Raw genomic sequence first — 136,900 nt, 5'->3', positions numbered from 1 at the left:
GTATTCCCTCGTCGTGGCTGAGAACAGAGAATTAGAGCCCCAGCAGCTGTATAATTGATCCTCCATTGGAGATATTCTGTACTGCAATACAATTCTCCTATCAGGTCATCGCCATTTGCTGCCCTCGTTGTGTTTTATTTACTTTACCTTGAGTCCCATGACTTGGGATATGGTGACGTCTGCATGCGTGTGTATCAGTGTACTCCCGGTGTGTGTGCATGTGTCTGTGTGTGCACATATGCACATATGTATGTTTGGGAATACTGGTAAGCTGTGTTTGTGTTCAGACAAGCAGACGGCGTGACAAAGCAGGGGCAATGGCATTTTATGATCAGCGTGCTAAGCACTGGAAAGTTTTCCCCAATAACCTGCTGTGGTGTCATTTCAACGTCACTCAAAAATCTGCTGTGATGTTATTTCAACGTCACTCAAAAACCAACAGTAATGTTATTTCAACATCACTCAAAAACCTACAATGATATCTGACGCCTAATAAACCTACAGCAATGTAAATTACACCCAAAAACCTACTGTATAGTCATGTTATTTCAATGTCTTACCAATGAGTATCAGCATTGCAGTGATTTGTACATGGTAGGCAGTAGGCATACAGAAGGTAGAGGGGGGGGGGGGGGGGGGGGGCGGGGAAGTGAATGATTTAATTGAGAGGATAACAATATTAGGGTATTAGGGGGTTACTAATTTCTTGGTTGAAGAAAATAACAAGGGTCTGCTGCTGTTAGATAGAATGATGACTAATCCCGCCCACAATCTCACAGACTAGTGGCTGGCTTCAGCTGTGAGGGAAATGTTTCGATTAACAACTGGCTATTTTTATAAAAACTATTTGGGACCCCCTTAATTAACTACAATTAATCAAACTCATCTCTCCTTTATACTCCCTCCCTCCCCCTCAGATGATCGAGGGCGGCTCCATGAAGAAGTACGACACCCTCCAGAAGCTGCTGAACGAGACGGGCCACCTGAAGCAGGCCATGAGCGCCGCCGAGCGCCTCAAGCTTTTCCCCCTGCAGGGCCTGCACCGCCTCAACTCCAGCAAGCGTGTCCCACAGACGGCCAAGATCACCTCGCTGCAGGAGGAGGCCGAGGATGAGGTCCAGGACACTCGCCTCTGAGGGCCATGGCTACGACTCACACCCTTAAAAAGGATGCACTTTACATTGCATTATATAGGCCTTGTAGCATGATAACAACCAGAGTAGTAGTAGTGTATGTAATGTACCTGGACTGTAGTAATCAAAGGGTTACCTCTTTATCTCACACCGCCTGTATTTTCTTGGATAGCAGGATTTGCAGTGGTAATAACTGAAGAGCTGTCGGTTCTTGCGTAATAGCACTTGTTGCAGGGTATTTGCATACGTTGTGCCTTTAGAGATTGCCTTGGAATAATGCCTATGTAAAGTGTAGCCTTGAACACACACAGAGACGACCCCCGGTGCCCCGTAGTCCCTCTTATGTCCCTAACTTTGGCACAGATGACTTGACCAAGCCTGACCATTGGCAGTGACCTGAAATGATGACCATTCCAAGTGCCTTTTGAGGAGCGAGTGTGAATATGGTTCCATTCTGGTACTGTACGCTTAGGGCCCTGTTCAATGAAAACCGTAATCTGGAAGATTTCAGGTGAGGCAAAACTAAATTCCTCCTGTGCCGTGAGAAATTGTTTGAATAATATCCATTTTGGACAAATGTTTTGTCTTGCCTTGAGAATGGTTTTATTTGAATAAAAGCCCAGAGAGAGAGAGACTAAGATATAGATTGTCCCTAACCCAAATGGAAGCTGCCTGTAAATACAAAGTAGGATGAAGTTGCCCCTAAATGCTGATCTAGGGTCAGTTTATGTTTCGCCACAGGATTTGGGGTAAACTGATCCTAGATCTGCACTGATGGTCAACTTGTTCCCCGGAGCTGTAAATACACAACAGGAATGACATGGGCGATGCTACGGACAAGTGATTAACCTCAAGTACCCTTATTTTTCTATTTGTATGCACTTTAAAGAAACCTGAGGTACTCCTTAGCTTTTTCATGGTGGGGTATTAGCAAGGAAACGTAATGATCGAATGCTGTATAAAAACGTGACATGCTTTTTCAAAATGTGATTTTGTCAAACTCCCTTTGTGCTTCCGAAACTGGAAATCTTTTGTTTCCTTTGTGTTTTTATGCGGCACACTCAGAGATAACGGACAATAGTTTTATAACGCCACGGTACGATAAAATAAGATACCGTGGTTAGACATCTTGAGATATAACTGTGATTTTTTTACAGTGTAAATTCAATAACGCTATTTCTTACTCATAGGAAAGGGACACAAATGTCAAAAAAATGTATACATATATTTGTTTTTTTTTCCAGAAGAATGTGTTTTCAATCGATTATATTTCCAGTAAAAATGTTGAGAAAAGACTCGAGTGGTTATTGGTGTATGAATAAAGAAAGAAGAGGAAGGACTATTGGGGTTAACAGTGCAGTTTTAATGGTTGTGCTTAAAGGAAGCAGGACATTTCTTTAAACCTCAGACAGCTATCATACATGTATATCAACACCAAAGGTTGACTAAAATATCTCCTGTACATATATGAACAACGTTGTTTCAAAATAACACTTCTCTTTTTCTTTTTCAAAATGAAAAATGGAAAACACAAATGTAAAAAAAAGAAAAGAAAAAAAAAGAAGAGAAAGCAAACAAACCAAAAACGTGCTGCTACGAAATTATGGATAGGGCTCCACGCTGGGGTCAAAGTTGAATCAAACCATGACTCGGGTGGAATTATGGGTAGCTAAAATATTTATTATGGCTTACAGAAAGAAAATGTCCTGTGTTTGCAATTACGTTACTTATTGCCACATTCCATTCACTTTGAAACAAGTGAAAAATTATGAACCAAATTCTCATTACAAACATATGTACAAGGTATTTTTTTTCATCCGTTTTTCATTTTTACTTCTTTACTGTACAAGCGTAATACCACATACACCGATCTATATACCATTAAAGTTACTAATTCTTATTTACAAATATTTGGTAAAACCCTGATTAATTTCAACAGTATTTAAACCAACCTTGCAACTATTTAAACATAAAACACTTGAATATTCGAAAATACTTAATAGCAAAAAACTGCCTGGTCTTTCTTTGATCCAAAACACTTTCACCAAAAGGTAAAACCTGTTTTTAAGTACTTCTTTTTCAACATAATTCCCTGCGAATCTCTTTTTTTGAATACTTCAATACTTTGATATTGTAATATAATAAAACAATGGTCCCCAAGTACACAATTGTTATACAGTGTAACAAGTACGGATAACAAGTACAAATACTAAAAGGTCGTCATAAACCTAACTTTACAACATGGAGGGATTTCACAGCGGAATCGTGGACAGGTGGAGGAGAAAAGGCTTCTACTACTTGTTATTGTTGTTGTTTTCATGCAGGTCTCGGTGTAGGATCCAGATTTCCTCGTGGGGTTGGTTGTTGTTTATGTTGTTGTTGTTGCTGGGCGGAACCTGCCTTGTTTTGCTGCTCTGTGCGGTTCTGGTCGCGGTCGCGTTGCGGTTTGCGGTGGTAGGCGTTCGGGTGGTGGCGGTGCTGCTGCTGCTGCTGCTGCTGCTGGTGGCTCGCGGCTGCTGCCCCCTGCTGCTGGGGACGGGGAGCTGCGATTTGGGCCTCAGGGCGGATCTTCGTTCATTACATGGGGCCACTGGGGCGGGGCTTTGGTTTGAGTGACGGCTGCCAGTCTGTAGGAGGTAAACAGTTTGATAATGAGCTATACCATGTATTACGATTGTTTCACACACACATGTAAAGGCACTTTACTATTCTACAGTAAATATTGACCTCTATGGGGTCATCTGAGGTAAATGGAATGAAAATTGAAAGAGCATACACATGCTCTGCTTGGTGCTCAATACAGTTAAATAATGTCTGCTCTCCGACCTGGTGCTGGACAACTACAGGGTGTTCTAGTAACGTGCTAGGGTGTTCTAGTAACGTGCTAGGGTGTTCTAGTAACGTGCTAGGGTGTTCTAGCCTGATTCAACTAGGCAATCAGTCTCAGTTGAGTTGATCGGCAGAACCTGGAGTGTTAGTGTTGGGCCGGAGCAAAAGCCTGTTGGTGACCACTCATCGTGGTACTATCAGAGCCTTGGACTCAGTCTCACCGTCTCTGGTCGTGGTTGAGCGGTCGCTTCGTGGTCAGTCTTGCGGGGCGATTGTCCGCTTGGTGAGCCGGAGAAGACAATGAAGTCCTCCTTGGACTGAGCAATCTGCAACACAGAGACCACATACCAGGCAGATATGGTCAACTTCATGGTAACATTACACTAGCTGAAGATATGATTATAACCGTACCTAGTTAGGAGGACATGGGGCTTATTCAGTGGGATACAACATTTTGAGATGGACACTTGATGTCTAGTATAACAGAGAATCATATCTATGTGAATGATATGTTCATGAATTCTATACTGATAACTTGATAATAGGTGTTTTATGTAATGTACCTTGCTGATGTCTGGCTCTGATTTGCTGGAGTACATGGTCTGGAGCTCCCGAATCAGATCGCTCTCATCGTCAGAGCAGAGAGAGAGACTCCCGGGGTTCTCATCTACAAGCCTGCAATGTCATCCACAAACCAATGGAAACACACACGCACGCACACATACACACACACACACGCACACACACAAAGTTCAAGAACACTCTAATCTTCATAATGATCAACATCAGACAGATATATACAAAAAAAATAAAAAATCAGACGTAAATGTTTAATTCTCTGAGTCCTGAGACCTATTCAACTGAGTAAGTTCCTGGAGTTAGCGTGAGAGTTTACTGATCCCTGCTGGCTGCTACCAGTACTACTCTTTTACATGAACCTGATTGATAACATCAAGAAAGACCTGTCAGGGTTTGCAGGCTTCTGCTCCTGCTCAGTCCCAGCACGCACACACGCACTCTTCATTTTTAACAAAATGTCAACTCTCTGGTTATGCATTTCCACCTCAGTCTTGCTTGTCCATCTTATTCTAAGCCCCCCCAGCTCTCATTTTGACCCTATGTGCCAGATCAACCCGATTATAATGATAAGTGTTCGGTCAAGTAGACAACATGACAGACAGACACTGACCTCGGAGTGTTGCTGTTGGTGATGAAGCGGACGTCAGTGTTGGACAGTGACCCTGCAGTCAGAAAAGGGGACAAATATCTGTCATAGAAAGGCACCCCATCTGTTCATTCACTATTATATATATATATATATAACACTAAATTATAAATAAATATATTTATTTAATGTGTCTCACTGTCTCTTATGCCGTTTCTGTCTATATATGTGGATGGTTTTTGTTGTTATAATGCTTTCTACTATATACTCAATGATGGGACTATTCAATTGCTATGCCCATAACATTGCGGATATGTAACATGTAAGAAGCGTCATATCTCCCTATTCCCGAGACCATCCCTATTCTGCCTGATTAAAACATGAGAATATCTACTCTTCCAGAGGGGTGTAAAGCTAATCGGGGGGCCTGAATAAAAACAACCTAAAAGTCATGGAGCTGTTTAAAGTTCTTATCCTGATCTTTACCTTCTCGGAGAGACCCTCCAGTGCTCCAGTTAGTGGCTGGGCTCCCCTTCTTCCGTGGGCTGGTATTGGCTCGTCTCCACATGCCGCCGTTGTCCCGCCCCTTCCTGCCTCCAACCCCTTTGCAGGAGCCAATGGCTGAGAGAGGGAAGGTGCCACCTCTGAACTCCAGCAGGTGCCTGTCGATCTCTGAGGATGGAGATGGGTATACATACATGTGTGTGTCTATCATGGAAAGGTTCACACGCATGCACTCTCTCTCTCTCTCTCTCTCTCTCTCTCTCTCTCTCTCTCTCTCTCTCTCTCTCTCTCTCTCTCTCTCTCTCTCTCTCTCTCTCTCTCTCTCTCTCTCTCTCTCTCTCTCTCTCTCTCTCTCTCTCTCTCTCTCTCTCTCTCTCTCTCTCTCTCTCTCTCTCTCTCTCTCTCTCTCTCTCTCTCTCTCTCTCTCTCTCTCTCTCTCTGTGTGTGTTTTCTCACCATGGCGTGGCAGGGGGCAGCCCTGCAGCATGGCCTTGTTGACTAGGATGCTGAGGGCCGCCTTGACCACCGCCTGCTGCCCTGAGCTCAGACGGTGGTTGCTTGGCGATGGTTGCTGGGCAGCCGATCTCTTCACTGTCACCCTGGAGACGATGGCCTCCTCCACGCGAGGGACCACTACCACATTCCACAGCCGGGCCAACCACCTGGGGTACACATACCAGAGGAGGAGAGGGTGGGGTGGGGGGCGGGGGGGGGATAAGGGAACACCACAGAATTAGAATAGGATAGGACGTTCATAGAATTTTGTGGGAGAACACAGTCATACACAATATGTGCGGAAATCAACAGAGACACAGAGTCTTGCAGGTCAATCATGTCAAGAACAAGAGATACACCTATATAATACTATCTCACACACACACAAACAAAAATGTGTACAGAAACCTGGACACAAAATCATACAAACACACACACACACACACACACACACACACACAGACACAGACACAGACACAGACACAGACACAGACACACACAAACCCCGCCCCCCCCCTGTATTCTACGCTAACTCACTTGACGATGGCCTGGGTGTTGTTGGGCACCACAGGGCATGAGAGGAAGAGCTGGGGTCCTAGCAGGGCCTCGTGGGTCCCCAGACGGGACAGGCAGGCGTTGAGCTGCTGCCACACCTGGCTCACCCAGCCCACTGTCCTCTCCAGCAGGCCCTCGAGAACCTGGCCACTATGGCCCTGTGTCTGCAGGGAGAGGAGAGGGGAGGGGAGAAGGGAGTGGGGGGTGGGGTGGGGTGGTAGGTAGATTAAATTAAATTAATAACCTATGTATATCGGTCTCTTGTAATCAACCTTGAATAACTGATATTAAGGACGCTTCATTCAATCACTTGCGCTTGAAAAAAAAAAGCAGCCAACTGAACTGACTTTATAATCTGGTGCAATAACATTATTGATAATTCTCTCAGATTAATAATTCTCTCTCTTACCTTGTGGAGCAGTTTTCTGCGCAGGTGCCTTCCCAGCAGGCCGTGCAGCGGCTCAGAGTCCCAGCGCAGCGTCACCCAGCGGAAGTGCTGCTGGAGGCAGAGCTCAGAGCCCTGGAGGCGGGACTTGGACAACGTGCCAATCAGAAAGCCTCCCTCCTGGAAGTGGTGTAGCCCCGCCTGGCCTGTTGGACCAGAGTGGAAAGATTTATTTATTTATCTATTTATTCATTGCCTCACTAATCTTAGTCCTTTTCTCAAGTCCTTGCATCCTATCTCCTATCTCCTCTCTCCTCGTCTCCTTTCAAAAAACATTATAACAGGAGAGCATCTGAGGCTGCTCCTCTCTGACCTTCCCCCCGAATGCGTTTTGAGAGGGAGGCGTGGAGAGAGGCCAGAGAAATCGAAGGAGAGAATCTTAGGCCTCACCGTGGAGCAGGGAGAGTGGATAGGCCGTACCACGGTTCTCCAGGCCCTCACACAGGTCACCCAGGAGCTCCGTCAGGGAGTGGGCCTTCTCCAGCCCCTCCAACAACACCACCACCACACAGCCATCGCTGGCTACACCACCCACTGGCACCAGGAACCCTGAGAGAAAGAGAGAAGTGGAAGAGAGGAACAGAGGAAGGGTTAGAACCATACCAATAAATGAACGACATGGTAAAAACAATGCCTTGAATATGGGTTGTTGGAGTATCTAGTAGTCAATGACACCAACTGTCTGGCACCAACAAGATGGCACTGCTCATGTAGTGACATTGCTCAGCTTCACAAATTGTGCAGATTGCCAAATGAATTTCCCACTCTTGGGATAGTTAAGTACACCATCTTTCTTTTTAAACATTTTAAAATATATGATGTTATTTCAGGATATGGAATCCTGCTTTCTAGAACAAGCCCCAGTGTGTGTGTGTGTGTGTGTGTGTGTGTGTGTGTGTGTGTGTGTGTGTGTGTGTGTGTGTGTGTGTGTGTGTGTGTGTGTGTGTGTGTGTGTGTGTGTGTGTGTGTGTGTGTGTGTGTGTATATTTTCCATTTACCACAGTTAATGAAGGTCTCCAGCAGCTGCTCTTTAGAGAGACTCCCGTCCACCTCCACCCTGATGATGTCACAGACCATGCCCACCGCTTCCTGCTTATGCTGGGAGGAGGGGAGAGAAGCAGGGTTGTCATGGAAACACACCCCAACGCCTGGCTTCGAGCGTGTAGCAAAGGCAGAGTATCAACTCACTAGAGTATGGATGCGTGGATGTGTGTATCAATAATGGATTTCTCTCTTCATCTGCACTGATCAGCAAAATGACTGGACAGGTGAAAGCCATGCTGGTAGGAATCCAGCATATTGATTTCACCTGACAAGTGCTTTCAGGTCAGTGAAGGTAAAGAAGCACACACAGACACACAGACACACAGACACACAGACACACACACACACACACACACACACACACACACACACACACCTACCTTGATACAGCGGGCGATCTGGTTGGCCAGGTACTCTTGACAGCTCCCCTCCAGCCCATGGAAGATGACATTACGGTACTGTTCCACCTAAAGGGAGAGAACCAGAGAACAAGCTTATGAGAGGCAGAACGAGGGAATGAGTGATTGAATGACAACATAGTAGTGCACTATTTTTTCTAATCTGAGTGTGTGTGTGTGTGTGTGTGTGTGTGTGTGTGTGTGTGTGTGTGTGTGTGTGTGTGTGTGTGTGTGTGTGTGTGTGTGTGCCCCCCTGCTGTGGTAATGGTCTGAACACACTGGGGCTACAGCTAGAAGGGTCAGTCACTCAACACTGGGGCTTCTGTGCGTGCGTGTGTGTGTGTGTGTGTGTGTGTGTGTGTGTGTGCTCACTTCTACAATACAGTAAATATCATTCATTGACACATTAGATATATAAATCATGAAACAGACTGCAGTCTAATTCTCAATCACATCTGATACATCTCTGATCCATCTCCTATCTGGCCAGCAGAGGGCGTACTGCACAAGCTGAAAACACTCAACATGAGTGGCCTGTTTTTGAAATGAAGAGACCTCTCGTCTTTCCCTTCCCTTTTGATTGCCCCTCTCCCATTCACCTCCCATCATCACCCATTCCTTTGACATTCTCTACTCTCTAATAATTGTTTTTTATTTTTCTTGTTTATTCCCTCCATCTTTTCTCCTTCTCCTCTTCCCATCCGTTGTGAGTGTCTTTGTCTGTTTCACTGTGTGTGTGTGTGTGTGTGTGTGTGTGTGTGTGTGTGTGTGTGTGTGTGTGTGTGTGTGTGTGTGTGTGTGTACCAGGCGGACGTAGTTCTGCAGCAGCTGAAGAGGGATGAGAGATTGCAGGGCCAGCTCATCTAGACACGACTCTGACAGACCTGTCACAAAAACACACAATTCATGAGGGGATTAGCAATTTACAGCCCGCTCTACACACACACGCGCACACACACGCACACACACACACGCACACACACACACACACACACACACACACACACACACACACACACACACACACACACAAACCTCCACCTGAGTATTTTACTTTGAGCTTCGATTGTGCCATCTTAGTGTCAGAAACATCTTCTGTCAGAACAGCCCGCTAAGCGAAGACAGCAAAAAAGCTCCTTGGAGAATTTCCTGCCAGGATTCCAGAACATGCCAGGATTCCAGAACATTCTCAAAGTGGGCAGACAATAGGGACCCTTTAGTAAGGCACACAGACGAAGAGTCCTGCTAATCACCCCAAACAACCCAAAACAACCCCAAGGTACCCAAAAGAACCAAAAACAACCCAATAGTACCCCAAACAACCCAAAAGCACCCCAAATAACGCAAACGAACCCCAAAGAATGCAAACGAACCCCAAAGTACCCAAAACAACCCCAAACAACCATAAACAGGTACCCAAAAGTAGTAAAAAAAACAAAACAAAAAAAAAAAACTGGCAGCCAAAAGAACACAAAACCAAATGATCATGATGCTCTATTCTTAAATATTGAATTTGTCAATTTCAATGTAGTTTCTGAATTGACTGAATTTAAACTGAATAGACCTGATGAGGGTGCAGGTGTGTGTGTGCACATATATACATGCTGATATAAATTATTTGTGTTTGTATTTACAGATTTGGGTAGGATTTGGCGATTACACTGTTTCAACTTCTAAGGTAAACTGTTTGCCTAATATAGTTTTGTGTTGTCTGAGGACAATCAGGTTTCAATTGGCATAAACCATTTACATATTACATCTTTACCAGCATGTCCTAATTCTGTATATAATCTTAGTGTATTGTTTTACTCCTTTCCTATAGAAATAATAATTCCAACAGTCAGAATTGGGGTCTAGATTTCAAAGGTTGAAGTTGTCAGCTTTGCAATGGTATATAATGACTAACAAGGCTCTATTATAAAACAATATTTGGCACACTGATGAGTTCATCATGGTTGAAGAGTTACTTCCAATATTTGAAGACAAATTTAATAGATGTTGCAGATGTATTCATCGTCTCTTCATTCAATTGCAATGAAACAAATATAATTTTAAACAATAAATGGTTTATTGAATAAATAATAAATCAAGAACTGTGGCTTATAGCCTTATATCCAACACAAATTCAAACAATATTAAATATTCAAGTCATTAAACTTTAAACCATATTAAGACAAATGTTATCTCATTTAACAAATAATTTAATTAAGAACTGTGTCTCATGGCCTCATATCCAACGCTGTTTACTTTTGGCTACCAGTTTGTGGTTGTTTTGGGTGATTCCTAGGACCACACACACACACACGCACACGCACACGCACACGCACACGCACACAGAGTCAACGAGGAGTCCTGTTCATACAGTAGGGTGAGGGGGGAAAAGGAGGAAGAGCAGAGATGAATGGTAGAGAGATGGGAGGAGATGGAGGGGGAAGAGGAGAAAAGGAGAAGGCAACAGAGGAGAAGATCAGGGTTGCCAGTTCATTCACCTTTCAGCCTGATGGTGATGCGTTGGCTCAGGGGCTTCCTGACCAGGTCCCATGGGGACAGAGACAACTCCTGACCTGGCAACCACACTGCATCACCTAGACAGAAATAGGTAAAGAAACATGAGCAACATCCCCACACACACACATCTAACCCTCACACATGCATACACACAGTGTGAATCAAACATACACACATACAGACATTTCAGCTCAGTTCAGCTCAGCTCGGCTCAGCTCTGTAGTGTAAATTAGCAGTGACACAGACGGAGTCCCAGACACCTCACCCCACAGAGGTGAAAACAAAGAGAAACCCAAAACTGTCTGGGTGTCACGGACCATAATCTTCACTGACACAGAAAGCAGACACATTTTCCCTTAATATGCCTCGCCCTCCCCCTCCCCCTTCTTCCCTCTTTCCATATCTCATCCATAATGCATCCCCCCCCACCCCCACCCCCCATCCTGCTGTTGTCTTTCATCCTTCCCTTCTCCGCTGGTTCACTCGTTCCTCCTCATCTGAGAGGAAAAAGCGCTGCCCTGTTAGAAATTCGACTGATATCACCTTCACGGGGTAAAACAGAGGACACCCTTTATCCTTTACCAGACTGCGCACGCGTGGGCGCGCGTGTGTGTGTTTGTTTGTATGTGCATGCATGCGTGTGTGTGTGATAATTGAAAGATCTGGCTGTATCTTCCCTGGGCAGACTTCAAACAATGAGCTGGGACTCGATGCCCCTAACCAGGGCTTAACTGGTGTGCACATACACAAACGGAAGTTAATATATACAGACAGACAGACAGACACCCAAACACAATACTGTGTGTACTTGGTGTGGTGCGTTACTATGAACATATAGACTCGCTGTAATAACTATTTGTTTGTTTTGCTGTCATTACACTGAGAGAGAGAGAGAGAGAGAGAGAGAGAGAGAGAGAGATTGAGAGAGAGAGAGAGAGATTGAGAGAGAGGGAGAGATTATTTTGGGCAGCCTCGCAGTGTGAGTTTGGTCTGGTCCGGCCAAGCTCAATTAGGCCTGTCTCCCAGCTCTCTCCATCCTTTGGACAGGGCCCAGGGAAAAGTGCCATGTAGAAAAGTGCAGCCCTGTGTGTGTGCATGCATGCGTGTCTCTGTATTTGTTTTTGTGTGTGTGTGTGTGTGTGTGTGTGTGTGTGTGTGTGTTTATGTGTGTGTGTGACCTCACATCACAGCTGCAACGCCAGGTGCCTGGGAGAGCCCTGATATCAACAATCATCTATCAAAGAGTCATTCACTAATCTAACAGTGATCCTACTCAGAGAAATTAAATAGGGAACTCCTGTTGACAAAAGTCCTAACATATTAACTTGAGAGTGTACATCAATTGTGCATGTTTCAAGTGTATTAATAACATTTAATAAAATAGAATAAGAATAGAATATCATAAGGTCATTTGAAGTGTAAAGTGTGTGTAACTCTACAAGTTATTCACTTGGAGCAAATCTTCAAGCTTCCCCCGCGAGAGCGCAAACAATAAATACTAAAATATTAATATATGCCAGTTAGCTGACACTTTTATCCAAAGCGACTTACATTGCAGTGAGTGCACACATTTTTCAGTATATATGGTCCCAGCGGGAAACGAACCCCTAACCTAAGCGTTGTCAGCGTCATACTCTACCCACTGAGACACGAGCGCAAACATGCACAGTTGTTACCGATCTCCGCTCTTGTGGCAGTCGGCTACATAAAAAAATCATCAACTGTTTTAGGTGGAAAAGTACACATTTTCCTGACTCAAATCCTTTTTCAATATTTTTTTTAAATTTGTCCACAATTTCTGAATCACTGACAACAGAGCAGAGCGAGCTACACACACCGCCACGTCACGAGTCACGTGACCCGTTTTTTTTCCCCGCAGTTGTCTGCGTTCTGCGGTACAGGGAGAGATGTATGTATGTTGAGCAAACTCCACCAAACGAGTTTCAATGTATGGCATCACTTTATGGATTATGGGTAAACTGCCTCTTTAAATGGAGAGCCAAGAGAACCATCTTTTCCACACATACATCATCATCTTACACCTTTAAAATCAGTATTACAGTTATCATTTTATTCACTGAATATAATGTAATTATCATCATTATTCCAATCCATTCAGAAGTAACAAAAGGTACCATACTCTATAGATGGAACCCTAACTCCACTTCTATTTTTTTTATTTTTTTTTACTGTAAGTGATTCACCTGCGAGGAACTGTAATGAGAACCAAGAATCATTCGACTCCTAGTCCTGCCATTCAGATTACGCTGACGGTGGGAAATTCTAACTTGAACTCGAAAAGGAAAGGCGGGAGGGAGGGAGGGAGGGAGGCGGGAAGGGGTAGCAGCTGTTTGGACTGTGTTGCGTTGAGTCCTAAAATAGCGTGCAACACCTCAGTAAACTTGGCTGTGGTTGGGGATGCGGCTAAAATAACAGACATGGAGCCCGACTGCAACATGTGGGATATCCTTTAGACAGCAGGCTAGGCTAGCTAGCGCTTTGGTAAACAAGCAGGCCTCTACAATGAAGAATAAAGAGCCACGTAAATAATAGTGACGCACAGTATAGAATGTACGGTATTCTCAAGCGCGCGCGCACACACACACACACACATACACAGAAAAGGGCAGAACTGTCTGTATGTGCCAACGTGTTTGTGGGTGTCCATCTGTGTGCGTGTATGCATCTGTGTGCTGTGTATGTTGCATGATGTATCTGCAATGTGTCCACTAGTGTGTGAGTGAGTGTGAGTGTGTGTGTGTGCATGCGTGCGTGCACATTTATATACACATCTGAGTCCTTACCTATGAGCACAGAGGCCATACTGGCGGGGCTGAGGCCCAGGTGTGTGTGTGTGTCGTCTCTGGGTTGGTGTTCTGTTCTGTTGTCTCCTACACACAGCCGCTGGAGGTGAGAGGTCAGGGCCAGGCCTAGGGCGTGGCTCAGCTCGGCCCAGCGCATGCCCCTGTGAACGCACACACACCCCAGCACGCTCACAAGCCCCTCCTCCTCCAGGTCCAGTACCTCGACTGGACACATGGGCTCCCCGCCTCCGGACAGCTGGATACGCACCTGCACCCTGTAGGAGTCTGAGGAGAGAGGGGGAGGAGAGAGGGAGAGGGGGGAGGGAGAGGAGAGGAGAGAGAGAGCCATAGCTAGGTTACCTGGGTCTTTTGGTCAACATACTAACTTCAATGGTTGCTACTACTGCATTGGTTACATCATTGTGCCTCACAAGCTAAATCACGCACACGCACACGCCACTCACATAGGTTTTCCAGCAGGTCTTTGCAGTCATCTGTGGCCACGTCGTGGATGGTGCGGTTACACTTGTCTCTCCTCTCTATGTCCTGTTCACTGTGGCTACACAGCACGCCCAGGCAGTCCTGACAACACACACACACCAGAATGAGTAAGGGAAGGGTGAAATACACACACACACACACACACACACACACACACACACACACAACACACATATTAAGTGGCCCACCTTGAAACCCCGGGCAGCAGCAATGTGGGAAGCGGTCCAGCCCTCACAGTTGGCCTGGTTGAGCACGGCACTGGACACGACAGGGTCGCGGCGGCCATGGTCAGGGTCGTGGTTGTCTGTAGGGTCGTGGTTGTCTGTGTGGTCAGGGGGAGGGTGGCAGAGTAGGAGCCGCAGAGTGTCTACATGTCCTGAGCTGACTGCGGCATGGAGAGCTGTGCAGCTGTCCTGTGGATGTCACACACACACACACACACACACACACACACACACACACACACACACACACACACACACACTTGTGTTAGCTTCACATAAGCACAGGCTTTCTATTCAATGTTCGGGCAAAATTCAATATGCTTTCCACAACTTATTGGTTAATCAGGTTTTTACCAATACGATGCTGACAAAAATGTGCTCTGTAGAGCTATGCAGTTGTCTTATTGAGACAGCATACCAGTTAGTCACCAATCCAGCTACAAAACAGCCATCTAAATAGAGCACATTATGACACATTCAAAGTCAAGTACTGTAGTACAGTACTGTAGTACATTGAGCAATTAAACCCATATGGTTGCTATGGAGATACAGGAAACCTATTCAGTACATAAAAATATATCTCCATCAGTGGAGGCTGGTGGAGGTAGAAATTGTAGGACGGGCTCATTGTAATGCATGGAATGTAATTCCATCACAAAACACTTGATTGTCCTGCATGTGACATAAGATTGGAGACAGTTGGGGAAAGATTTGACGGCAGTTGGGGAAAGATAGGGAGACAATAGGGCAGTAAGGGACACTTAAGGACACTTAGTGACAATAGAGTATAGTTGAGGATAAGTACTGACAATAGTGAACAGTTAGGGACAGTTGGGGACAGAGTTTGGCAGAAGTAAGGAGGACTTACGGTGGTGGCTCGTGAGCGGTCAGCCCCGGCGTTGAGCAGGACCCTGGCACACTCCAGTCTGCCAGATCCGCTGGCCACAAACAACGGGGTCTGTCCCCCCACCGTCCCCCGGTCCACATCAGCCCCACCACCCACCAGGGCCTCAACACACCTGCACACATAGGGGAGAGTGTTAGTCATGGACACGCGCGTGCGCGTGCGCGCACACACACACACACACACACACACACACACACACACACACACACACACACACGCAGCCCAGATTCAACAGAGAACATTACACACACACACACACACACAGAGTCTCTGAAATTAATAGCTGTCTACATAAAAGTCATTAAACACAGCAAGAACACCTGCCAACAGACAGGAAAGGACATTGAAGGCATAGAGGAAAGTTAGCTCTCTGTAACCCATTCACAGTGAAAGTGAACTTCTACACACTTGTGTGAAGTGATGTGGTGTAGTTGGCCAAAAGGCCGCTCATGCCTGGCTAATGCCAGCGTGCCAACCGACTATTCCCAAACTATTAATATCGCAGTGATCAGATATTACAACACTGCACATTCCGCAGCTGGCCGGGGGCTCTCTCTCTCTCTCTCTCTCTCAGCTGGGTGAGTGACCTTCGCTGGCCTGCCTCGACATGCAAGGAGCTGCACGTCTGACCTCACAAGACAGCAAGCGAGAGGGTTAGGTTCCATGTCTGGCGACAGCGGTTTGAATTTGAATTTGGGACAGCTATATTTCACATGGGCCTAGGAGGGAGGATTTATGGGGATGGTTGGATAACCAAAGTTATACTGACTCTATTTCATATACACCAAAACAGCACAACAAAATCAACATTATGACAATATGTGTTTGTACTTCAATAATACTTTGAGACATCTAGTGGGTCTACACAGAGTTTTAGAGAGCAAAGGGCATACAGTATTTCTATGAAGGATGGCTACCCTCAAGTTGGCACACAACTGACATGCTGGCCTGAGATAGGCTGGCACCAAAGTGCCATGGCACTGGGACTTGGCTGGCGATGGGCCCAGCATAGCGGTCATGTTTCACACAGGGCAGCAAAGCAGGGTGATCCCAGCTGCCCTTGTCTCTTATCAATCTGCATGTGTCCACAGGGGGGCGCCAGAATGGTGATGTACCACTAGGCGGAATTACAACACAACTGGGCGACTCTTAAGCAAAACTAACTCTTAAAAAGGCACACAATTGTCCCGTCCAAAACCTTTACACTTGCCCTAGCCCGACATATAGTATTCTTGGTGCATATTTTGCATGACCTTCATTTAGCTCTTAGCTCTCCCCGGCTTAAGCAGAATGGAGGAGATTGAATAGGCGCAAAAATAATGCTAATTGCTCCAACTTAGATTCCAATGGGCTAATGGGAGCGTCCACTAGGACACACCTATGAAGTCTCTGCAGATCTGCCAACACGGAAGGGCTACCTAAGTGATAAGGAAAAATACAGCTATACCAGGCAGGATTCAAACACAGGTCTTCCACATGGAAGACCCAAGCTTCTACCATTAGGCCGACAGGACATTAGGCAGAGTTACCCCATCACGAAAGTGTGATTCCAAATCACCTCTGATCCACAGGCTCACCAAGAGGATGATATAATTAACACAACAGTCATTCCATCCTCAGCACTATTTTCACTATTCACTATTATTCATTCTACCCACAGAACTACCTTCGCTGAAAGGATGCGCTATTTCTTTCTTTTTTTTTCTTTTTTTTTAAAATATGTTTTTTGGGCATTTCTGCTTTATTGGGATAGAGACAGTCGAGATTGACAGGAAGGATGGGTGAGAGAGGAGGGATGACATGCCAGACATGTCGAGGGTTGGAATCAAATCAGGAACCTTGTGATTATGTGGTATGCGCCTTAGTGTGCTACGCCACTCAGCGCCCTAAAAGGATGCACTATTTGACAGATGCAGTATGGGATACATTGAGGGGACACAATACCAGTTTCTGTGGTTGGAAAAACGGCATGTTGCCGGGTACGTGAGACGTGTTGCAGGGGCACCATATCTAATGGTGACAGTTTGTGACACGGCACGTCAGGGGGGGTTCAAGTGGGGTAAGGGGTTGAGGACCCACCTGTGGTGGCCGTGCCCGGCGGCAAAGTGTAAAGGCGTAAATCCGTTTTCATCAGGAATGTCAGCAGACACCCCCGAAGTCAGCAGCAGCTTAACGCAGTCTGAGAGAAAGAGAGACGGGGAGGGGGGAGTGAGAGAGTGAAAAATGCAATACTGGTATTGTTCATTTAAAATTCATACAATTTGTGACCAACTCTTAGTTATCCACTGTGTTTCAATTAGTACTTGTCCGTGTTGTAAATCAATTAACATTTTACTATTTTTTATGATATAAAAAAATATAATGAATGATAATGTGAGTTATCGGGTGGGCTTGCCGTATACCTATGTGTCCATTTTGAGCAGCAGAAAACAAGGCAGAGGTTCGGTGGTCTTCAAGGTGACAAATATCCGTTGGATCTTGGTTAAGCAGCATTGACAGTAAAGTGACATTTCCCTGGGAAGCAGCTTGGAGGAGCAGGGGGCGCCCGTTGTCCAGGGCAACGGGCCCACCGCAGGTTAGCGAGGGGACTATGGAGGGACACCAGCCTGGGAGTTAAAGGGTACAAGGTTTAAAACTGGAGGGGGAGCTGTGATGCTAAGGGGATGGGGAGAGGGCGATCACACCTGAGTTCCACAACAGATATCCATCCGGAGAAAATGCAGATATGCTCTTTAAAGGAGTTTAAAAAAAAGGAGTGAAACAATTATTTTCAAGTATATTAATCATCAGTCCACCATAAATATGGTCCCAAAATATCATTATGTTTTGCATACAAGACTCATAGATATCCTAATGAAGCCTATATTCACTTCCTGGAAAAAGTGATGTGTTTTGACAATAATAAACCAATAAAGACTAAACAAGTACATTGTTATCGTTATCTGACATCTGACAATATTATTATTATCTGGACAACTTTAAAAAGTGTTTTCTATTTGTGTGCTACAAGTGGAAAGTCATGGAACTCAGATGCAAGCCTAGAACAGAGGATAGCTTGTCATCTTACCAGGTGACTGCCCAATCATCCATCCATCCATCCATCCATCCAATAATAATAATAATAATAATAATAATAATAATAATAATAATCCACACATCACACCATCGTCCATTCATAGGTACCAATATCAATCATCACATCAACCATGTCCATGCACACACAATTTTGTTTAACACTGTGACGTGTGATTCTGTCAGTGAGGAAAGAAGAAAAAATAAAAGCCTACAACCTACATTTGCATCTACAAAGCATATATTCAGCCCTATTCTACTGTTTTGGAAAACGCTACGCTATGTACAGATGGAGTGGGAGGGGAAACTGGAGGCTGTGGTTAGCTACGATGCTACGTCGGTGTTATTTGGCGTTATTTGGCGCACTTCGGGCCAAGCAGGTTAAGTGTGCAGTTTAGAGCAGAGAGAGCGGAAGATCTTTAGAGCACACCCTTGTCTGAGAGACTGAAAAGGAGAAGGGAGGGGGAGAGACAGCATATTTCAGAATTTTAAGGACATTGACAATGACAGCCATTACCGTCACGGTTTCCAAGATGTCTGCCTGAGTTACAGTTTGGAATACTGGAGTTACAAAGGCTCGTGACATTAAAGCTGGTGGTAAGCTTGCTCTTTTGAGGAGAGAATAAAAATGTCTAACTGCAGTGGGGGCAAGGCTATTATATCCAAGCTTGATTTGTCATAGCAGTATTCTTGATTATGACACAGTTTCACTCTAATATTCTAACACTGTGACAAATTTGACTTGAATAAACAAAAAAAGACAATTGCTTAAAACTGAAGGCATGTGCAAGTACTACAGTACATGCAAAAGTATTGGGAGACTTAATAGCGATGAATAAAAGAACACCCCTTGTGAAGTTGGGGTTGAAAAGCTGATATATATCAATTTCAGAGATATAGTCAGGCATGTACAAGATAAGTAAATATGTTTTATGGTAGAAAACCATAAAAAAGCACATTCCTGGTTAATTTCAGGCATTCAGTGTAGTTGTAAACACACTACACTTCCAAACTTAGACATAACCCGCACTGTATCATGCATGTTTGTCTTTTGTAAGGCAACTTCTTTTTTTGAGTAGGAGTGAAAAAACAATTTGCCACTAAATGCAACAGTAAAAGGGGCAATCTGTAATTGGTACATCCATTTTTGGGCATTTAAATAAATTATATGTAGCCATTAATCATTGAAGAAAAGAACTTATAATACCTCATGAGCTTAGTTCAGCTGTCCCCACCAGAATTCCAAATACAAGCTGGTTTTACTCCATTGTCTGTAAACAATGCAACTGTTTAGACTGTTTCTGACGGATGGTCAGTCCTTGCATCCATAGCTCTGACTATGAAATTGAGAGTGGTTATATTTCTCCAGCCCCATCCCTCAACTGTTCACCTCAGCTGAGCTCGCTTTGTTGTTGTTTAAATTACAGATTGCACCTTTAACACACCTTGAAATACAGACACAAGCAGCGTATCACATCATACACAGTTATATTAGTAGAAAGTTTCAACATCCAGTAGAAATACATCAAATTACACACATAGTGCAAGAGTTGACACAGGAAGGCGAATGGACAGGGGTCAGTGGGAGGAGTTAGTGAAAGGGAAACAGGAAGTATGCCGGAAGGAAGTAGAGGGTGAAGATGAAGGTTCATGGCATGCCACTGGACAATGAAGGGAAGGGAGAGAGCAGCCTCTGGCATCAGCTTCAGAGAGGAGAGGGTTAACTCTTCACACCCATCTGAACCGGGCAACTTAAAAACTCATTGCCTCAAATAACACTGGAATGCTCCCACATGGGCTAGCCTAGCATCTGACCCATACTCAGGTTATATGTTATGAGACATGTTGTCTATGTCAACCTGATAGGGCTAACGTGAAAAAATAAGATTCTAGAGAAGCAGGGAGACGACAGGTTCCAAAAGGGAGGGACTATCAAGTATGCATAGAGTGAGATCAGGTCTCAAGCTGTGTTGTAGGGCCGGGACAGAGAACACCGCCCCAAAGAGCAGAGCTAAACTTGACTGACCCTGCGCTGGATTCCTGTGATTAAGCAGGTTCCCTATGGCCTGAATGCTACGCTAGGCTATGCTAAGCTAAGCTAGGCTACGCTGGCGTAGAAAGAGAGTGGAGCAGAGAGGAGAGGCAAGGGGGAGAGCAGGGGAGCGTGGTGCCCCTTTTACCTGATGCTGTTGCCAGGGGGCTGCCTGTGGCACAGGGGCTACGGGATGGAGCACTAGAGGAGGAGGAGGGGTTTACGGAGGGGCTACTGACAGTGGCGGCAGCACTGACGGGGGGGCACTCTGCACATGCGGCCTGGTGCAGCCCCCTCACCGCTGGGGGGCAGGCACCCACCTGAGATGCCGTCAGGGCTGGGACCAGGTCCAGGGCGGGTTTGGGCGGCAGCTGGGGAGTGGTGGGCTTTAACCCCGCACCTGGGGATCGGCTGCCGTCCCCCACCACCTTGATAGGCGGGTGGGGAGGGGAGGGGGTTTGGGAGAGGCCAGGCTTTTTGGGCGGGATGGGAGGCGGGTTGCCCCGGTCGATCCTGGCCACGGTGGGCGACTTGAGGCCGATCGGGTGGCCCAGGCGGCCGGGGAAGGGCCCACCCTCTGAAGTGGAGTGGGGCAGGCCTGGGCGCAGGGCCCCCGCTCCCCCTGCTGGGGGACTGGTGAAGCGCGAGAGGACCTGGGTGACAGTGTGACGTGCCTGCTGCTTGGCGGCAAAGTTGTCGCGGTTGGTGGGGGAGGTGTCGCGGGCCGGCGGGCTCTGGGAGGATGTGCCGTTTTGGTCCTGCTCCTGAAACTTGTAGCGGGCGGCCTGCACTCGGGGACTCACCCCGGTAGTGGGGGCAGGGGAGTACGTCCCGTGGGGGGGCGCCTGGCCCTCAGCCCCGTTCTCCGTCTGAGGCAGTCCTGCTGAGTTGCTGTGGACCAACCCCCGGCCCGCGCCGGCCGTCTTGGGCAGACTCAGGCCAGCATAGTTGGAGGGGGTGGGTTTGACAGGGATGGTGAGTGGGGCCTTCTTCTGAGCCTCCACTTCTGGCGGGGGCAGGTCTGTTTGGCAGGATGCTATCCGGGAGCTGACGGGGTCTGTGGCTGTCGCGACGGAGGCCGTGGGTTTGGGCAGCGTGTTGGTGGCAGGAGGGGGATCCACTGTGGCAGTGATGTCCTTACTGTCCCGTTCAGTCCTGAACTGGTCCACCTGTCGGCGGAGGCTCTGGCTCTCGGTCTCCTCGCGGCCCAGCCTGGCACGCAGCTGCTCACGCACCGTGTCAAACTCGGACAGCTGCTTCTCCATCTTGGCCTCCATCTGCTGCCCACGCTGCCGCTCCACCGTCAGCTCCTCCTGCAGGCGGCCCGCGGAACACCTCTCCTCGTCCAGGCGGGCCGAGATCTCGTCGAAGCGCTGCGACTCCTCCACCACACGCGTGGCCAGCTGCTTACACTCGCGCACCAGCATCATGACGATGTGCTTGTTCTTCTCCCGCTCGTCCTTCAGCTGCGCCGTCAGCTTGCGGTGCTCCTGCTCCAGACTCTGCAGCTGCAACTTCTCCAGCTCCAACTGCGCAAATGAACCACAGTCAAGTCAGTCAGCGGCACACACATACAGACAGATGTACACCCACATACCCACACCTACACCTACAACCACACCCACACCCACACAGGTATCTCAGCTATTCCAAAAATCAAATACCTTTCTTCTCCTATCTCAAACACACATCTAGACTATGCTCAAACACGCGTGTGCCCGAACACACAGACGCACATGTACAGATAACACACATTTAAAACATCGCACACATCAAATGAAGATCTGGCGTACAGCTCACACCACATCTCATGTCACACTCACGTCCCATACATAATATACTGTGGATCTGCCGTACACCATACAACACGTATGTCACACAAATATCATACATCACCTATATATCAACCACACAGACATGCACGTACATTCCATCTTGCACAGCACCTCCTCTCAATTACACATGCAAAACACCAGAGCCCAGAGCCCACATGCAAATCAATACTCTCACTTCATGATCTGAAGAGGTGCTCTCCTGCCAACTTGCCAGTTCATTAGGCCCCTAAAATCAGCTGCTGAGAACCCGTCCATGTTACATCAGGTCACCTAGCCTCAGAACCCACCGGAATAAACCTAGGCTGGTGTTGTATGAAGACATGATATTCATCCATGTGATGATGGGTATTAAGATTAACTGGATAAAAAAGAGGAGCAGCCCTCTTTAGGGAAAAACTGTAATATTCAAATTACTCCAAAGAACACATACAGAAGAATCCCATTTATCCCGTTTCTGCAATAACAGTCTCTCAATTATAGATCAAATCATTAGTCAGAGCACAAAAGGCCACATTAACAAAATAAACAGTAAGTCAATATGTAAAGGGCCAAGTTACCGGAACTGGGCTCTGAAAAATAAAGAAGAAGTGGGACAGAATCTAACGTTTCCAACATACGATTGAATTTCGATGACTTGTCAACCCCGGGCGACTATATCGGGAGCAGTAAGTGCTATTGTTAGCTCTGCGTTGGCAGAGAGGGTACTGGCTTAGCTGGGCTTTCCGAGCAATTGACTGTCGCGTTGCTCTAACGAGCCCAAACAATGAGGCCGATATCCCGGCGGCTGCTCCCAAACAAACCCCCCTTTAATCCACACAGGGAACATATATCATCACCAGCTGAGGAGGCTATGGCGCTGTGGTTTATTTGCTATTGAAGAAGACCAGTAGTGTCGGATTGCGATTGGTTTAAATGAGGCACTATTACTGTCTGCTTGAAATAGGGGGGGGAACCCAATGTAACGTCTCCTGTACGGAATAAAACCTTGTTAGGCTAGAGAAGGAGGGCATAGTTTGTATCATCCCCTGAAGTACAACAGGCCTATGTTTTGACAGCGTTGTTCGCACTACTACAGGGTAAGGTGACTCTGTATTGGGGTAGAGATGGGGGGGGGGGAGCGGTCTGCAGTAACTTTGGACTATTTTTGCAGGATACTATTTGGGGCTGAGGGTTATGCTGCCCTCAGAACTCCCTTCCGGTCAAACGCTAATGCTTCATAAACACTAAACAAACGAATCCACTTACCATGCACAACAACTCACCAGCACAAACAGTATCTCATCGTTTTAAACGCTGCCCCGTTCCTTCATGACCCGTTCGTTACCTACGGGTGAGTGGCACCGGAGCTTTCAAAAGCTTGCTTAAGACTCCATGAATATTTTAAGAGCTTACCCAGAGAAAGATGACCTGGTATATAAGGGGATGAGGATAGTATGGAATACTCTTCAAAGTGTGATTTACTGAGCAACTGGGAAGGAACCAAAACCAAGGTACCTCTCATGACAGTTCGGTACCAAGCCTCTGAAACGGTTTAGCTTGTGCAGCGGTTGTTACTTGTATTAAAAGGGTCAGAAAGAACGATTAGTCTTGTGACATCTCTCCAGTCTTCTTGTGCCTGGCAGATGTAACAGCTAACAGCCATGCAATCATAGGGCCTATCACCATAACAACGGCGCTATGGTCGTTTATTCTTGGAAGTGGGAGGGAACTGTGTGGCCTTCCTGCTCTTGGTGATGAGAACATTTTGGGGGGGGGTATTTTAGGGCTCCAAGCTATGCTGTGACACAAAATTATGCATTCGGCATTCGTGGTTGCAGGTTTCATTGAGCTATTTGCTTATTTGCAGGTGGTTTAAGAGGATGTTAAGACAGATTTCTATATCACTAGGAATAAGGGAATTCACCTGGTTACCCTGGTTACCCAGGCCTAGCGCCTAGCTCGTGCGTAGCTACCTCATAATCTTACTTAGCGTAGTCATTGTGATGCCACTTTATTTAAGTGTGACTAAATCATCCTCCCCTCCCTCCCTCCCTCCATTCTTTCCTGCCACTATTCTTCCCTTTCCTCCTCCTTTGGCTTCTCTCCAGTCTTGGTGTGTGTGTGTGTGTGTGTGTGTGAGTGTGTGTGTGTGTGAGTGTGTGTGTGTGTCTGTGTTACTGCTTATCTAGACCACACAGTGGCTGCTGGCTACAGAAGTGTTTCTATGGCTACACAAGCCCAGTTGTAGTGTGTCTCCTGGCCCTTTGACCAGTGGCAGGGTTCAGGACAAGGAGAGCAGCCTCGATGCACACACACACGCACACACGGCACGCACACAAACATACAAACCTTGCGTACATACACCCCCCTCACATTCACCCACTCAATTCCTCATCCATTACCTCTGCTGGAATAGTACAGGGAGAGAATGAATAGACAGCACACATCTGGCCACCGCGTTAATCATAGCCAGATAATCCTGCAGCGACCAGGGACAGACAGATTCAGACAGACAAACAAACACACACACACACACACACACACACACACACACACACACACACACACACACACACACACAGTTTCTGCCTACACAGGTGTGAGCTGTATATCTGAGTCTTACATATGTGTGTGTTACATGTATGACATTACATACATACATACATACATACAAACATACATGCATACATACAGTACTAGAAAAAGTAGTAAAAGAAAATCCCATCCCTACCCTCTTCTGCCGGCTCTCTGCAGCAGCCAACTGGGCAGTCATCTTCTCTTGCATCTTCCTGCAGTGGGCCATGACCGCCTCCAGGACAGAGATGGGACTTGAGCCTACGGGCCGCCGTTCCTTCTCCCCCCCGGGGACACACTCAAAGTCCCTCTGTAGGGCCAGGAAGGGGTCTGTCAGGCTGAAGTGGCTGTAGCGCTCCTGGAGGAACACCTCCTTTCGCTGTGCCTAGAGAGAGAGAGAGAAAGAGAGAGAGAAAGAGAGAGAGACAGACACAGAGGGGGGGGAGGGGGGTTGGAGGTTGGGTTAATGACATTTAATGTCAAATACATTTTAGACCATCAGATCTGCATTTAGATCAGCAAATTAACTATGTTGTGTATAGGAATGTTTCTGATCACTAAAAGTGAGTATCAAAGCCGGGATTCCATGAAATTAAGTGAGATTTCTTGTGTTTATGCCAATATGGGAAACAGACCTATCTAATCCAATATTTTTTTATTTAGACTTTTCACAGGACTTTCACTGGCAGGCACACACACACGCACGCACACACGGTTGGGGGGGGGGGGCAGCCCCAGCCCCAGCCCCAGCCTCAGCCTCAGCCCCAGCCTCAGCCCCAGCCTCAGCCCCAGTCTCAGCAGGTCGTGGGAAAGGCCAGTCCAGACGGTCATGCTGTGCCCGCTGTGCCCTCTCTGGCTTGGGGCACAGACACACTCTGGAGTAGGCTACATCCATGGGCCAGGAGGAGTGGGCTAGCCAATGCAAGCTAATGCTCATAAGCTAAGCTAATGATTTGGAATCATGCTCGTGGTGGGTAGCCCTACCTGAGACTTGTAAGCACAAATGCCGTTGCCCTCCAACCATGAGGGTGTCCTACTGGTCTAATGGTAGACATTTGAGGCTGCCGAGCAAGAGAATCGGGTTTGAGACCCACTTCGCTACAGTCGCTATTAGTGGGGGTCTGCAAAAACTACTGACCACACAAGGACTGACCACACAAGCACCGAGCCTTTGAAAAAAAGAATCACAGACTAAAATCTGACTAAAAACCACTAGAACTAAAAAAACTGCTAAACAAATAGCAAACTGCAAAAAATGTAATAGCCCCTGGTTAAGCTAAGCTAAGGCTAGGAAAACACTGACCATCATGGAATCTTTACAGAATGTATTGTACTTAACTAACAGGGAAATAATATCCACAGGATCATTTCTGGGTTTCTCTATCTATGTTCAGGGAAAGGGAGATTGGTGGACCAGGGATGTACATTCACATTGAGCGCTCTGCGCCACACGTTGTGTGTGTGTGTAGTCGGGAAGAGAAATAATTTATCACTGTGTGATGGGTGTTTAAATCAAATGAGAGAGCGAGAGAGAGAACAAACACAGAGAGAGCAATGGTAGCCACTGTGTACTCCTTCAAACGATGCTTTGCCAAAGAAGGAGATGTAGTTTGCAGAGGCAGAGGCACACACACGCACACACACACACACACACACACACACGCACACAGAGTTCAGGAGCAGGTTAGAGATTGATGGCAAATCCCAAACATTCAGAGGTAGTTCTCATTATTCTGACTGTTGACAGTGAGGGGGCGAATATAAACAGAGACGGGGGGGGGGGGGGGTGAAGTGGGCCGGTGAGAGACAGAGAAGAGCGATAGAATGAAAACAGGGAAGGAAAGAAAGGAGGGGGGAGAAGGATGGAAACAGGGAGGAGAGAGAGAGCAAGAATGAAAGACAGTCAGAGAGTATAGAGGGGGTGCAGTGAGAAGGCTGAATCACAGCCATCTGGTCGTCTCCACTGGGCTTTCATAAATCCCCTTATCCTCCCTCCCTCCCTCCCTTTCTCCCTCCCTCCCCCTCTTCCTCTCCTCTCTCCTCTCCTCTCTCTCCCCTTTCTTCTCCTCCTCCTCCCATTACTGCTCGACTCTCACCAACCCCCCAAATACCATCACCTGTCCTGGGATCTCGAAGACGTTCCTCACCAAGTCTCCCCCCATTTTCAAACAGTCTATTTGACAGCCTTGTAACAAGGGGCATTAGGAACCTCATTATAGGGTTGGGGGGTATAACGGTAATCTGCGGGATTTTAAAATGCCCACAGTGTGCTTTTCAATACCGTCGTAAAATGTCTGCTGTGCTTAAATCTATTAAACTGCCAAATTAAGAGCAGTGTTTCTATTCACAATATGTTACAGCACCGCTGCCAACGCTGAGGAGGGAGAAGGGAGGCAGAGCATTTTTTTCTCTCAGCTGAGAGAGCACGAGGGGGAGGGGCTGGTGCCGCGATCTTACTTCACACACACACACACACACACACACACACACACACACACTTATCATGACTCTTTGCAGTTTTCAGTTTGTCATTCGCCAGTAGGGGGTCCTGCATGCATTACTGAATCAAATTAACAAAATGTGTCGAAAGATTCTTTCTTTTCATTGAGCGACTCGAGAGGATCTGAGACAGTAAAAAGAGCCAAACTTCCCATCACTGCTGGAGAATTGTGAGAGGAAACTTACAGAAACATCCGTTTGCCTCAGAAAGCTCCGGAACAAACAAACAGGGTTATAATCTTCCCATGTGAAAGATGAACAGCATTTATCCACAGATATATTTACATAAGAAAGGGCATGACTACCTCTGGTTGACTAGGAGAATCTACAGTTAGCTTTAAGACTACACATTTCTTTTTTATAAATGATCAATACAAGAGGCAGACAGTTTCTTCTACTGTTAATACAGTACGTCCTGATAATGCTTCACACATGCTTATTAAATATGTAATGAATATGTAATACAGGCTTAATAGGTACAGCATAAATGTGTTTGTTTTGAGTGCAATGCTAGCTAGCACAAATCACAGTCGCTAAGAACTAGTAGGTCACTAAGCAACAGTAACAAGACAGTTTTCACAGAGTGCCCCACTCTAACAAATGCCCAGCAGGAAATGGAGAACTGTCGACTTCCTGGTGTGTGTATAGGGGTCAGGGGTCATGCTAACACGCCTCTCTAGTGGTGTGGACGGAGCAGTGCAGCAGGACCATACAAGACCTCATCGGCCATCAAACGCTGAGTCCCTCAAGCCCCGATTGATCCGATTGATCCTGCACAGGAGGTCATTTGCGACAAATGCAAAAACGAAAGCTAACACTGCTGTTGTCATAGCGATGCCTGATAGGACACCAGTGCAGGAACCCTTTGTGATCTGCTTTCCAATGTTTTGGTGTTTGGTCCCAGGAATATTATTGTATAACAAGATCTCGTGTAGCCATTCCTCCAAGTCACGTTGCTCTCACGCCTCCTTTGGAGGTCTGGATAATTTTAGATTAGCCGATATGGCTTGGATTGAACTGCACGGAGCGGTGGGAGAATGCGGTTGCAATTTCATTGGATGTTACACTCCAGGAACCCTCCCCCCCACATGCCTGTAGAATGGTTGCTTGTTGTTATGTCGCGTCGTCTTTCCTGACCAGGTAGGACTATTTTGCAAAGAGTTCTTGTCTATGCTAGTTCTTGCCGTTGCTTGCAACAATGAAGACAATTGAAGAAAACCTGAAGGAAAAACTGAATTCAAGCAAGGTATTTCATTGGTTTGACGTGTCACAAGGCGTCACTCATTTAAAACAGGTTTCCATACCTTTATGGATACTTTCTGCAAAGGATTTCCCCAGGAACTAGGAAATGCTGGGCTCAATGAGGTTATGGCTAGAGTAACATTATAGTATTTACCAGTATAACTACGGTAACATCCTAGTATGTACCAGTTTGGTCCAGTAACATTATGGTATTTACCAGTTTGACCACAGTTGGCCCCAGTATCATTACAGCATTTGCCAGTGCGGCTACAGTAACACTGGTGTATTTACCAGCTCTGAGTAAGGCCCCAGTATTATTAGCATCAACCTTTACAGGCATACACTCGCTGGGTGAGAGGGTTCAGGGAATGCAGTCAGAGCAACACAGTCAGAAAGATGAAGATGAAGGGGGGGGAGAGAGAGAGAGAGAGAGAGCGGGGGGTGAGAAGGGGTTGACAGAAAGAAAGCTGACGTAGAAAGCGTGAGAGGGGGAGGTAAAGACATGAAAGAGAGAGAGAGAGAACGAGAGAGATGAAATTGAGAAAGGGACCTTCGCAGTAAGCAACAGTGAGCACTCAAAGCTGGGCTGAGAAAGAGGAAGACCATATTTTATTCAAGGCCCCATTAATTCTGTATTCATGACTGCCTGAATTTTACATCATTCGCGGCTGAGTTTCAATCTGGCCTTAATGCATAAATCAATATCTCGGACAGCTTCAGAGGGTTGCCATATTTGTATACATGCAGAGAGGAGAAAGAGAATCTTATACCTAACAGGATTACACTGAAACGAAGCTCAAGAAGAAGCCATTGGTGTTATTCCCAGAAGCACCATGAAAAAAGAGAACATAGCATGGGCTAATTCAGATAGAAATGTAATAAATAGAGCCGTCACGATTCTTCTATCTACCTCATGGTGAGCTGTGTCAGTTCTACACAACGCATTTCTATCCTCAACCTTCTCTGTACCTTACGCTTCACTGAATGAGTCCCAAATGACACCCCAGAAAGTGTTCTTAATGACCGAGAGTGGCTCCCCGGTCCACTTTAATCAACACTTCCTGTTCGCCAGTTTACAGCCAGTCATGGTATGACTCTGCCGCCCTCATCCCCCCCCCCCCGATGATAGGTCCAGTCAATATATTGACCCGCCTACAAGTTCTCATTTCAGTCACAGTGGTCCAGGATCAATATCGCCATCAGCCAGAGTCCGCCCACCACTATCTACAACTTCCAACCAGGAATTAAACAATCTCCTGCTATTGCTGCTAATGACCTCCTGTAGTGAAGTAGGATATGCTACGCTAAGGTTAGCTACATGGTGGCGTAGTCGGGCAATAAATAGTTTTGAGCAGGCAGAGAGAAAGGACAGCCGTGGGGATTGAGTTTGTGTTGCAGAGGACCCCTGAAGGATGGCGAGGTTGAATTGGATGCAGCAGGGGCTGATTCGATTGGCTGAGTCGAAAGGTCAGCGAATGAGAGAGCGCTTTTGTGGTGTATGTGTGCATGTGAGAGCATCTGTGTGTGCGTGTGTGTGTGTAAGGACTGTTTCAATGAGACGGAAACAGCCAGTTCTTTGTGGAGTTTAAAGACTTCCACAGTGCCTTCTGTCTTCACACACTCACGCACACGCCTGTTCTTGCAAAAAAAATGCTCTTGGGTCATTAACACTAAAGCCAAAAAAAGTGTGTGCAGTAACTATGCCTCAAAGATGCTCTCTTTGATGATTCACATGCAGACACACATGAACAACATTCCCACTCTAAGATCCGTTCATTCACTAAAAACAGCTCATTTGATTTTCTAGGTCAGCGGAGTGGCTACAAACAGCATACATTATGAACACTTTCTGTGATTGGCTTATGCTGAGCATGTGTGGCTGGGATTCTTTTGGGTCCATTTTTGGTCTCTAGAGATATGGAAGACTTCAGGACATTGGAGGCTTTACTGGGTTATTGGCCAGGATAGGAGGTGGAGGGTGTGTGTGTGTGTGTGTGTGTGTGTGTGTGTGTGTGTGTGTGTGTGTGTGTGTGTGTGTGTGTGTATGTATGTGTAGTGCTCAGGGGATGGGGATAGGCAGTCCCTGGGGCACTATGGGTCCAGAGGGATACAGGCCAAATCTCCTAGATTCTGAGGCCCATCTGTCACGCCCACACACACGCACGCACACACACCTCTTTATCCATCACCACCATTACATAAGACTTTACTCATCCCCAACCTTCCAGAGTTATGGTCAATGGACCATGACCATATGGCATGATCATAACCATAAAATCCAACAATACCACTTCAAGCTAACACAGTCACAACGTCAGCCATTAAGACGCAAAAGGTCATCGTCCGCAACACCACCGACAAGGAAAGGTCATGCTACGTCGACTTCAACAGAGATTAAATGCAGCAAAAATACATCCTGGACCATTGAACAAACACACTTATTGTTACATTATTTGGTGGGAAGGTGAGGCACAGTTGCAGATCTAAGCCTGAGACCAGAAACAACCCCTAGCCTCGCGCGCGCGCCCCCCCCCCCCCCCCCCCCCCCCCCCCCCCCCCCCCCTCGTTACACGCTTGTTTAGATCTGAAAGTGTTGGATAGGTATGGCAATGATTCCATTTAGCCCATTAGAATGCTTGGAAAATCCACACAAGTGTCTATGTAGAAGGGACAAGGGGCTGTTAATGGACAGGGTCCTACTATCTTCTGTTCTGCAGAACATAAAAAATGTTCCCGACCCCAACCATGTACTTGTACATCCATTCTACATTGATTTCTGTGTTACTATCAATCTCTCCGTCATGGAGAAGCGAGAAAAAGAAAAGACAGTTATGAGTCATCGCTCCTGAGCGGCCATCACTACTCTACTTCTAGGTCGGCTTCGGATTAGCGTAGCATCCGTAGCCTTCACTATGCCGCCTGCACTGCCTTGTGGGAGAAAAATATCCATATGAAAAGGCCTGCTCATCCTGAAGGATCATGGGAGCGGGATTAAAAATATACACGATGTCGCAGACACTGTTGATTGACTGGGCAATCAAGAACAGAGGGGATTAGAAGGGGTGTCGCTCACACACACACACACACACACACACACACACTGTTCTACTTAGACATTCACATGCACTTCTCTTGCCCACTAGTACACCAGGATAATTAGGTGAACTAGATAAGAAAAAGACAGAGATGCCCCAGACAACTCTGTGCCCCTCCTGACGTTGACAGTGAACACTTACACCCAGGTGCTCTAAACAGGTGCGCACACACACACACACACACACACACACACTCTCCAATGCATCTCTTTCCATTTTCGAAAGACAGGAGGAACACCTCCTTTCGCCACGCCGAGAGAGAGAGAGAGAGAGAGAGAGAGAGAGAGAGAGAGAGAGCACGTGTCCCAGAATGGCAGTCATGAGGGATTTCACTTTGCTAGAGGGATCAATAAACACACTTGGATCAACCAGTGCACAGCAGCACATGTCTAGCAGAAAGGGAGAGATGGGAGGAGGGGGGGTGGAGAGCCAGGGGATAGGGTTGAGGGAAGGCGAGAGAGTTGGAGAGATTGGAAGAGAGAGATAGATAGATAGATAGAGAGAGAGAGAGAGAGAGAGTGGAAAAAGCAAGAAAAAAATAAGAAGAACCCTAACTGCAAGACCATAAATTGGATGACCAGAGGAAATAAGCCTGATTAGACTGATTTCACACGAGTAGACATGTGAAGTTATATAACCGGTTGATGTTTGAAGTGTTTGAACAGACATGAATAGGCCCACAATAGACGTTGATCAGCTCATCATAAAGTGACAGCAATGTTGTCTGAGCATATCCTTGCATGTGTGTCAGCTCTAAAAAGCACACCTGAAAAAGTGCATGAATCATACAGTACTTCCAAAAATAACCCGTACACTCTTAGAAAAAAAAAAAAAAAAAAGGGTTCTTTGGCTGTCCTTTTTTGGTGCTATGTAGAACCCTTTTAGGTCCCATGTAGCTCCGACACAAGACTCAACCTGACTGGCAAAACTTATCCCAGTTTTGAAAGTATCCACATACTCTCAATCAGAGATTTTTATCAGCCCCACGAAATCTCTATACAAATTAACTTCATACTGAAGCCATGGTGGAAAATGCCAAACATGGCATTCCTCGTTTCCGCATAGTATGCAGGTAAACTAGAGGGTGATCGGCTAAACGCCATGATTGTAAACGGAGAAGCTGAAATGCGATTGCAATGCGCGGTGCCATGTTTGGAGTTTTCGGGTATAAGGTTAATTCGTAGGGATATTTAGCAGCCTTTCGGAAATTTGGTGGGGCCGATGAAAATCTCTGACTGAGAGATCTGACGTGGACACTTTCAAAACTGGGATAAGTGATGCCGATCAGGTGAGGGCACTCATTAAGTCACAAGCTCCACAAGCCACTACGACGACACTCCATCTCATGAAATCATATGTGTCCCGTTGGAGCTTGGTTCCATGTAGGACCCTTTCCACAGAGAGAACCAAAAGGTTCTACATGGAACCCAAAGGGTTCTCCTACAGGGACATCCTAAGAACCCTTTTTGGTTCTAAGTAGAACCTGGTTCTTCTGAGGGTGTGCGACAGTACTCTGGTACATTACACCTGAGTAGATACTGTTGTACATTGTGCTTCCTTTACATTGCATCTAGAGAAACAGCAGCTCAGGGCCACAACCCAAAGCTGCCCATTCCCCGTCCTCGCTCTAGGCCTACACAACTCTCTTTATACCACTCTCTCCATTTATGCCCTTTCTTCTTTAGCTTCTCCGTCCTCTCTTTCTAGGCCTTTCTCCGTTTGTTTTCTCCCCCTCTCTCTCCCCCTCTCTCTCTCTCTCTCGACACGTAGCATTCTGTTAATAGAATTTGAAATGGAGCGACATCTTGCCTTCTGGTAATGGCAGAGACACAGCAGTGACGTCACATTTACATTAGCTAGCCTAGCGTTATGATTCAACCAGGGCGTCCCTCAGGAACCAAGGCACTCTTATATAACCAGGTCGGCCACACAGTGAGAACAGGCAGGCAGAGACACAGGCACACACACACACACACACACAGAGACACAGACACAGACACAGACACAGACACAGACACACACACACACACACACAGAGACACAGACACAGACACAGACACAGACACAGACACACACACAGAGACACAGACACAGACACAGACACAGACACAGACACAGACACAGACACACACACACACACACACTAACAGTGCTAGGCTATGTGCCCTCCTTGTTGTCACAACCATTTCAGAAACCCATTGGCATCAAAATGACAAATGCCAAACCCCGCTTTTCTTGATGCCCCCTCGCTGTATATTCTGAAAGGGATTGGATAATGGGCATTAGCCCTGGCTGAAACCGCGTGATGCTTGATGAAACTTCGTAAAGTTGAGAAAAGAATGTGCTCAACTCTTCTAGTGGGCCATTACCAGTATGTCTGGGAATCCCAAAATGGCATGTATGTATGAAATGCTTTCCTTATACAAAGTAGTGGACCCAAGCAACCAAGCTAGAGACAATAGAAGACAAGATGGGAAATTGTGGTCTGTGGGTTATGATAAGTATTTCTGGTATTCCGTGTCTGCAATGTGCTTTGTGTCTTACAGGTGCCTGCTAAATACATTCGAGGACACTTGTGAAATTGGCCTCTTGTTTAAGAGGTCTTGTGCTTGGGAAGGGGGTAACAATATTTTGACAAATATGCAAGCTACATGTACACGCACACACACACACACACACACACACACAAGGTTCAAAGCATAGCCCTCACACACACACACACCTCCTCTTCCATGTGTGTTACTGTGCAGACTAGGGGGTGGTGTTGCTTAAAGTAATGCAGTGACCCAGCTGACAGGCCAAATTAAAGTTTGATGAAGCCCCAGATACAGTGAGTACACTCACACACACACACACACACACAGAGGAGGCTCGTGGTTCTCACCTTCGTCCATAGACATACACAGTAATTATGACGTCCTCCAAGCTGTCAGAACTCTTGCGGTATGAACTAACATCTCGTCAATCCAATCAAAGGATCAGAGAATGAATCTAGTAGCCTACTGAAAGCATAAGCTACAGCTGTAGCACTGCAGTGCACACAGTGTGGTGAGTAGTTGACTCAAAGAAAGGACACTTTTAAAACATTTCTTCAAACATAAAAAAAGAAGCAGAAAGAGAGAGAGCTTACTATATATATATATATATATATATATATATATATATATATATATATGGATGGATGCACGCACGTACGCACACACAACTTGCATGTGGGATATTATGCTTGTGTTCAGTGCATATTATGTTAGCTGGAACTGATGGGGACTGGAGTGTCTGTATCTATTTGTCACCATTCTCTTGGCTGCGCTGGTTGAAACAGGCCGAGGAAGCGTATTTCCAAGAGCTAATCCGATATCACACATCAGGTAAAATCATACCGAGACACTCTGGATGTGGCTCGGGTCACCCTACACCCTGACCCCAGCACAAACACACAAACACAACACACACACACACACACGCACCAACACTCCCCATTACCCAACCCACCTATAAGACAGGGTGGCAAAGGTCATTGCTGCCACTGAGAGCCAATGAGAGTAGGGTATCGTGCCTCAGGGAGAGAGAATGTTGCAATGTCGCAACCGTGACGGGTGGCGGCCCCGTAAATAGACAGGGCACTTATAAAAACAAACGGAATGGAAGCAACACCTTGAACGATAGCGGGCCCAGTAAAATACTACCCACAACACCGCTAGGGGAGAAGAGGAAGAGGGAGAAAGGGCAAGATAGAGGGAGAAAGAGGGGAGGTAATTGGTGAAAAGGGGAGAGAATTCAGTCAATCGAGAGAGAAAGAAAGAGAGAGAGAGAGGAGAGTTTGGCAAGGCACCAGAGCAATAAAACATATATGTCTGGAGTGCCTGGTAGGCCCTGCTGAAGTTCTCAATGACAAATACCCTGGCCTGGCGTCTGCGGAGCGGACATTTAATGAACCCTGCTTCCACCAGCAAAACTTTGCTTTCAGTCCCACACATAGTTAGAGGAGAAAATGGCAGCCTCGCTTCCATCACATCACTTGCACACACACACACACACACACACCCTTACCTGTGTCCATTTGGTGTGTGTGTGTGTGTGTGTGTGTGTGCAAGTGAATGGGCCCTCAATCAAAATTAATGCGCACACTTTATAAAAAAAAAATAAAAAAAAACCTTCATGCATGTGTATATGCATGTGTGTACCTAAATGAGGCCCATCACCACTGGAAGTATCCATTAGCACACAGTAAAAAACATGTCCATTAGACATTCACTCACTAAACACTTTATTAGGAACATCTGTACACCTTCTCATGGTGGAGGTGGTGTAATGGTGTGGGGAATGTTTTCTTGGCACACTTTGGGCCTGTTAACACCAATCAATTATCGCTTGAATGCCACAGCCTATTTGAGTATCGTTGCATCCCTTCATGGCCACAATTTACCCATCTTCTAATGACTACTTCCAGCATGATAATGCACCATGTCACAAAGCAAAAGTTGTCTCAAACTGATTTCATGAACATGACAATGAGTTCAGTGTTCTTCAGTGGCCTTCCCAGTCACCGGATCTGAATCCAATAGAACACCTTTGGGATGTGGTAGAACGAGAGATTCACAGCTTGAAAGTGCACCTGAAAAATCTGCAGGAATTGTGTGATGCAATCATGTCATCATGGACCAGAATCTCAAAGGAATGTTTCCAACATCTTGTGGAATCAATGCCACGAAGAATTGAGGCTATTTTGAGAGCAAAGGGAGGCCCTACCCAGTATTAGTATAGTGTTCTAATAAAGGGAGGCCCTACCCAGTATTAGTATAGTGTTCCTAATGAAGTGTTTTGTGAGCGCATGTTTCTCCCTATTTGTAATTTTGGACCGGGGCCTCCATTGACCAGAGCAACTGCACACGGTTCATCAAACGGTCAGCCACCACCTTGCTACCTCAATCACTTTGGGTGACAGACAGGGGTCAAACAACTTCAAGGGGACCCCCTAAAAAGCTTGGTTCCTTCAATCACCTCGCATTCGCTGAAAATTCAGTCTGACAGGCCTGGTTTCCTCTTACAACCCCCCCCCCCACACACACACACACACACACAGGCCAAGTGACTTACCTACCCACCCACCCACCCATCCACTATGACTAAGCTTAGGAGACCATTTTCAGGACCCCTCCAGTCATCTCGGTCTCCCTCAAAAAAACATGGATCTTTCTCCTCCTTCTCCCCGCAAAAAACTCAGTGTTCCAATAAAAAACACCACACTGTAACGACCCAACGCAGCCTGCATCCTATAAAAAAGAACCTCCATTCGTATTTAATTACATCGCCTGGGAAATCGCCGCCAAACCCACCAAATGAGAAAGGATTGAGGCAGGCCATAAATGCACTGGGATGGCCGTAAATTGGGTGGGTAATGTTGAGGTTTCTTTTTCAATCATGAAATAGAATGGAAAACAACAAGCCTGGAAAAGGGCACAGAATGCTTGTGCGAGAACGAGCTAACGTTCATCCAATGATTTGTGATTAAGCTTAGATACACTGATGTTATAGTATCACTGTTTGAACCAAAGATCCCTAACAAGGGCTTACTTCATATAAGTACAGGAAATACATACCAGGGTTTGGGTTCGATGACAAGCTCCCTATGATGATGCATACGACACACTCACTCTAGTTGCACTTCTGCAGGGCCAAAGACTTCTGGATTTTAGTGCCAGCACGTGTGTGCCCACAATAGGGGTTGGCACACTCAGTCCTCCCCTCCCTACTATGCCATCCTTTAGGTGGCACAGTCTGGTGTGAAATGAGAGGGTGATTGGCACGCCAGCAGGGTGGTCTCCTTGGTTTGGGGGTGGTGAGAAGCAGTTAACAGGAGTCCCATGCCCTCTTCCCTTCCTCTAACCCAACCTGGGAGCTGTTGTGGGGTGTGACATGTGAGAAGACGCCCTCTGACCTCTCCATGGCCCCATAAGGTATCCATTGTCCCCACTATCCAAGTGCAGTGTGCAAACCAAAAGGTTGCCCTATATGCCCCATACTATTCGCCTTAGCGTGGCGGGGACAAAACAGAACAGCCACTGAAGTAGCTCTCCTTCCCTCTCAGACAATGCTGGATCTGTACTGGAGCAGACTTGACCTACCTAGACCTAGACAGCCCCCCCCCTCCACACAGACCACCCGGGGAAGAACTGTTTGGTTCGCTCCGTGGGTAGCAGTACTAGGATTGAGATACAGAAAACATTACAAATAGGGGTCCACATGGTTTGTGTCAGCAGATCTGAGAAGAACAATACAGATGGTGTATACTGTACATGCTGCTAAGAGCTTTTGAATCTTTATTACTCTTCTACAGTGTGCCACTGTGAGGAGGATGAAGAGACTATAGGCCTATCTGCCATGTCGGAACCATAATCGATTAATGGACAAAACCGGTAAAAGGGGGGTATAACCCTTATTCCCTCAAGAACACAACAGAACCCAGGCTGCACTTAAAAGTATGAGGTCTGTATGAGCACTGTCTGGGTATGTACGTATGTGTTTAAGTGATACTTCATCACTTTATCTGCATTGCTTGATTGTTTTGGTCAACACAGTTTACCCTTTTTTTGTAAACGGTTAAAATTTACTTGACTTGTACTTGCTGGAGTTGTAAACGGCTAACATTACCATTGGCCATTGGAAGCCTTTTGACTGGCTACTGTAAACTGCTACTTTAAGCACGCACACACGCACGCACACACACACACACACACACACACACGCGTCAGCGTGTTTATGTCCAGTACACAGTGATTTGTTCTGAGGGGGCTCTAGGGGTCTGTAGGGGGCACAGGGCTCTGGTCCAAATGGAACCTGGCCAGGGGCTTTAACAGCACTTAAACATTGCCTGTCCCCCATCCCACCCCCCACTCCCAATGTCCTCCCCACACAGCTTATCTCTGAAATGGGGATTTTCCTAAGCATTCCCATCACATGATCATTGACAGAGGGATGGTACTTTAGGTGAGCATGTTACCAGCTATTGGGGACTAGACATGTTCTCTTTCAGACCAGAATGTTCATAGTTCACCCCTGTCATGCAAGAACACGGCCTCAAATAAAATGGAGGGCTGAACATGTGTAAAGATGTTGCCCACTCAAATAAACCAGGGCACATCCATACACTCGTCCAACCCTTAATTTTCTGTCATTCCGATTTAAGCCTGCGATCCAAAGAGAGCACTGTGCTGCATAAACGTCAATGTTGCTTAAAAAGGTCTTGCTCGGTATTCGGCTCCTTGTACACCTAAACACAGCTCCTTTGCAGCATCTTTCCCCTGGCATTCCCATGACAACTTGTCTTTCACAATGGACTTTTCCCATACTCTCCCATCCATTCCCAACATTCACTGACTCCCCCAGTCCAACTCTAGCACAGCAAATACCCAACACCTGGCATTTTACAGCCATAAACAACCAACATTTCAAAGTGAAATCTCCATATTGGATCTTCTCCTACTGCGTTGGATAACTCCCACACTTCTCTCTGCCTCGGGCAACAGTTGGACCTGAAAACCAGGTTATCAGGCCATGAAGATAAGACTACTATACTAGGAATTGAAAGTCTAGCTCAAATGCACACCAGGGGGCTTACAAACTACAGGGCTGTGCCAAACTGTACTACGCTAGATTTCTTTTTAAGATGGCCTTCGAAGCATTATTACAGCAACTATGGTAGATGCATTTCCAAGGACAGCACAGGTCTGTTCAGTAGTGCGAGTGCAAGTCAATAATCTTGAATAAAGCCTTCCATATTAGATATAAATATAAAGCTTGTGCTCTGGTTAAGTTCTAGGTAGGCACCACTGTTGTATTAAAGTTAAAATCGTAATTTCTAGTATTTTGGTTTGAACAGATGAAATTTGCATCATCCAAATATGAAAAATTAGGTTAGTTTCGGTCGTTTTCCAGTAATCTTCATGTAAAAATCCTTAAATCCTTGGCCTGCTATGAATCCCTGTGAACGCCAATGATTCCCTTACTTTCACTATTCTTGCATCACATCGGGCATCACTCAAACCTGCTTTGTAGAGATTTTCATTCATAAAACCCTTGATCCTCCGAATTAAGTGAAGAAGAAATGTCCCGGCGTAATAAAACGGCTGTACACCAAATGCACATCCGAATAACGTTAGGCCTAATTGCTTACGAATAACATTAATGACAACGCTGATTTTGTATGTATATATCAAGTAACGGTGACTACATCCAGGGACAGACTGGGACAACCAAACGGGCCTGGACTTTTCAGCCGACCGGAGGGGGGGGGGGGGGGGGGTGCTCATTTTGGGATGCATCTCTCACCGGCCCCGCAGCCCAGAGATCCACCAGCCCATCCACCGGCCCCGCAGCCCACAGATTCACTGGCCCACCAGGATTTTTCCTGGTGCTCCAGATGGCCAGTTCACCACTGACTACACCGATTGTAAGCATTAGATCCTACAAACTCATATATTAGTTTCCAAATCAAATTATTAATTTACTTCTTGATGTTGCCATGTTCCTCCTTTATACCTTGATGTAATTACATGAAATAAATCGTCTGAACATTGCCACTGACATGTTAAGAGGACTCACTGGCACCTTTATGTATGGAATGACCCACATACATAGCGAGAGGGAACACACACAGCGATGGAGAACACACAGAGAGAGATGGCCCGATAGTCAATTCTCTCTCTCTCCCCTGTCAGCAGGCCTCTTAGCCATGGCGACAGCAGCCATGAGTGACGTAACTTCAACCACTCGCAGCTGCTCTTCTCTACTTTGTTCTGAACAACAAACCCTACAGAACAACACCCACTGTGAATTAAAGTTACATACGCATTTTGGACTTTTTGGCTTGGGTGTGCAAGAACTACGTGAAAGAAAAAAAAAGATTTTGCACATTGCCAACAAACAACTACAACTATATCAAAGTACTGGTAAATGAACGGGCGTCTCAGACTACTCATGCAGCAGCAAAGCTCTGCCGAGTAACTTTACACCCACAACTTGCAGGTCAAACATAGAATCAAAAGATGTATTCACTTCCCTGGGACCTCCAACACTCCTCTAGGCAAAGCCTTGTGCCTCCCACATCTCTGCAGGTGACTATTCAGGGCTTAATACCTAACTTGTTATATCGCTGGGATGTAGGCCAATTCATCCGACGCTCTCTCCACACAAAGTTTGATCCAAATATCAAGTGCAATCGCGGGAAATTCGGGGAGGGCGCAGTAGACTTTCTGGTATATTTTGCCTGGACATTGTGTCATTGTCCGCTCGGTGTCGCTGCATTGTGACACCACATCGTTTGACAAATAAACATCGTAAACCATAGCCTTGTACCTCATTGCCAATCAGGTTTTCAAAGTGTGAGGCACTTTTCCCCTTGACTGTCTGGACAGCACTGAAGAGGAGGCAGTTCAGCGACCGACGTGTCAGGTTGCGGGTGGGGACAGGTTCACATCGCAGAGTTTAGGGCTTAGGCACATAGGTCCCTGGACAGAGCTCAGTTTTTATATTATACCTAATTATTAATTTAGCACATGACCATAGACCATCCCTCTTATTTTCTTGATTATTGACATTAATTTCTTTCCTTTTACACATACTTTACACACTACTAATCAAATACAATTTGCATTGAATATAATTTATTCAGGATTTCATTTATTGCACAATCTATCTGCTAGGGGGCGCAATGGCCCTGCGCCATCCTTAACTCCGCCCATACTGTGTTAAAGGTTTTACATTTCAGCCCAAACCCGACTGAACCCGATGTGCTCGGGCCGGGCCGGGCCTGATTTTCTGACAAATGATTCAGGCCGGGCCAGGCTTGGGTGTGCCGCGTCGGAGCTATGTTTTTTTTTAAAGATATAATGATAGTAACTAAGGTGAGTTTCAAGCAGTCTCTCTCTCCACTCTTCAAACTCTAACGGGTGTGTGTTTGTGTCAGTATGTCTGTGTGGTATTTTCTTCAAATGAGCGCCATTGTACTGCTTTCGCATGTGCACATGTAGATAACTGAACACACAATTGCGCACACTATGCATACTTGAGTTCATTTGCCCACAATCAAACAGGCACCCACTCTAACCTGATGCACACACAGTGAGGCACACAGAGGCACACACACACACACACACACACACACACACACACACACACACACACGTTGGAAAAGAGAGGGGGGTTATTTTTGTGTCCGTCTCCTGTTTCATTCGGCGATATCCGCGACGCCACCTCACGTGGAGGGCCCTTGTGTGAACACGTTCACGCCATGTTACAGAGTGACGCTGCACCGCTAACATCAATAGGCGTGCGTCATCCAATCAGCCTGAGGAGCCTGTTCATCGAACACCCAGCCAATCATGATGCAGAGAGATGAGGAGAGAGAGAGGAACAGAGACAGAGGAGAAGAGGGGGAAAGAAAATGAAGTGGGAAAGATGGAGATGGAGGGAAAGAGAGGGAGGGAGTGAGGAGAGAAGAGAGGAGAGAGAGAAGGGTAGAGGCAGAGTGATAAGAGAACAAGAGACAGGAATAAAGAGAGGGTAGAGGCGGAGTGACGGAGAAGGAGAGAGAGAGACACACTCGACGACCTACTTCCTGAAATTTCTCAAATACCCCTGATTCTGTGTGAAGATGTCTCTACTGTGCCATGACCCTCTTAAATAGGAGCCAAAACCACGGTCAGCCACACAGACAGAGTGACATGAGAGACTGCCTCCCTCCAACATGCTCTCTCAACTGTGACTCCATTCTCTCCTGAGAGGGCCCTGTCTCTCCTCTGACTGACTCAAAGTCAGAATAAATAAGCCCTCCGGAGATAGTGAGTGACGGGTGACCATTTTTCTAAGTTGGGGGAGGGGTGCGGGGGGTCAGTTCAGGCGCTTTTTTTAGGATTCAAAAGAGGCATGTCAGTCAGTGGTAGTGTAACACGACCCAAAAAGCTCAAAGAAGGCTCTGTTGCCATGCAGGAGGGGGGTTCTGGTTGCTATGCGGACAGCCGAGCCAAGTGGGATGCTAATTTGCTAAGTGTGTGTGGACAGAGGGGGTTAAACTAAAACCAGGGTCTGCCTCTGTAGCCATGCAGTCTATCCATAGAAAGACGCAGGGGGAGAAATGTGGAGAAAAAAACCCAGCAACAGGGCATGCCTTAAATAGCTAGATGGTTGAAGATAACCTGACGCAAGAACCTATGATTGCTCCAGGAATCTCCTATGCCGTGCATATAGAAGCATATAGCTGACCACATAATGCTTTGAGCAAAGTGGTGCCACAGTACCTTACTCATGCAAGAGAGATCACATGCAGTTGTTACGTTGCATGCCAACATGGTGTCCATCAATCAATGATACGGGCGGAAGCTGGTAGCGGAAAAATAGCCGCTTTCCACAGAGGGGGCTAACGCTGTACATGCAAGCGTGTGCCAATGCTAACTGCTTTTCCACAGTCACTTCCGGGCTTCAACGGTGCTTAAAACTGGCTTTTAGCCTCCTCTACCCCCTTGGTCCTGATGAGGTCAAACAGGGCTAGAGCTTTAGTTGGCTAGCGAACTTGGTGGGTGGCAAGCAAAATCCAAGTTCGGTCGCTGTAACACAATCAAATTGATCTGAATAGAGCTTTTTACAAATACACTCACCTGCCACTTTATCAGGTACACCTGTTCAACTGCTCGGTAACGCAAATATCTAATCAGCCAATCACAACAACTCAACAGCAGCAACTCAATGCATTTAGGCATGTAGACATGGTCAAGACGACCTGCAGAAGTTCAAACCGAGTACCAGAATGGGGAAGAAAGGTGATTTAAGTGACTTTGAATGTGGCATGGTTGTTGGTGCCAGACGGGCTGGTCTGAGTATTTCAGATCATGGTTCACGCACCACCATCTCTAGGGTTTACAGAAAATGTTTTGCTAGTGCCTCTTGAGTTCGCCACCTTACGAACTGCAGAATGTAAACAAACTATATTACGGGGCAGGACTAAAAAGCCCAGCTGTGGAAAAGGCTTTCACTAGGCTTTTTTAAGCACTGGGCTTTGAGCACTAGTTGACCACTCGTAGGCCTCAGCAGGCACTGGCACCGGTGTCTAAAAAGCAGTTATTGTTGCTGCCGAAATGCACCCTTTCTTTCCCCCTCGAGTCCCACAAAACGGAATAAAACATTGCGGAAAAAGTCCAGATCGTCAATCCTAACCCTAACCCTATCTAAAGACCCGTAGGTCTTGAGCGGTAGGAGATGCACCAAAATGGCCCACGGGAAAAAGGTTGTTGCTCAAAATTCGCTCCATTTCTTTCTTCGTTTAAAACAATCATTTAACCCATTTAACAAACACTGACATCTAACCTTGAAAGTATTTACCATATTTTTCTTTAACATAATGGGAAAACAGATCATTTTGCTTTGCACGGCTTTATCACATCATTGACTAACACATTTCCATGCGGGAATTGGAGCAGGAGAGAAGGCTTTTGTTTTGAATACCTGCTCCATGCTCCAGTCAAATTACGTCCCCTCCACTCCGCTCATGCTCCACTCACATGCTCTGACTGGAGTTTTGCCGTTTCCAAAAAATACGTATTTGAGCTCTTTTGGAGCCTTTTTTCGCGGCTGCACGTGTGCCCCCCCGATTTCTTCCATCGTAGGAAGTTGTGGGTGTCGCTGGCAGGTTTCTCAAAACCAAGGGAAATCACACAAAAACCCTTCTACAACCATGCCATTTACATCACAAATTTTGATTTGGTTAAACAAATCTGAACTTATCCTTTAAGTGAAAGCACAAGTCTTACATGGCTTTTCACCAATCAAGTCATTACCGATCAGAGTGAATGAAGGGGGGCAGGAAATATGCATTTCTGATGTATTCAAATAGGGCTTAGCTGGATAAGCACACATTTCCAGTCACTAGTTCAACATGTCCAGGATCTCTTGCCCTCAAAAAGAGCTCTCTTTGCTTCCAAGGAACTCAAGGCAAACATATCAAACAAACAGAGGTCTATTATTGGGTCTTAGCTAAGGTGGCAGACTCACAAACCCACAAAGTACAGTGTCTACTTTTGGACAATAAATCATGTTGTTTGGAATCGCTGACAGCCCTCCCTCCGAAAGAGTGCTGTACAGTAATCATGTGATCGGTCTCGTTTGGCTAATCTGCTTACGGGCCCCTTCTATTCTCTGGGATGAAACCCGATACGTCGGCTCAGCCAGCTTTAGCCACACGCTAATTAATCGCCACCGCCAAAGCCTCTTAATAACGCCCAAATGCCACAAACAAATGGCGCTAGAACGCTAAACGCTGATGCTCTTCAACCTCTCCTGGTTCGAAGCTGATAGGCCGGTGGAGGCTTTGAGTGCGCAGGGTTTGATGGGGCTTGGGTTGAAAGAGGACAGGGGCCTTGTCTGATATCGACAGCGGTACAGCTGGTCTCCAGATGACGTTTTTTTTTTTTTACTGCGTTCTGGCGATTTGGGGGTTTTGTTAGCCTAATCCTCTCTGGCACACTGTCCTGCTTTCAGAGAGGATATGGGCCTCTCTTTCTTTCTTTCTCTCTCTCTCTCTCTCTCTCTCTCTCTCTCCCATATCCCTTCTCTCTTTTTCACTCTCTCTCTCACACACACACACAGATTTTCCTCTCCCTCCCTCGGCCTATAAATGAGGATTTGGGCCTCTCTCTGTCCCCTTCCATTTTTTCCTCTTCCTCTCTCGTTCACAGAGTCCACTGTATGCGCCCTCCCTCTTTTCTCTCTCTCTATTTCTCCCTCTCTCTCTCTCTGATCAGACTTATCTCAGAGAGAACAAACAGGGTCTTTGTATTTGGGACAGTCATCATGGCAGTAAAGAGCTTTTTTCTTTTTTTTACCAGAGATATGATATCCACAGGGAGGGGGCCACCAGGGACACACAAAGCCTGGGGGAAAGCCACAGGGAGAAAGAGAGAGATGGAAAAAGAGAGAGATTGAGGGGTTCAAAAGGGAAAGAGAGTGCTGAGGGACATAGATTCAATACTAAGAACAGTCTCCGGGGCCAATGACACAGAGCAAGGTTGAAAATAGAGAAACTCTGTTCAATGCCAGTGGGGTCGATAGGGACAAAGGCACAGTACCACGGACATCTTTAAAAAAAGAAAAGGGCAACGTCTGTGAATCAGTGAAACCAATAGAGAACAATTTCATTATAATTTTCCAGTGGCAGGAAAAAAAGACAGAGGGTCTGGCCTCTATCCTGTCTACAGCCTTGGTCCCAGGACTGCTGAAGGATCCCACATTAAGAACCTATTAAAAAAAAGTTTCAGAGGACAGCTCAAAGTGGAGCACAGGCGAAAATAACTTGCCATTTGCCCCCCCCTCAGGAGGACAACTACCCTCGATAAAAGGACACAACAGAGACCCAGACGTCACCTTGGCTGCTCCAACTCATCCAAACGTCATCCATATAATATAACCTCATCCACATAATCACGTATAGACTCATCCACATTGAGAAAGTCGCAAGTATCTTACCTGCAGAACCTAAGCTGCTTAGTTCAACACTAATTACAGGTTTACTGTGGGGTGTAAACAGCGGATTCATCTGTAAGCGTTGCCCTCATGCAAGGAAGGAATGCTACAGGGCCAGCTTTTGGTCATTTTGTCCACAGCTTTTTGATGCCATAAGTTTTGAAGTCTTGACAACTCTGTCTACAACCAGGTAACAATCAACACAGGTAATAATTACAGCCCTACTTATCTATGGGTGATTACGAAAGCAGGATGGAAGTTGGGGGATATATCTTTCATCAATATTTTCACAGCTGTTGTATGAATATTTGATGGCTACAACTGTTTCTATAAATGTTTCGTGATGGTATTTGATTTGATACAAATTATGTACCTGCAGAGTCTTGTTTGGAGTAATTTCTTCAGCAAACTAAATGTATAATTCATTAATGTGTGTAAACAATTAAAATTGCACCTACAACTGGAAAAGCATTGTTGTCCTCTCAGAATCTGTTTGGGAAAGAGTGCATGTCTGGTAGCTCTAGCAGAAAGCATAGAGGCCATGGAAACAGACCACAAACATCATCTACATTGCACACAAATGCGTGTTGTTGTTGTTTTTTTTAATATGTTTTTTTAGGGCATGTCTGCTTTATTGGGATAGAGACAGCAGAGACTGACAGGAAGGATGGGGGAGAGAGGAGGGATGACATGCAAGACAGATCGAGGGCCGGAATCGAACCAGGAACACTGCGACCACGTGGCAAGCGCACCAGTGCGCCACACCACTAAGCTCCCCCGCACAAGTGCGTGTTTATCACACACCGTTTCATGTGTCTTGACAACGACCACAGATCTATGGAGCGAATCTGCTCGGATGCCGGAAGAGGTAATGGGTGCTAAAGGCTTACAATCCCTATGGCATTGGCTCACAGGGGATGAAGGTGTGTGTGTGTGTGTGTGTGTGTGTGTGTGTGTGTGTGTGTGTGTGTGTGTGTGTGTGATATAATAATATATGCCATTTAGCTGACGCTTTTATCCAAAGCGACTTACATTGCAGTGAGTGCATACATTTCAGTATATATGGTCCCTGCGGGAATCAAACCCACAACCTTAGCATTGTTAACGCCATGCTCTACCAACTGAGCCACAGAGGACCGTGTGTGTGTGTGTGTGTGTGTGTGTGTGTGTGTGTGTGTGTGTGTGTGTGTGTGTGTGTGTGTGTGTGTGTGTGTGTGTGTGTGTGTGTGTGTGTGACTCACCCTCAGGGCTTCTATGACCATGTCACGGGCTTCCAGCTCCCCCTCCATGATACTGAGCAGTGTCAGGAGCTCTGGCTTGCTCAGATTATCCATGTTAAACTCACATTTCTGCAAAACACACACACACACACACAAACACATGGTTAACTTGTATTGCTGAGGAGGAAGAAAGAATATAGCATATTACACAACTTCTGGGACACACTAAAATATTGGGAAATGTTATAAATATTTAATAATATAGATTTTTTTTTCTTCCAAAGCATAGTATCACACTTGTAGACTCCCCATTTCTCAAAATCCATCGCCTTTCTGTAATCAACACTCATTCACAAATTTTTGGGTAAAGAAGTCCATCAAATATGTCTAGTGCACCAATGTCCAGTATATTGCAACAACAAAAAAGGTTGGGTTTGCCTGACAAACACACAACTCATTCCTAGCCTCCGATGGTTCCCGTCAAATTAGGCTAAGTGTCTCACCGTACCTGGAGGCCATTAAGGTCCAATTACATTTAGGCAGATCATTAAATGCTGATTTGGCCAGTAGCACCTGCAGGGCCGAACAGGGAGGATGACGGTAATTGTGAGCGACCAGACCACTTTCTGCTGCGCCTTAAATCAATTAAAAGCTTTTCCTCTCGGACCGTAAAAAATTAAAACCGATACATTCCTAGAGTTTTACTGGTTGTCTCGTTGAGGAGCCATACCAACAGTAGCTGGTTTGTCTACATTCCAAGACTGCGTGAAACTGCTACATACAGTGTACAAAGAGAGGACTTGTTGTCCGCCTGACTGTATAAGAACATACCTTTGACAGCTTGTGTAGAGATAAGATAAGTGAATAAGCTACTAAATGAAGGAATCCATAGGTGGACAGTAAAAAATCTCCCAAAGAAAAAGCGAGAGATGACATTGGACAGGGACATTCGAATTTCGAATTGGCAACTAGTGCAAATGATTCTGCTAAGAAGCTCCTCCAGCACGTGTAATTGCATTTTATTCCCTGAAGCTTTCGCATGGCTAATTGTTCAGTAAAACTTTAAACCGATGAGATAACATAATATCTGAAGAGGAAACTCAAGAGAAAGCTTTCAAAGCCGGCTCCTAAATCACATACAAAATATGGCCATAGAGCCACCGGGTCTGGGATTTCAGCAAGCTGTTGCCTTGAAAATGTTCCTTATAAACACTCTTATAATGCATGACATTCTGTTTGATTCAAAACAGCACAGAGCAAGATGGGGTTAGAAGGAGAGGATCCAGCAGTTGATTCCTTCATTTCAAGCCTATTAATCGATTCAACAACCGCGGTATTCTGGGCAGTTCCGTGTAAAAGGACCCATGAGGACCAAAATGTGAAATTCATCAGAGTATACACTCACCGGCCACTTTATTAGGTACACCATGCTAGTACCAGGTTGGACCCCCTTTTGCCTTCAGAACTGCCTTAATTCTTTGTGGCATAGATTCAACAAGGTGCTGGAAACATTCCTCAGAGATTTTGGTCCATATTGACATGATAGCATCATGCAGTTGCTGCAGATTTGTCGGATGCACATCCGTGATGCAAATCTCTTGTTCCACCTCATCCCAAAGGTGCTCTATTGGATTGAGATCTGGTGACTGTGGAGGCCATTGGAGTACAGTGAACTCATTGTCATGTTCAAGAAACCAGTTTGAGATGATGTGAGCTTTGTGACATGGCACGTTATCCTGCTGGAATATGTGGTCATAAAGGGATGGACATGGTCAGCAACAATACTCAGGTAGGCTGTGGCGTTTAAACGATGCTCAATTGGTACTAAGGGGCCCAAAGTGTGCCAAGAAAATATCCCCCACACCATTACACCACCACCACCAGCCTGAACTGTTGATACAAGGCAGGATGGATCCATGTTTTCATGTTGTTTACGCCAAATTCTGACCCTACCATCTGAATGTCGCAGCAGAAATCGAGACTCATCAGACCAGGCAACGTTTTTCCAATCTTCTATTGTCCAATTTTGGTGAGCCCGTGCGAATTGTAGCCTCAGTTTCCTGTTCTTAGCTGACAGGAGTGGCACCCGGTGTGGTCTTCTGCTGCTGTAGCCCATCTGCTTCAAGGTCTGACGTGTTGTACATTCAGAGATGGTCTTCTGCATACCTTGGTTGTAATGAGTGGTTATTTGAGTTACTATTGCCTTTCTAACATCTCGAACCAGTCTGGCCATTCTCCTCTGACCTCTGGCATCAACAAGGCATTTTCGCCCAGAAAACTGCCGCTCACTGGATATTTTCTCTTTTTCTGACCATTCTCTGTAAACCCTAGAGATGGTTGTGCATGAAAATCCCAGTAGATCAGCAGTTTCTGAAATACTCAAACCAGCCCGTCTGGCACCAACAATCATGCCACGTTCAAAGTCACTTAAATCACCTTTCTCCCCATTCTGATGCTCGGGTTGAACTTCAGCAGGTCGTCTTGACCATATCTACATGCCTAAATGCATTGAGCTGCTGCCATGTGATTGGCTGATTAGATATTTGCATTAACGAGCAGTTGAACAGGTGTACCTAATAAAGTCGCCAGTGAGTGTATAATTTTTGTGAGGGTGTCAAATGAAAGCGAATAGTCTATATGTTGGGGAAATTAAACCAGATATACATTTTAAACCATCTTCCATCATAAGAACAGGGGACAAGCAAAGGCTTCTGGTCAGATATATGGAAAAGCGTCTAAGAAAGCATTTACCGGAAGAAGTCTTAAAACCTCAATAATGTTCAAGTATAGACCCCGGTCAACTAATACCAACACTTCCATTTTGTTTTGCAGAAATGGTTTGGCTTCTGTAAGACAAAGAATCATTGGCCAGTCTCCGGTCATTATATTACCAAAAACCCACATAAGTGAATTGATAAGTGGTTCAAACTGGTCATTCTGTTACCAAATGAAATCGGTATCATAATTATTGAAATTGAATTGGCTACATTCACATATTTAACAGGTTGTACAGAACATAAAAGGGTTCTTCGCTGTCCCTGTGGGAGAACCCTTTAGGGTTCCATGTAGAATACATTGAACTTAAAAGGGTTCCAAAAGGGTTCTTCCATAGGGACAGCCGAAAAGTGGGAAATCATACAGTAGTAGTTACAAACCACTGCATCAACATCCTCACCAACCACCACATCAACATCCTAATCTCATGCTCCAAAAAAATGTAGACTTCATTGTTGATAAGTACAGTGAGTGGGGAAAGCAAAGCAAATCACACAAGTATGTAGCGCAAGTAACTGCCATAGTGAATGATGACATGCATGTTGTACACTTCCACAAAAAGGACAGCAAGGGATTTGTCTTCATCGTAAAAGAGCACATTTACACATAAGATCCTTAGGATCCCTCCCACACACCAGTTGCAGTCAATAAAGAACCTTTTCATTTTGCAGACGCTATCTGAGGCAAACTAGGAGCAGATGTGTCTTTGCATGTGTCTGCACATGACATAGGCCTACTTGTATTTAACTTTTTCAAATTATGTTTTTGGGTGGCAAAAGTGTAGGCTATTTGTGTTTAACAAAAATTAAGAAGACATTGAGAACAACAAATGTAATTGATTTAAATCACATTAAATGAAGAGTTTTCAAAAGCAGATGTATGCTTGTTGTGTGATCAATTATCTATATACAGTATACATTATATACACAGTTAATAAAAGAAGACATTATTACCTTAAGGAGAGTGTCTATTTTATCTTTGTGTCCCTATTTTTGCTACATCATCACGTGAAGAATGACATTCAAATCCGGAAATTATGCATTTCTATAGGGCACCCATTCAGTCATTCTGTTACCATCATTCTGTTACCATCATTCTGTTACCGGATGTTAATCCACTTGCCTTACTGTAGCCCAACAACCAAAAGAGACATTTTATCGTATGATAGCTAACACCCCACTCTTTCTGCAGATATATTTTAATCTCAATTTGGAGCAGAACTTGTTCATAACCTGGTTTGGGGAAATGTGGTTACATAAATAACGTCATGGAACTTTGAATCAGCACAGTTCTTAAAGTAAATGTGTTGTATAAGTGTATGGTTTGTTAAACTTTGCTATCGAGGGTTTGGCATAAAGTCCCAGCAACATTCTGCTACCGTGGATTCGCATTTCTCATTTGGAGAATTAGAAGTCTTGGAAGGCTTGCCTGACGGTATCCCGGAGCCTTGCTGTCATGTGGCCCCTGGTCTTCGTCAATGTGCTCGGGTGGCTTTTCCCCTGCACTTCGTCAATGTGCTCGGGTGGCTTTTCCCCTGCAAGTGAGCAGGTGAGGGAAGCTAACGCCAATTTGTTCCGTCAGCCGTGTGCTGTGTGCAAAGGGCAAGAGCAGCAGCCTGGCTAGCATTCAAGCCCTCACTGTACTGAAGTTAATCAGGCTCGTGTCACTTCACATTGGGCCATGGAGAAGGCGAGAAAATATCTGCTGGAGTGTTCTTTTTTAAAGTATCAACATTCCCAGACAGTATTGAAGTGCTAGGTAATGTGACTGTATGCACTTTAAAACCAATTACAAGATACTTTGTTGCACACACAGGCATGTCAATAGTTATTCTGTATGGTCTAACTTTGTCAAATAGGTTGGGTAGGCGGCCACAGTACATTCACATCGATTGGAACTCAGAGAAGTTGTAAAAATGTTCTCCACACTAACTAATGCAAGGGTGAATTGGGGAGGTGACCAGCGGACCACCATTCATCAACCTCTGACCCCTCTCTAAACAAAGTGGACCTGTCCTCGAGAGCCCTTCACAAGAGAAACTCTCCCACTGAGGGCCAACAAAGAGGGTCTTGCAGGGATATGCAAAGAACAAAGTGCTTTATTTAACTGTCAAAGGCATTGGGGCATAGAAGCGGAAGCCCCCAAAGAGAATGAGAGCGCCGGGCTGGCAGGAAGGCCTCGAGACAGAGATATATGGCCGAGCCGAAAGAGGATGGTTGGTTGCGCTGTCATCGGAGCACCTGTTCAGCTGAACGCTAAATGTAAACTAGCTTGGGGTAGTTAAAGCAAGGGGCTCACAGAGCACGCTCAGACGGGGCTGGCTGACACGGTACTCCGAGCTATGCCAGCTGAGTCACTGAAATTAAGACCAATTTAGAAACGTCTCCGGTGAACATGCCCCCATCCCCCCACTCCCTCTTCCCTCCCACCGCCTCATTATCTTTGTCCCCTCTCCCACCTCTCTGCCTCCCATTTCCACAGCTCACCGCCTGTCTCACTCCCCTCAATCCCTTGGGATCTAAACCCTCTTATTTCAAAAGGCTCCTTATTTCCATTACCTTCTGAACCTCAAATCCCAACTGAGTTGTTTATGTATGTAGTCATTTTGACTGTGAGAAGAGCAGGACAGGAGTAGTTAAAAAAGTAAGTGGCAAATGGGAGACTGCCCATTCTGCATGAATTGACGGGTCGATAGCACTGGACAGACTGACATAGGAGCACATGGAATCATCCGAGCATGCTACAACCAGGGAAAGGTTCCATGGACCCCTCCCATGGGGCAAAAGATTGATTAATTTGCACAGAGGGATAGCAAGCCGGTGCCCTGGCACATATGTTGCAACCTGCGAGGGGCTAGTGTGAGAAATCCCAGCTAGATGTGGATAAACAAGTGGAGCTCAGCCATGATTAGTGGGGACAAACAAATACTTTCACTTGATTTCAGTGGTCTTATACTAGTCAATTGGGTCAATGGTCAACTGTACAGTTAAGCTGGTGGAAACCAAATATTACTGTACAACTTTAAATATGATCGTGATGTATCAAAGATTAGTATAGCTACACACAACGTAGGAGAGGAGGGCCCTCGCAGGAGAGGGACCTTCTTTTCTGAAGAAAAAGGCAATATTGTTCTAACACAAGGGCCGAAACAACCGCAGTAAGCAATATCTTAAAAGAAATGATGATAAGGTACCCTTCATCAACACAAAAGCAACCATATTGTGTTTAAAGTTAGAGCTTTGACGTAGAGAAAAATGGCAACATATCTCAACCATCGCAAAGGAAACTCAACCGTCGTATTCAGACGTCTACATCGCGTTGATTACACGTTAAGGTGGATACATATTATGGCCTACCGTAAATTGTATTGAAATGTACACCTTGTAACATTGTAATAACACCGCAAATAAGTCCGGCCAATGATGACTATAGAAGAGCTGTGTTAGAGGTTTAGAAATGGATAATAAATGTGTGTACTTTTGTAATTGGGATTTAGGCTACCATAACACATCATTAGAAGGATAGTACATGTAACCTGTCATTCCAACCGAATGAAATGAATCCTTGTTTTGTTTTGCTCGCTACATTGTTACCATAATAATATCTTGCTGTTGCTTTATGCGATGAACGCTGAGCCGGAGGAATTGGAGAAATAATCGCGCGCCGCTTACTCACTCCACACCCCTATGCCTATAAAACGCATTTGATAAACCAATTCTTTATGTGCCACATTTATTTTTCATAAAAGGTCTTACCGCTTCGACACTTCCAAGCACTGTGGTTGCTAGTGTTTGTATCGGAGGAGGCTGCTCCCCGCTCGCTCCTTCGGACGCCATCTTCCTACTGTAGCGGTCTGCTGGAGTAAGGGCACCACACAGAACATAAAACAACGCATTCGGTACTACTTTAACTATTACACTGCTGAATTCAAATCGCATACGATTGTAACCTCGACTTGTAAAAAAAACACAAGAAAGGAAAATGTCTCCGTACGAGACAGTAGTAGACCCCGCCGCAGGTTCGGAGGAAAATTTGGGCAGTAGGCGTGGACCAAGGCGTATTCCAGATGCGAATCCTCCTGCGTTGTAACTTGAAAGGAGGTGCGCGGTTTGGTACAAAGTGACAAGAGCATTTGTCGGGATAAGGAGACAAGGCTATGCCCTATTTCTGCCCAGCCCCACTGCGTACATATACCCTTCCTATGACTGTGAATGTGTGAATAACAGTAGCCTGATTAATTACTGTATGGTCAAGTATTATTTACATGCCTACTCAAAGCTTAAAGACCATTTTAGGCCGGTTTAGAATGAATACATGTGCCTAATGCCACTTAAGTAAAATGCGTTATTCACGACTCTGCCTATAGGTCAGGTTAATCCACTATGTAGGCTATTAAATTTCATGATTCAGGTCAGTGATTTTTCACACAGGTGGGTTATAGCCTGAGGGATGTTTTTGTTTTACAAGAAACATGGCTTGTCATACTATTGGTTTATTGAAAGTCTTAATTATTGGACACATATATAATGTATAAGCATTTAGGCCTACCTGTATGCCTGCTGTAGGCCTTTTTTATAGTTCTGAATTTGGATACAATATAGTTTCTTCAGTACATTTGCACGCTCTGTCAGTAGATTCACACACAGAGAGGATCATAGGGAATATTGCTTTGCTTTCCGATGTGCCATTTTGGATTAGAACGTTGATCCCTGTTTGGTCATTGCCGTACAGAATGGGGTCAACGAGTTGCTATTTGGGTCAAATGGGAAATCTTACAGGATATATCCACCACATTATGGTGTTATTGCTGCAACGCACACACAGTATGAGAGTGTGACAGTCATTTGTGCTTGTACTGTTTGAATAGCTGTTGCTCATTGCTTTAAAATGACAGTTGCAGTGGAATGCCCGGATGACATCACACGCACTGTGTGTTCCATTTCACTAGGGGGTGAAGACTTTCCATAGCCCTTTCCTCAAACAACAACTCAACATACTGTAGTATTAAGGCGTGTATATTTACTGTGATGACACAGCTAACACATTTATCTGCAGTCCGGTCAAACTTGACAGCAGGAAAATGCTGTCAGTCCCTTGGCGCTTTTTAAAGGGGACTTCCACCACACATTCTTGATTCATTATGTTGTCCCCAAATCTGCCATCTGATGCAGATCAGATGGAGACGTCATGTGGAGATAATCTCTTCCCCTCCACCATGGTGTAAGAAAAACTGGAGATTATTGGTACTCTTGGGAGGAGGGGCCTACATGGCATAAACCTGACTTCCATACTCATAGGCTACTACTTACTTGCCCAGTAACGCATACTGTAAAACAAAACCCCAGTTACTTAACCTCATTCAGTCACTGAATGTGTCCTTTCATTACATTTGGACATGGTAGACAATAAGAGCAGAAACCACTCACAGTTGAGGCTTTTTCTCCCTCCTCTCTCTTCTTCAGTTTAACTTGATTTAAAAAGTTCTCAAAATCTTGTCGTGAGACAGGTCAAATAAAGACCAAAGTATCCGCTGTCATGACCATGACCTCTCGGTCTAGTTTGTTAAGAGTTTACCACTGTGTGTAAACCTCAAACTCCGCTGGTGCAGACAGACACTGCTATTTTTAAACCGCTGAAGGGAACTACTGTTCTTGCTCACTCACCCTAATTGAATGCTGACTCTGCGCCAAATCTGGCTAATCGTGTTTAGAGTAATTGGCCAACCCGCGTTTGCGGGGGTTAGGACCATCACAGCAGAAACTATTGATATGAGACTGGCTAGGATAGGATTGGGTTTTACAAGTAGCCCTGCCTCCCGTTCGGCTGCGCAAATTACATTACGGCCGACATACATCTGTGCACAGGAGCATGTGAACGGTAATATAATGAAGTCTGTCCCACATGATGAACACGCACATGCAATGTACTGCAGCATAATCACAGCTGGTGAAACCGAGTTGAGATCCTCGCTATCGAATCATTACATTTTCAACAGCGTAGCTGGTTAATATCGGGTAGGACAGGAGACAGTTACGTGTGTTGGAAAGTCAGAGGGCGCTAGTTGCAGGAACTCGAATTGTGGGGCTACTGTTTGCAACATCTTGACGTGTGTTTCACTGAGTTTAATTACATTTTGGAGGGGCCTTATCAATTAACCTGAACCGCGAGCGTGGAACTCCCGGTGAATGTAAATGGTTTCTTCAAAATAAAAGCGCCCAAGTTAAACTCCATTTAGCATTTAAACATAGTAAATAGGGATCAAGGAACCACAAACAATATGTTAATTATCTTATATATCATCTCAAATATATATTAAATCATCACCATATCATATTTAATATAGTATTTCTCCAGGAGGGTTTGTAATTGTTCTAATATCCTAATTACCCAAACTAAATAGTATTGCCCCAGAATAATGGATTATATCAGCTCATCTTTGCAACCAATCTACTCTGCAACACTTCTAGAATGTAGATCAGGTGAATTTGAATATAAAGCAGTGTCTTACCAAATGTTCCTAGCTTTTTACTGTGGCCAACCAGCTCAGAGTGCCCTATCTGAACTGCATAGAGCACATATAATGGACTGTACAGAAATATGTTTTCCATTATGTCAACTCATCTCTGGTACCAATCTACTCTGCAACACTTCTAGAATGTAGATCAGGTGAGTTTGAGTCTAAAGCGTTGTCTTATAAAATGTTGCTGGCTTTTTACTGTGCCCAAACAACTCACAGTGCCCTATCTGGACTGCATAGACCACCTACAATGAAAAAATTATTTCAATTTTCGAAATTGCCTATACTTTCTGTTCAGTAATTTGTTCTTATTTCAGCAAAAAAAATAAATAAAATATTGTGATCCCATCACTTTCCATTCATCTCTTAACTCAAGCTTTTATTTTGAAAACGAAACAACATTTGTTGGTTAAGTTGTTGGTTATTATAGCTCATGGAACACAGATGCTAGAATCTATAGACACATATTGGGCCTACTCCTCCTGGAGGTATTTAAATGAAGACTAACAACGACGATTTGATCATTCCTGGACTACAATGTTCATTTAAAAAAGTTTGAGTCACAGACCAGTCACATCATCATCCAAGGGTAATTGATGTCTATAAAACATTTCAAGACCTGAATTAGCTAAAAGCCAGCGATAATAGTCTGTAGATTTGTCAGTGAGACCAGCCCTATGATGATACAAAAGCAAAAAAATAAACACTTAATACCACTTTATTTCAATCCTGACCATGTCACAAATAATAATAAACATGGCCCTGAAGCCTGACGTGTTTTAAGCCATGTAAACCTGATGAGGGAAGTGACTGATTGGGTCAGTGAGTGAATGCGTTCTTCCTTTTGCTCTGTACCCTGGTGGACCATGCATCTACAGGTGGACACCCCTCTGACATGAAGTCTGGATGGCCCCGCTCTGCGTTGGCCAGCATATGACTGCAAATGACTCATCGGGTTAAAATGGGTTAACGCTCAAAAGTCCCCCACAGCATAGAACATGAGGACAGCAGCCCAGAGAGGATGTGATGTCCATCAGTGAGTGAATGAGAGAGATCTGTAACCGGAGACGTGTGGACAGACAGTGATAGATGGGGACGGCTTTGAGGGATCCAGAGGCTAGGCTACATGCCCCCGCCCCCCCCCCCCCCCCCCCCTCCCTCTGGGTGACTTGGCTTGCAGTGACTTGTTCATTGTTGGAACACACAGCGGGCACAATGGTTTCCTGTTGGTGACGAAGGCAGTATGGACTGGAGGGCAGCCGGGCAGCCATCACTAGGGCCAGTGTGCTCATGAGCTGTGTCGTTACGAAGCCAGACGGTCAGGAAAAAAATGACTCCCGGATCCCATGTCCTGGCAAGGACTTCAAATGGGAAGATACAGAGCGTCCGGATAGTGACTTTATCGACAGAAAAAGAGGAATGGGGGGATGGAGGGAGGAGGGGACGGAACTGGGCCACAGCTCTTCCTGATTGTGCTGAGTGGCTGCCCAGTGGCTGAAACAGACCTCTGTTCAGTCATCATACTGGCTGAACAAAAGTTGTCGCTGTCCTCTCTTCCATCTCTCTTTTTCTCCTTCTCTGATGCCCTCTCTCTCTCTCTCTCTCTCTCTCTCTCTCTCTCTCTCTCTCTCCATCTGTAACTTTGGGCTAATATCCTGTCTGTGAGAAGTGGGATGAGCAGGTGTTTCTACAACATAGTGAAACACTGCAGTAGTGACTTCACACTTTGATTTGTCTCAGAATTACATTATCTACGGGGAAAGAAAAGCATCTAATTGTGCAGGGTGTTTGCCATGCAAAATATGCCTGTCCAATGTTAACACTTTAAATATACTTTGATTGAGGAATCACATCCACAAAATCAGTGTTTTGAAATTATGAATAGTGAGACACATTTTACTACACATATTTCTACACACACATAAAAAATTACTAATTTCTTAATTAAATTGTAATGTAAAAGAGAAGGGAAGAACACATAAGATGAGAGCAAAACATTAGAGAGGTAAATCAATTTATAGATTTCTTTTCTCTAGCATAGATTCTTTTCTTATGATGACTGATGTATAGATTCACTTACTTTAGACAAATGTACTTGTTGTAAGTCGCTTTGGATAAAAGTCTAAAAAAAAAGTCTGACTCCTATTCACCCTCCCACCCACGATGTCAGAGCGAGCTTGGGGGTCACGACCCTGATACTGGGCATCAAGTGTCAGAGAGAATGAGACCCTTGTTCAAAGTAAGGCTCAGACCTCAGATGCCATGAAGACGAGTCATCCAGAAAATTGATGACTTCAACATTGGACAGGGCTGTCAACGTGTTCTTCATGCACAAATAAACTGCCAAAGTTAGGCTATGCTATGTTCATTACACATGTCGTGCTGTATACATGGTGTACAATTTTTAACATGTGTTAAGTGTGTGATAATAGTATGTCTGGGCTACATTTATTTACATATAGAGGACTATGAACACTTTTTTATGATGTGACATTCCCCATGGGATGCTGTAGCTACAGAATGCACTTAAACATCAACCCCAATCCACAACCTGACAAAGTTACACATTAGTCAGACATATGCATTGTTTAAATACATGTTTTACGTTTTAGGCAACAGCTTAGTCTACATATACTACATCATGATACCTGTTTTTTGCCATGACATTCAGCTTGGGGCACTGTACAGAGCTGCACAAAGCTTTAACTGTTGTTGACAGGAGAGAACACAGTGCAGTTTAGAGGGCTTGTCAATCACAGGAACACGGAATCTAGTTCCGCTCGGGTGACATGGATTCTAGCCTTCAGATGCCGCTCCCCCTCAGGCCCCTACCTTTAAAGAAACACAAGAACAATGTAGTCCTATTACGCACACAAAATGCAAGTCATATGGGACAAACTGCAGTGTTTTCTGCTTTCGTCCAGTCGTGTTGTGAGGGGGATGTTGAAGGGATAATTACAGAGGAGAGGGAGAGAGAGAGAGAGAGAGAGAGAGAGAGAGAGAGAGAGAGAGAGAGGGAGAGAGAGAGAGAGAGAGGGAGAGAGAGAGAGAGAGAGAGAGAGAGAAAGAGAGAGAGAGAGAGAGAGGGAGAGAGAGGGAGAGAGAGAGAGAGAGAGAGAAAGAGAGAGAGGGTGTGGGTGTGTGTGTGGGGGACGACGACGACAGGGTGTCCATCAGGTTATGATGAGGTAATGTCGGGAAGCCAGGTGAAAGGCAGACCATTTCCTGAGAGGCAGGATGCATTTTCCTGGCAAACTTGACATCCTTCTTTCCTCCTCCTGATTAGACTTTGAATAGCAGGATTTCTATACTCAATTGACAATAGAGTAACAGTAGTACAGTTATAGGCCTAAAATCTGACGTATCTAGGTAGATTACAAGTGTGTATTACATTGGTACACCAAAACGTCATTAGGAGTCAGGTAAAACTCAGTGACTCAAATCGTCTGGATTAGGGTTAGGGTTAGATCCAGGGTTAAATGTCGATACAATATAGGTCCTCAAAGAAATAATTGTGCACTGCACACAGTTGAAACCTTTGCTGCAACATCGTTAAAGCTATTGCTGCAGAACAGGTGTAATTACACTGTCATGGGCATCGGCCTTCAGGTAGCTCAGCAATGTATTTCAATGTGGGGGTTCTTATAAGAGGATTGCTTATAAACCTGACATTCAAGATTCAAGATTCAAGATTCTTTATTTGTCACGTGCATACAAGTATACAGTGAAATGCAAAAGTGACAGTGCCACAGAGTAGTGCAACAATACAATAAGTTTAAAAAGAATAGAATAAAAATAGAAGTACTAAAAAATATACAGTATGGACAGTATAAACAATATGAACAGTATAAGCAGTAAGCAATATAAATAGCAGATGGATGATTATGTGTGTGCATATGTGTTATGATGGCAGTGAGTGTGTGAGTGACTTGACATGGTGCGACACGCATGGATTGTCCCCCTGCAAAGACATTTGTCACATTTACGTCACAGCTGCAAGGTATGAAAAAGTGTCACCTTTTCGACGCATATACACCGTCGAAAAGGATTATGACCACTTATCTCTGGCCACTCCCTGCCAATCATCACACCTGCTGCAACTCATTCATCAACCTTCCTTTTCTTCTCTCACCATATATATCCAGTCATTTTCTCTGTGTTTGTATAGTATGTGCATGGGGTGGCCGTCACATTTGTTTGTTGTGCGTGACTGATAAACTAAGTAAGTAAGTATCCATCCATCCAACTCCTGAACCAGCCAATACAGTCGGGAGCCAGACCATTCCTTTTGTTCATACTCTTTACAGTGGCGACCTATTGGGTAGGCTAAATGATGACCACAAAACTGACAATATAGCGCTCCCTTGTGGACTAGGAATACATATGACTTGACAATACTGTCAAGTCATAACTGAAGCATTATGATTACTATACATCTGAGTGCACCAAACAACTGTCTAGTCACAGATTGGTAGACACGGGGGATGCAGTGACTTAGCTTCAGAGGTAGCAGACGGCTAAACAACGACTCACATCGCGGATTTGAAGATATGTCTACGAGTAAAATCGCCTCGCATTAGCGTCTGGTCGTTTTTGGGGGGTTTTGTTATGGGGGTACAGTAAACTGGAAAGACTGACCTGGTCTCAGGCATTTCCCGATTTCAGCCAGCATTCCAAAACATGGCCACCCGAAAAAAACACTCTCATTCACGAGACCTGTGCATTATCTACCTACCTGTGCTGTTGTGACATTTGTTTACCTTTATTAAATAGTATTTTTGAAAGGCTATAAATAAGATGAGTTTGAGAAAATAAGGTAATGACCATGAAGCTGTTGTGAATGCGGGGTCACGTGAATGTACGTGTTTTTTTTCAGGTGGCTATCAATGCTGACAGAAGAAATATGTAATGGTATTCTGCCAACAAGATTGATCTGTTTGAATATCTATGAAGGATACGATGGACAAGTAAGGATGATAGAGTGAAAGGTGGAAATGCATTATACCAGAGGCAGGTAGGCTACAGGTAGAGATGCAGGCATGGAGGGGGATGATGAAGTGTTGTATTTTCCTGGTATAGACACTATACGATCTAATCAGTGAACTTGATGAAACAGTTCGATTTAGCTTTTGCTGCTACGGCACTGGTTGAAGATATTTTCCCCGATGTTGCTGCAGTCATGCTGTCCGCCCCCACTAGGTCAGGTCAGTGGCTACATTTTTAGATAACAGTAGACCTTTTGATCCCTGTAGAGGAAAAACAAGAGAGCATGTGGAATAGAATTGTATCTATGTCGGTGAGGAATCTGACCCTCATATCCCGTGTTCTCTAACGGAAGTCATTTCCTGAATTCAACCTGTTATGAGACTGTGTAGGCTATCTATTGGTAATCTGACCCTTCTACCGTTTCACGGCATTGAACACACTGGGTCATTTCAAGCTCATCATTGTTTCATAATGGGGAATGATACGTACTGTGGGAATTATTTGAAGAAACTGTTTAACAAGCCAGATATACTTTTAATCAAACACTAGTAAAATCAGTGTCATTGTTATCAATTTGTATTATATTTACATTTTATTGTAATACATTTTGTTGTGAGCGGATCGGTCCTGTGTGCCTCTCCTTTGTGAGCCCTCATTGAACTCTGTCATACCGGTACTTACAGTAACTTGTTTGTTTGACCAACCATGTCTAAACACGTACAGTATGTAACAGATGGTTCAACTTATGTCACATTTTGACCCTCTAGTAGTACTCGGGGACATCTGATGTTGTCTGTGATGCGTAACAAAGTGGTGCCTTGTGCTTCGGAACCATGTTTTGAGAACATGGATATGGGGAGTCTAAACAAACTGTGGTGGAGAGATACGAGTGTGGACAAGTTCTGAGAATGAGTTATCTGTTATCTGATTCTTGTATGAATGATAATAAATGATTTATTGATTGATTTAAACTATTGTAACACTGGTGTCTGTCCACACACACACACACACACACACACACAAACAGGTTTTTAATTGGAAGGTCAGGACGTCAGTTTGCCATATTTGGTATGAGCCCTGCCATTGGAAGCCCCTGATTTTACACTGAACCTAAAGCGAATGGAAAAAATAATGCATTTGTGAGTAAAACTAAACGAATGTCCTCTGCTGTGCGCACCAGCGCCTCATATTATTACAATACTCAATATTACCGTAGCTTATATTCAGCCCACACTCAATACTCTACCTCATTTGCACAAAGCTGAATACAACAGTTCTATAGCCTACTCAGACGAATGTCTAATTTTCAAGATGGGTTCATTTGAGGGCATCTGTGGCTCAGTTGGTAGAGCATGGTCTAACGCTTAGGTTGGGGGTTCAATTCCCGCTGGGACCATATATACTGAAAAATGTATGCACTCACTGCAATGTAAGTCGCTTTGGATAAAAGCGTCAGCTAAATGGCATATATTCTCTGAATGTTGGAACTAAAAAATAGAATTAATAACGAATTGACCAATATACTTCATTACAAGGTAATTGTGATTTGTATTTTGTGTTGTGTATATTCTTTGTTTCTATTGTTAGGGTTAGTTTCTATTGATGTGAGCAGCAGCACTTTCAACTTCAAAAGAAATTTCCGTTTGGACATTGGTCTTATCTTATCTCTTATACCTAGAAAACATTTCATAATATTACATTGTATTTTTTCAAATGTTTTTCTCATAGAGACTGAGTGGTGGAAACCATTGATAATACATACGGTGGAGGACACAAACGGAGTAAAATAATATGAATCTCTGCAACTTTAAATGTTTGAAAGGCCAGAACGCGGTCCGTTTCTTCCTGTCAATCCCACAACTCAATGCGGTGTGAAGATGGCGGCGGTCTTGGAGAGGAGTTTCATAGAAATATGTGGATTTGAGAGGGAAACCCTTCCAAGATTCAGAGAAATAACTGTCAACCTAGGTAAACCTTTACGAGTATTGAAATAACCACCCAATCTGTATTTGCTGATGTTTTGTTACAAACGTTGGGGATGCAATGAGTTCGTGACTCACCACCATGCTATCGCGGGATAGCAATTTAGCTTGCTAGCCATGTATGTACCATGCATCTTGTAAGTAGCTAGCTAATAAGATAACTGGTCTGGCCCAACACTCGGATGGTTAGTCGTGCGGTTGCCCCCTTTGAAGGGCATCAATCTAGTCAAATGTAACTCCGTTTAGTTGCTACACTTTTTGGAATTTGGAATTAACAAATTAATTTGCAAAAGAAATTTGGCAAGCTTGATGCCCGTCAAGAGGACAGCCACCCGACGAACCGTCAGTCAGTGAAAGAAGGATTTTTATTACAAACTGTGTCTTGGCGGCGTCATTTTTATTATAATACATGGCCAAGTCTCCCGCGATCTGTCCATAGGACTGCATAGAGGAGGATGCTAACCGACTAGTCTGCACCTGGTGTATTTGCATTCCCTGCTCACCAAAACACCAATCTGTCGTTTAGCAAAATAGCCATCTAGCTAGCTGCTCTGCTAGGTATTCACTGTCTATTCACGTTGCCGCATCTATTTTCTGTCCTGCTCGCGCACCTTGCCCAGGCGGCACGTACAGTCCCCCACCTGTCTAGGCGAGCCGCGACCCCGCTCTGAATGTGCTAGGTCCTCGCCGTGCGTGACAGTTTACGACATTGATTTGTTGGGTGCCCAACTCAGTTTTTTTTGTGTGACAATTCTACTTTGCAAGCCATCTTATTTTGCTTTCACCACTGACAGTCGCATATTACTTGATATGCAGCTAGCTAGTAGCTACACTACAGACAATGTCCGTGCACCTTGTGACCTGCATACTACTTGTTTTGGTCTACCACCTGTCTCCCCTGGCGTCAGACCAAACCATTCAACACCCCATTTGATTGATTGCTAATGCCACCCCTCCGCCAATCTAATGCTGGGGGACACATTAACCTAGATAATTGAAGTTCTTATACTGTGATGGATCTTCCCACAACTATTTTAATTTTTTCCCCACAGGTTTGAATGCCCTTCCTGGAGGTGTCAAATACCCAGACAGCGCAGGAGGCTTTCACTATGAGGAAAGTGGGAAACTTCTGTCCATTACAAGCAACAGATTCATACACTGGTGAGTAATGCCAGACCGTGTTTCACCTGATGTCATTGCAACTCTTCTAGCTGGCTAGATCTGTTCTGGTTCTTTTGGTGATGGGATTCACAGCCAGGGTCCCCAGTCTTAGTCCTCCGGGACTACTTTGTATGCGTGCAGGTTTACCCACAAAATTATATTCAGAATGATCTAAGTTAAAAAAGGAAATCTACAGTGGTCCCCGTTGACAATGAATTGAGGAATTCGGTGTCAGGTTAAGTTTTGAATAAATGCGTGAGGTAGGTTGAGCCGGGGAGGTTGACATAAACCTGAAGAATCCCGTTTTTAAAAAAAAAAGATGGCGGAGCCGCGAAGCAGTGAGGTGCAAGGTGATTTATTTACAAATTCCAAAAGGTGTACAGAACTAACAAAACAAAAAAAATCAACAAAAAACATAAGGGTACAGCCATCAGTGCTGCCCCTAAGTCTGACTAAGACTGCTTCACAAACTGAGGGCCCCTTCTTCGACTGCTCCCATCAGCACATACCAAAATAGACATACTTAATAATTAATTACATTTGAAAATGCACATAAGCGGCTGCAACTACTATTAATCATAAACAGTCTAATTATAATTCATTTATACAGTATAACCACATTATTACATAAGTAGAACACATCCAAGTTTACTTGCTTGACGACAATATTAATTCATAAATGGAATAGTCCAATTGAAGTGCAGGCACCCATGCATACCGCGGGACAGGCACTACAAAGCCGGCTCAGTGCTGTAGTTCGGGTCCTAGCAGCCGCCAACCTGGAAGCTGCAGAATAACAGGGAGGACAAAGAGGGGCGACACACAAAAAAACGGCAAACAGACCAACCAACAATAACGTGTAGTATGGTGACAAATAAACATTAAAATACTTTACCTAACGTGTATGATTTCTTTCTGACCTGATAACGGAACAGGGGGTGTAAAATGAGATGCGTTATAGCGACAAACGACCTTTCGAATGCGTGTGCACCCACAGCGCGAGCCAGCTGTAACAGAGGGGGGGGGGGGGGGGGGGGTGTATAATCAGCTCACCACATGCTGCCAGTGATGGTGGTCTCCGTCACAAAATGCAAACATATTGCCACACACAGTGTGGACATTCTCAGGCAGACACCCAAGCTAGCCACCACCCCTGTCTTGTTAGAGTGGAAATGCAGTTGGCTATGCAGGTGTGTGCTATAATGGATGCTCAGTTGTGTCCTGGTCTCTTTCAGGTCCACCTCTGGGGACACCGTCCAGCTGGTGGAGCAGTCTCTGGACACGAACCTCCTGAACAACGCCGTGCGCCTCAAGATCACCCACTGCCCCCTGCTGCCCGGAGGCGTGCACATCCAGGAGACCCTCAACAATGTCATCATCCTCATCGTCACCAACCAGACTGTGCACCGGCTGGTGCTGCCGCACCCCACGCGCATGTACCGTAGTGTGAGTGCAGCTTGCTGGTTCATTACTCTGCTAGAATGTAATATAATATAAGATGTGCCATTTAGCTGATGCTTTTATCCAGAGAGACTTACATTGCAGTGAGTGCATACATTTTTCAGTATATATGGTCCCAGCGGGAATCGAACCCACAACCTAAGCGTTGTTAGTGCCGTGCTCTACCCACTGAGCCATCGAGAACCATACAGTAGATGTGTTCTGCTGTATGTGTTTGTGTTCTAACATGATGGACAAGTGGTCTGTAGAGTAGAGAAAAACACTCTGACCAAGTGTTCTAGATCAGTGGTTTTCAACCTGCGGTATGTGTACCTATGGGGGTACTTGGCCTATCCACTGGGGGTACTTGGGAGGACTCATAAGAACGTACGCCAAATGGTGAAATGAACTTGAGGGGATACTTCGTAGAGAGAGCGAAAATGTGTTTGTGGTACACTAACCAAGGAAGGCTGAGAACCACTGCTCTAGATGAGTGATCACATGTGCAGGTTCACCTGAACAAGATTTATCTCAGTTTATTGTGTATTTTAAGCGTACCGGTTCACTTCACCATGTGATTCATATGGAATTATTGGAAAGACAAGGACACCATTTAGGTCAAGGAGTCTAACTCTAACCTGTCCCGTGATGGCTTCAGTGTCATTCTGATACTCAATAAATCTGTCGATCACTTTTGGATCATTATTTTTTAGAATACTTTACTCATTGATTGACTACCATTTTAATTTGCACGTCTGCTAATGGCAGTAGTGCTGTGTTATTGTAAACATGGTTCAGCCACTCTTCCAAAAGACTGTCAATTCCCAAACACCTCTCTCTCTCTCCCTCTCTCTCTCTCCTCCCCTCCCTCCCACAGGAGCTGGTGACGGAGCTCCAGATGCAGTCCATCTTCACCGACGTGGGCAAACTGAGCCTGCAGGACCCGGCCCACAGTGCTGTCATCCCCAGTGCAGTGGGCCAGACGGCGGGGCCCAGCGCCTCGGCTGCCTGGCTCAGCCACCAGGGCGAGGCCCACTACGCCCTGGCCTCCCCAGCAGGGGGCATCCTGGTCATCACGCTGCCCCCACACGACACCCAGGGTAAGGGAGCACTAGAAGGGGTTAAAATTGGTCATAAAGGGATCGTTCACTCTTACCTAATTTATAAGCATACCTAGGGTGTTGAACGTTAATCTACAATTTTTAAATTCGTTGTAGTAGTTATTTTAGCAATGCACGGCATGTTAGCATTTTTAGCGACGCTAGTCGAAAAGGTGGGGAGCAGCACCCTACCATTTCCATTAGCATTAGCCGCTTACCAATGTTATCGCAGTTCTGTGATAACACTTGTACAGTGTCATGTATGTATGTATGTATGCATAGTATCATTCTATGTTGTAAGTCACTGCTTTGCAAGATCTATTGAGGTTCTGTAATTTGGTTCATGGCAAGATTTACCAGGCAATGAGTTTGAGCGTAAATAACGGTGGGTGCTTTCCTGTCCTCTATCCAGGCAGTGTGACCATTCTGGAGCTCAAGAGGAGCACTGTCATGCAAAGACTGGCTGGCTGGATGCCAACCGCCATCAGGTTAGAGAGTTGCCTTTTGTAAAACAGGCATTCCTCACTCTTCAAGCTCTGTAAACTCTTTTCATCATCACTAACCCTTTTTGGTATCTAACCCCAGCCCATTGTTAGTTACCCTTTGTGATCAGACCTCACTGTAAACCCATGGTAACCCCCATGGTCACCCCCATGGTCACCCCCATGGTCACCCCCTGGTAACCCCCATGGTAACCCCCATGGTCAGACAGTACCTTTCCACTTACTGTTAATTCCCCTAGTTGTGTCTGGTGCTTGTATTCCAGTCAAGTTTATTAGAAAACATCACCACACAAAGTGAGTGAAATGTCTTCTACAAACAGAATTCAGGGTCAATGACATAACCTACAAGCAAACTAATGGAAGAGCTACATAATGATATTTATTTCAAGGTTCAAGCTCATTCTGTTGTGAGGGTTCGAATTACAAATGTCCGCAACCTGAGTTGAAGTGTATTATTTCCCTTGTTTACCTCAACTGAAGTGTATTATTTCCCTCAGGTTCAACCAACCTTAGTGCTATTGTTTTTCTCTTTTCCAACCTCCATTTACTCTGTGTGTAACCCTTATTGTACTTCTCTGCAGAGGTGACCAGAGCCCTGGGAACCTGGTCCTCAGTCTGGCCGTCAGAGAGCTGGAGGACGACACGTTCATCTTCGCCCTGTGTCAGGACCATAAACTACGCATGTGGTCCTACAGGGTGGGTTCACTGTTCACTGTTAATGAAGCACCAATGCAGCCCTAAGTCTAAAACACCTTATTTCCTGGAAATGAGGCCAGAGGCTTATTTTTGAGTTTACAGTTGGTGCAGTTACTGTAAGCAGACATGCTGCAGAGTTGTTTAAAAAAAAAAAAAACTACCCCTATCAGTCGACCAAGATTTATTTCAGTCGGGTCCAGCCCTATTGAGCAAAAACAGTAGTTGGACTTGCTGAAGCAAGCTCACTAATAGTAATAATAATATAAAGATATCATCTAATCTCCTCTCCTCCCTTCAGGACCAGGTGTGCCTGATGGAGGCGGACATGCTGGAGTACATGCCGGCGTGCCGGGGGGTGAAGCGCTCCCCTGGCCAGGGCCACCGCCTGCGGCTTGCCTTCTCCTCCTCCACGGGCCTGTGTCTGGCCGTCTTCCTGGCTGTGCCGCAGCGGGGCCAGTTCACCGTGCTGCAGCTGGTGGCCACCGACAACAACCGCTACAGCCTGGACCACATCTCCTCACTCTTCACCACGCAGGTAGGGGGGAGGTGTGTGTGTGTGTGTGTGTGTGTGTGTGTGTGTGTGTGTGTGTGTGTGAAAAAGATGTGACCTGCTTTTTGTCACTAGTCTGCCAGTGGATTTATTGGTAATGTGTGTTGGTCGTTCTCTGCAGGAGGTTTAGTCTGTGCGTGTGTGTCTTTCTGTGGAAAAAAGGGTTGCATTATCAGAAGCATTGCTTTTTTGTAATTTAGTTAATCTGTCTACCCACTAAATGCCTGTGTGTCGTCAACAGGAGACACTGGTAGACTTTGCTCTCACATCCACGGACATATGGGGCCTCTGGCTTGATGACGCCAACCAGACAGTGGTGAAATACATCAACTTTGAACAGTGAGCATGATGTTTTTTTTTATCTCAAATAACACAGGGTGCATCAAGATGTGTGTTCAGTAATGTATGTGTTTTGGAGGGATTGTGGTGTTGATGAGTAGTTAAATCACTGAGTTTGGGTGTGTCTTGAGTGTACTGTCTGTGTGTGAGATATAGTTGTAGTGTGTATAAACCTGCCTTGTCTCTCCCTCAGTAACGTGGCAGGCCAGTGGAACCAAGTGTTTGTCCAGCCGCCCCCGGAAGAGGAGGTCCACATAGGAGTAGACCAGGACCCTAGGGTAAGAACACAAAAACATGATGAGAACTACTATAATTCCATTGATTAGTAATGTGTGTATGGCACTCTTCTAGACACTCAAAGCCCACATCAACAAGCAGATGGGAGGAAGAAAACGACAACAAAAACGTCTAACAATCCCCTCTCTGGTGTGTTTCAGGAGACCTATCTTGACGTGCTCTTCTCCCCCCTGTGTTTCACTGCCTCGGCCATCGTCAAAGCCCTGCAGGTAGGAGAGATCTGTCAGATCACAGCCATTGATCACATTCACTTCACTGTCAATGTAGATTTAAGAAGTTGATTCTTCTTGTCTTCTTTAACCAAGGTTGTTTACAGCAGGCACTCAACAGGAGGTTGTTTTGACACCGAGTGAAACAGAGTTGGTACTGAAGCTGTGGATTGACGTGAGGCTTTTGTGTTTGTCTCGTCAGATTTACAGGAGAGGCACAGAGCGGATTGTTGAACTTCCCTGGGAGACACTGAAGAAAGAGGTGACGGTGTCTGTGGAAAGCGAGGTAGGCTCGGCTCCACTGCTTTCTGCCGTCTCCCCCTCTCTGTCAATCTATCGCTCATTCTCTCTCTGTCTGTCTGTCAATCCATCACTCCCTCTCCCTCTCTGTCAGTCTATCGCTCATTCTCTCCCTCTCTGTCTGTCAATCTATCGCTCCCTCTTTCTGTCACTCGTTCCTACTGCTGCCCTCTTTCTCTCTCTGCTCCATCGCTTCCTCTCTGCCTTGTCTCTTACATGTTGTGCTCCCATTCCTCATCCCTTTTTCTTCCTTTACCATCATCCCTCTATCTCTCTCACTCTTGCTCCCTCTGTGCCACCGTCTCTGTCTGCTTCTTTTCTTGACGAGGTGTTGTTTTGTATTAGTGTGTTCCATGTCTCCGTCTCTCTCTCTCCCCTGTGTGTAGCTGCAGAGCAGTGTGACAGAGTTTGAGTTCTCTCAGGAGGAGTACAAGCAGCTGCAGGTGGAGTTCTGGTCCAAGTTCTACGCCTGCTGTCTGCAGTACCAGGAGGCCCTGTCCACACCACTGGGCCTGCTGGTCAACCACCACACCTCCATGGTGTGTGTGCTCAAGAAGGTACGAACACACACACACACACACACACAGTCTTTGTCACACACCTCACCAAACACAGCCCTTACCGACACCCACACCTACCTGTCTCTTGTGCATCACAACAGGCGGTGTGGGGTTGTGTTTGTGTTTTCTTGATGTCAATAACAAAACTGTTGTGTGTTTGTTAAAAGGGCTTTGTGTCGTTCCTGCTGCCATGCTTCGCGGTGGACCACCTGTACCTCTCCTTTGACGAGTATTTGTTATCAGAGGAGGAGACGCCATTGGCTGAGGGTAATGGACCCCTGGGTCTTTAATGCACGTTCATGTGTGATTCTCTGTGGATGCGGTGTCCCATTTCATTATTAACACGTGCCTGAGGGCTTAATCGGGCTTGGAAACACCTAATTCTAAAGTGTAGGTGCTCAGATGCAGACCACAGTGTGGGCAAATAGGACAGGGCAGCTTTTGACTGTGTCCAAGCAACCATTTTTGCTCGAGGTAGCCCCACATGTTTGTTCTGTGGGGTAAAAGCACCTATGTTGGCTCTGTAATACCTGCTGAAACACATCTCTTCCATTCCGGCTCTTGCCGGCTCCAGACTCATCAGTTTCCTCTCATGCATATTTCCTCCATGGCCAGATCCTGATGTCGGGAGGGACGTGCTGCAGCTGGTGCAGTGTCTGCGGCTGGTGAGCGACGCGGTGCCGGGGGACATGGCTTATGAGATGGACAAGGCCCTGGAGCACCTACAGTCCCCAGAGGGAGCTGCTGAGCTGGTGCTGGAGAACCTGCTAGCCAACGACAAGTCAGTAATAGTAACATGATAATGAGCTGCGTTAATATGGATAAATACTTTTACATTTGCCGAGCGAATTGTAACCAAAGGGAATGGTCCCAAATTTTTCATCCATATCTGACGTGTAGGCCGAGATGCCTCTCGCAGGCATTGATATACTTGTCGTGATTTAGAATTTGAATGACCGTTATCTTTGGTTTCCCATGCAGTGACAACGTGATCGAGGAGATCCAGAACAAGCTACAGGACATCCGTAACCCTGTGGCGGCCATGGCTGTGCTGCTGAGGGAGATGGACCTGGAGACTGACCAGGAGGCGGGGGGGGAGGGAATCCTCAACGCAGGTTAGCATAGAGCTAATGGCATAGCATCGTTTGGCATAGCCGATGATGCTACAGGACGGCTAACGTGACTCGGCACTGGTTAGCATAAGCATAGCCGGTGATGCTACAAAGATGGCTACTGGCACCAGGTTCCGGAATTCAGTGTGTGTGTTCTCTCCGTCCCTGCAGGCCAGTCGCTGAGCATGCGGATCAGTCTGTCGCAGCTGTACGGCAGCAGCGTGGCGGTGACGGTGGTGTGTCAGGCTGTGTGTCAGTTGGCCATGACCAGAGCCCTGTTCTGTAGAGACCTGCTCATACTGCAGCAGCTCTACCTGCGGCTAGGGGACAATGTGAGTGTACACACACACACACACACACACACACACACACACACACACACTTCCCCACATCAGCTCTCATCTGAACCAGACCAGTACACATTTGGGTGTCTTGCACAGAACATGGACACACTGAGACAAACGTGTGTGTGTGTGTGTGTGTGTGTGTTGGTTCCAGGTGTTTCTGGGTGGAGGGGCCCAGCTGCTCCAGCTGCAGCAGGACCTGATCCCCCGCAGCTCTCACCTGCTGTGTTCCTACTACCTCCTCAAGCACATCAGCCAGAGCCTGGCCACCTCCGTACCACTAGACATCCTGTAAGTGTATATATATATATATGTGTGTGTGTGTGTGTATAAATATATATATATATATGTGTGTGTGTATATACTCGAAATTACAGTTAACAATTGTTATGTATGTCTGTTTTTTACCCCTTTTTTTTACCCTCGTCTGCCAGTGTGCCGAAGAGAAATATCAATATTATATATAATAATAATATATATTATTTAATGGACAATAAAGTTTACTTGTCTTATTTCTCTCTCCCCCCTTCCAGAGATGCCAACCTGCAGCACCTGTCAGTCTTAGAGCTGTCTGACTCCCCGGCACTGATAACCAACAGATCAGGTCAGTACCAGGCTTTGTGTTGGTGAATGGATTGGAACTGTTCAGAGGCTTGGCAGTCATACGCCTTAAAACGTGTGTGTGTGTGCATGTGTGTGCGTGTGTGTGTGTGTGTGTGTGTGTGTGTGTGCATGCACTAAAAGCCCCTCTTTCTTTCTTTCTCGGTCTCATCCAGTGTTGAGTCCTCAGACGGTAGTGGAGTTGTTCTACCAGAACATAGCGAGGAAGGCCATCATCTCTCAGATCTACTCCCAGCAGCAGAGCCCGTCTCCCGGCCAGGCCCCCCTCCACTGGCCCCACATGATCTCCAACGTGGTCACCCAGCTAGCGCAGCTCCTGTATCCTCAACATGCGTTAGCTTAGCTCAAATGCTAATGTTGGTTGGGCAAGGCTGTCCCTATTCGCTACCCGTTAGCACACACTAGGCTAGCTCTTAAGTCCTTTAGGAAAAACCTCTTTGTGTTTTATAGTTTGTGTATATGTTTTATTTGCCAATCAATCGTCAATCAACTGTTTGGAATGTGGTATTTTCTACACACACACCCCCCCGAGACAACCCACTAGCACTGCACCATACATTGTTTGACTGACTTTACCTCACAAGCTTTTCAGTGGCAGTCGTCATGGCTTTGATTTTTTAACATGGCCTATTCTTTTAATATATGCCATTTAGCTGACGCTTTTATCCACAGCGACTTACATTGCAGTGAGTGCAGACGTTTTTCAGTATATATGGTCCCAGCGGGAATCAAACCCACAACCTTAGCGTCGTTAACGCCACGCTCTACCAACTGAGCCACAGAGGACCACAATGACTTGTGCATCATATGGATGTTTGGTCCTTAACATGACTTCTCTAGCTGGCCCAGCAATCCAGGGTTCCAGTTCGCCGAGTGTCTGATGGGCAACTGCCAGTACACACAACTTCAGGTGACCCACTTGTGTTCAATGCAAAGAGCTAAAGCACCATCTTAAAGTGATTAAATGCAACATGTTAATAAAAAAAAAGCTATTGAGACATCTGAACTAAAACCCTCTCCATCTCGCTGCAGGAGTATGTGAGGCTCATTGGGCCGTGGTGTCAGGTGAATGTTGGCTCCTGTCGCTTCATGCTGGGACAGTGTTACCTGGCTAATGGAGAGGGACAGAAGGTATGTATGTATGTATGTGTGTGTGTGTTTGTTTCCCGTTTCGGCTGTCCACCGTATGTCCACCGTATTCACACACAATTTTAATATTCCATCTTTGAAAATCACATTTCTGTGGGAGAATATTATTTGTACCTGTCTGTTTCTCTCTCCGTCTTGCTGTGTTTTTAATTTTTTTTAATTTTTCCTGCTCCATCTCCTCAAGGCGCTGCAGTGCTTCCAGGAGGCAGCGACTGAGGTTGAAAAGGAGGAGTTTCTCATGAAGCTGACAGGCGCTGAAGAGGAGGAGGCAGCGTCTGCCCCGCGGCTGCAGTACTACAACAAGGTGGCTGTGGGGAAATATAATATTGTTGTTTTTTTCTAATTTTTTTGTAATAGCTTTTGCTGAGGTGTATTATCTTATTGTTTGTGTATGTGTGTTTAGGTGCTGCGGTTGCTGGAGGATGTTGGTCTACCGGAGTTGGTCATCCATCTGGCCACTCTGGCCATTACAGAGGCTGTCAATGATCCTCGGAGTCAGGTAGGGTTTTCCCACACAGTTCCTGTGCTCTTCTTTTATGGGAAAATTATGATTTTGTGATGCCTGAGTCAACTAGCCTTTCCGTTAGCTTCTTAGCCTGCTAGCCTAAGTGCTTGAGTTAGCCTAGCTTTCTGCATGTTATTTTCAGCCCTGTAATCAAACTTCTAATGTTAATGGCGGCTCTTTCACTGTGTGTGTACTTATAGGCTGCCCTCTGGACCCGCATCTTTAAACACCATCTAGACCTGGGCCACAACAGCCAAGCCTACGAGGCCCTGACCCAGAACCCTGACTCTAGCAGGTATAAACGCAGAGAGGCGTGTGTGCGTGCGTGCGAAAATTGGTGGTGTTTGACAGTTCCTTGTGCTTTCCAAGCACTATGAATAGATTTGTATCCGTCTGATTCTCTCCCTCCCCTAGGCAGTTGGACTGTTTGCGGCAGCTGGTGGTGGTTCTGTGTGAGCGCTCTCAGCTGCAGGACCTGATCCAGTTCTCCTATGTCAACCTCCATGATGAGGTCAGACACTTTACAATGTCCCAGTCTGATGCTCCACAAATAGCTGGTTTCTGATGCTGGAGTTGAAGTGTAGCATTACACATTTAGCATACAATGGGGTTTGATGAAAAGTTGCACCCTCTATGACCAAGGCTCTGTGTGCTGAGACGTTGAGCCAATCAAATGCGATGGGAGCAATATAGTGTGTGATTTTCTTTTACTTTTAGTCTGCCATTAGTCTGCACTTTACCTTGATTTCCTTGCCAAGGTTTTGGGTGTGCGTCACTCTTACCAATCTACGTGAAATGGGGTTTTGAAATAATGAGTTCCCTGCTTAGTTTGGCAAACTCACCCGCCAGTTACCCTCCTAGAAACAATCCAAATGAAAAAGTTTCTTTCCTGGAGTGATTTGGTGTCTTTAAAAGGACAGTTTCTGGTGAGGCTAGCCTCCCACGAAGCAGGAGGCTGTGTGTTTGACCTTCTCCCTCGGTCTCTCTGCCTACAGGTGGTCAGCATCATAGAGTCTCGCGCCAGAGCTGTGGACCTCATGTCCCACAACTACTACGAGCTGCTCTACGCCTTCCACATCAACCGACACAACTACAGGAAAGGTACAGCCAAACTGCTTTCAGCCCGGCCTTCCCCAAGTTATTTCTGTAACTGGTGGAAAAGATCCACCGTTGTGGAATATGGAAGATGTATAAACGGAATAGAGTCCTTAAACACAAATAAACAGTTATTATACATTTATAAATGATTCTTGTATAAAGAAAAGTCCTTTATAATTGTAATAACTTACAACTCAACTTGTGGTTGAGTGAGTTGATGAGGAACAGTATATTTGCCTGTCATTAGACAGTGTTCTTTACTCACTTTCTGTGTGTTGTCCTGTTGTCCTGTCCTCTCTCCTAGCTGGCACGGTGATGTTTGAGTACGGCATGCGTCTGGGCAGGGAGGTGCGTACGCAGCTGGGTCTACAGAAGCAGGTCAACTGCTACCTGGCCTCTCTCAACTGCCTCCGACTCATCAGACCTGACTACGCCTGGATCGTCCAGCCCTCGTCTGGAGCAGTGGTAAACACACACACACACACATTATGATCACAATCAGTGGGTGCACTGTGTACCACACTCGTTGAGGATAGCATACTAATACAATAAAACATTTCTGAAAACCTTTGCTAATGAAATTATAATTGGTTTCACAAGGCGACATATATATAATCTAAGCAGCGTTGTATGTCAGAGTAGGTGACTCATCCCCCGCTACCTTTCCTCTCCACAGTATGAGCGTCCAGGTACTTCACCCAAGAGAAACTACGATGGAGAGTTTGCCACAGGTCCAGGTGAGTCTGTAATCTAGATAGTAAAACAAACCAACCACCGAAACATTTACCCCTCGACAAGCAAGACTGAGCCTGGAACTGAACCCACCCACCCCAGACATTTACCGTTGTAAATCATCTAGTCCACATTGGTGAAGGAGTGAGAGATGAAGGGTGTAGTGAGTTGTAATGGCGGCCATGTTTGTAATGTTTCCCCTCACAGTGAGTCGTCAGATCGACATCCTGGAGCTGAAAGACCTGGAGAAGGAGTACATCCTGGCCCGCAGCCGCCTCACTCTGGCCCAGCAGGACCCTCCCTCAGCAGCCATCGCAGGTACTACTCAACTAACAACATTGGCTCATCCATGCATCCATCCCTCCATCCATCTAATCATTCATGCCAGATCGTTCATGATTCACAGAGGGTACATTTCATTCTTAGCAAGTGTGTGGGTGGGTGGGTATGGAGAAATTCGACAGGGCACCTGAAGACCCTACCCTCACAAGCTAATACAGGTGCTGCTCTTTGTCTCTGACTTATAGGCAGTGCCTCTGCTGTGGAGATGGTGGCCCTGCTGGTACAAACAGGACTGTTTGACTGCGCTTTCTCACTCTGCCAGACCTTCAAACTCTCCCTCACGTCCGTCTTTGAGGGACTGACCTTCAAGTAAGTTACAAGCTAAAGGTTGTATTTTTTGACAACGAGCTCTTTATGGGTGAATATGTACACACCAGGGTTTCCAAATGACCGGCAACATTTCAATTTATGTTGTTGATGCGAAAGGCCAAAACATTTTGCCGGGCATTGAAAATATTTGACAGATTTGAATTGCATAAATGCGACGGAGCTCGAACTAACAACCTGTCTAAGTTGCTGTCGCTCTCTGCCGTCTCTCCGTCGATCTAAAGGAGCTTTTCTCCAATCTCACTCCCTACATTACCTAACCAATCATAAGCTTCAGTTTAAGACATTTTACAAGGAGGCGATTTGTGGCAACAAAGAACCACCATGTCGTGCCGCTGATTTTAAATAGTCATTTTCGGGGCGCTTAGTGGCGTAGCACACTAATGCGCTTACCACGTAATCGCAAGGTTCCTGGTTCGATTCCGATCCTCGACCTATCTAAATTTGGCCGACAACAATTTTATTTTGGGATTTTCATTATTTTTACCGGCTGCAAACCCTGGTACATACATGCAGTAGATAGGCTTCTCTTACGGCTAGGTGATTGTGACGATGGTTGGTGTCCCCGCCCCCCTCCCCAGGTGTATTAAGTTACAATACGGAGGAGAGGAGAGTCAGAACGAAGCCTGGAACTGGCTAGCAGCCAACCAACTCTCAACAGTCGTCACCACCAAAGAGTCAAGGTTTGTTCAGTCACTGAGCACTTTAGTGGAGATGATAGAAATGGTAGCAAGTCACGTCTGTTCCTTAATGCTCATTCTGAAATGGATTTCGATGTCCTTCATAGTGCCACAGACGAGGCGTGGCGACTACTCGCATCCTACCTGAAGCAACCTTCCCAGAATGCCCAGCACCATCGCTGTGTCATCAACAAGCTGCTGTCGCACGGCGTGCCGCTGCCTGATTGGTTGATCAACGAATACAAGGTGAGGTATCGGTGATTTTTAGTAACAGCTGTCCATGTGAGCTTCTCGTCCGATAGTCGTCATGTGATAACAGACGTTGAGGTAGTCGGCATTCACAAAATGGCTGCTGTGTTTAACTGAGGTGGTTGCTGCATGGCTTAGCTTCCTCTTGTGGACGCAACCTCAAACCCCTGGTGACACAGTGCTTCATGTCCGGTCAGGTAGTGGACGCTGCAGCCTTGTTACGGCTCTACCTGAACTACGACCTCCTGGAGGCAGCGGCTGAGCTGGTACTCGAGTACGTGGACGCTCTCCTGGGGAAGGGACACCAGTACTTTGGAATTGAGGTACAGTAAACAGAAATCGATAACCATGCATCGAAAGATTAAGACCAAATGTCATCTCAGTGGTTCTCCCAGAGATTATATATATATAAATGGATTTTGTGTGGGTTTTTTTGACAGAGGCCTCTGTCAGCCACAGCACCCTTGGTGTGGTTACCTTACACCTCCATAGACCAGCTCCTCAAGGCACTCAACGAGACACAGACCAACGTCAGTGTAAGTCCACGCCCTCAGTTACCTCCCACAGTCTGTCATCTCACGCAGTGTTTAATTTAGTCTTCTGCCATTTTGGCGCTGCCCGAAAGTACACTGATGTGAGAGTTCTCCTGTGTTTTACAGCGATGGAACATGAATAGAACATGTTGATGTCAGGTCTACGTGTCCTGACACAAGCTTTGCTTTTAAGTATTAAGCCTTTCCATCCCTCCCCCTCAGATATACAACAAACTGCGAGACAAGCTGGATGACTACCACAAACTGGTGGATCAGACGACAAGGCGAAGGCTCCAAGCTCATTAAAACTGTCCAGACCACAGCACTGCCTGCCCCCCACTGCCTCTCCAACATTGAACTCTCCCACTTCGGCCGTAATTTTGCAACCGGAGGAAAGCATAAGTGAAATAATTGTATTTTTGTATGGTTAAATTAAAAGTACTGTTATTTGTATGGATTTCACCTGACGTTTTTGGGAGGGGACATTTTGTGTCATTCGTCTCTTTTCTGGATGTCAGGGAGAGAGGGCTCAGGAATATGGAAATGAGGGGAAAGTGTCACCTACGCATTGCTCTTAAATGTTCTGTAAATATTGTCTGTGTGTTTGTGTGTGTGCAACAGAACTGGTAACAATTCAGAGGTGTTTTCCACTTCTTGAATCAGAATGTGTATTTTTTTATAGAGGTACATTGAACTGTAATAATCATATTGTGACATTTGTTCTTTTGTACTCTGCCTGTAAACTTTTGCAACCAGGTTTGTTGTAAATTGTAATGATATTAAAGGTGTTCCTTGCTATTGAGTGGTTTTAAATGACTGACTTACCAATGGTAACCTAGGGCAATTAAGCAAACATGTTGAAGGCCATCCTTACTTATGTATAATTCATAGTTTGCATGTCAAAAGGCCATTTTCCCGGTCAAGTTCACCAATGTTGCAAGCAGCCATAGTGAGGAATAACATCAGTGTCAATTGTATATATATTTTTCTTCTAAAATTCAGATGCAAAAACAAATCATTGCAATACACTAGTTCAAATATGGTACCAACTACTATAAACATCTCAATGAGCATAAGCTCCCAAACCAATCCTATGGTTTTAAATCCAGGTGTGAAGTGCACGCTTTAGGTCAAACGGTAAAAATTGGGATGCACACAGCTCACGGTGAATGTGAGGTACTTGTCTTGGAACTGAAGTATTTCATAAAGTAATCATAACACGATTCATCTTCCACACAACTGACAAGACATACCTGATGTGCCTTACCTAGGCTGGTTGAACCAGCCTGATTGTGCCATAATCCACATCCTGTGTTACTTCACAGACCAGTCTGGCATTCAACAAATAAACAAGAACTTGAAATACCATAAAATCTAGCTAGACCAATCAACAGCATACTCTCAAAAACGACGGGGGCGGTTCGGTTTGGCTGAGGGATGATCCAATTGCCAGTTAATCCATTTTGCGGCAAGGGTTTAATGAGGAGGAATGCCAGACTGATGCTGTGGCCAAATCTCATGTCTTTCCTTGATTTTGCACGTCCTCAACCCTTCTCAATGCCCACTGGAGAAGGTCTGAGTACATTGTACATTCCCCTCCAATGCATTTTCAGAAGGAACCAAGGACATGAGGAATCAAGGAAAGACTTGAAATTCTGCACACAAGTAAAAGAGAACAGTTAGTCACACAGCAGGCTGGTTCCATCAACTTGTACCACACCACTTCCCATCTTTCCCATCCAAACAGCAGAGGGTGCACATAACGCTAAGCAAGTAAGGACAGTTAACGAGGGGCAAGCAGCTAAAAGGCTAAAAAATAGTTGATATTGAAATACAGACGATGTCATACTAACAGACTTTCGTTTCTATGTAAAACTAGACTTTTGATTGCAAATATTGCTAGCACTAGGCAAAATTAGGCTGATAGCACAGCCCTTTTCACAATTCCTGACTAAAATGAATACTGTAAACATTTTGTCTTTGCATCATATTAACCATGTATATGTACAGTCCCTGGACATGAGTCAGATTGCCATTTATAAATAATTTTTCCTTACTCTAAACACAACGTTTTGCAGTTATTCTATATATAGGTTTTCTGACCATACCTATGTCCCTCCTAAACCCTTTCAATGACAGAGAACCATGACCACTAAATCAAGGCAATCTGCATCAAACCTTAACAGGACAAAGGACTTACCGAAAAGGCAACTGATTGGCAAAGTACAAATAAAAACAGAACAGACATTTATTGTGCCAGAATCTACTGTACATAGTCAGAAACATAATGTAGTGTACCATGTAATCCTCAGATACTGAAATTACAGCAGCATGTAGTGAATCATACAAAAATGCTAAATGGAATGCTTTGGTCAGTAATACTGATTTGTACCATAGGAGGGGAGGGGAGAGGAGGAGGAGAGGAGGAGAGGAGGGGAGGGAGGGGAGGGGGAATGCAGTCCAGTCTTATTAACATAATAAACAACCCAAAATGCACTGTAGAATGAGTGAAGGAGAAGAGGTATTATATTACCATAGGAATAAATTGGTATATGGCAAAAGTACCTACTTTGGTCTACCTGAATTTCCCTTACAGGTAACCACATAAAAGTCAAGTCATCTCATTTAAGAGCACTTTTTTTGGGAGTCTCTTAAATGTGTTTCCAACGTCTCCATCTTATGTGTGTGTTTATAAAGAAGGCCCCTCTGTGTGCCTTCACGCTTTGTGTGTGTGTGTGTGTGTCATATACATATATATATATATATATATATATATATACACACACACAATATATATATATATATATATATATATATATATATATATATATATATATATATATATTTAAAAGTGTTAATAGAAGAAGGTGCGTGGTCAAACAGTGCTTTTGGTGGGCAGCTCCGTGCTGTTGTGCCGCGTCTTCCTCGACGTGCCATCGTCCCGTGGCCGGGCCTTCTGCAGGTTGGACATGGCAGCGGTGCGCTCGATGTCGATGAAGGCGTAGAGCTCGGTGCGGCGCGTGGGGGTGGTGGGCGGCAATGGCGAGGTGGGGGTGCGGGGCGTGTGGGGGTTGCTGGTATCCGAGGAGCCCTTGCTGGCCGCGGCGCCAGAGGAGGTGCTGTTGTCCATCTCCACCTCGATGTAGTTGAGCTGCCTCGGCGGCTCGGGGCCGAGCGGCTGCGGCCGGCGGAAGTCGAAGTTAAAGACCGAGGGGCCCTCCGCGCGGCGGCAGGCCGTTTCGGGCCGGCGGGCGCTGAGCGGCATCGTCACATTCTCCGTGTTGACGTAGTTGTGCGAGGGCTCCAGTGCTGCCGACAGGGGATGGGCCGAGAGTGGGTGGGAGTAGGAGTGATGGAGGAGGCTGTGGTGGTGGTGGTTGTAGCCGTTGAGGGAGGGCGTCTTGAGGCCACCACGCCCACCGTTGTTCTCCTCCTCCGAGCTGAGCTTGCGGGCCTCCCAGACGGGCGGCAGAGCCGGGAGGTTCTCATAGTCTAGCAGAGCCGTCCTCCGCTGGGCAGAGTTGTTGACATTCTGAGTGTCGGGGGTGAGGGGGGGCGGGCGTTGGCGGCGGGGGGCAGTCAACGGGGCAGCGTTTGAGGAGGAGGAGGAGGAGCCGTTGGAGTGTGTGTGGGGCGTTTGGCCCTGGGGCAGGGCCTCCGTGGCACAGGGTGTGTCCGTAAGGCCGTTGGTCTCTCCAGGCTCACCGTCCTCCGCCCCGTCTTCATCTCCTTCTTCTCCATCCCCAATCTGCTGCTTACCCTTGGCCATGAGCTGCTTCTGCACGGGGGTTGGGCCCAGCACGAAGCGCACCCCCTGGGGCTCCAGCACTACCTGGGGCTCAGGCTGGGGAGCCTGGGGCAGAGGCTCAATTGGGGCCCGTGGGGGTGGGGGTGTGGGGGGACACTGGGGCGAGCCGGGGCTGTCCAGAGGGCTCGGGGCAGCCAGGGGGCTGGGCTGGTCGTCCAGCAGGCCTGTAGTGTTCACATACGTGTGGACCTGAAAGCAAGGATGGAGAGATGGGGTCAACATCATGCAGTCCCCACTCTTTGACATGACATCAGATTAGAGTCCGTAAGTAGGAAAATGGATGTTCTCTGTTTGACATCCAAAATCCATGTTGCGTAGTCAAATGCATGGTCCTCTGTGGCTCAGCTGGGAGAGCATGGCGCTAACAATGCTTTTGATTCCTGCTGGGACCATATATACTGAAATGTATGCACTCACTGCAATGTAAGTCGCTTTGGATAAAAGCATCAGCTAAATGGCATATATAAATGGCATATATAAACACATCATTTCATGAGGAAGGTAGCAACAGAGAAACTGCAGAATGATAGAATAAACACCTTTACTGAGGTTACAAGACAACGTTGCCACCCAACCTTCAAAAAGTTATGTATTGGGGCATTAGAATGGCGGGAGGGCAGGCCATATACCATCGTTCTCTCTGATGCGTCACCATGCTTATAGATATATATATTTTTTTTTTTTTATTTATTTATATATGTGTGTAATTTAGTTGATCCAAAGCGACTTACATTGCAGTGAGTGCATACATTTTTCAGTATATATGGTCCCAGCGGGAAATCGAACCCACAACCTGAGCGTTGTTATCGCCATGCTCTACCAACTGAGCCACAGAGGACCATGCTTAGGCATGATGTCTTACCGCGTCGTCAGCCACTAGCAGGGGGTGAGTGGACTCCTCACCCACAGAGGGCAGTCGGGTGCTGGCCACAGACGGGTGGCGGGTGGAGGGGGCTTCACCCACAGATGGGATGCGGGTGATGCCGTTTGGGACCGTGGGGACAGAGTAGCCCTGAGCTGCACAGATGTAGGAGAACAGTGGCGGGTCAATCACTCATCTCTCACCAGTAGGCGTGTGTGGCTTGTGTGTGTGTGTGTGTGTATCAGTCATCTCTCAACAGTAGGCGTGTGTGTATGTGTGTGTATCAGTCATCTCTCAACAGTAGGCGTGTGTGTATGTGTGTGTATCAGTCATCTCTCAACAGTAGGCGTGTGTGGATTGCTTGTGTATGTGTGTGTATCAGTAGTCTCTCAACAGTAGGTGTGTGTGTATCACTCGTCTCTCAACAGTAGGTGTGTGTGTGTGCATCTCGTCTCTCAACAGTAGGTGTGTGCGGCGTGTGTGTGTGTGTGTGTGTGTATCAGTAGTCTCTCAACAGTAGGTGTGTGGCTTGTGTGTGCGCCTCTCTTGTCTCTCAACAGTAGGCGTGCGTGTGTGTGTGTGTATCAGTAGTCTCTCAACAGTAGGTGTGTGGCTTGTGTGTGTGCATCACTCGTACCTCACCAGTAGGTGTGTGTGTGTGTGCATCTCGTCTCTCAACAGTAGGCGTGTGTGTGTGTGTGTGTGTATCACTCGTCTCTCACCAGTAGGTAGGTGTGTGTGTGTGTGTGTGTATCACTCGTCTCTCACCAGTAGGTGTGTGTGTGTGTGTGTGTATCACTTGTCTCTCACCAGTAGGTGTGTGTGTGTGTGCATCTCGTCTCTCAACAGTAGGCGTGTGTGTGTGTGTGTGTGTGTGTGTATCACTTGTCTCTCACCAGTAGGTGTGTGTGTGTGTGTGTGTGTGTGTGTGTGTGTGTGTGTGCATGTGTGTGTATCACTCATCTCTCACCAGTAGGTGTGTGCGTGGCCTGGTGGTTGGGGTCCAGCACGGCCTCCTCCACCACACTGATGCTGTGGCTGTGCATCACCTCCTGCAGCATGTTGAAGATCTCCTCCGCACGCACGCACTTGAAGGCAAAGATCCCTGCACACAACAAACACAGTCAATATCAGTGCAATACAGTTTTGGGGGACTTTTAAACCTGTCCTGGTTGTTTGTATTCTTGTCTCCCTTTCTTCACCGATATGAGAGGGAATAGCTAGATAGGTGGAAAGATCAGGAGACAAGGATAAAGCACTCGGAAAGACTTTATAGAATATGTAGATGCCGCAAAAAAACACAAACTACAACTATGGCAGCACACCAGGGACAAACCACACATGGTCCTGTCACACAGCAAGAAAACACTGTACAAGGAGTAACACCACTATGATTTACTATTCCTTCTTCACACAACACTTCACAGACACTGGTATTTGCGGCAATGAATACTGTGCTGGCGGTCACAGTATTATGTCAACATTGCATGAGGTGGGGAAACACAGCAAGCCTGACTTACCGAAACCCAAGAACACACAGAAACCCTCCCAAACCCCCAGCTCTCGCCAACTCATCCTTTTGAAAGCATGGGGTCCAAAAATAATGGCAGACATTTGTGTCATGAGTGTGGCATCATCAACATTGGATTCATCTACAACAAAAATGGTCCATAAGACATTTCTGACCATGATGTCAGTCTCACCTGATTAAGAGACCAGCTAAGATCTATAGTGTTATAGATAGTGTTATAGGTGTTATATAAGTGTTATAGATAATGTTATATAGTGTCTCTGCATTGTTATATAGCCAGGTACTGTTTATTAGTCAATTGTTATAAATACAAAATAAAAAAAAGGGTTAATAAATGCTCCTACTAAAATATTCCTGGCCCACAAATGCAAATGAGCTTGACCGCCAATTCTGGTGCCACATGCGCATTGTGCAGGATGATCCGAGGCAAATAAACAGACAAATAAATGGTGCACTACTTCACCATTACTGGGTGGGACAGAAACCCTGCAGTGGGGGGGGGGGGGGGGGGGAGAGAGCCTCATTTACCCTGTCCGGTCTGGCAGCGGCGCCCACTCTCGAAGGAGAAGAGATTGGAGTCGTAGCCATAGCGGCGCAGGCACAGGTAGGGCCACCTGACGTCGTCGCGGCGATGGGTGTGGAGGACCAGCTCAGCGTCGGTCAGCTCCATAACACCAGAGCCCAGCTCGTTCCCATCATCGTCCACGTTTATCACCTGGCAACCACAGAACAATCACACTGAGTTATCACACTAACAATCACACCTCAAGGGGATTATATGGTTCCCGTTCATTTGTGGTCCTCTGTGGCTCAGTTGGTAGAGCATGGTGTTAACAACGCTTAGGTTGTGGGTTTGATTCCTGCTGGGACCATATATACTGAAATGTATGCACTCACTGCAATGTAAGTCGCTTTGGATAAAAGCGTCAGCTAAATGCCATATATTATTATCATTATCATATTAATTTGAGGTGTGCGGATTCTTGTTTCCAAGTACATGTGGTAAAATATATAACATGGAATATAGGCTCAGGTTAACATTAGACCACATTAAAAGTATGAAAATGTCAGAAAACATTGTTTTACTGTAACAAAAACCTTCAAATGGACATGCATTTGCATATGCTTACATCCTCATTCTCTGCCAGATAATACACCCCATTATAAGCGTCAATGCGAGTGTCTGTATTTATAATTGGATATGAAAATTAGAGCCATTATATCCACATATGTTTTAACAGACCAAGGCAAAGACCTACCTTGAATTTGCTTTGATGATTATCTGGGATTGACTCTTTCTCTGGACAGCTTAGACAGCTACCCATGGCTTCTTCAGAGCACCATCCGATTTCTGAAACATACAGGAATGGTGGGTGAAAGTTCAGCACGACATAGGCTGGGTGGGTTAAAACATCATGTGAATGCATTAGGCCAACAATGTATACATGAGAGATCATTCGGCACGGAGAGCGCTACTCACCTAGATCCAGCCACCAGTGTCCCTGGTTCCATCCTCAGTGGCTGCGGGACACTCATGCTGAAACTGCTCTGCCAACAGAAACGGTAGCTAGTAGGCCTGTACACAGAGAGGAATAGGTGACTAACAGTTATAGTCATATTTTACTATTAGATACTTTATCGGGCCAAAGTAAATAGGCTAATTGGCCGGTAATCTTGCTTGCTACTATATTAACGTAGCTAACAAGCGAGCATCCTATAAGATAGCGACTAACTATTATTTGTTTACGAATGAGTACACTTAGGGAGGTTAGCTGGACCGAGTAGTAGATGGCAACTAGCGAATTGGCGAGCGAAATGTAACTGTTAATCATATACCTACTAAACATAAGTATCCAACCAGCCAGCTACCTAACTAATCAAATGGTTAAATCAATTGCCAATATAGCTAGCTAATTACACTTCATCAGACGTGTTTTGTTAACTATGTAGCTAGCTAGCTAATTAGCCAGCTAGCTGTCCGCTGGCTGAATAAGCTAATTAGCTAGACAAGCTAGGTAGCTCCTTCATCTGATCAAATGATGACAAATAATAAATGCACGTTTATGTCTAAGAAAATACATTATTAAGATAGGTAAAACTTACGAGGCACTGAACATATAACGATAGTTTTTCCAAACTTTTCAGACGCAACCGATAGCAACTTGGCAATGTGCTATCGCTGGTGGTAGTTGGCTCTGAAGCAGCAAGCTGGCGTTAGCCAGTTAGCACGACCACCATCTTTCGTGCTAGAGCGCCAAAAAAACAATCACAACTTCTTTCAAAGGTGGCTACCATTCATGTTTACGAACAAAAAGGAACGAAAAGCGATATAAATGCAAGAATAATCCTTAATGTTTCAATGTAGAGGGAAAAAATCCAGTGAAATGTTTTTGTTCCCTTTGAAAAGCTAATTTACCTTGATCGCACCGTCTTTTAGTTAGCTCGCTAGCTAAATCACAGCAACTTGGCTCCGAGTTTGAGGCAAGAATCTCCAATGTGGTGAATATGAGACTCATTGCGCAGACGCGGGTATGAGGTTTTGGGAGCCTCTCCTATGAAGATAAATTAATGACATGTACTGTATGGTATGATTTGCACATGTAAAATATGAAATGCATCTGTATAATTAGTTTTGTAGTTGCAAAAAACATTAATTACACATGTAAAATATGAGTTGCACCTGTATATTCAGTTTTGTAGTTGAAAAAAACATTTGGAAGCATGTCACTCATTTTCAGAATAAATGCAACAACACTTGCAAGAACGTAACGTGATGTGTGAATAAATACAGAACTTGCACACATGTAACTTGATGTGTGAATACATTCAATAAGATTTGCAAGCATTCAACTAAATTTGAGAATGAATACAACTCATTTGCTAAATGTGTGACTTGTGATGGTGAATCTTCTGTGAATCAAAATTAAATCTGCTGCAGCTGATTTGACTTCAATGTGACGGTATTAAAAATATAATTAGCTTTGATGGACTGCCAACGCTTTATTATTAGTTGTAAGTGTGAGGTGGAGTTTATTTGTGTGCTTTTGACTGAACTTGTAACCCTATCTACAGTACTTCCAGTAGCATGTGGAAAATGCTATCTGGTGAAGGAGCTCCATATGAATGACAGGTTCCAAAATAGCTCCAAAAACCCATCCATCGACAGCACTGCTGATAAGTAGAATATATAAATATGGTTCAAAAATCCTGAACCAACTCTTTTATTGCCATTTCAATTTCAGGCTCTAAGGTAGAACAATATGAAAATTGTGCAGGGGGGTGAAAACCTTTCCACGGCACTAATATACTCAGGCACTCTGTCTGGCTCTCCAACATGAATGAACCACAATATCATATCTGTTTATTGTATCATATGAACATAGGTGGTGTGTGGGATATGACATGGGGTTGTGGAAAGTGTAAACACACATTTAGCTTTTTTGTCAGAGATGTTTATTCAGTGATTTACATCAGTAGATAGACAATGTCAAATACTTTGGCAATTAAGTTAAATACTTAAATTAATTAAATTTCTACCACTGGTGACAGGAGTCATTGATGCGCCTCATGCTCATGAACCTCATACCTCCCTGGCCCATGCCCATGCCCATCTCGTTGAAGTTCCTGTACTCCCCAGGCCTCATGTACATCATCCTGCCTCTGTAGTGGGGCTGCTCATACATGAGCCAGTGGCCATCCATCACGTTGCAGGACATACAGTTGGACATCTGGTAACGATCCATGATGGAGTCACAGTCGTCCATCATCTCGTGCATCTGACCTCCGAAGCTCTCCCTCTCGTAGATTCTCATCCTGAAGTTTCCTCTGTGCTGTAGTAGGAGGAAGAACACGTTTTATTGGGAATTGTACTGTACACTGGTAAAAGGTGCAATCCTTCATTTATTTAGGCTCACTACTCGTTTTGGTATAAAGTTGAGAGATGAGCCTGGGGAAATGTGACCTCTGTGAAAGTCATAGATAGAGCTCTGCATACAAGGACCAACAGTCTGTGATATTTAAATGATAGTTTTAAACATATATGTTTACAAACACATTGTTTACAAACAATTAAGTAAAACAACTATATATGTTTTGCTATGACCATATAAGAGAGTTTTACAAAGCTCATTAAGCATTTATAAGTCATATTGTTTGAGAATCAATGGATAGGCTATATATCATAAAATAAAATGACAATTAAACAGCAGATCAAATTCCAGGCTGTGCCTTTAAACGCTCAGGCCTTTGTGTTTATTATGAATTGTTATGTAGTAAATAAATCATATTCATTATTTGGGACTGGACGCAGGTATACACATTACAATAAGGCTGACCATAGGCGCAACAAGCAAATCTGAATTTTAAGGGGGAGAGATAAATAAATATATATATGGATACCACCTAACAGAATTTAGACTTGGTCAAAGGCTTACCATGGGGATGTGGCGGAAAGACCTGATACAATCGCTCATTCCCATCATGCTCATGTAGTCGGAGTACTCGCCCCTCCTCATGAAGTACTGGTTGCCCATGAAGTTGGTGCGGTCATAGACCATGAAGCAGCCGCTCTGCACCCTGCAGGAGTGGCAGCGGCTCAGGTAGGAAGACATGTCAGGGCAGTCACTGCTACACTCGTAGGAGCGACCCATGAAGTTCCTGTCCTCATAGAAGGTAATCTGAAAAGAAACAGGAATCATTTTGATTAATTATCCAAACATACAAAGCAAGAGGATACATCATGGGCCATTCTCAATCACACTGCTTGCGAAAGTCTCTCAGATCAGTACGATTGTATTCAACGCTTTGACCCAGGCTTTGGGCCGGACCCGTTTTGAAGCTGGCAAGTCCAGTTGTAAGGCACATCCATTTTCAGCACACATGCCACTGCCAGCTCCAGAACATGGGCTGAAAGCGGACAACCATTCTACATATCAGATTTGGGCCGATCAGATCAGCATCACTGACACTAGTCAAAAGTGACAAGTTGATGAGAATCATAATGTGAACATAACTGCCGTTGGACCAGAACATTTGAATGTAAATACAAAACCGGTTACCACAGAAGACGACAGAGAAGAACTTCCTCACTGTAGGGCCAACTTGTCTCTTTGAGCAAATGGGAACCATACAGGGAGGTAGGAAAATATTAAAAAAAAACATCAAATGTTCACTCCAAGTGTAGACTTTTAGCTATTATTTTTTGTATTACACAACTAGGTAGCTCCAATTCTCAGGTTGATGTGTAGGTTAGCTATCTAGTACAACTTGTAGTAGCTTAGCTAACATTAACTTAGTTTGTAATATGTAACCATAACCCTAACTAGAGATTTACCAGAATCAAACTAATACTAGTCTACCTGTGGAGCACAGATTTTCACCAGGTCTGGTCATCGGGACCGGCCTGGTTCACCGGTGGCACACAGATTTTCAAAAATATGTTTAGGGGCACAAGCGACTGAAAATTATGGAGCAAGTCACATATTGTAACATTTTCTGTCGACAAAACAGTCTGTCTTTGGGCAACTTTGCACAATGAGGCCTGTTTGATGGCTTAATGGGGCCCGTAAGTGAAACAATCTGTGAAAATCTAAACATATATACACATATAATAACATTTTACGTGGCTTACCTTGCCCATCATGTTCATGCCAGTGGAGGTCATTGTGGTTCAGTGTGTTGCTGCTGCTCTTAGTGAACTGACTTCATACCTGTGAAACCTTCCTTTTTATACCTGACAGCCAGAGGCCCCATTGTGCAAACCCCCTGACCCAGCAACATGGCATAGAAGCCCATTGAGCACTGAGGTTGGTCCTTGTTTCCAGGGACTGGCTCCCCTCAAAATACTTTACTTAGCATATTTCAATGTACCTTGTCAAAGAACCAGTGACATGTGGCCCTTTTTACCAGTGACTAACTGTGTCTATTGGGCCCAGGCCTTCAGTGGGCACCTCCCAAAATCCCCCACTTCAAACACAAAAGCCATGACAACAATGTATACAATGTTATTACTATTGTACCCTACACAATAGTGTATTATACAGAACACTAAACATTTGGAAATGTTTGATGTTAAACTATGCATAGAATTGGGCTATGACAACCATCCCCATTTTAAAGATTGCTTTTATAAGTAGCCAACCATGTGAATTACCTCCACTTCTTGAATAAATAAATGGATGATCTATAATAACTATTATATAAGCTATAATAACCCATTTGTAAATATAAACTTTGTGTCAAATGACTCGCAACACCTACATAACGTGCCTGTACGAGTGGTCTGGAGCAGTTGTACATTTTGTGCGGACCTACTAAGTAACATATTTGAATACAATTTTTTTTTTTTAAAAGCCTAAATGTTTGTGTTAATCAAACAAACAATTTACACACACATTTCTTTTGCTCAGGTTTGATAAATGAGGCCCAATATGCCTACACAATCAGTCAGTGCACGCTCTCATTCCCAGTCAAGTACAAAATTAACAATACAGCTATGGCTTACACTTCACCAGCTTTCATCGCAGGACACTTAATAGCCAGTGACCTTTTTGCCTAAGATCCTTAGGGGGTATAGCCTTTTCATCTATGGCCTTCGAAGGCCTAAGGGAATATAGCCTAATATAGAAGGGAGTATGGCAGTTTGGTCTCACACCTGAAGGAGTATAGGAGTTTGATTGAGAAATAAATCCTTTTGATCTGACAACTCTATTGACTGAGAACTGAGGATATCCTAAAATGGACACCATAGACAGCAACTCAAGGCTTATTGGATATGTAGGAGATTGAACCCTGGATCTCATAGATGTGCTCTACCACTGAGCTACATCCCCAACCTGGAGCTGTGGGGATTTTTGGAACACAAAGCCATAGCATGGTAGAGGACGCTGTTGACCCTCATATCTGTGCTGAGTCAGGACACTTGGAAGACTGTCTAGACACAGTCACAGATGCAAGCCAACACCCACTCCCTGGTGGTCTAGTGGTTAGGATTCGGCGCTCTCACCGCCGCGGCCCGGGTTCGATTCCCGGTCAGGGAACACGTTTTGTCGAGTCACAATCCTTGTCTGCTGGAGTCCGAGCACGAGACCATGTGAAACTAGCTACATCCCCAACCTTGAGCTACGGAGCCTTTCGGAACACAAAGCTCGGCACGCGTCCCGCTTAAAGATTCCTTAACTTTCCCGTGCATTCTCTACAGCAGTACGGAGGTAACATATTTTTAGCCATCTAAAGAGTCATCTCCAAGGAAAAGAGTCAGACATTTTTCTTGCATTCAGACCGTTTTTTCTTCAAACCGATCACTGTTATTTTCATTCTCGAATTACAATCACAGTATACTTTATCAGGCTGAGGCACTGCTTCCAATTCACCAGCAGCGCCAATAAAGGAAAGTCACTTTTACAAGGATGTATTTAATGCTGTATGCGTTATCATTTATCTAGAGTAGATACTACACCAACAGGGTAGTACAGTGTGTAGTGAAGTACAGTACACTGCAAAATTATAGTCTTCTCAACCAATCCTGAAGACAGAAGATTCTACAGCGATAGTCAAATCTACATCGATTTCCTACTGCTAGGGTCATGTGGCTAGAGGAGGTGTTGCGAGCTATTCTGAAAGTCCCTGCGAGTATTTTAGATACTACTACAGTGATAGTCTACAAAGCTCTGCATAATGACAGCCTAGCCCAACTACACAGTACTTACTGTACATTGTACAGTTACACATTACATTCCAGGAGGCATGTGATATGACTGCTGCCTAGCAGTGCCCACAATGTTTTAATTCAATAAACCTCCCAAAAGTGTAATTTCTACAACGGGACAATTAACATGTAAATGTATATAGTTTATTTATGGAATTTACAATGTATTTATACTATTTGTACATGTGTATCTTGTATATTATGTTTATATTATGTTTGTATCTGTTTGTGCTGTAGTGTTTTCTCGGAACCAGGCACAGAGGACAGAGTTCTAAACACCTGAAAAGGGGAAGTAAGTTTCTGATTCCATACTGAAAAGAGACACACACACACACACACACACACACACACACACACACACACACACACATACTGAAAAGAGACACACACACACACACGTACTCACACACACACACACACACACACACACACACACACACACAGAGAAGAGAAGGAGAATTTAAAAATGGCGAGATCTTGCTGTATATATTGTAATTACTTACTACTTGCAACTTTTGTTTTTGTTCAATGACATTTGTTTTTTACATGATTTAAAAAAAAAAAGTGAAAAGTAAAATTATTCATTGTTGAAATTACAAATTGACAAAACATACAAATCCAACTTTTGTTTTGGTTCAAAGACAAACAACCAAGTTTTAATTGATCAGTTGTGTTTATTTGTTATTTACAGGGTTTAACAGTAGCGTGTGTGTGTGTGTGTGTGTGTGTGTGTGTGTGTGTGTGTGTGTGTGTGTATGTGTGATTTATAATAAATCAAATGTGGAGTTGAATAAATGTGTGTTGTCTTTTGCTTAAATTGTCCTAAATGAACATCCCCAAAATGAAGCTGCAGGGATTTTTGGACCACTGAAAGACACCTTCGAGCCGGAATTGAAACAGCAACCTAAGGATCACTGTTATTGAACCTACAGTCCTCCGCTCTACCAATTGAGCTATCAAAGGGTGCCAAGGTGGGTGCCAGATCTGCACGTTTCCAACTTAGAGGGTCAGCGTTGGATGCAGAATGTGCCTCTGCCTAAAAACAAGGCCGTATCTTGGAGATGCAGGGGACTGAACCCTGGACCTCATACATGCAAAGCATGCGCTCTACCACTGAGCTACATCCCCGAAGGACAGGTGCATGGATTTTTGGAACACAGAGCGACAGCATGGTAGACGCTGCTGTTGACCGTCATGGCTGTGCTGAGTCAGGACACTTGGAAGACTGTCTAGACAAGGACACCTCATCACAGATGCAGGTCAACAGTCTCTCCCTGGTGGTCTAGTGGTTAGGATTCGGCGCTCTCACCGCCGCGGCCCGGGTTCGATTCCCGGTCAGGGAACAAGTTTTGTGGAGACACAGCCCTCGTCCGATGTAGACCTAGAAAGATACCTTGTTAAAAGTCGTAAAAAAAAAAAAATGTTCCTCCTTCGAGCCGGATTTGAACCAGCGACCTAAGGATTACTGTTATTGAACCTACAGTCCTCCGCTCTACCAACTGAGCTATCGAAGGGTGCCAAGGTGGATGCCAGATCTGCACGTTTCCAACTTAGAGGGTCAGCGTTGGATGCAGAATGTGCCTCTGCCTAAAAACAAGGCCGTATCTTGGAGATACAGGGGATTGAACCCTGGACCTCATACATGCAAAGCATGCGCTCTACCCCTGAGCTACATCCCCGAAGGACAGCTGCATAGATTTTTGGAACACAGAGCGACAGCATGGTAGACGCTGCTGTTGACCGTCATGGCTGTGCTGAGTCAGGACACTTGGAAGACTGTCTAGACAAGGACACCTCATCACAGATGCAGGCCAACAGTCTCTCCCTGGTGGTCTAGTGGTTAGGATTCGGCGCTCTCACCGCCGCGGCCCGGGTTCGATTCCCGGTCAGGGAACAAATTTTGTGGAGACACAGCCCTCGTCCGATGTACACCTAGAAAGATACCTTGTTAACAGTCGTAAAAAAAAAAAAGAAATACTCTCCTCCTTCAAGCCTGATTTGAACCAGCGACCTAAGGATTACTGTTACTGAACCTACAGTCCTCCACTCTACCAACTGAGCTATCGAAGGGTGCCAAGGTGGCTGCCAGATCTGCACGTTTCCAACTTAGAGGGTCAGCGTTGGATGCAGAATGTGCCTCTGCCTAAAAACAAGGCCGTATCTTGGAGATGCAGGGGATTGAACCCTGGACCTCATACATGCAAAGCATGCGCTCTACCACTGAGCTACATCCCCGAAGGACAGCTGCATGGATTGGCCGGGAATCGAACCCGGGCCTCCCGCATGGCAGGCGAGAATTCTACCACTGAACCACCAATGCTTAGACATCAGTTAAACTTGGCCTTGAAGAATGAATTTTTACATATATCAGTGGTTTCCAATTGTGAAATGTCGTAAAGGGGTATTCCTGCATTGCCCGGGAATCGAACCCGGGCCTCCCGCGTGGCAGGCGAGAATTCTACCACTGAACCACCAATACTTAGACATCTGTTAAATTTGGCCTTGAAGAATGAATTTTTACATATATCAGTGGTTTCCAATTGTGAAAAGTCGTGAAGTGGTATTTATGCATTGGCCGGGAATCGAACCCGGGCCTCCCGCGTGGCAGGCGAGAATTCTACCACTGAACCACCAATGCTTAGACATCAGTTAAATTTGGCCTTGAAGAATGAATTTTTACATATATCAGTGGTTTCCAATTGTGAAACGTCGTAAAAGTGTAGTCATGCATTGGCCGGGAATCGAACCCGGGCCTCCCGCGTGGCAGGCGAGAATTCTACCACTGAACCACCAATGCTTAGACATCTGTTAAATTTGGCCTTGAAGAATGGATTTTTACATATATCAGTGGTTTCCAATTGTGAAACGTCGTAAAGCGGTATTCATGCATTCACGCAGGCTATGTTGTCTGAGATTCCGACCCTCCCAGAATCTGGTCGGGTGTAGGACTTCGTGTGTTATTTGTTTGGAGGGGTTAGGGGTTGGTCGTTCTGTGTTACGTGTTGTATTTCAGTTAGGTAGGGGACTAGTTTAATTTTCCTTTCGCCGTTTGACATGAAAGTCTCGCTATTGGCAGCATGAGGGTTTCCGAACAAGGCACCGTAGGTGGCGGTAATGCACCATTCAGGTTGCCAAACGCCCTAAAACTCCGTCGAAGATGAAGAAGATGAAGCAGCAGAAGAAGAAGAAAAAAGACAAGGGGGAGCCAGAGTGTTCACTCGGCGTCTATTTCCGTCCACTGTCTGTCGAAAAATAAGGACTGGGCCGTATTTTTAACGCTGGGAAACAATTGGAGGGCTGTGAACATACGTCTTTTTTTTCTTTAAAAAAAAATAATATCTGCACATTGTCCTTCTTGATTTGAGCTTCACGTGTGTAATTCGCCACACAGCGGAGCATGTTTGCCCGCCAATCGGCAAAAAATACTTTATTTAAGGAGAGTGACTGCTACGCACATGCGCAGTCTGACGAGATCATCTGCCCTAGTGAATAATTGCCAATACTATAAAAACAAACATTTGTGACACATTTTAAAACGTCTTCCCACCCCCTTGCACTTCGTTGTCCGGCTACTTTCGCAAATGTAAATGACGACATAAACCTATTTGCAGAAACCCCTGCAGTGGCTACCTATTTTCCGGGGTGGATAAAGGCTACCGTTGGATTTCGACCAACTTCAACCATCTTCTAATTATAACAAATCTTTGAGTGAGTCTTCACTCAACGATTCTTTGGAGCACCCCTCAGTTAATTTAGTACCTTGTCTATAATGTCTGCATGAAGGATTGCAGTGATGGATGTAAGACTTGGATCAGATTTCAATTACAAAAGTAAGTGAAATGTCCACATGTCGTTTTCAAATCAATTGCACTATTTGTTGATGTTTACCATTGGTTTGGAACGTCGTGAGTTTAGCTAGGTAGCTGTGTTAGCTACTCACTACTAGCATGTTAGCAGCCAGCCATTTAACTTGTTCGATGATGATGGATTATTAACAATGTACTTCATTTTGTTCTATTTAGTGACGGAGAATGACATAATACGATTAATACAATTGCGTGCTACGAATAGTGCCATCTTCACAGGGAAAAGAAATTCGGCTATGCCTGCCTGGAGGTGAGAAAGCCATTGAATGTAACTGGCTGTGTAGCAGGTTCTGATCAGTGTTGTAGCCCATGAATGTTGTCACTACACGTCTCATAACCTCTCCTTACACTCACTGTATGTGCCTTCGAAATAGTTGTAATTTGTAGTCTATTCTAACGAGTTGACATGCAGCACAGGTACCGTGAACAGATGTTCTACTATTATTGCATAACTAAACAAAGAAGTGTGAAGTGAATAGGAAGTGGGTTACTGTGAAAGGGGTTTGGGGAGGTTGTGAGAAATTATAAAATACCTGTAGAAGGTTTTTTCATTTTCTTAATACTGACCGGTGGAGGTAGAAATCAGAGGACGGGCTCATTGTTATGCATGAAATGCATGTGTGTTTTATACCATTCTGTTCCATGTATTACAGTGAGCCTGTCCTCTGATTTCTACCTCCACCAGCCTCTCCTGACACAGACAGTATTTGATGTATGGTTGTGTTGTTGCATTATAAGATATGACTATGAAACAAAATTTCACTGAGTTCTTCACTTTGATTCTGCAGAGCAATGTTAAAGGAGTTGGGTCTCCATGGAAAGCTTACAGCCAGGCAGTTAAAAAAGAAGTGGGAAAACCTTAAGAGGAAGTATAAGGTAATGAAATATCTTGAATGCATTCAAGGAAGAGTGCAAGAAGCTCTCGCACTACAGGGCCGACTCTAGCCCGAGAACTCTCACTTTCACTCTCAGAATCCATTTTAGGAACTCCTCAGTTCTCAGACGATAAAGTCAGTGTTTTGGCCTCAAGGCTTTACTTCTCACACCCAAAGGAGCTATTCCTCGATCACCTGACAACTCCCTTCATCTGAAATGGGTAATTTGAAAGGACTTAGTTGTTGTTAAACCAAAAGTCTTTGGACAAAACTTCTTATATTGTCTTTCTCGGTTGTCATATGCAGTGTTGCTTATTTTGTGCTCCACTGCCCACTATCGAGCTACAGAAAATCAAGTGCTCCCACTCACCATGTGTGCTTTGTTGACACATGTTCTGCTTCCCATTGAACAAAGTACATACCAATCAAATAAGCCATTGGCTGCTGTACTTCTTAAAAAAGATTTCACTGACACACATTTGGCGTTGTTTCACGTGGTATTACATTTCTGTCCAGTTATCACCACCTCTTTTTGTAGGTCCACTTCTAAAGAATATTTGATTGGTGGCAAGGTGATTCTTGAAACTGTGATTATGAAGTGAACTATCCCTTTTAAGATGATTGTACCTGTGGTCCCCTTTTTGTTTAGGACTTCAAGTGCCCCCCATGTGGGATGGAGAACCAGGTCAACCCCAACTCCTGGCGCTGGTACCACCTCATGGATCAAGCCATGGCAGGCCATCTGGCTGGAACTGCCCGCATCCTAAACCCCTCTCTGTTTGACATGGAGGGCGATGATGCTGCACCCTCACCAATACCTAACAAGAAAGTGTGTCTGAGGCCTGAAGGGTGTGTGGGGAACATCTTTGAATTCTGGGCCAAGGCACAGCTTGGGGAGGGTACAAAGCTGGAGGACATGGAAGAGACTCCATACACAGATGCCGCAACTGAGGAGATTCGGAGGGCTACGGTGGAGTGTGAGATGGCCTTGCGAGAGGAGGAGAAGGCAACAGCAGAGAATGGGAGAGCCACATCAGAAAATAAGGAGGAGATTCGGAGGGCCACAGTAGAGTGTAAGATGGCCTTGCGAGAGGAGAAGAGGACAACAGCAGAGAATGAGAGAGCCACGTCAGAAAACAGGGGAATTTTGGGTGAATACGAGAGAACAGCGGCTGAGAGGGAAGGAATGGCGGATGATGACGTGAGGCCCGTCCTTATCAACACCGGCAGGAACATAGAGAGGGAGACGGCCGAGCTGGAGCGCCAGATTGCAGAACTTGAGAAGGAGAGGGAGGCGCTAGAGAAGGAGCAGGCAGAGTTTGACAGAGAGAGGTTGATTATGGACAGAGAGCGGGATGTGGTGAACAGAGAGAGGGCCGCTGTTGAGCGAAGCAGAGCTTCACAGGAGAAGGACAGGGCGGTAATGGAAAGGGAGCGGGCGGCTCTGGAACGGGACAGAGCTGTGTTGGACAGGGACAGAGCGTTGATTGAGAGGGAGAAGGCCGAGCTATTGAGAGAAAAGGAAGCCAATGTGAAATACAAAATTGCCAGGAGCTACGGCTCCACTGATGTGGAGGAACTGGACTCATCCACTATAGAGAGGAGAGAAAGACTGCTTTCCTTATTTGAGAGACTAATTGAAAAGCTTTGAGGGTTAATCTGAAATGAAAGGTGCAGGGATGTAAGTGATGCTGTGTGCACAAGACAAACATCAAACAATTCCTTGATCTTATATTCATCCAAATATGAGCTTTAGTTCAAATGTTTTTCACACCAACCACTGATTAATGCAACGGCACACAAAATACTTTATACTGTAATTGTCTGTTTACATTACCAAATGCGGTCAGAATGTCTGTACTGTTGGTACATTGTTAAACTGCACTTGGGCACTCTGTTGTGTTCAACCTTTCAGTGTAGTGTTGCTTTTAAATACTGCAAGTTATTAAGACACACAGCTCAAATGGGGTTATACACCCCTTCACCCCTTTAAAACTCAATTTTTAACCTTTCATTTTCAGCTTGGTATGAAACTACAGCCTGGGTAAGATACGTCACAGACCACTCTCTGCCCCGATATGGCTGCAAAATCGTCTGCTGTAATATACAACTGTTACAAAAGCAGTTTCCTGGTTATGGATTTTCTCTCTTGAACGGGCAGGTTGAAACGCCTATTTGAAAATCCAATCCTTGGAAACGCTATAAATTTTATTATTGATAGAATTACTTTTTAGCATCTATTAGTCATGCTAGTTCTCTGAGGAAGTAAGCAAGTCTAAAAAGTAAAGTAGCAGAAAGAGTCAGCACACACCAAGTAAAGTTTCAAATATATTTTTATTATAATCTCCAAAAATCATTCCACATGGACATTTCGGCCCCGGCCTTTGTCAGCGTGCGTACGTGCTTGGACGCACCCGGGACGTAATTATCTCACACAGGGCCATTTGAAGTGATTTTTGTGGATATGTTGCCTTAAGATTAAAATGTTATATATTTGAAACATTGGAACAAAACAAAATGAGAGAAGACCAAAGCACTCTCCTGTAAAGTTAGAAATGCCTTTATTGATGCATTTGAACAGAAACTTGGCCTTACCCTTCAACAGGGAGCGCTGATGCTCTTTATATTCCTTTGCCTTTATATTCCTCTAAAACGTAAATTATAGAAGATTTATCCTAAATTGAAATAAATCAACCTCAAAGCTAACTAGGTAAGAAAGACACTATTATTGAGATAAATCTGCATGATTCTGCAACAGAAGCAAAGTAAAAGGAAACCTCTACAGTTTGCAGAAATTCAACACAAATGGAAAATGATGAAGCATCTTTATCCTGGAGTAGATTGATTTAGTGATTAGTGAAAGTCTTGGACTATTTTAAACCATGTCTGAGAAATGCAATTTTAGTTAGTCCCGTTTAAAGTGCAAATTAGTCTAAGATTAATCTGTGTCTGGGAAACAGCCCCATGGTATCTGGCCAGAGAGTAATCCTAATTACCTGTACGGATTGCATACTTGTGTTCAGCCAAGCCATCCTGTAGACACCTATTTCTGCAGCCAATGTATTTATGTAGAATTACATGAGTGCTTTTGCAGTGAAGTAAAGGCTTCATTTGGGTATTCAGTGTTTAGATGCAATGTCAACAAAAATATTTTACATTGCCGCAGTGATTGCATTGGTTGCATCTGAAAGACCCCCTTGGTTTGTGGTCCAACCAAGTCTTGCGAGAGATGGCAGGGAGATAGATGGCTGTGGACCAGTTCGCCATTAGCGTTGGACCTCTGTTGAAGCTGACGGCTGGTGGATCTGGAAATATTTCATGCATCACTCTGCACTTCCCCCTAGTTCTTTTTAATTATACATTTCTGTACTGTATCCTAGTTACAAAATAGACTGGTTTGTTTGGTGCCCTTTTTTGCAAAAGATAATTCGGCCTAATTGTTTGGCCTTTATCAAAACGTTACTGTTGTACCCACAATCCTGAAAACAAGCTCCCAGCCACTGAAGTCTTCTTGGCCACACATTCTACAGACTCTGTGGAACTGGATAAATGAAATGTTTCCTTTTAGCCTATAGGATGATGATAATCGTGCATAATTGTATTTCTGTCTGTAGGCTTCCTGAAAATAGAAGTATGCCAGAATCTGTTGTTGTCTTTTCTGATGTTTAGATCCAAAAATAATAATGTTTAACTAACTGTCCTTGAAAGACATTGGCATTAGTGGCATTAGGTATTTGTGGAACGCAAACAATCCTCTTCTGTTCCTTAACACCAGAGGGCCACATCCTCAATGTAACAACCCCAGCAGATTATCTTGTCAAGAAATCTATTCCTAGCAAGATTCAGCACAAGATCTTCTTCCAGTTGCCTAGATTAGCCTAGGTTCCCATGCCACAACCTTTGACAGTCCTGGAAGATAAAGCTGTGTCCATTCGGTCAGTGAAACAATAAACCCCGAGGGGGGCGTGTCTGCCTCTGGTCTTGTGGTCAAGAAATGGCACATGGCTGCCAGGCCTTCTTCCTGTTCAAGAGTTGTGTATAAAGATTCTGCATCCATAGTGGCCAAAGTCTATGCTGTGCCTATGTTCTTTATCTTGGATCTTGTCACATATGTGGTGTCTTGGATGTAGGGAGGGAGGGAGGGAGGGAGGGCAAGAAAGGCTTGATAAAATCAAGTCAATATACTGGTCTGCCTGGTTGTTTGTTTTTAAAGGTTATTTCTTAAGTGCTTTTGGGAACGTATAAAAAATAAGCCATTCATGGGTTTTCGTTGAAAGGGCATTTGAACTCGCTATATCAGATGATGCCATGTTCTTTTGCTACTGTGAGAATACCATTCAAAAAGAAACTCCGTAGGGGTCAGTTCTCAGAAAGTGTTGTAGTACTTAATTTCTCCCCAGACAACCCAGCTGCAAGAGAGTAACAATTGTAAAATCTATATATATATATCGGTCAATCTTCTGTGCTTGAACTACTGAAAATAGTTAAATTAATAACTTCACCGCTAGAGAGGAGTAGGCCTGGATTGTCAGAAGAGAGAACGTAATGAAGGATGCAAACTAGTCACCTTTCCGCGAAATTTGCCGTTTTTAATCCAAAATAGGTCACCTACGTGATTCGTGTAGATCAGATCAGATCAGATCAGAAACAGGTTTAATACTGTCTGTATAGATGAAGCATACTTCGTGAGCTGTAACCGAAAAACAACTGGCATTTGGAAAGCATCTTGCTCGCTGGATCGAATCCTCCGTTAGCTAGTCAGAGAAATGTTGAGCAACATTAGCTAACATAGCTGATTAAATAATTCAGTTGTCGTGTGAAAATTAGCTGCCAAAGAATGTTAGACAGCTAGTTAGCTATAACATCAGATGAACTAACGTTAGTAGCTGGAGGAACCAATTAGCTATAGTAGTATTAACTGGTATACGACTCCTTGCCGTTGCTCCCTGGACCCTGGCGATCTGTGTGAAAAGTTAACTAGTTAGCTAGCTAACGAACTAACTACGACTAATCATAATAATACATACAATTTGTATAGCGCTTAACTTACTATCCATGAACTAATGTTTTTCCTCTGGTTAATTTTCAGAATGAGAGAATTAGGTGAAAGTGAGGCGTTGTTTGTTAAACAAGTGGATTCGGGGATCAAGTGCCTGAATCCACCAGTGCCTCCAGTTCTCTCCCTTTTGACAAATAAATCCCAGATTGTTCCTGTAATGTAAATCATACGGCATTTGATTAAATAAATGTTTTGTACCTTATTTTGCTCAGTCCTTTAATTGTTTTAGCCTGTGAATTGGACCAGAGTAATTTCCCCTCTGCAAAGTCCTCTTTAGTTCTGCAGCGAATTTGGCTTCATTTTAGGGTAAGAACTTTCTATACCCTAATCCTAAAAATCACCAGAAAATGTAAAAGCTTAAAAAGAAGAAAAAAAAATCTTTCCGGGGGGCATGCCCTGGCCCCTAGCAGGTCTGCTTCCCCTGCTCACACATTCTTCTCACCTTTTCCACCCCTAACCAGTTTGCCTCCCTGAGTACTCAAGCTATGGGAAACTCACCCCTAACCAGTTTAGCACTTTATGGATGATAATGGAAACATCTTACAATACAATAAATGAATTCAAGTATATTCTTAATTGCAAAACAGGCAATACCGGGTCATGTCAAATCCACTAACAATTACCATTTGAATCAATTAATTTTTGACTTACTCATTAACAGTACCTTGGTTGTACTTTATTGAAATGTAATAACACATTCTAAAATCTACTATTACCACTGAATGTTTTCCTGCACTTCTGAAATTGAAATGTATTAAAAGGGCTATGTAGTCTAAACCCTGATTTTCTGGTGTTTTACATGGTATTTGCACATTGAGGTTTAATTGAAATTGTGAAAAGTATGATGACCATCCCTTAGTGTGACAGCAGTTTGAAAAGTGCGCCTTGAATTACAGCTCGTTTTGCATGGGTGTGATTCAATGACAACCAAATACAACTCAATCAAATAAACCAATAGTATAATTTGTTGACATTTGACGTGCCTCTCGTTTTAGCCAGCACTAGCAGTGCACACAGTGACAGCTACAGATAACCGCCTGAGCCGAGACGACATGAAACTGGCCATTTAAAATGTTATAGTAAATCCAGCAGAGTTTTTAAATATCTATTTGGTATCATCATTTAGGCCTAATCATTCTAGTTATAGTATATCACCATAATACCCAGAAATAATGATTATGGAAGTAACGCGGAAGAAGCATGACCAACTTCGAAAATTGTGTTTTATGGGTTAGACAGTGGGTATTTTTTTCAAACTTAACACTTTGATAGATAGTAAGGAGGAACCCGACGACGTTGCAGCCTGAACGGAGCACGTTTAAGGGGCCTGCTAACTCCAGGTGAGAATTGATGTACGAGTCTTAACATAGCTGCGGTTGGACATCAGATTAGGGAGCGGAGAGACACAGAAGTCAGCATCAACAGTGACCTCTAACGGCCGGTCGGGCTACTCCGAGCGGATGCTGCAGCTAGACCAGATATGTTGGTTTCATCCTCTTTCGTGTTATGCTATCAAATAGGCTTTGGCTAGAATAGCGTCGCCCTATTTGGCTAGACGCTTGGCGTAATGGTTAGCATAGCATTTATACAATTCTAGCATTTACGCCTGGAAGAGCTGCGCCACCGAGAAAATCCGATTGCAAAGCGTTGCCGTTGGCCGACGTCAGACTCAGACTTCGTTTTGTCCACACTTTTTTTTTTTTTTTTTTTTCACTTACAGTCATTGCCATTGGTTTAAAACCTCTGGTCGTGTAGTGCGAAATGGATTCAACGACGAGCCCAACGCCTAATGTCACGGAAAACTCATATAAAAGTAAACGGTATTCTTATTTTTCCTCGCCGTACAGAGTATAGGTAAAGGTAAAATGCTTTCCGTGCAACCGACTATAGGCTAGCTAGCTAGCTAGCAACATCCTGTTTAGCACCACTGCGAACATTTGCATTCACTAGCTAGTGGCTGAAAATGTGACACCCTAGGCTAGTTACCTAGCTAGCTACCATAGTACTGAGTGTGATATTCTGTATTTAGACCAGTGTCAGACATAGCATGACTGCTGACGATACTCTGTTTGCTAAATTTCAGTGACCGAAGAGGACGTTAAGAGGTTGATTGAAATACGTGCCTCCAATGATGCTCTTTTCACTGGAAAAAGAAATGCTGCCAAGCTTGCCTGGAAGTACGTAGCTAGGTTTTTTTTTTCTTCCATGGAAATGGCATGAATGACAACAATCAATGCATTGGCTACTGTAGAAACTTTCCATTAAAAGCAATGTCAGTGATTTCTGTATGAAGTCAATCAAACAAAAAAATTGTAATTGCACAATCACTTTTTTGGGGAAGACCAGACAGGAGAGAGTTGCAGTAATCAAGCCTGCTGCTTGGTAATCATTCCTTATTGCTTTAGTTGTGAGGAGGTGATACAGTTGCCCTACTCTCGTTATAATAGTATTTTAAGTATATTTCATTGAGAATATTTAAAATATCTCTGACAGTGGCTTTAACTCAATTTCCAGTACCATTTTGAGGAGTTCGGGTCTTCATGGAAAGCTGACTGCTGACCAGATTGCCAAAAAATGGGACAATCTGAAGACTAAATACAAGGTGTGTGTACGGTTTGTCTGTTCTGGAGGAAAGACTGAAAAACAAGTTTGCACGTGTGATTGTCAGTTTGTATGTTTCCAGAAGAAAAAGCTTTTGCCAGTGTAACAACACTTTTAGACATTTAGTCATTTGGTTCAATCAGTCTATCTCTTGATGAAAGTGATGTAACCCCTTGAACTCTGTATTTGGCCTTTGCTTTTACTTGAGTCTTAATACAGTATACTGATATCAATGAGTAGATCATGGCCTTATCATGTAAACCATGATTTTACTCTCCAATTAACGTCCTTTGTTTGTCCAGGACTTGAAAAACCCTTTTCATGGCAACGAAAGTGTGGCAAGCAGCATCGCCTCCTGGCCCTATTATCACCTGATGGAGGAGGCCTTGGAGGGGCGACTCTTCAACAGCTCCCAGGTCCTGGCGCTCGACGGCTTAGGTGATGATGATCCGGGTGCTTCCTCGCCACAACCCAATGAGAGTGGGCAAGAGAGCGAAAATCCAGGGAGTAATGACATTTTGGAGTTCTTAATAAAAACTGAAATGGAGGAGGGTGTGGGGACAGAGAACATAGAGAACGATGGAACAGTTCACGCTGATGCAGCTCAGCCAGAGGGTGCCACCATGGGGTGGCGAAGGATGTCGGAATGCACATATAAAAGTAAGTCTTGATGTTTGACTTAAAAGCCAAGAAATGACCTAAAAGCCAATTCAGCATGAAAGACAACCCACCCATTCCAGTTTCAAGTGCACTCGTTACAAATTGAATGTTTACTTCTCACAAGAAGTGGCTTTGCTGATACATGTGGTTTATGTTATTGATTAACATTGATTGCTGATTGACAGTGACAGAGCCGGAGACAGAGAGACTGATAAAGTTGCGTTCCGTGAATGAGGCTCTCTTCACAGGAAGGAAACATACTGCCAAGCCTGCCTGGAGGTGTGTACAAATGTGAACACAATTTTACCTGATATACCCTGCTGTCACCATGACAGAGCTGCAGTACCTCATCCTTAAGACTTGTGCAAAGAAAAAAAGATACTGTATTCCTCACTGTCCAACTAAAGTAGAGGGTCTAAGAACATTACATACTCTGTATAAAAGTATAATAAAGGTTGTCTTCTGGGCAATTGAAGAATGGTAGGTGTGAGATACATGAGGACCATACATGTGGTCCTGGGTGGCTCAGTTGGTGAAGCATAGCACTAGCAACGCTTAGCTTGTGGGTTCAAAATAATCAAAATATGAGTGCATACATATTTGACATGGTCCCAAGTAGACTTTACAACAAATGTTATTACCAGTCTGTGCAGTTCTGCTGGTCTAATGATGATACGGCTTCATGTGATGAGGAATGACAGATTTACACAATCACTGTCTCTGTGTTTTCTTTGCAGGGCCATTTTATTTGAGTTGGGTCTTCAGGGAAAAGTGACTACTGACCAACTTGCCAAAAAGTGGGACAACCTCAAGAGGCGATATAAGGTAGAGAGAATGAATAGGTGGTGTGTACTGGGGGGGGGGGGGGGGGGGTCAGTCATCAGTTTCAAGTCTGTGTCAAATTGTATGCTCATGTTTAATTTTGGATCCATTTTCAAATAAAGTATATAGCCTTTAAGTTTTTAGTTGCCTGCTGAATTATAATAGAATCATGACATTTTAAGGTAGACCCAGCGATATGATGTTTGATGTTGATATGCTCCTTCATTATATTTAAATGAATTCACATAATAACAGTTGTCAGGTGACCATATCAACTGCTTTTACAGCTCTAACAAGTTGTCCTCTACATTTAATCCTCACTGGCCTCTTTATTTATGCAGTGACCCATCTGCATTTAAACTTGTGATTTCCCTATAACCTATGAGAACAACCTTTTCTTTTCTTTTCTTTTTTCTCCCTCGTTTACATGAATTGAAACCAACACGCTTGTGTTCCGCTTCCCTCTGTTAATGTTACTGTTAATACATATACTGCTTATACTGCACTACTTATACAGCTCATATACTGCTTATACTGTTCATACTGCATTCTATATTTATTCTGCTTAGAATGTTACTGTTAATACATATACTGCTTATACTGCACTACTTATACTGCTTATATATTGCACTACCTGTATATATTGTTCACATTGCACTTTTCTGCTTTTTTTGCACTTCTGGTTAGACGCTAACTGCATTTCGTTGTCTCTGTACTTGTACTCTGCACAATGACAATAAAGTTGAATCTAATCTAATCTAATCTAATCTGTTAAGGAGTTAAAACACCCAGCACACGGAATGGAGAGCAACCCCAGCTCCTGGCCCTGGTTTTACCGCATGAACGATGCCATTGAAGGCCGGTTCGCCGGGTGCGCCCCAATCCTGACGCCTGTGGTGGAGGAGGGCGACGAGGAATGCGAGCCTTCGCCGCCGCCCAGGAAGCGTGCTCGCCGGACGCCACTGAGAGGGGGAATGTCGGAGTTCTTGACAGAGTCGGAGATGGACTTGCTGGTGGAGACAGAAGACAGGAACGGAGCCGCCATGGGGGAGTACCACAGGACCATGGAATTCTCATATAAGCGTAAGCGGTGTAGTTTTGTGGAAGTTCTTTAATGTTTTTTCTCATCACATGAGTTTTATTTTATTTTCATCTAGCAGACACTTTCATCCAGAGCGACTTACTGTTAGTGACATACTGTTAGTATGTTTGTCTAAAGTAAGTATGTCATATATATATATACTTACATACATATATATATTATGCACAGTGCCCTATATGAGTAATGGGACAGTGTAATTGTTGCAAACAATTACTATGAGCTTAAAGTACAGATTCTCAGCTTTTTGTATGGTGTTTGTGTACATATTGGTTTCACCGTTCAGAAATTACAACACTTTTTATGCAAACTCTCCCAGTTTCAGGGTACCTAAAAGTGATGGGACATATTCATCAAATGTCCAAATTAAGCACTCATGTTTAGTATTTGATCGACAATCCTTTGCATGCAATAACTGCCTGACGTCTGCGACCCCACTGACTCCACCAGACGCTGGGTGTCTTCTCTGGTGATGCTCTGCCAGGCCTATGCCCGTACTGCAGCCAGTACGCCAGTTAATCATGGTGAGCATTCTTCAGTCATCTACTGCAGACGTCTTCCTTGGCCTACCAGGTTATTTGCGATTTCTGAGCTCACCAGTGCTTTCTTACCTTTTAATGATGTTCCAAACTGTTGAATTTGGTCGGTTTTGGCTATGGTTCTGATAGATTTATTCAGATATTTCAGCCTTATAATGATTTCCCTGGCTTTCATTGACGCTTTTTTGGTTCTCATGTTGACAGACACCAATAGCAGACTCTAAAGGCAAACGCAAAGCCTAGAGTTAATACAAGACATTGAGAGCTCTCTTATGACTGCACAGTTGATATGACGGAACACACCTGACGAACTAGAAACACCTGTCAAGCCAATCTATCAAAGTGTTGACATTTCTGAATGGTGAAACCAATCTGTACACAAATCTGTACTCTATTTTAACCTCATAGTAATTGTTTGGAGTGTAGAGCCAAAAGAAGAAAAAATGCTTCACTGTCCCATTATTTATGCAAGACGCAAGTAATTCTCATTGTTAAGAAAGTAAATCTTTAGTCAACTCCTTTATTCATTTATTGTTGTCTTTCCATCAAGATAGCTTCAGTAAAGCTGCATAATGCAGAAACAGAATTGCACACTGGCTATATTGCTTTTCTTCAAGTCATTTTGCAGTAAAATGACAAAGTGATTCACAATCATTTTACAAAAACGTACACTAACAGTTTGAAGGGAGTTCTGTTCTGGCTGTGTATCAGCTATCTAGTTTTTGTATTGTTATATGGTAACAAGCAACAAGTAACTTTTTTACTAACAACTGCGATAATGCTAATCTTTGCTTGCATTACAGTGACTGAGGAGGATACAAGAAGATTGATAGAACTGCGTGCTTCGAATGAGGCTCTTTTCACAGGGAAGAGAAATACTGCTAAGCCTGCTTGGAGGTGAATCAGCTTTTACTGATATTTTTACATGCCACTATGTAAAATATACACTCAGTTGGTTGTCTACTGTCTGTATTTGACTTTCCTTCTTTCTGCAGGGCAATTGTAAAGGAGTTGGGCCTTACAGGAAAGTTGACTCCAGACCAGGTTGCCAAAAAATGGGACAACCTAAAGACAAAATTCAAGGTAATTGTTTGTGTGTCTTTGTGTACAATAGAAATTCACACTCATCACCCCATTTGTCAGAACTTGTGTGAGAATGCTTGACAGGATGCTGGGAAGGTCATATGAAGATATATTTCACATTTTGACGCTTACACCTTGTATGAAATGTGGTCCTGGAATGTGGTTCTGGGATCATATTACAAATGTGTGCATCGAGAACTTGTAAAATGCGTTCTATATGCCCGGGATTTACCTGCAGCCAGGGCCGCCGTACTGATTGGCCACAGTGCCCTCGAAAAAATATTTACACTGTAAAAACCCTGCAGCCCTAGTGATAACAATTGTTCACACAAACTGGTTTCTCTGGCCTCAATTTAAACTTCAATTTACGTGATGGCTTTAGTGCCTTGGCATTTGGTCTTAGTGCCCAAACAAATTGGTGCCCTTTCCAATGGCCTTGCCCTAAAAAATGAAATTCCAGGCCTGCTATATGCGCTCTCAATTGTCTCTCCATTGTGATCGGATTCCGTTGGAATGTATCTTCCAGTGTACACTCCTGGCTACTTTGATCAGATCTCACATTTTGATCCCACATTTTGAATCAAGGTGTAAACGCACTCTTCAATTTCCTCTGATTGTGAAGGACTTGAAGTACCCACCACGTGGCATGGAGAATCAGACCAATCCTGCTTCCTGGCCATGGTTCCAGCTGATGAATGATGCCATAGAGGGCCGACTGGTTGAAAAGGCCCGGAAAATAACGCCCATTTGGGTGAGTGATGAAGACTACTTATTTGCATCCTCGCCACCCCCAGCTGAGAGAGACTGCCCCCTACCAGAAAGGAGCGGTATTGCCACAATGGAGGAGGGAATGGGAACAGTAGACACTGAGAGGGATGGAACTGTGACGTACATTGACGCCAGTGGAGAGGAATGTCCAACACCTGTGGAATTCTCCTATAAGAGTCAGTGGTTTTCTTCATTCGTCCTGTTTCTGAATGTTCTTTTCTCAAAGTATGTAATGGTGCCTGTCGAAAGTCTACACACCCTTTCAAATTGTTCACCTTTTGTTGCCCCAGAGCCTGAAATTGAAATACATGTTGTTGTTTTTTGTTGATCTATACAAGTAGATTTAAGTAAAAGAAACATTTCAGAAAGGGGTTAGGGTTGAGAAGACCTGTTTGCATGAGTCTACAAACCCTTTGCTGTGGCCCTCCTAGAATTGTCTCAAATGCCCAAAATGTCTTAAACAAGTTACTCAACATGTTCATTTGAGTCCATCTGAGTGCAATAATAAACAACCCTGGTCTTTGTGGGTTCAAGGAATCAATTACACAGTCTTGAAAGGGTATGCAGAATATATATATAGGCACTTAGAGTTTTCCGCAATGTTACCTTCTGTGGTTCCACCAAAGTTCACTCTTGCTATTCCCCAAGCTTTATCCATCTCTAAGCTTCTCCTCTTTTTGTAGCTTTGGCAGCTGAGAAGGTGAGGAGATACAAAGTAGCTAGGTGAATGCACAGGCTGGTAGTTCCTTGAAAATCACAGACAGTGAGTGACTGTGGTAAAACATTGGGGTCTTGCCAATTGCAGCCAGTGGTATCGTCTTGTCTGGTATTACCAAGGATGAACAGAAACATGTTAGGCTGTTACGGTGATTTTATTGATAGTAATATGCTTGTGGTAATATGCTTTGGAAAGTTTAACTATTCTTAAATCTACTGTTTCTTTCATGCCGTTATGTTAAATTGAAAATATAATCTCAGTTATTTGAATCCCCATTTTGGGTTTATGCTTGATTATAGGTTTTTAGACAGCGGTGAGTTGTTTGTTGATCTCTCTCTGCTTTGTGGGCGCCCGAGAAATCAGAGAAGCGGGTCCAGTCAATGTTTTTGTTGTTGGGGCTTTGGATTTTGCGGTACGCCATTGAGCTGAAAACTCAAGTTTACATGACCCCATACTGTTTATGTGTGCTAGTTCTGTTTCACAGTTTGTGTGTGTTTTGATGACAGTGACAGAGCAGGACACAAGGAAACTGATCAAATTGCGTGCTGCTAATGAGGTTCTCTTCACCGGACGGCGGAATGCTGCAAAGGCTGCATGGAAGTAAGTGGGATTTTAAGTTTAAAAAAAAAAGAAAGAAAGAAACTCTGATGTATAGGTCACTCTATAGAAATGTCGGTAGCACTTTACATTACAGCTCGGAATAAGTAGGTAATAACATGGTAATAACCATGGCACTTACCAGTAATTACTTGTCGTTACCAGTAACAAGAAAGACTTGTTATTGTGGTAAGGTAAGTTGGAACAGAGCAGTTAGTTACTATGAAATAATGTGGTATCAGAGCAGGAAAATTACCTGTTCCAGTCCTTGGGGTGGGGGGGGTTAGTTGAGCAGTCTTATGGCCTGTGGGTAGAAACTATTCCAGAGCCTGTTGGTCCGGTCTGGATGCTCCAAGACCTTTTTCCAGAAGGCAGCAGAGAGAACAGGGCTCGGGTGCCTGATGATCTTCCCAGCCTTCCTCTTGCACCTCTCAGAGTTGAGGTCCTGAATGGCTTGTAGCTTCCGGCCCATGATGTACTGGGCCGTTTTCACCACACTCTGAAGAGCCTTACAGTCGAGGGTGGTGCAGCTGCCGTACCAGGCGGTGATACAGCCGGTCAGGTCTGGTCTCATGGTCACCAAGGGCTATTTTCAAAGTTAAAAGCTACAGAATATTACCTCGTTAAGTTCTGTTGAAAGTAGCTGGCTCTAACGTTAGCTGTGGAGCTCAAGCCATAGGACTAGCTTTGGATTGTAAGGTCACAAACCTGTATTCAATATTGTTATGTTAATAAATGAATATTTATAGCTAACGTCTTGTTATTGTTGTGCATGAAATATTGTTGTGAATATCATGGGAAATATTATTCAGTCCAACAGAGGAGCCAACTCCATCCAAGTATGATACAAAGGTTTTGATTTGCCAAAGGTTTTTATTCCTTCTCCACCCACAAACTATTACATTACAGAGAAACATTACCTACTGGACAGCTTGTTATTCCTAATGTCAACATCTCAATGTGTTAAGGGAAAATTGACATTTACATTAAATGTATGGAGTCATCCATAAGCCTTTCATGTTGGCCGATGTATCAGACCCATTGGGTTTCTTATGCTGTTAATGATCTAGTGGATGCATGCATACTGATGGGTATGACTACTGTACTACCACTGACTGATGGTCTAACCATGGTAAACATGGTCTTGTCAGCTTAATATGCGACACAAGGGTAGAACAGAATGGAAACAGGTAATATATAATTTTCCAGGTCTTATACTACTTTGTTTCATAGTAACTGCATTCTCTGTTTTGGAGTAACAAACCATGGTCTTAGTTGAGGGAAAAACAGGGTACAAGCCTAGAACAATATGGAAACGGTGTAACAATAATATGGGAACAAGCATCTTTAATGGAAAATAATGAATTGGAAACTACAGTCAACAAGGTAATTGTCTCATTACTGGTAGCTATAGTGAATTACTGGTAATTACCATGGTTATTACCATGCTATTACCGACTTATTCCTGCTAATGTGAAGTGTAATGTAAAGTGCTACCGAAATGTCTTATCAGACTCTGTTTTTCAAACTTCGTTTTTCTGCAGGGCAATTTTAAAGGAGCTGGGACTCCTGGGAAAGGTGTCAACATACCAGGTGTCTAAAAAGTGGGACAACTTAAAGAGGAGATATAAGGTAATGTGTGTTTCATTGGTGTGTGACAGAGAAGTACCTTTTATTTGCTCCTTTACCTTTCCTCCCATTTTGACCTGAAATTGAAGACATAAGACCTCATTTTTCACTTATCTTTGGTGTTGTTGACTCATCCAAATGGATTTTACACTCTTATCTGCGTTCTTTGCTGCACACACACACACACACATACAATGCCATGCGTAGGTAATGGGACAGTGAAGCATTTTTTCTGCTTTTGGCTCTATACTCCAAAAGTTTGGATGTTAAATCAAACGATTACTATGAGGTTAAGGTCCAGATTCTCAGCTTTTATTTGATGGTCTTTGTGTACATATTGGTTTCACCATTTTAGAAATTACCACTTTTAATTACCAAAAGTAATAGGATAATTGCCTTGACGTGTGTTTCTGGTTAGTCAGGTGTGTTCCGTCAAATCATTTGTGCAGGCATAAGAGAGCTGTCCCTTGTTATTTTATTCTATTAAATAATAAAGGGTTGAGGTTTTTATATAATCGGGTTTCCCACCTCACCCACACTGAGTTTGTACAGCTGTATTATTTTGATTCTTTTGTTTTCCTGTTTTCCATCACCAACCTGTTTTTCTTGTGTACTAAATACAGTTTTAACACAAAACACTTCCAGGAAGAAATAAGATTGTACAATTTCTTGTGGTGACGTTTTGAAGTAATTTAACTGAAAGCGGTGGTTAGAATACCCGGTTAGAATTGGCATGGCTAAATGCTAGCCCAGAGCTGCAGCAAAGTTGCCCAAATATGAGCAAAATGGAAGTGGAAAAAAAAAAAGTTAGGTCTAATGTTCAAAATGTACTACTATGTGTTGTGTACCACATTGTGACCAACACGTTCATCCCTTCTATCCCCTAGGACCTGAAATACCCTCCTGTGGGCATGGAAAGCATGGCGGACAACGCCGCCTCCTGGCCCTGGTTCTACCTCATGAACGAGGCCATGGAGGGCCGTCTGGCGGCCAGCGCCCCCGTTCTTACCCCCATCACACAGGATGATGAGCACGACCCTCCGCTGCGGAACCGAGGACGCCCAGCCCAGGACAGGGGCGACATCTTGGACTTCGATCAAGAGATGTACGCAGACCCAGCCGCGGAGGAGTGCCATCGAGCTACGGCGGAGTGTGAGAGGGCCTTGCGGGAGGAGCGGTTAGGGAGGGGGGCTGGGGGGGGCGCAGACAAGGGAGCAACGCTGGAGAGGGAGTGGGAGATGGTGGAGAGGGAGAGGGCCGCAGTCGAGAGGGATAGAGTGTTGCTGGATAGCGAGAAAGCAGTTCTGGAGAGAGACAGAGTGGTGTTGGAACAGGACAGGGCAACGCTGATGAGAGAGAGAGAAGCCTTTGAGAACGAGAGGGCGGCCATGATGAATGCCGTTACAGTGGTGCACCCTGGACACCTCCACTCAGCAATGGGGATGTAGATCGCATTCCTTTCCCCAATGGGGAAAAGTGTGAATAAACGATCGTCCAGCTCAATGGGGGAAAACCACAAAAGGATTACGGGCCGTGTTTCGAAAATAATGAATGAGAGACTAAGACAATTCACTTAGAAAACAAGACTTTTACAGCATGTTTTCACCTTTTATCAGCTAGAATCAAAACATCTACTCTTTTACTCTGGCTCTCCCCAGGATCATGAGGAAAGCGGATTGTGTCAGAGAGTGTGCTGATTGATGCATTCAAAACATTGGCTTGTATTTGTTTATTCAACTCAACTAGTTAAAGATTTTTGTCAACATTGCATTTGTTTTGAGTAACATTTCGGAATTGCTCTCTGTGTTGTTTTTCTTTTAACGTCACAGGCTGAAGATGGAATGAAAGCCTTAAAAATGTTTTGATCTAACTCATCTCAGTGACTTCGTACTGTCTTATAAGTATTGGTTACAATATATTGTAATGATACACTAGTAACATAGCACCAATTGTGAGGAAACTGAATGTGTATAAAACCTCAACTATGTTTGCTGACTACTCTGATATGATTCATTCATGTGATAGCTTTTTCCACTTTCAAGCATTTAAGTTGCTAGGCCTACATAAATTTGTGCTTAGAAATACTAAAGTAAATTGTTTGAGAATCTAGTAATCACGACATGACCAAAGCTCTGACGCATCTGCAAGTGAGAAGTGTGACAGAATATATTTTTGAAGAAAGTACACCACTCAACAATTTTGTGTACAGCCTTACAATAAAAGGACCATACTCTGCTCATTGTTTGTTGTCTGGTGGTCGATGAAAATGCAGGGGTGAAAATCTCTCAACATCTTGCTTCACCTTTGTTAAAACATCTATTAAGAGGGCAATCTAGGTACACCATCTATCAATCCATCCATCCAACCAACCAAACCATCTTCAACTTTATACACTACCATAGTAAGACTCACTTTCTTTCAACTACCCAGAAAATCTATATCTATCGTCAAAACCGTTGTTAAACATTTTCTACTCCCAAAATAATAGACAAAGTTATAGACAAAGTTTCTTCTGGAACTTATTTTTCTAGTTAATAATTCTCTTTCTTCTGATTTCTTGCACCATGACTTCTACAGCTTTTAAGCGATTCACACCAACCTAACTGTAACTCGATTTGCTTGTATTGCGGTTTTTGAAACTCACTATACTTTTCAAACTATTTAAACTTGAAAGTTCAGATTTACATTAACATGGAGGTCTATGGAAACCAAAAGATTTTTGCACCACCACTGCTCCCACACCTTTCAAGCTATTCACACCAATGCAATTGATGAAATGGAGCAGGTGAGGTGAAAGGATGTGTGTAATCTATTACAATGTCCTGAGATTTACCCACAGTCAGTGAATGGGGCAGGGTGGTTACAGGATTTGAACTGGATCAACCAGACTAGCACCTAGATATTTTAAGTGTCTCAATGCTTCCTGTGCTGTCAACTACTGTGCTTGCAGACATTGAGACATACATCGGACTTCATCAGCATGTATACATCTCGCTCAGGTAAGTCAAATCTTTTCCTATTAAAATGGCAGTGTTGTGCGCTCTCTCTCTCTCTCTCTCTCTCTCTCTCTCTCTCTCTCTCTCTCTCTCCAAAAGTAATATTGTCATATCTGCTTTATTTTTTAGGAACAAGGGTGGTGCGTAGCACACGTGACAAATGTAGTAAGTCTAACATACAGGATGGCACAAATAATGTGTTATATGATCAAATGTTACAATATGTTGTCATGGTACATTTGTGCCATAGCAACAACTGTGAGAGAACTGAATGTGTATAAAATCTCAACTGTGTTTGCTGACTACTCTGATATGATTCATTCATGCGATAGCTTTTCCCACTTTCAAGCAGTGTTGACAGTGAAGAAGACAACCAACAATGTGGTTTTACTGGTAGAGTCAGAATCAACATTGATTCTTATCATATGATATCATTACATTGACTTTGTTGTCAATTTTGGATTTGAAATAAAACAGTTACTATGAGGTTGAGGTATAGTATATCTCAAAGGAATGTTTCCAACATCTTGTGGAATCAATGCCACAAAGAATTTAGGCTGTTTTGAGGGCAAAGAGAGGGTAGGGTAGGGTAGGGTACCCAGTATTAGTATAGTGTTCCTAATAAAGTGTTGGGTGAGCGTATATTCCCCATATTTCATGGCACCAGAAGACAATTAGCAGACAACTGGTGACAACTGGTGTTTCTGGTTAGTTAGGTGTGTTCTGACGTGTTGCTTAAGCGTTTGCGTTTGCCTAACCCTAACCTAACCTCTGTCAACATGAAATCAAATCAAACAACATTTTTATTTGTCACGTACATCGCATACAGCCGTAATTGCCATAGTGAAATGCTTTGGGATCTTACTCCTCGCTCAACAACAACAGTCAACAACAATCAACAAGTCAACAAGACAATATAATAGTAATAAAAAAGTGACAATAGGAGTAATGCAATAATGTGCAATAATGTCAGGTGTGCAATAATAATATGTAATAAAATCAGATGTCTTCCAGGTGGGATAACATGAGGACCAAAGACGTGTTGCTGAAAAGTAGAATAAGTTATATGCACTGTTAAGTTTGCACAGCTGCGGGTAAAGCACACGTTCCGTGTGATATTGCCAATGTTTATTGATATTGCCAATGTTTATTGTCTTGCAGGGATATTTAAATATATGTTAGTGCTTGCAGGCTTTTCATTTGCTGTGTTCGTAATTCTGAAATTTCTTCTCACTCACAAAGGTAATGTTTGTCACACAAAGACAAAATCTGTTAACTAAATGATAATACAGTACAATAACATAATGACCCAATCACTGCTGCTGTATTTCTAAAACCTATATTTGTATGATATTGATGTCTGTTTTATCAGTAATTACATTAAATGTGAGAAACTTAGTACCAACATACAGTGCATTCGGAAAGTATTCAGACCCCTTCATTTTTTCCACATTATGTTATGTTACAGCCTTATTCTAAAATGGATTAAATTATTTTTTTACCTCCTCAATCTACACACAATACCCAATAATGACAAAGTGAAAACAGGTTTTTAGAAATAAATTAGCAACAATTTCTAACAACCTGTTTTCGCTTTGTCATTATGGGGTATTGTGCGTAGATTGATGAGGAAAACATTTTTTTAATCCATTTTAGAACAAGGCTGTAACAAAATGTGGAAAAAGTGAAGGGGTCTGAATACTTTCTGAATGCACTGTACATTAGTTCCTACTCCTAGTGATTATACATGAGTCTGATGCTGCTACTGATCTCTACTCCAGATGATTCCCTTCCATGGGCCCCTGGGTCTCCTGGTCCAGAGTTTATTCGGGCTCCGGTGAACCGTAAGTGTGTGTGTGTGTGTGTGTGTGTGTGTGTGTGTGTGTATGTGTGTGTGTGTGTGTGTGTGTGCGTGTGTGTGTCTGTGTCTGTGTGTGTGTGTGTGTGCTTGTGCGTGCGTGTCAGTGTGTGTGCGGGTAACTCTTTCCATTTTCTCGATACCCCTGCAGCCCCCAAACCAAGTCCATGTGGCATCCCAAAGCTCTGTCCAGAGGGAGACTTCAGCTTTTACATCACCAGTGGAGCTGCTAGTGTAGTTGCGCCCAAAATCTGTCTACAGAACAAAATGTAAGTTTGCAATGTGCATTTTGTCTTTCAGAGGGACTGTGTGTGTTTGTGTGTGTGCAAGCTCATATGTAAGAGGGTGCATGTGTGGCAGAGAGATGGAATGAAAGAGAGGGAATGTCTTGGCTTATTAGGAGAACATGGAGAGATCGATATTGAGAAGTGTACACTAAAGATGAGAAATGTCTTCATTAATATATGTCCACTGACTGTCACAGGCACTGTCTTGGTGTAAGACCTTGCTCTCTGTATTCCTCAGGATTGTTGGTCTGGGGGAAAAGAACTCAAAGGAAGGAATAAACATCGCTGTTGTGAACGGTAACTATGGGCTCATTATACACGTTATTTTTCATATAGAATCGTTGTTATTTCAGATCTGCAACATTTCCTCATCTCTAGCTCTGAAAATTATCAATCAGTGTTACAATAAACTCTCAGCACAATAAACAAAAAATATTAGGAATATATGCAGTAATCTTTGTCTAAAACCCTTGATTGATACTGTGTCTTACATGTCTTGTATTGTTGTTCAATGTCCATTTGTCTTCAATGCTTGGTTGCTCTCTTTCACCCACAGGGAAGACAGGGGAGCTTATCGAGACAGGATCTTTTAACATGTATAATGGCGGTAAGGTAGTTTTGGTTAATTTGTATTTACAGGTTGGAAGATCGTGTTTGATACCATTCCTTATTCCATCCCATGCATTACAATGAGCCCATCCCCCGATTTCTACCTCCATCAGCCTCCCCTGAATTGAACCGTGGGCTACACTTGAACGTGTCGATAACTGGAAAGTGTTCATCTCTTGCAGAAATTGATCCCCTGATAACGTTTCTCCAGTCTATCAAGGAAGGATCCATTGTGTTGATGGCTTCATTTGACGACCCTGCTACAAAGTATGTTTACAGTCAATTAACCAACTTTGATGGCCCAATAAATTAAATACAGACACATTTGTCGTGTTTTAGTGATGTAATGATACATTGAAGCATGGGAGGGTACTGATTGATTGATTGATTGATTGATTGATTGATTGACAGACTAAACAGTGAATCAAGGAAGCTAATCAGTGAACTCGGCAGCTCAACAATCAACTCATTAAGCTTCAGAGACAACTGGATCTTTGTTGGGGGGAAAGGATCAAATGTCATGAGTAAATTTGAAAAGGTAATACATACACCAACATACATATCCATTTCAGAAAATGATGTCATGGCTTTATAAGCTTCTGATAGGCTAATTGACATCATTTGAGTCAATTGGAGGTGTACCTGTGGATGTATTTTTAAGTCCTACCTTTAAACTCAGTGCCTTTTTGCTTGACATCATGGGAAAATCAGCCCCCAAAAAAATTTGTGGACTTCCACAAGTCTGGTTCATTCTTGGGAGCAATTTCCAAACTCCTGAAGGTACCACATTGATCTGTACAAACAATAGTACGCAAGTATAAACACCATGGGACCACGCAGCCGTCATACCACTCAGGAAGGAGACGCATTCTGTCTCCTAGAGATGAGCGTACTTTGGCGCAAAAAGTGCAAATCAATGCCAGAACAACAGCAAAGGGCCTTGTGAAGATGCTGGAGGAAACAGGTACAAAAGTGTCTATATCCACAGTAAAAGGAGTCCTATATCGACATAACCTGAAAGGCCGCTCAGCAAGGAAGAAGCCACTGCTCCAAAACTGCCATAAGAAAGCCAGACTACAGTTTGCTACTGCACATGGGGACAAATATCTTACTTTTTGGAGAAATGTCCTCTGGTGTGATGAAACAAAAATTGAACTGTTTGGCCATAATGACCATCGTTATGTTTGGAGGAAAAAGGGGGAGGCTTGCAAGCCGAAAAACACCATCCCAACCGTGAAGCATGGCGGTGGCAGCATCATGTTGTGGGGGTGCTTTGCTGCAGGAGGGACTGGTGCACTTCACAAAATAGATGGCATCATGAGGAAGGAAAATTCTGTGGATATATTGAAGCAACATCTCAAGAAGTTAAAGCTTGGTCGCAAATGGGTCTTCCAAATGGACAATGACCCCAAGCATACATCCAAAGTTGTGGCAAAATGGCTTAAGGAGAACAAAGTCACGGTATTGGAGTGGCCATCACAAAGCCCTGACCTCAATCCTATAGAAAATGTGTGGGCAGAACTGAAAAAGCGTGTGCGAGCAAGGAGGCCTACAAACCTGACTCAGTTACACAAGTTCTGTCAGGAGGAATGGGCCAAAATTCCACCAACTTATTGTGGGAAGCTTGTGGAAGGCTACCCAAAACGTTTGACCCAAGTTAAACAACTTAAAGGCAATGCTACCAAATACTAACTAAGTGTATGTAAACTTCTGACCCACTGGGAATGTGATGAAAGAAATAAAAGCTGAAAGAAATAAATCTCTCTACTATTATTCTGACATTTCACACTATTAAAATAAAGTAGTGATCCTAACCGACCTAAGACAGGGAATGTTTACTCGGATTAAATGTCAGGAATTGTGAAAAACTGAAATTGTTTAAATGTATTTGGCTAAGGTGTATGTAAACTGCCGACTTCAACTGTATGTTACCATTTCAGACTTTGGCTTTTCTCCTTTCTACAGGTTGTTAAAAACAACAGAGAGATAAACAAATATGAAGGCTGGCCTGAGATGATTGAAATGGAGGGATGCATACCTCATTATTTCATTTAAAGTAATAATCTTTATTTTCCCTGCATGTCATTGTAAATGTTTACACATACCATGATCTCTGTATTATTACGTAGAACTGTTTTCTACAGCTCGTCTCTGTTACTGGGACCATATGCATTTGGACCACGCATTTTGTATACCCACAAAATATTACAATCTATTTTCTCGCTCTCTCTCTCATTTGTACAATAAACTATAACATATGATAAAATATGTCATGCCTTTATGGTGTTATTTTGCTAGAGATTTTGATCAAGATAACGTGTCTAAATGAGATACAAGTCCTGCCCACGTGTCTGTGACAGTTGTTCCCACACTGGACTGTTAAACATGAGCTCCTTAATAGTATTGTTACCAATAGGGAAGCGAAGTGGTTTTGTCAAATGTAGTCTGTCAACTTGCTTCCGGTGCCAGACAAAAATCCCGATTCATTTTTCCAATCGGAATTATTTCATATAGCTAATAATCGTTGTTCGAAACCGGGCCTCCCGCATGGCAGGCGAGAAATCAACAACTGAAGCACCAATGGTTAGTTGCCAAGAATATTTGCCCTGTAAGAATGAACGTTTACATATATCAGTGGTTTCCAATTGTAAAACGACGTAAAGGAGTATTCATGCATTGGCCGGGAATCGAACCCGGGCCTCCCGCGTGGCAGGCGAGAATTCTACCACTGAACCACCAATGCTTAGACGTCTGTTAAATTTGGCCTTGAAGAATGGATGTTTACATATATCACTGCTTTCCAATTGTGAAACGTCGTAAAGGAGTGTTCATGCATTGGCCGGGAACCCAGGCCTCCCGCGTGGGAGTGTAGAGCCGAAAGAAGAAAAAATGCTTCACGCCCTTACGCAGGGCACTGTATGTCGCTGAAAGTGTTACTTGTTACTTGTTTAAGTGATACTAGTTTATTTCTATGGGTGTTTTGTGTAAATCGACCAGAATTAGTTAGCTGTTTAGTTATAGTTGAAGTCGGAAGTTTACATACACTTAGGTTGAAGTCATTAAAACTCATTTTTTAACCACTCCACAGATTTCATGCTAACAAACTATAGTTTTGGCAAGTCAGTTAGATCTACTTTGTGCATGACACAAGGAATTTTTCCAACAATTGTTTACAGACAGATTATTTCACTTATAATTCACTATATCATAACTCCAGTGGGTCAGAAGTTTCATACACTAAGTTGACTGTGCCTTTAAACAGCTTGGAAAATTCCAGAAAATGATGTCATGGCTTTAGAAGCTTCTGATAGGCTAATTGACATCATTTGAGTCAATTAGAGGTGTGCCTGTGGATGTATTTTAAGGCCTACCTTCAAACTCAGTGCCTCTTTGCTTGACATCATGGGAAAATCAAAAGGAATCAACCAAGACCTCATAACCTTACCTGGGCAACAAAGTCATACCTGGGCCACATCCACCAGCCAGCCAAGATCTGGCTGCTTAGGGCACCCTAACCCTGGCTTTGTTATGGCAATCATATCTAGCTTAGTTATGGCAACCAGATCTGGCCCTGGTCTACAAAAATGTTGGTCAAGATCTGGCAACTGTACTGTAACCAGATCAGGCCCACTTATGGTTGTATTGTGGCCAATATTTGGTTTACTTATGGCAACCATAACAGGCCCTGTTGAGTGTGCTGCGATCCAGCTGTACTGTGTGTATGGTAACCAGATCATTGTATCATTGTCAGAGATGTCACATGTGTATGGTAAGGATAGTTCCATTCCTTTATTCCAAGTGGGTTTATTTCAATCGGGTTCACTATTTGCTTATTTTTTTTAGGAGACACCCAATTTAAGGACTTTTTCATGATAGTGTTAGGGTTAGGGTTATCAACACAAACTCAACAATTCTTAGCACAGTCTTAATTAAATTACTTGGAGTCAGATTAATAATATTAACATATGATTTCCTATTAACAATACATAGCCATATGTATCAGTGCAGCAAGTTCATAAATTTATATAATATTGTATTGATATGGGCAGCCACCTAATGCAGACAGTGTTTCCTGGCAGGACTGGAGTGAGAAAGAATGAAAGCTGATCCTCTGTTTGCAGGTTGAAAGGAGAGGAGAACACCGTAATGAGATATTATGTACTGCCAGATTTCAGCTCCATCAAAAAGGGCTTCTGTAAGGTAAGGATCCCGGAGGCGCATGTTTATATACTTTGACACCTATATGTACACAAATACCATCAAATAAAAGCTGAAAATCTCCAACCTTTTGGAATGTAGAGCCAAAGGTAGAAAAAATGCTTCGCTGTCCCATTACAGCTGTGAAGGTTCAATCAAACCCGCACAAAGGCAGGTTTACGAATGATATCTGCCAACAGCACGTTCCTCCGTGAACCTGCAACATGTTCCGATTATACCTGCAAATAACAGGTTGTTTTGGAACCTGTTCTTAAGTAGGTTTACAAATAAAACCTGGTGACAGCAGGTTATTGAAAATACCTGAAGACAGCAAGGTTTAAATGAACCTGTCAAAAACAGGTTATTGTTTCAACCTGCAGTTAAGCAGGTTTATTAAAGAAACAGGACTAAGCCCCATTTTCCGTTTTTCAGAATCCCCCCCCCTCTTCTCATAAATTAATATTTTAAAACAGTTAAATAAACATGAGCTATCAAGTGTAATAGGTTTTCTTTTTCAGGACAGTTGGGGGAATTTAGTTATAACCAGATAGCACACACCTCTGCAAGACGTCTGTGCGATGTGCCTCAATCACATCTGGTGTGCGTCTTATAGACCACTGGTGCTCCTTGCAAATATATCTCTATTACGTCGGTTTAGATGGAACGCAGACCTCTGGCCGCTGCCTCGGTGACGTTCTCAGAAATCCATACACGGCCGCTCTACACCAGACGCTTGCTCTCGCTTCATTCAGCCTACATAGTCTTGCTTTAGTCAGACATTTAATTACATTAAACACATCACAGATGTAAATCTATAGAAGTATTTGTATAGGCTACAATTACAGCAGCTCACATTGAGTCATATTCTTATAAAGGTTACTTTTGCAAAAATGGCACTCAATTTAAAGTGACAACACTACAAAGAATGTGCTTAAACAAATTAAAATAATTTAGCCTAAATGTGAAATAAATCAAATGGCAATGGAAATCAGCCAAGTAATCAATCAATAATCAGATCATTCAGTCAATCAATTATTCATCAACAAACATTATAAATCCTATCGAAACTAAGGAACATTTAAGAAACGTTGTGTGCTTGCAAAAAGACAAGAAAATTGAATTTATGGTAAATGTTGTCCAAATTCTGTCCAAGTTGTTTATACACAAAGCTAAATTCATGAAAACTCCACCCCTATGTTTGATTTTTAAACAAGAACTAATGATATATTTTAAGAGTTGTTGAATCCTACAATATGAACTATCTTGACTCTGAAAACCTGTTGAACTAGCACCTATAATTCATATTTTTTGTCATTTCCTCAGTTTATTGATGCACTTGTCAAAATGTGACTGTACTGAATGTGGCTTTTTGTTTGAACACACTATTGGAAAAAATAGAAAAGAAAACTGGCGGGCGAGCGCGAGCTACTATGGCGCGAATCTGGTGGTTCGATGCTTACCGAAGGTGCGAGACCTTCTGGAACGATCTAGCGAGCCAATCAGATCCAGAGTTGAGCCATCCACCAGGATCCTCATCTCATCGTTACTGGAGGCTTACAGCGATTTAGCAACATATTTACTTTTCTGAGGTGATGCGGTGAGCTAGATTGCCGTAGTTATCTAGCTAGACAGTTACCGTTAAGCTAACTAGCTAATCAGCAGCAGCTTACTTGAGCTTCAGGTTCACAGCCAGAAGAATCATTAAACTCGTCGAGGATGGCATCAACTGGGAGGAAACAATCAAAGAAAACTAAGCACTCAGAGGACTTGGCCGACAAAGCATTTGATTTCGTGTTCGAGGAAGAAAAGAAAGGACCGAATTCAGATGACAACAGGGAAGGTAGCTGGCTAATCTGTGAAGCTAGCTAATAATGAATTATTATGTAATCTAATTGTTGATTACGAATTACTGGCTAACTATCATACTTTATATTACATTTCTATCTGCAGATGAAACCCCTATTGTCGACAAGTTGGCCAAAAAGAGATCATCCGCCAACTTTGGGGAGGACGACCTAAATGTTGGAGTAGGGTAAGTAGGATAATTGCTATCATTTAATATAATACATGCTGAAAAAGTAGGTCTATTCACCCCTCTTTATCGTAAACTCTTGCTCTTCTTCTACACCCCTCTAGTAACGAGGTACAAACCATGTTGGAGCGATTTGGAGGTAAATAACAAACCGCAGCCTACAATTTAATTGTCTTGAATCTGTGTCTGTGTTTTCTCAAATTGGAAGTTATTCTGTCATGACGTGCTGTGCATTACAGTCAAAATGTCTTTCATCCCCAGCCGACATAGGCAAGGCAATGCAGGCCAAGAGGAAACGTCTGGAAACCTTCACCAAAAGCTCACTGAAGGGCAGCAATCAGAAACTGGCGCAGCTATGGGACACTCAATATGCACAGAGGTAACTGACATAGTTGCTAACTAAGTTAGCCTGTTAGAGCATGAACACCCATAGATATTAATCATAGATGTTAAAAGCAGTTCAGTTGGCCTACTTCTAAGATAGGTCATAGACATTAATATACCGGTATCAAAAAAATAAAACCAATTAGATTATTTCCAACAGGAGTTTATTTAACAAATTTTCTATATAAATGTATCTACTGTTACATAGATCTAGGAGTTACATGAAAGTAGACCTACTACTATTTGTAAAACAATTAAATACATTCAATCTTGAAATCTAAGATTTTTTTGATCTTTAATCTTGGTAAGATGGTATTTCACCTGAACATGAAAATAGGCTGAACCTTAAATGTGGCCAGTCATATTTGTATATAGTATTATATAATGATTGCCGAAATCTTATTGATATGTGTGGATGTTGTTGTATGTCTTAATTTCCACTTTTTATATTGGCCGCCTAACCCCCAGGTAACAGTGAATATGCTTGTAATAACTGTGAGTGTGCATTTGCAGGCAAAAGCTGACTCAGGAGTACTCACATCAGGTGTCCTCTGTGCTACAGCAGTGGGAGAATGAAGCACAGAAATCTGAGGATCAGGAGGAGAAATTGAATGTGAGTGCTACTCTGTACAGTACGTCATTGCAATACTTGTGGTCCATCTGAAAAATGGCAGCTACATGTCACTGTTTAGAATAAGACAAGGATGCTATTTCTGTCTCTCACACACAATATACATCTAGAAAGGATGTCACTACTGACAACAGTAAATGGTGATGATGATGATGATGATGATGATGGTTTCCTACCGTACCGTTGTTTCCATTGCAGAACATGTTCCGCCAGCAGCAAAAGCTCTTTCAGCAGGCGAGAGTAGCGCAAACTCAGAAGTTGAAAACTATCAAGGAGTTATATGAGCAGTTTGTTAAGGTGAGGCCCAGGTGGCATGCAGTACAACACTCGATTTGAGAAGAAATGTTTTAGGTGCTTCTGTTCGACTTGTATTCAAGTATAGACAAGTTGCTGTGATATGTGGGTAGTATGGGTGTGATATGTGGGTAGTATGGGTGTGATATGTGGGTAGTATGGGTGTGATATGTGGGTAGTATGGGTGTGATATGTGGGTAGTATGGGTGTGATATGTGGGGAGTATGGGTGTGTTTTTTGTTTGTCGTTGGCGTGTGCCAGTCAGTGTCTACCTGATCACTGTACGGCTTCTTCTAGAACATGGAGGAGATGGAGAAGAGTCACGAGGCGTTCCTGCAGGGGGCGCAGGTGGAGCTGAAGAAGGAAATGGCCATGCTGCAGAAGAAGATCATGATGGACACAGTGAGTTAGAAGTCAATAACATTACACAGTCGGTGTAATGGGGACACTTTATCTGGGCGCTTATTTAGAATCTCAGAACAGATAAATGGAACATGAGCATTTGATCACGGGCATTATACAACAGTTTGATCAGAACAAGCATTGTGATTGGTCGAGATGTGTTCAAAGCCGTGATTTAATAACAGTAATGTTGTTTAGCCTCATAATGGCGTCCTTGACTTTCATTAACACAGCTGTGGTCCTAATGTTGACAGACCCTAATAGCAGACTCCAAAGGCAAATGCAAAGCCTAGAATCAAGACTAGACATTGACAGCTCCGTTATGCCTGCACAAATGATGCAACAGAACACACATGACTAATCAGAAACACCCGTCAAGCCAATTGTTCCAAGACTTTTGGTGCTATGATATAAAAACTGTTGTCATTTCTAAATGGTGAAACCAACATAAAATACCCTCAAATGTAAACTGACAATATATACCTTAACCTCATAGAAAGTGTTTGATTTCAAATCTAGAGCCAAAAGCAGAAAAAAATACTTCACTGTCCCAATAATTACAGATGGCACTGTATATCAGCAGTTTAGAATCTGAGTCTAAAACGATGTGTGACCCTAACCCTGACTTTCCCACGCCTCACTTGACTATAATTAATACTGTATTTGTTTCTCTGTTCCCACAGCAACAGCAGGAAATGGCCACTGTTCGCAAATCACTCCAGTCTATGCTGTTCTAAGGGAGCCCTCTTATTATGTTACTTGTTGTCATGTCAACAGCATCGAATGTCACACTGTGTATGTTAAGTTCACAATGGTTACGTATTGACCATTAATGTTTCCAAAACCAGAATTTGTTGTACATTTGTTTGATGATAACATGTTTCTTTGTTTGTTTTTTTGCCAGTTTTATGGTAACAAGGTCTGCAATTTTACCAAAACAGTTGTGAAATTTTTTTTTGTTCCAAAACTATTTATACTTAAATAAAAATATATTATTTAAAGCTATGAGAAGTCGTAGTAATTCTGTTACATGAAATACAATATAAACGGATACTTTTATTTTCACACAACCAAAGTTGGTGGAATTAGTTTTCAGCTCTACATTCACCACACAATGAGAAAAGGCAGTCCAGTGGGATAGTGCAGGAGTGATGGGAGTTCAGAGTCTGTATGGCTTTGGGGAATAAGCTGTGGTTGAGGAGGTCAGTCCCATCACCCATTGATTTGAAACGTCTGCCGGCGGGCAGGAGTTCAGAGAGATGAGGTTATATGAAGTCAAATCACCCCCTACCGGTAGGTGGCGACAATCCACAAAAATAACCAATCGTACGTAGCTAAACATAAACCAGGAAGAAGATACACGTCATTCACTAGAATTCCTTACCTTAAAAACCAATATCTCTAGGTTTTACATGCTGATTAAAGGGACCTATAAGAGGCAAACATGGGTAAGATTTGTACCTTTACATTTGTAATAGTTAGCTGCTAATGGTGTTGTTCAATTTCAGATAAAATAAATTAGCGATGTTCATAGCAGTATCAACAGTCTGACAACTTGGCGAGCTAATTTGCTAGCTGCAGCAAATTATGGACGCTTTACAAATAACCCTGGGCATACATAATATTCTAACTTAATTGCTCTACTAGTTTGACCCATTGAGCAGGCATTAGTGCATCGTAGTACACTAGTAGAATATCAATTGATTAGAGTGTCACGTGGGAGCTATATTTCCCCATGAATTTCAATTAGTTTACCCCCAACCCTGTAAGTTATATATATTTTGTATAATATTCTACAATATCAAGATTCCCAAGCAGGATGTCGGAGGGTAGGGCACGACACACAACACTAATTTCCAGTCTTTTTTTTTTATGTAGGTGGGTTTTTCTCCAGTCTCTTTTCTGGCCTGTTTGGTACCAGGGAAATGAGGATACTGATTCTTGGACTGGATGGAGCAGGAAAAACCACAATCCTTTACAGACTGCAGGTTGGAGAGGTTGTCACCACTATTCCCAGTGAGTGAAAATAATACATTTCTTCCCAGTGATCTGTTTCTGTATACTGATGTCACAACTCTTACCAGTCAATACTATGACATGTTGACTTAGAGATGTCTTGCCTTCAGTAAGGTCTACATTGGCCGGAAGGTAAGAAGGTGGTCATGCTAAAATGCATGCAATAGATTGTTCAGAAATCAAAGCTGTGGTCTGATTCATGATGACTATTAATCCAATATATGTTATGAGTCTATGATCGATTACATGCAAGCAACCACTTACAATTCACCAATTAACATTTGTTAACTCATGCCCTTTCTTTGTCTAGCCATTGGCTTCAATGTGGAAACAGTGACATACAAGAATCTGAAGTTCCAGGTGTGGGATCTTGGTGGCCAGACCAGTATCAGGTATGAAGACATTGAATATTTGAGACTGCAAGTGTTGAGAATGGGATAGGGCATTAGTCTAAAATTAAATGTACTGCAACTGTATTTGTGAAGTTATAATCAAGTTGTCACCTCACCTAATCCCATGATTCTCTCTCCCCCTTGTCTTTGGCTCAGGCCGTACTGGCGTTGCTACTACTCCAACACTGATGCTGTGATCTATGTAGTGGACAGCAGTGATAGGGACAGAATGGGCATTTCCAAGTCTGAGCTTGTGGCTATGCTCGAGGTAAGAGGAATTTAGCTATTTCTCCCAATCTACCCTGTGTTTATTCTGACAAGCTGTGCTCTTCCTCTCCTTGTGCTCTCGGGGCTAAGATGACGGTCGTTTTGTCCCATGTTCGGACGGGCTGAGGTTCTCCTTTTTGCCAAACCAAAATGAATGTAGTATAAAAGCCTCTTGTAATAACAAAGTGAGCAGGTGCAGTTGTAAGGCCAGGTTTTTCAGGTTGCCAGATTGAGGCCTCTGTCTGTATGTCCACTGCAGGAGGAGGAGCTGAAGAAGGCGGTGCTGGTGGTGTTTGCCAACAAGCAGGACATGGACCAGGCCATGACGCCCACTGAGGTGGCCAACTCCTTGGGCCTGCCCGCACTTAAAGACAGGAAGTGGCAAATCTTCAAAACCTCTGCCACCAAAGGCACAGGGCTGGACGAGGCCATGGAATGGTAATGGAATAGGAGACAAATAAAGTTTCACAATGAAAATGTTATATTTAAGTTTCAAGCTCAAAATCTCTGACTGCATGTCTTGTGTCGTAGGTTTCTCAAATGAGATTGGGTCCACTCCATTTGCTGCTGAAATAGAGTATAGGGGAGCCAGGAGGGGTGGGAAATGAAAGATGGCAGTTGAATGTACACCGCAGGGTGACGTGGGAGCGCTCATCCGGGAAAAACCTCCACCCACCCGGGCTAGAACAGCGTAATAAACGAGTGGACCCATTATGTGCTTGGCCATTGGGTAGAGTAGGCCTACGTTGGTTTCTCTGGCTGGAACTAATCCCACCTTTCTGTCCTCGCACACATTTTTACTGGAATGAGGGAGTAAAACTAGCGTTCGAGTTTGTCGCTAACATCGTTTTTCCATTTCTCCTTATCTTTTAGGCTGGTAGAAACTCTCAAGAGTGGACAGTAACCTCGGTCATCGGCCCCCTGTAAATAAATGTGATGTCTGTCTGACCTCCCGCATCTCAGTGCCCTTGAGTGTGAAGTGAACTGGCGGGGTCTGTACTCCCACATACCGAGTTCCCTTGTCTTAATGGAAAGAGAGTCCTCAAAAGTCTCAGAGAGAGACAGATAGACAGAGGGGGGCAATTGTGTGAAAGCCTGGCTGGAAAGCTGAAAATGTACTACGGTAACCTGGACTCTTTGCAGCGGGACATAGTAAATATGGACTATTCTGCTGCTGTCCCCAGTCCATTGTTTTGTATTAATTGCATTCCTATCGATTTCCTTTTTCTATCCAGTGTTTGTGTAGAAAGTATGTTTAGGTTGTGGTTTTTCCTGTACCTGAGCACGCTATTTTGTCTCAAAAGTACTCACAAATGGTCCTTATAAGTTGGGGTTGACTTTGATTGTAATATTTATTTATGATGTCAATAAAAATGTAATTGAAAAATCAATAAATAAAAATCAATGTTTTCAGTTTGAGGAGACGTCATAATCAAAGGGAGGTGACAACGTGATACAAACACGCTATAGGCGGAAGTTATGACGGTGCTTGTCGTGCGCCCGCTTCGTTCGATGCGTAGTTTGACGCAGTAATTGTTTCTTGTCGATTATTTCAATGAATGATTGAATCAAATTGTAATCATAAAGAAGGGTAAGTGCTGTATTAAGTATTTTGTTTCTGAGCGTCGTGTGTTTTTCGGCGAATAGTAAGCAAGCAAAGACGGTGGCATTGCATGTTAGCCAGCTAGCCAAATTATAACCAACTTGGCTAGTTTAACCGCAGATCAGATGTATTGCAAACAAAGAGTTTGTATTGAAACCAAGAATTACCACAAGACCTTCCACATTCGGTTTTTATTCAGCAGATTTGTGGTGTGTGTTGGCTTACCCATACTGGTGACACTAGTCGTGTTCTGACCAACTGCTGCGTTCCGTGGCGGTTCGGTTGACCAGCTGAGACCAACATGTTTGCGTTTTATTGTTGTCCTGCCTTCCCAGTCAGATATAACGGTTCTGTACGGGTGTACCTTTTTCCTTGGTGTGATTTGCACAGTGAGGTGGGTCTACCTACCCAAAAACAAATGACAGAGAACAAGCTGAATGAAAATAGTCTTCCATGTAAATCGCTAGCTCAGAGCCGCTGTTACCCTCCGCTCTAATAATTAGTAGGTAGCTAGCATGGTTAGACTCAAGGCTAGCTGACACAGGACGATGCCCGTACTATCTACACCACGTTCTGCGTTAGCTAAACTGCTTGGCTCTGAAATTATGTTGTCGCAAATACATTTACGGTGTGTTTTTGTCTGCCTTGGTGTAGGTTTGAAGGTTTGGCAATGTGTGGACCAAAGAGAGTAGACAGCCAGTAGATACTCATGTCTCCAGCGTGGCCATGGATAGCACACTGTCACAGGAGGATTTCGAGGCCAGCAGCCCTACTCATGACTCTAAGGAACCAGGGACCCCTGGACTCCTGAACCGCGCATGTCTACTGAGTGAGGGGGAATTTTTCCTTGCTGACCTCAGTGATTGTTCTACTCCGAACATGCCCCCCACCATCATCCCTGAGACACCAAGGTATGCTGACTTTACTGCAGGCTATCATCATTGCCAAGTAGGATTATACGTTGTATCTTGGGAAATTGTTCAACTACACCCTGTTCCAACAGCTCTTGGCAGAGATGCACCTTAATCACACTACGTAAGTGAGCTGTACTGTGCTGGCCTACTTACGCAAAGGGCTTCAACCAGCCGCTGCTCTATTTACTAGTACAGGATAAGAGCAGTGTGGCGTAGTGCGCTATGTATTGTGCGTTGATTGTGAATGAGTGGGGATTTGGTAGTCTGTTGTCAGTTAAATGGGTCTGCTTGCCACGTTTATGGCCAGCTATTCATGACTCATGTTTTTTCTCTGCGTGCGCAGCCCACTGTGCCTCCGAAGGAGAAGACGTTACATTGGGGACTTTGGGACGGTAAGTTTCATAACCTTGGTGACATGGAAGTGTTAAGCTTAGCTTTCCAACTACTTGGTGACGGTACCCACAGCCGGACATTGTTCTTCATCTTTCAGCTAAATGGCATATATATCTTTGATTCCAGGCTTCTGTACTCAGCCCACCACCTAGTGAGCCTGACAGATTTCCCATTAAGACCCCCAGCGCTCACCAGATGTCCAAACGCAGGAAGCTCTCTGTACCAGCCACCAGCATGAGAGGTGAAACCAGGCCTTGCACCTCATGGGGGACCACTGGATTTGTTCCAGCTTCGTCTCTCATAGGAAAAGACTCTTATCTGGGCACGTGGCTGGAGTCCCCTCTTCCAACCAAGTCCACCTCATTATCTTCTCCACCTTCCTCCTCCCTTGGTGCGCCCCCAGCCTCACAGGAAGTGACGGCCGAGGAAAGGTTTTCCTGTAACACACATGCTCAGGAACCTGTGACGGTCTCTTCCACAGTGGAAGCAGGGCCCTCTAGTCACGGCAGAGGGAGGAAGCGGACCTCGAAGCAAGCTGTCTCTACCAGGTTCAGCTTCAAGTCTTACTCCACATGTGCCTCAACGAGCACCAACACAGACTCGGGTTCAGAGAAGGAAAGGTTGAGTCCTGGCAGAGAACTCCCTCTCTCTCATGGTAAGCGCGAAAGTTTGGATTTACAACATCTAAATAAAAAGGTGCATCTGCAAGTATCCCACTAAAGGCAGACATTTTGATTCCTCATTATGTTGGCCATAGTAGATCTTACCCGAGGTGTTTGCCTATCTGATTGTTTTCTTATTTCTTCACAGCAGAGCAGAGGCTGCACAAATATGAGGAGATAGTCATCAGTGACGACGATGATGTCATTGTCCAGGCCATGGTCCGCTCAGTGCAGGTGGAAGAAGATGAGGCGTTGGCTCGCAGTCTCCAGGTAGGGATGACTTCTTGAAAAGGAAACCCTGCTAGTTACGTCGAGTGGTTCCTAAACAGCAGTCTGCCTAAGACAATTCTAACAGCTTCAAGTGCATTTCAGCTTCCTTTAAGTCCCTGTTGTTGAGTTTATTATAACAGAGTTGACCCTAACCCTACACGCTCCCTCCCCAGGAGCAGTTTGACCGAGAGGAGCAACTGCAGCAGGAGCGAAGGAGACAGGAAGCCATGCCCCCAGACACACCTCCCCGCAGCTATCCGGTGAGTTTCAGAGCTTTGTCTTCATGCCAAATTCTAAACAGGCTACAGTATGTAATCGATGAGTTTGCGCTTTCATTCAGTTTAATTTGCGCTTTGAAGAAGAATGTGTGCAGTCTACCTCCTTTCCGTGTCAAAGCACAGCCCTGATGCAGCCCACTTGGCTAATGTGGCCAATGGCATGTGACTCAGTTGTGATGTTGGCATTCTAGTGCCTGATCTGTCATTCTCTGCTTGTTCAAAATGAGAAAGCTGGGCATGTTGGAAAATCTGTGGAAAGTAATTTACTTCTACATTAAATGTTTTCAATTTGTTGGCTTCGTTTTGGTTATTTCAAACGTTTAAAGGTATCATCTACAGTAGTTACTTCTGTTCAATGATGGTCATTTCTGTTAATGATATACCCATTGATTCTTAAAGAAATGTACTTATGAATGCCTCATGAGCTTCGTACAACTATCTTACCTCATAAACAAATATTTTTAAATATCTACTCCATGTCAGGGACCGTGCCTCCATATATCCGTAGCTCCATCTGAATTCGAAAGTGGTTACAATTGTTTGATGGTTTGGCCAGAGATGTACATTTTCCCCTGCGATTTCCCCACAGCAATCGCTATAACCGGTTTGTGTAGTGTTGACCTTTGAAATTCTCCCACAACCTTGTGACTGGACTATTGTAGCACTTGAACCCCAATCCGGCCTCATTAAACACGTGCAATAATAAGCAATCATGCTAACGAATAGTTATCATACAAATGTGTGTATCTAGATTGTGTGTGTGTGTGTGTGTGTGTGAACCGTTTGTCTAATTGCTGTCGCTATTGTCTTCCCCTCCTCAGTATGACCCCTACTTAGGGATGAACTGGATGTCTCCCTGGTCTGCTGCGGTGAACTATGCAGCGCTTTCGCCCTTAGTCTCAGGCTTAGTCACCGGACTAGAGGAAGGTATGTTGTTTCGAACGTCAAGCACATGATTGACACACTACTTATCCCTTTGACACACTACTTATCCCTTTGACACACTACTTATCCCTGTTAATGAAGGGTAAGCATCTGGTTGTGCATAATTGGTTTTCACACTAATGTTGTATTGTACTGCATTGTATTGTCTTCATTGCTGTATACTGTATGTCGGTGAATGTAAAGCTCCCCACCATGCTGTAATAAAAACGAAGGCCACGACCTCCCTTGTGTGGCAATAAAAGGACATGTGACGAGAGGAATGTATGTTGCATGATCAAAACCTGTATGATAAGAGTGTGTGTACATTTATTTAGATTTGAGAGGACGGCGCAGAGGAAGGGGGCGCTCTCGTGCTCCGCGTCGCAGGAACCCCCGGCATGCTATCCCTGACCTATTTGATGACAGCCAGGGAGAAAATTATGAGGTACGCACTGGATCCTTAGTTGAACAAACAAGACTTCACCCCAGCCCATGTAGGATAGAGGTCATACATTTAGCCGTGAAGGCTTGGCATTGACCTTGCTACACCCCTATTTGCTATTCCATGTGCATCTTGGCTTTTCTAACAAATGTGTGTGTACTGCATGTGTGTGCATGCGTGTCTTTCAGGCTCTTCTGGCCTTTGAGGAGGGTCAGGGTGCAGTTGTGGCCAAGAACACCCTGAGTAAGAGGGAGATTGAGAGGCTGCCCACCAAAGCCTACGACAGTGCACACAGTGCAGGAAAGACACAGTAAGTCACCAACGGCATTTTACCCAAGATTCCCCATTAACTCCAACTCTCCAAAGGCATGTTCAATTGGCTCGGCATTGTGCTATGAATTGCAACAGAACTTATTGAACGACGCGTTCTCTCTCAGCAGGGAGCAATGTTCTTCAGCTTTCTTTGAGGCCGTTTGCTCAGCCGTTTGGAGGGCGTGGTGGGAGAATGAGCCGTTACTCTTTTTGTCATCCGGTGGTGATGTTTCCCTCTGTGTACAGGTGTCAGATCTGTTTCTCAGACTACACAGAAGGGGAACAGCTGAGGATGCTCCCTTGTCTCCACGACTACCATGTACAGTGTATCGACCGCTGGTTAAAGGTAGGGGACCACTCCACTCAACCTGTGGTGCAAAGTATTTTGGGTAGCATGATATTTTTCAGTGTAGACCCTTTTGGGGCAATGCATTTAACACAATTACTCTCTGACACTTGTTGACACAGTACTATATCCAATTTTTTTTATTTTTTATCAATGCACCTGATTTTCCTACTGACAGGAAAACGCTACCTGCCCTATCTGCCGAGCTGACGTGTCTGTGTGAGGTGGTTTGACTGAGCCTGCATAACCCCAGAAAATGACCTCTACCTCATGTGGCCTACGTTACCTCGTCACCTAAAGTTAGTCTGTTAGTGTCTGTACCACTGTCCACACAAACCACTGTCTTAAGTGTGCACATTTTTTAAAGGTGATCTCCATACAATCATAGTCATTACCAGAAGCAAGTTAAAATAAGTGTTTTCAATTTTTATTTTAAGTATTTTTTATTATTTAAAACAAATTTCCCCACACATCAATTTGCTGTACTTGAATGAAACACCTCAGGATCGCTGCTTTTTTGTATTCTGGTTTTCTGCAAATAAAAGTAATATTTTTTTGGAAATATTTGTTCTGTCATTTCTAAGACATTAGGAGGGAGACTACTAAAAACACTTCCTAAAAAGTAAAAGAGACTACTACAAGATTCCATGTACAGAATACGATTTCAAGCATGATCTTTTTGTATGGCTGACACAGCTATGAAAGGCTTGTACAGCTATCGGAAGAGGGGGTTTGAATCTGATGATACAGGACAGGTTTCAATATCAAGTTGGCACCTTCAGTCATTTAACTTTTTAATGTTTTCTCATCTGTTAGTGACTTCTAACCTACACCCTTGTTATAGCACCAGTATGACATTGTCTGAGGTCTCATTTCAAGGCAGTGGAGTGCAGTTGGTCCTTGTTGTACAGCTTCCTCATGGTCCTGTACTAACCCTAAAACTAAAACTCACTTATGTACTTCAATGAATAAATAAGGGGTCTGACAAGCAACTGACATTAAGGGGGTCGACTTTGGTCTTTAAACATTAAGTTTAAACATTATTTAAGAGGCTGATTTTAAAATGTAAGGACCTCTTAATTTATATTAAGGGGCTTGGCCTCTGTCTTACTACTAGTGCTATCTGTCCTAAGATAATGGGGGGCATGGCATGTTTTCAGGGGCAATTTAAGGTGAAAGTAACATATTTTAGTTTCCTATTGCAACCATAGCGTAATTTCATAGTAATAATTAGCGTCATGTCTATTTAAAAGCTCCTTTTGAGCATCATATTGCAATGTTGCTCAAAAAGAGACTAAATGCTTAGGCCTACTCTTTGTAATGAATCAGGCAAATTGAGTCCATCTTGGGTTTTTGCCTCCACTGCATAACTCAATATTGTACAGTAGTGCAATACAGATCATTTGTGAATGGATTGTGGTGGTAATTGTATCCAATAGTTGCAGCACTGGTTCTTTGACAATTATACACAATCTAAGCATAATTCAGATGTAC

At 44.1% G+C, this 136,900-nt stretch overlaps 11 protein-coding genes across 17 annotated transcripts in view; 8 read left to right on the top strand and 3 right to left on the bottom strand.

Annotated features, from left to right (window-relative positions):
* cftr (CF transmembrane conductance regulator) overlaps positions 1–2,473 on the top strand; it is a 33,473-nt gene extending 31,000 nt beyond the window's left edge. The window contains exon 27 of the mRNA XM_083665584.1: positions 918–2,473. Coding sequence (XP_083521710.1) covers positions 918–1,136 — 219 coding nt within the window. The 3' untranslated portion in view covers positions 1,137–2,473. The remainder of the gene's footprint in view (positions 1–917) is intronic.
* A 133-nt stretch (positions 2,474–2,606) lies between these two features.
* Positions 2,607–54,270, bottom strand: cttnbp2 (cortactin binding protein 2). 3 transcript variants are annotated; one of them, XM_083665581.1, is made up of 23 exons: positions 54,099–54,270; positions 47,590–47,697; positions 25,162–25,389; positions 20,765–22,145; positions 17,915–18,118; positions 17,592–17,691; positions 15,474–15,624; positions 14,570–14,794; positions 14,345–14,462; positions 13,881–14,165; positions 11,058–11,153; positions 9,373–9,452; positions 8,551–8,637; positions 8,125–8,278; positions 7,517–7,675; positions 7,091–7,272; positions 6,664–6,845; positions 6,088–6,293; positions 5,614–5,799; positions 5,152–5,203; positions 4,526–4,637; positions 4,184–4,288; positions 2,607–3,760 (listed from the first exon to the last, which is right to left on the bottom strand). In XM_083665581.1, exons 1-23 carry the CDS (start codon positions 54,177–54,179, stop codon positions 3,428–3,430), a joined length of 4,815 nt encoding a protein of 1,604 aa, XP_083521707.1. In that variant the 5' UTR covers positions 54,180–54,270; the 3' UTR covers positions 2,607–3,427. The 3 variants fall into 3 exon arrangements, with proteins under 3 accessions (XP_083521707.1, XP_083521708.1, XP_083521709.1); XM_083665582.1 differs by having other exon boundaries at positions 8,125–8,224; XM_083665583.1 differs by lacking the exon at positions 11,058–11,153.
* Positions 54,271–63,711: 9,441 nt separating this feature from the next.
* Positions 63,712–79,473, top strand: nup160 (nucleoporin 160). The gene is made up of 35 exons (XM_083666925.1): positions 63,712–63,814; positions 64,881–64,989; positions 66,225–66,435; positions 67,307–67,529; positions 67,942–68,017; positions 68,614–68,728; positions 69,027–69,263; positions 69,520–69,617; positions 69,811–69,895; positions 70,055–70,123; positions 70,326–70,409; positions 70,810–70,980; positions 71,151–71,250; positions 71,599–71,764; positions 71,965–72,098; positions 72,267–72,427; positions 72,594–72,730; positions 72,973–73,043; positions 73,216–73,378; positions 73,901–73,970; positions 74,093–74,191; positions 74,394–74,513; positions 74,613–74,708; positions 74,915–75,009; positions 75,129–75,225; positions 75,710–75,815; positions 76,117–76,277; positions 76,489–76,549; positions 76,752–76,862; positions 77,072–77,195; positions 77,795–77,896; positions 78,001–78,139; positions 78,340–78,465; positions 78,583–78,678; positions 78,898–79,473. Exons 1-35 carry the CDS (start codon positions 63,724–63,726, stop codon positions 78,979–78,981), a joined length of 4,188 nt encoding a protein of 1,395 aa, XP_083523051.1. The 5' UTR covers positions 63,712–63,723; the 3' UTR covers positions 78,982–79,473.
* Positions 79,474–81,533: 2,060 nt separating this feature from the next.
* Positions 81,534–87,361, bottom strand: frs2a (fibroblast growth factor receptor substrate 2a). Its single transcript, XM_083666398.1, has 8 exons — positions 87,293–87,361; positions 86,980–87,122; positions 86,357–86,452; positions 86,136–86,227; positions 85,405–85,591; positions 84,316–84,450; positions 83,346–83,500; positions 81,534–82,672 (listed from the first exon to the last, which is right to left on the bottom strand). Exons 4-8 carry the CDS (start codon positions 86,199–86,201, stop codon positions 81,551–81,553), a joined length of 1,665 nt encoding a protein of 554 aa, XP_083522524.1. The 5' UTR covers positions 86,202–86,227; positions 86,357–86,452; positions 86,980–87,122; positions 87,293–87,361; the 3' UTR covers positions 81,534–81,550.
* Positions 87,362–88,409: 1,048 nt separating this feature from the next.
* LOC310801630 (gamma-crystallin M2-like) lies at positions 88,410–90,538 on the bottom strand (the record flags this gene model as incomplete). Its single annotated transcript, XM_083665697.1, has 3 exons — positions 88,410–88,706; positions 89,310–89,552; positions 90,506–90,538. The coding sequence occupies 3 exons, from the start codon at positions 90,536–90,538 to the stop codon at positions 88,410–88,412; spliced, it is 573 nt and encodes a 190-aa protein (XP_083521823.1).
* Positions 90,539–96,295: 5,757 nt separating this feature from the next.
* On the top strand, positions 96,296–101,452 carry LOC310801703 (uncharacterized protein). 2 transcript variants are annotated; one of them, XM_083665788.1, is made up of 4 exons: positions 96,296–96,411; positions 96,604–96,697; positions 97,236–97,323; positions 97,972–101,452. In XM_083665788.1, the coding sequence occupies exons 1-4, from the start codon at positions 96,375–96,377 to the stop codon at positions 98,971–98,973; spliced, it is 1,221 nt and encodes a 406-aa protein (XP_083521914.1). In that variant the 5' UTR covers positions 96,296–96,374; the 3' UTR covers positions 98,974–101,452. The 2 variants fall into 2 exon arrangements, with proteins under 2 accessions (XP_083521914.1, XP_083521915.1); XM_083665789.1 differs by lacking the exons at positions 96,604–96,697; positions 97,236–97,323 and having other exon boundaries at positions 96,376–96,411.
* Positions 101,453–103,991: 2,539 nt separating this feature from the next.
* On the top strand, positions 103,992–115,136 carry LOC310802650 (uncharacterized protein). The gene is made up of 13 exons (XM_083667135.1): positions 103,992–104,194; positions 104,465–104,558; positions 104,896–104,983; positions 105,285–105,642; positions 105,828–105,921; positions 106,380–106,467; positions 107,241–107,547; positions 108,906–108,999; positions 109,098–109,185; positions 109,808–110,129; positions 111,178–111,271; positions 112,813–112,900; positions 113,785–115,136. Exons 1-13 carry the CDS (start codon positions 104,143–104,145, stop codon positions 114,343–114,345), a joined length of 2,328 nt encoding a protein of 775 aa, XP_083523261.1. The 5' UTR covers positions 103,992–104,142; the 3' UTR covers positions 114,346–115,136.
* Positions 115,137–115,848: 712 nt separating this feature from the next.
* On the top strand, positions 115,849–122,846 carry LOC310801629 (protein FAM3C-like; the record flags this gene model as incomplete). Its single annotated transcript, XM_083665696.1, has 10 exons — positions 115,849–115,896; positions 116,023–116,058; positions 117,055–117,135; positions 117,675–117,737; positions 117,903–118,020; positions 118,277–118,335; positions 118,595–118,645; positions 118,830–118,914; positions 119,059–119,185; positions 122,769–122,846. The coding sequence occupies exons 1-10, from the start codon at positions 115,878–115,880 to the stop codon at positions 122,844–122,846; spliced, it is 717 nt and encodes a 238-aa protein (XP_083521822.1). The 5' UTR covers positions 115,849–115,877.
* A 1,714-nt stretch (positions 122,847–124,560) lies between these two features.
* Positions 124,561–127,324, top strand: sycp3 (synaptonemal complex protein 3; the record flags this gene model as incomplete). The annotated part of the gene is made up of 8 exons (XM_083665990.1): positions 124,561–124,684; positions 124,795–124,876; positions 124,981–125,015; positions 125,138–125,255; positions 125,774–125,873; positions 126,090–126,188; positions 126,483–126,587; positions 127,271–127,324. 8 exons carry the CDS (start codon positions 124,561–124,563, stop codon positions 127,322–127,324), a joined length of 717 nt encoding a protein of 238 aa, XP_083522116.1.
* A 576-nt stretch (positions 127,325–127,900) lies between these two features.
* Positions 127,901–130,630, top strand: LOC310802830 (ADP-ribosylation factor-like protein 1). Its single transcript, XM_083667399.1, has 6 exons — positions 127,901–128,035; positions 128,466–128,603; positions 128,914–128,995; positions 129,152–129,263; positions 129,522–129,700; positions 130,136–130,630. The coding sequence occupies exons 1-6, from the start codon at positions 128,032–128,034 to the stop codon at positions 130,164–130,166; spliced, it is 546 nt and encodes a 181-aa protein (XP_083523525.1). The 5' UTR covers positions 127,901–128,031; the 3' UTR covers positions 130,167–130,630.
* Positions 130,631–130,734: 104 nt separating this feature from the next.
* On the top strand, positions 130,735–135,923 carry LOC310802117 (uncharacterized protein). Of its 4 annotated transcripts, none has more exons than XM_083666401.1 (11): positions 130,735–130,853; positions 131,520–131,776; positions 132,123–132,171; positions 132,299–132,827; positions 132,986–133,104; positions 133,278–133,364; positions 134,204–134,309; positions 134,642–134,751; positions 134,937–135,058; positions 135,307–135,406; positions 135,585–135,923. In XM_083666401.1, the coding sequence occupies exons 2-11, from the start codon at positions 131,592–131,594 to the stop codon at positions 135,627–135,629; spliced, it is 1,452 nt and encodes a 483-aa protein (XP_083522527.1). In that variant the 5' UTR covers positions 130,735–130,853; positions 131,520–131,591; the 3' UTR covers positions 135,630–135,923. The 4 variants fall into 4 exon arrangements, with proteins under 4 accessions (XP_083522527.1, XP_083522525.1, XP_083522526.1 ...); XM_083666399.1 differs by having other exon boundaries at positions 132,983–133,104; XM_083666400.1 differs by lacking the exon at positions 130,735–130,853 and adding an exon at positions 130,892–130,908 and having other exon boundaries at positions 132,983–133,104.
* The last annotated feature ends 977 nt before the right edge of the window (positions 135,924–136,900 follow it).

This window comes from Argentina silus, assembly GCF_951799395.1.
Source record: "Argentina silus genome assembly, chromosome: 3".
Classification (NCBI taxonomy): domain Eukaryota; kingdom Metazoa; phylum Chordata; class Actinopteri; order Argentiniformes; family Argentinidae; genus Argentina; species Argentina silus.
The sequence above is the reverse complement of the archived record's forward strand: the minus strand, read 5'-3'. Positions and strand labels throughout refer to the sequence as shown.

What these genes read in the sequence shown, in the direction of transcription:
- LOC310801703 (XM_083665788.1), top strand. Translation starts at nt 96,375, where the DNA reads ATGGATGTAAGACTTGGATCAGATTTCAATTACAAAA. An exon ending in TCGGCTATGCCTGCCTGGAG is followed by an intron (nt 96,698 to 97,235) that starts GTGAGAAAGCCA and finishes TTGATTCTGCAG; the next exon opens with AGCAATGTTAAAGGAGTTGG. An exon ending in ACCTTAAGAGGAAGTATAAG is followed by an intron (nt 97,324 to 97,971) that starts GTAATGAAATAT and finishes CTTTTTGTTTAG; the next exon opens with GACTTCAAGTGCCCCCCATG.
- LOC310802650 (XM_083667135.1), top strand. Translation starts at nt 104,143, where the DNA reads ATGGATTCAACGACGAGCCCAACGCCTAATGTCACGGAAAACTCATAT. An exon ending in GCTGCCAAGCTTGCCTGGAA is followed by an intron (nt 104,559 to 104,895) that starts GTACGTAGCTAG and finishes CTCAATTTCCAG; the next exon opens with TACCATTTTGAGGAGTTCGG. An exon ending in TGTGGAATTCTCCTATAAGA is followed by an intron (nt 110,130 to 111,177) that starts GTCAGTGGTTTT and finishes TTTTGATGACAG; the next exon opens with TGACAGAGCAGGACACAAGG.
- nup160 (XM_083666925.1), top strand. Translation starts at nt 63,724, where the DNA reads ATGGCGGCGGTCTTGGAGAGGAGTTTCATAGAAATATGTGGATTTGAG. An exon ending in TGGATGCCAACCGCCATCAG is followed by an intron (nt 68,018 to 68,613) that starts GTTAGAGAGTTG and finishes ACTTCTCTGCAG; the next exon opens with AGGTGACCAGAGCCCTGGGA. An exon ending in AAATACATCAACTTTGAACA is followed by an intron (nt 69,618 to 69,810) that starts GTGAGCATGATG and finishes TCTCTCCCTCAG; the next exon opens with TAACGTGGCAGGCCAGTGGA.
- LOC310802117 (XM_083666399.1), top strand. Translation starts at nt 131,592, where the DNA reads ATGGATAGCACACTGTCACAGGAGGATTTCGAGGCCAGCAGCCCTACT. An exon ending in AGAACTCCCTCTCTCTCATG is followed by an intron (nt 132,828 to 132,982) that starts GTAAGCGCGAAA and finishes ATTTCTTCACAG; the next exon opens with CAGAGCAGAGGCTGCACAAA. An exon ending in AGTCACCGGACTAGAGGAAG is followed by an intron (nt 134,310 to 134,641) that starts GTATGTTGTTTC and finishes ACATTTATTTAG; the next exon opens with ATTTGAGAGGACGGCGCAGA.
- LOC310802830 (XM_083667399.1), top strand. An exon ending in GGTTGTCACCACTATTCCCA is followed by an intron (nt 128,604 to 128,913) that starts GTGAGTGAAAAT and finishes TTCTTTGTCTAG; the next exon opens with CCATTGGCTTCAATGTGGAA. An exon ending in AGCTTGTGGCTATGCTCGAG is followed by an intron (nt 129,264 to 129,521) that starts GTAAGAGGAATT and finishes TGTCCACTGCAG; the next exon opens with GAGGAGGAGCTGAAGAAGGC.
- frs2a (XM_083666398.1), bottom strand. Translation starts at nt 86,201, where the DNA reads ATGGGTAGCTGTCTAAGCTGTCCAGAGAAAGAGTCAATCCCAGATAAT. An exon ending in GGCCACGCACACACCTACTG is followed by an intron (nt 83,501 to 84,315) that starts GTGAGAGATGAG and finishes ACATCTGTGCAG; the next exon opens with CTCAGGGCTACTCTGTCCCC. An exon ending in TGCTAGTGGCTGACGACGCG is followed by an intron (nt 82,673 to 83,345) that starts GTAAGACATCAT and finishes CCTTGCTTTCAG; the next exon opens with GTCCACACGTATGTGAACAC.
- cttnbp2 (XM_083665581.1), bottom strand. Translation starts at nt 54,179, where the DNA reads ATGGCGTCCGAAGGAGCGAGCGGGGAGCAGCCTCCTCCGATACAAACA. An exon ending in CATCACCATCAGGCTGAAAG is followed by an intron (nt 9,453 to 11,057) that starts GTGAATGAACTG and finishes TTTTTGTGACAG; the next exon opens with GTCTGTCAGAGTCGTGTCTA. An exon ending in GGAGACCTTCATTAACTGTG is followed by an intron (nt 7,676 to 8,124) that starts GTAAATGGAAAA and finishes TCTTTCTCTCAG; the next exon opens with GGTTCCTGGTGCCAGTGGGT.